Source organism: Paramormyrops kingsleyae, chromosome 1 (genome assembly GCF_048594095.1).
Source record: "Paramormyrops kingsleyae isolate MSU_618 chromosome 1, PKINGS_0.4, whole genome shotgun sequence".
Taxonomy (NCBI): domain Eukaryota; kingdom Metazoa; phylum Chordata; class Actinopteri; order Osteoglossiformes; family Mormyridae; genus Paramormyrops; species Paramormyrops kingsleyae.
In genome coordinates, this window is record NC_132797.1 from 68,290,654 (window position 1) to 68,412,549 (window position 121,896).

At 40.9% G+C, this 121,896-nt stretch overlaps 5 protein-coding genes across 6 annotated transcripts; 4 read left to right on the forward strand and 1 right to left on the reverse strand.

Annotated features, from left to right (window-relative positions):
* The first annotated feature begins 8,260 nt into the window (after positions 1-8,260).
* LOC111849550 (voltage-gated inwardly rectifying potassium channel KCNH7) lies at positions 8,261-81,428 on the forward strand. Its single transcript, XM_023822557.2, has 17 exons — positions 8,261-8,667; positions 9,482-9,712; positions 29,900-30,055; positions 39,087-39,521; positions 39,811-39,843; positions 40,749-40,963; positions 44,211-44,297; positions 46,939-47,364; positions 50,516-50,915; positions 52,134-52,333; positions 56,554-56,806; positions 62,025-62,230; positions 62,769-62,853; positions 63,944-64,174; positions 67,097-67,253; positions 69,701-69,884; positions 78,836-81,428. The coding sequence occupies exons 1-17, from the start codon at positions 8,592-8,594 to the stop codon at positions 79,130-79,132; spliced, it is 3,672 nt and encodes a 1,223-aa protein (XP_023678325.2). The 5' UTR covers positions 8,261-8,591; the 3' UTR covers positions 79,133-81,428.
* Positions 81,429-81,503: 75 nt separating this feature from the next.
* On the reverse strand, positions 81,504-86,785 carry gca (grancalcin). Its single transcript, XM_023822798.2, has 8 exons — positions 86,590-86,785; positions 85,463-85,645; positions 84,648-84,717; positions 83,811-83,854; positions 83,270-83,417; positions 83,062-83,175; positions 82,933-82,991; positions 81,504-82,832 (listed from the first exon to the last, which is right to left on the reverse strand). The coding sequence occupies exons 1-8, from the start codon at positions 86,611-86,613 to the stop codon at positions 82,806-82,808; spliced, it is 669 nt and encodes a 222-aa protein (XP_023678566.1). The 5' UTR covers positions 86,614-86,785; the 3' UTR covers positions 81,504-82,805.
* Positions 86,786-86,892: 107 nt separating this feature from the next.
* ifih1 (interferon induced with helicase C domain 1) lies at positions 86,893-103,322 on the forward strand. The gene is made up of 16 exons (XM_023822680.2): positions 86,893-87,760; positions 89,785-89,959; positions 90,065-90,271; positions 90,880-90,966; positions 93,937-94,163; positions 94,625-94,835; positions 96,462-96,679; positions 97,462-97,563; positions 98,227-98,350; positions 98,751-98,963; positions 99,081-99,337; positions 99,432-99,581; positions 99,996-100,157; positions 101,866-102,059; positions 102,162-102,255; positions 102,589-103,322. The coding sequence occupies exons 1-16, from the start codon at positions 87,320-87,322 to the stop codon at positions 102,775-102,777; spliced, it is 3,051 nt and encodes a 1,016-aa protein (XP_023678448.2). The 5' UTR covers positions 86,893-87,319; the 3' UTR covers positions 102,778-103,322.
* A 2,327-nt stretch (positions 103,323-105,649) lies between these two features.
* fap (fibroblast activation protein, alpha) lies at positions 105,650-116,744 on the forward strand. Of its 2 annotated transcripts, XM_023807973.2 has the most exons (26): positions 105,650-106,153; positions 106,414-106,498; positions 107,187-107,282; positions 107,395-107,489; positions 107,682-107,756; positions 107,863-107,915; positions 108,395-108,467; positions 108,688-108,808; positions 109,050-109,204; positions 109,585-109,682; positions 110,409-110,538; positions 111,554-111,592; positions 111,725-111,823; positions 111,930-112,000; positions 112,247-112,300; positions 112,382-112,506; positions 112,723-112,773; positions 112,880-112,978; positions 113,732-113,801; positions 114,035-114,229; positions 114,642-114,696; positions 114,795-114,894; positions 114,991-115,049; positions 115,147-115,219; positions 115,612-115,685; positions 116,258-116,744. In XM_023807973.2, exons 1-26 carry the CDS (start codon positions 106,148-106,150, stop codon positions 116,369-116,371), a joined length of 2,265 nt encoding a protein of 754 aa, XP_023663741.1. In that variant the 5' UTR covers positions 105,650-106,147; the 3' UTR covers positions 116,372-116,744. The 2 variants fall into 2 exon arrangements, with proteins under 2 accessions (XP_023663741.1, XP_072574482.1); XM_072718381.1 differs by lacking the exons at positions 105,650-106,153; positions 106,414-106,498; positions 107,187-107,282; positions 107,863-107,915 and having other exon boundaries at positions 107,396-107,489.
* Positions 116,745-118,347: 1,603 nt separating this feature from the next.
* Positions 118,348-121,633, forward strand: gcgb (glucagon b). The gene is made up of 6 exons (XM_072700998.1): positions 118,348-118,418; positions 118,793-118,913; positions 119,472-119,627; positions 120,489-120,605; positions 121,230-121,376; positions 121,580-121,633. Exons 2-6 carry the CDS (start codon positions 118,819-118,821, stop codon positions 121,602-121,604), a joined length of 540 nt encoding a protein of 179 aa, XP_072557099.1. The 5' UTR covers positions 118,348-118,418; positions 118,793-118,818; the 3' UTR covers positions 121,605-121,633.
* Positions 121,634-121,896: the final 263 nt, after the last annotated feature.

Below are 121,896 nucleotides of genomic sequence, written 5' to 3' on the forward strand. Positions count from 1 at the left end.
CGCATCACGTTCTCGCAATCCGTGGCCCTATGTGACACAACCCCCCCCCCCCCCCACTCCCCGGCCGACCATCCCTAAAGACACCAGAGATGGGAAGGTGACAAGCTTATCACCCTTAAAACAAATGGAAAAACGTGAACAGGAAAGCCTGGATATCTGTAACCCTTTGACAAATTAGGAGCCTGTCTTCATTTGCTGCTATTGTTTTGCTATCAGTTTTGTTACAGACCAAGTGTACATCACTGCCAGGACTATTAGGACGTTCTCTATTGTCTTTAATCACAATGAGCCCTAATCAGTCTTAGGAACTCATCGTGCAAATAATAAGTCATCAGCAATGGCAGAGAGCTCTATAATGCTGATTAATTGATGTGGTCCAGTTGGGTGTTTGCCAGGGTCAGGGGGCTCTGCAGAATCAGGGACCGGCCCCCTGAGCAAGCCGTGCTTCATGTACAGAGCTCAGAGTTGGGAGCTGTCACCTTATTCTTTGGTGTGAACCCCCCCCCCAGCTTGGGCTAAAGAGAACAATTTCAATACTGCTTGGTTATTGAAGAGGCCAAAGCTGGCAGTGGACATGGGAAGGGGTCATCTCCCTACATCGTCGCGTGCTAATTGCAGAGGGTGGTGTCCACAGTTAAGAATAATGTAACACAGTCCTCCTCTCAAACGTCAGGATTCAATGTCACACTCTAGCTGTTTCTGTACGATAAAGAGACCAACCAGTGGGCTGACATAAAGATGCGGAACAGGACATACAGCAGTTAATCACTGCTGACAATAGAATACATTAGCAGCAAAACGTAAAACCTACAACACGAGTGTCCTAAACTTAGAAAGACAGTACACAGCTTTAGTTCCAAGCAAAACAACATCAGTTGCTGAACCTATGGTACTGAGATGACAGGGAAATTTATTGAAATCGGGAGTGTGAGGAATTTTGTAAATACATTTTGTACAGTGAGTGAGTGGCTTGAGGTTGATGAAAGTCATCCCTAATGTTTTCTCCTTTATTTGTGCTGTGGTTGTTCCTCTTGTCCCCCGATGCACCTGTCCCCACCCATACAATAGCAGCATAAGAATTTCACTGTGTACCTCAAAACACGTGATAACAAAACTTAAAACTCTACCAGGTTCAAACAACATATGTTGTCGTCGTGTAAAATTTAAGTCAATTTCTGTCTTACACTATTCCTCACTTTTAGCATCCATCTATCCCCCCTAGCCACCCACCTAGACTGCTTATCCAGTACAGCAGAAGTTTAGCTTTTCTTAAACAAAGGTCCCCAACAGGCTCCAGCTCCAACAGGAGGCGAGAGGGAGATTACGTAAGATGCATGATTATACCGAAATTTTGTCATTCACAAAATGCTTCTGCAGACCTCCTGAAGCTGGTCCAGAGCACCACAGGGGGTTGCGGGCTTCACAGAGAGCCTGGAGCCTATCCCAGGAAACAGAGAGCACATGCAGGGGACACCCTGGATGGGATGTCAGTCTCTCGCAGGGTCTCAGCTAAGCATGCTGGTCGAGAACAGTGCAGTAGAATTTTCCAGTTAATGTCAATCAATAAATGTAACATCAGTCCAGCCTTCTTTCTTTTAGATATCATCTTATCCTATTTAGGATATAATTTCTGATGTTTCTGATATTTGATGTTTCTTCAGTATTAACATATGATCACAAAGTTTACCGTAATTATTGTATTATTTTCGTTGACATTTATTGGCTCAACAGTTAAAATAGCCACAGCTATATGTATAGCCGCCTACAGTACACAAGCTTCCAGAAATAGATATGACTAGCTAGCATAGCTAAAAACTCCTCACCTCCTTGACTATAGGGGGGTGACATCATGCTGGGGGCACCTGATCAGCGGGAGCCGCACTGCAAAATACGATGACAGGACGTTTCACCTGGGGAGGGCATCCAAATCGGGATGTCGATTATGCGGGGAGTAAGCCTTGGCTACCCGACTGAAAGGGCCAAATGAAGATGATGTATCGATGAAGCTTTTAACGTTGCCCTTTTGTGAGCCTGATCCTCAGGGATGTCTCACAGGAGGAGCAGTTGTCAAAAAAAAATACATCTTAAACATTAACTCCCAGATGGAGCAGGTGGAGAGCATTAAGGGCTAATTATGTGCCAGAAGCTGACATGGAAAACGCTGATTGTATTTTAGGAGCTGTCAGTGGAATGTGAATGTCTCTGGATCCACTGCTTCTGCCTCACTGAGGTATGACTGCTTGGGACGGGATGGGGATCGGCGCCACCATGAGGCCGGCCTTTTTATAGCCAATGCAGAGCGCGATTTAATGCATGAAGGGGAAAATAAATAAATAAGTCCTTATCAAGGTTTCTCTGTGATGAAAAACGTCAAATGAATACTGGGTAGCAAAGTAACAGGCCTGAAAGAGGCGTCTCTCAAACTTTAGATTAACTCGGCTGACTTTCAGCTGCGAGCCTCTTCCAGCCTAGTTTACTCTTACTGTGGCTCCCAGACAGAGCCTCTCTGAGGAGAAACGACAGGCTTTTACATGCAGGAATGACTTTCTGGTAATTTCCACTTCCCAGAAAGGCTGGCTACTCCCTCCTGCCATGCAGATACATCAAGTGACGCAAAACAAATCACCTGATGGCAAAGGTAGACAGTCCTCCTGTATTTTTTTTATTCAATTCAATTCAATTCAACTCAATTCAATTCAATTTATCTATATAACGCATTTTCACAACATTACATGGTCTCAAAGTGCTTTACATGGTCCATGCCCAATACCCCCAGTAAGCCAGCCAGCGACAGTGGCAAGGAAAAGCTCCACAGAAGGAAGAAACCTTGGGAGGATCCACGGGGAGCCCACCCTCCAGGGGCCGGCAGAGGAAGTCCAAAATATCAGGCTTGTCAGGTGACACAGCGGCCTTTGCGTTGTCTGTGAGGGGAGTGATTGGGATCACGAGGATCTGGACAATCGCTAACCGGAGCGTGGCAGTTGGAGAAAGTGAAAAAATGTATATATAGCACCAGTCAAAAGTTTGGACACATGAAGCCGCCTATGAAGGCAAGTGATGGAGTATCACATGACCTGGCCCCCTGAGCTAAAACCAGCACAGATGGTTTGGGAGAAGTTTGAGCAGATAATGAACCAAAAAAGACCAATAAGAGCTCAAAGTATGTGGGACCTCCTTCAGGACAGCGGGGAAAGCATCCCAGGAGGCCACCTCATGAAGCTGGTGTAGAGGAGACAGTAGAGTCAGCCAGTCTCTGTAGCAATTGTAAGTCCCAACTTACAGCCCTCCCAACATTTTCAGTCAGCACATAATTCCACATATGTTATTTTATAATTTGTCTTTATAATTATTCTAAAATGTAGAAAATAGTACAAATAAACCTTTAATACAGTATGAGTAGATGTGTCTAAACTTTTGAATGTATATGGCCAATATTGCAGCTTGGGAAACATACTTTTCTGACCCCACTAGTAAAAATCCATAGAGAGGATTTAGACACAAGATGAGTCAATGAAGTCAGTGACCCAAACAGAAGACGAGACAGAAACAGGTAACTGGAGGCAAGGAAGATTAAGTGAATTTCTGGCTTACAAAGTTTACTTGGTTTTGGAAAAACCACAACATACATTTACACAAACACATACATGCCTATTCCTATATTACATTTTCATTTCAAATGTATGTAATAGGTTTCTGACAACAATGACTGAAAACATAACCAGAGGTAGTTCTGTGGCCTGACACCTCTAGGGGGGTCAATTTCTAACCCCTGCCACGTGTGTGGAGGTCACATGTTCTCCATGTGCTTCCTCCAGGTCCTGCGGCTTCCTGCCACAGTCCAAAAACATGTAGGCAGTTGAACTGTTGTCTCTAAATTTCCTGTAGTACATGTCTGTGTACATATGTAGATTTACTTGTACAGTACAGAGCTCTCTGGCCTTGGGCCCTGGGATTCCTGGTATACACTCATACTGACATCAGAATAGCACATCTGATGAACCCCTAGTTGTGGGTCTTTTTTCCTGCCATCCCATAATCATGCATGCATGTCAAAAATTCCTCCGTGCAAACACTAATCTTGGATTATGGGTCAGTTTCAGTCTGACACACGTTTGCAGCCGACGACGGCATGTTTATTTAATGCTGTTTGGAGTGTCAGTGTATAAAAAAACCACACGTGTACAGTTTTAGTAAATTAATCACACAGTGTATTATCTGAAGGCATATGCTCACGGATTTAATTTTTGCACGCGCCACTAAAAGACCTTATCTATTTAATTAATCTTGTCATGGATACTCAGCTTATTAAAAAGAGCCATTTTTATTCACGTCGCATGGTTGCTTAATCCAGGATGGAGCTCCAGATAACACTCACATACAAAACTCAGCGTCTCGTGTTTCTGTTCTCTCCACACACCAGCACAGCTTGGGAAATGGCACCCAATTTTTTTTTTTTTCCAAACAGCTTTTCAGGAACTTAATTAAATAATGGGTGCAGAAATTATACAACGTCCCTCTTCCGTGACACCTTATTCAGTAAAGGTGATGTCTGGCCGTCACAAAGAACGCAGTATAGGGAGCTTTAAACTACAGCAGCACCACAGATGTCCGGCTACAAGTGCCAACGACTCATCTACCATACTGCCCGAATTATATCCACTCCAGATATAACATTATTTTATAAAATCAAAATATACAAGTGTGCATATACACTGTATGTATGTGTATATAGGTGGGTATGTATTTGCCTTGTTTCCATGAAAAAGTTAGTCTTCATCAGCTAAAACAACTTATCCTGCTGTTACCCAACCTGCTTCTCGGGGACCCACAGACGGTCCATGTTTTTGCTCCCTCCCAGCTCCCTAAAGAAGCACTTATTAGTGTGTTAATTAAAATTATTGAGAAAATGGGTTATATTAATGAGATACCAATAAGAATCATTCACATCTTGGGTTCTTGGTTTAACCACAAAGTTTGGACCAAAGGTAATGCTCATCTGTTCTCCCGTCTAGTAACCTCACAGGACTGAGCATCAAGATTGGATGGGTCTTCATCAGTGTTTCCCAATCCAGTCCTCAGGGACCCAAAGACAGTCCACGTTTTTGCTCCCTCTCAGCTTCTGGTGGGGAGCAAAAATGTGGACTGTCTGGCAAGGAGCTGAGAGGGAGCAAAAACGTGGACCGACTGTGGGTCCCTGAGGACCGGATTGGAGAATACTGGCTTAACCTGATCACCAAAAAGACCTTGTCATGGCCAATAGAATGGAATCCCTGTAATCCGCAGGTAACAAGCATATATCTAAGATGGGACATTACAGAATACCCCGTTTTATACTATAGTATAATAAATACTAAAAAACTAAACACACAGACTGGAAAAAAAACACGTGTGTACGTTGGCTTTAGCTGTTGTCTTATCGATTGAGAAATGTTCATTATACATAAGCCAGAAGTGGACCATATATATTCATGAATAGATATAATTGGGCCCATTCACAAATGCTCAGTGTTTGTTCAGTGCTAACAGGCAAGACATCAACTTTCCACTGATGTTTGAATAAATCAAATGTTTCAGCCAAAATGCGATTCATGAAATCAAACGCTGCAGTTCTGACAGAAGCACTCGCGTCTTTAGGTGAATCTGCGGGTTTCTTTTTTTTAAAGCAGCCCAACGTTTTCGTGCATTTCCTAATTGGACAAGATGTTCCGAACAAAATGCCAGAAGCTGCCTGAAAATGAAAATGTAAAAATAGATGCAGCCTTTCGTGTGGAATCCCTGGAAACATAAGCGATCGGAGTCTCACAAAGTGTGATTGTTGATTGATTGTTGCCTTCTCTGCAATCAGCTCCGGCCTTTAAACATCAGCCTCTCGTGCCGTTTAACTTGCACAGATTACTGCTTTTCACTCTTGCCACTGTACAGTACAAGGCAATTTATTGGAACAATTTAGGTCAAGAACCTCATTCAGAGGTCAACGACTCTCCCCTTAGGCGATCTGATCTAGCAATGTCGTCAGCTGCCGTTTCTGGAAATATCCATAACAAAATTCATATACGATGCCTGTATACAGGCAACAGAAGAGGCTACTTCAGTAGGAAGGTTTCTGCACAACCCTGTAGATTTCTACCCAGCTGTGGGCTTCCATGCCTCCATCCATCTCCTAACCACTTATCCCGGTCAGGTTTGCTGTGCTGGATCTGATCCCAGAGAGCACAGAGAACAAGGCTGGAGTGAACCCTGCATGCCATTACACAGCTGGGCAGCTGTGTCTTTCTCCCTTGTTTATGTACTGTTCCCCTATCCATGGCAGGTCAGTAACGTCTGTGCCACCTCATGCATTGTCCACACACACACACACACACACACACACACACACACTGTCCATTCATTTAACATTTTCTTAAATGTTTTCCACTAGCTGTTTGTCAATTTTTTATCATTGATTTCAGTTCTGCAACACAATGTTCTTTAAAAAAATATTGTAACACTTTACTTGAAGCTGTGATCTATAATGCATTATAGATATGTTCATAATGCATTATAATGGTTGGTATAAGAATGCATAAATCATTATAGCATCTTCTATTGAGTGAAAAATATTATAATGTTGATTCATAAGCTCCAATGAAGTTCTTATCTACAATGCACCATAGATACCTTCATAATGCATTATAATGGTTGGTATAAGAAGTAAGGCTGATTGGACTGCATTATTAAGGTATCTATAGTGCATTATAGATGAGAGCTTCATGAAGCCTTCATAATGCTTAATAAACATGGCTATAATGTGTCACTAAATTTCATTAAAGTTGTTTTTAATAAACATTAATAGTCATGTTAATAATGCTTTATGAATGCATTATAATGTGTTATGAATGTGTTCATAGATTCTTATAGACATGGCATTCATAGAAAATATTTTTGACATTCAAGTAACTTCCAAGCAGAATCCCATCTTTAGTAGTATTGTTATAGTGAAGTGTAATCATATTCATACTCAAGGAAATATTTATTCTTTCAGGGTGCCCTTTATAAAAGAAAGGAAAAAGGGCGACATTGGATTTCCAGAAGAGAGCTCATGGCTGATGGGGGGGTATTACAGTATAAAGAGATAAGTTTATATAAATAATTTTAGCACTTTTATTTTGTGTAGTGTATACCAATGTGAACCTAATGTGATGGAAATATTGTTATAGTGCATGGCATTGACTTTGTGCCTATGTGCATTTTTACACAAAGCATTTGGTATGACACTCATTAGTCAAATTCCAACATCAATTATAAACTCTCTGCAACAGTGTAGCACCTCCTGTTTCGAGCTGTGCAGCAAGACAATGTGTCACGTGGCATATTTGCGCTCTATTCATAAACGTCATCATTAGTAGAAAGGTCCGTTTTTCCGCATCACAGCGACTATAATTTTTTGCCACTGTTCTTTGAAGCTGCTAGTTAGCTTCACAGCACATTAGAAATACAAACTGGCGGAGTCATTTGTATGATTGTGGGAAAAACATAAAACTATATTTCACACAGTAGCCACTGCAACTGATGTAAAAGATGCAGATATTCCGTGATGCAAAATTACTCTCTAAAAGAAATAATAACACCGATGTTTCCAAACAGACCAGGGGTTTTGCCGATGGACAAGCATTTGCATTTTTACAGTCTGCCTGCTGCCAGACTCGGCTCCAGGCGAGTTGTATACAAGGCGCTGCGAATCTCATTTGACTGCCAAGCCTGTACTGTAAATTTGCCTGCCGACTGGGACGAAAAGGTTCATCCAGATTTAAAACTACCGTCCCCTGATTTGCTTGTGTTTGCAAAAGAAAAGAGTAAAACACGTTGGAGCAGGGATGGAGTTTGTATGAGCCTTTACGACAAACAGAAAACTTCAGAACCATGGACAAGTAACAAATAAAACGCGGGAACCGAGGGCTCCAAAAGAGACTGTTGATATCCGTTTTCATAATATAATACACATAAAGGCTTCACACTAAAGCGGTATTATTATTATTATTATTATTATTATTATTACTATCTTTTAAATCCGTCGTTTTCGTTTCATGATCGGGAAGTAAATCCACGTGCTGTTTGCCTTGCAGCAGTTACCTGCATAAATCCTGCATACATATTTTTGAAAACATCATACACATGTTCCTTTCTGAACTGATTAACCTCGGCTAAAGTGCCACAGCTGACTGCCGCGCACTAAACCCCGAGGGGTAACGTCACTCCCCACGACAGATCAGCATCAGTCTTCCGTAGCCTGCGATCACACTCGTAACTGCGAGAGGCAGGATCGCATCCCTCTTTTTAGAACGATCTGAGATGTTCGTCAAGCGAAATCTTACTACACCTTCTCTCCCCCGATTCCTTATTCCGGCGTCGCCTTGGGCTTTGCAGCGGCTGATCTGCGCTCACTTTCGGGAGCGCAGCTAAATAAAAAGAGAAAGGTCACACGAAGTGGGAGATTTGCGTGCGCCGAGGATGATTTGTGACAACCGGGAGCTCATCAAGCTACATCGGCAGTAACTTAAAAGATCACAGTTAAAACGGGTTTACACTCAAGCGGCTGAAGATATTTTTTAATCATGCCTGTTCGGAGAGGTCATGTCGCGCCTCAGAACACGTTTCTGGGCATTATTATAAGGAAATTCGAGGGACAAAGTAAGTACCGTGCGTTCATACCCCTCTATGGCACACTTAAGCTACAAAGTACACAGCACGATACGATGCATGTTTTTAAAAGGCTTTACCTTGTGTTTCTGCCTTTAAAAAGTAAATATGGAAATTAATGGCAACGTTAGAGTGTCCAGGCAACTTACGAAAATATTTTAAGTGATATGCTCATTAAGAGAACAGAAACGATATTTAACTTGAACTTCAACGTACGTTTTCTGACTAACATTATGATCCAACTATCTAGAGATACAGATCGACGAATTCGTAAGAACGTCCGAGAATAGGCAGTTCGTGAACAAGTATTAACTGCGAGACATAACATCGCTGACTGCAGTCATTGACAAATCCACCGCACTTATTTATCAGAGTATCAATTACATGCTAACTGAGCACTGCATTCAAAAACCAACCTGAATACATATTTACTTATTTACGCTACATGTTCAGTTATTTAGAAAAATAACTGAGTTATTTAGAAAAAATAATAAGGCGGAGTTTTTTTTTTCACACGTTATGCATTATCGTAATTATGGATAACATGTTTTGATGTAAAATCTTAATTTTACTCTCTTCTCATTTTTTTACGTACACAAAAGTTCAAATATTTTTAAAAAGAAAATTATAATTGATTTATATGATTAGTCCGCCTGTGATTTTGCATTTTATTGGTAGTCCTATGTGAAAGGTAAACACACACATTGTAGGTGTGAATGCATATAAGGCAATTCAAAACCTCAGGGAATCTGTCTCTTAAAAATGGTGGGGAAACATTAACAAAATACATATTGCTTTATTTTAGACAAGAGGTTCGTCATAGCCAACGCCAGAGTGGAGAACTGTGCCATCATCTACTGTAACGATGGCTTCTGTGAGATGACAGGCTTCTCCAGGTCGGACGTCATACAGAAGCCGTGCACCTGTGACTTCCTCCACGGCGAGCTCACCAAGAGGCACGCCATCGCACAGGTGGCTCAGGCCGTGCTGGGCTCTGAGGAGAGGAAGGTGGAAATCACATACCATCGCAAGGACGGTAAGCCTGGGGTTATTCTGGGTCACGGAGGGAGGAGTTTGTGGCCTCTGGGGTAATCCGAAATAACTAACTACAGCGATAACTACAACCAAACGAATGTGGTGATGTTTAGGATAATAGTAATCTGATAAGGCGACAAATAAAAGCATATTGACTTTTGTTTCATTTGTTTTTCTATAAATCCAAGCTAGTAAGAGATTTAGTTTCTCTGAAGCATCCTTTAGATCACAGTTTATGGTGCAGACACCCACAGGCGGTGAGATGTTTTCCTTAGTCTGAAACAACTCCGTTGCAGCATCTAGAACACCACACCGTTTTGAGGGGACAGAAGTAGAGAAGTGGTTTTGGGTGAGAATTCGTTACCTAAACTTTGCTGGCTCAAGTCTCAGGAGAAGCCTGGCCGTTGTATCCTTGAATGAGCTACTTAACCTCAATTACTCCAAGCAAATGAGGGAAAAAAAAAACGTGTGGGTCACTTTGGAGAGCCTGTAAATTTAGAAGAGGTACACCATGGAGCACTGAACCAATGTCAGACCTGGCTGCAACTTGGACTTGCTTTTGGGAACATGGACGGTACCTGGCATTAGTAAAAATAGAGCTTTGGTAATTACTCAACAGCTAATGACCTAGAGTGGCGAAGTGACTCAGGAGGAAGTGTTGTTGCCTTACGGACCTAAAGGCTGGGGCGGTTTTAATTCCACCTCTGGCATGCGGTTAAGGGTCTTAGAGACCCCAAAGAATTGCCTATAATGTATGATTGTGTGTGCATGTGAGTACGCTCTCTATGATGGACTGGCAGCCCATCCTGGGTGTACCCTAGATTTCCACCATGAGGTTTTTGACGATATCCCCAAGCAAGATAAGCACTTTGAAGATGGGTGGGTAGAACCATCATAATCAACACTGGTGTTTTACCATGTTTATCAAATGCATCATCAAACTCTTTGTGGGGCAAACTGTAAACTATGGAAAGGAAATATTTAATCAGAAAATGTAAAGAACAACAAAATGTATGACACAAAAGGCTGTAAAATGTCACTTTTCAGCTACAGCTCAAACGCTTCACCTTGTCCTGCTTCATCTGGGATTGACTGCAGTCCGTCCAACTTGTCAGTGACTGAGGATAATGGAGACGTTATCTATTAGACATATACAGGCTGGAACAGCTATGGCGTTTTCATTGTTTAGGGGGATTCAGCAGCGTAGATTTAATCAATGGTGTCACACAGCTGGGACCTCTCACTTTGATCTCTCTGCCTCGAAGATGTGCCAATCATTACAGGACGTCGGAGGCATCGTCAGTGGAAACTGCAAAAGTATAGCATCACCAAGTTCAAAAGAGATCATTACATATTATATTACAGTAATTTATATCCCTCTAAACAACAGCTGAAATTCAAATTTTAGTTTTTTTTTGGGGGGGGGGGGGTGGTGACTTGGCCGCAGTTTATTTTTCGTTTTTAATGCAAATCAGGAGATAAAAGAAACGTCTTGCTTTGCTTTGATGCAATTTGGACAGCAAGTGAAGCAGGGCACCTCACTGAAGCATCGTTTGACTGTAAGCAAACGTATTTAATACTGAAAAATGAGCTTAAGAGATAGAAGCCGGGTTCAAGGTTGGACACACGACACATGGCCGCTAGCTGAATGTCAGACCCACCAGCCTGATAGCTCAGGCGTAACATTATAAACGCGACTCCTGAAACAAATCGCCTGAGACGAGGACGGGGGGCCATATGAGGTCAGGGGAAGGAGGGCTGCAGCGCCGTGGCATGGAGAAGAGCCTACCTTATCTTAGGTCCTCTACTAGGGGTGTCTCTGTCACACCTAATTTACTACATTATAGTTACAAACCAAAACCGCTATATGGTAGTTGGTGGTTTGTTAGCACAGTTGCCTTTTACCTTGCAGTCTTGTAGGCTTGAATCCCCTGCTCTATGCATGTGTTGAATTTCTATGTTTTTCCTTTTGTTCGTGCAGGATTTCTCTTGGTTATATAGTAATATTGTCTACATCTATTGTCTATTGATGATTCAGATACATACAAGTCTTACATAGCATGAAGTCGGACTGAAAGAGCAGATTTGTCAATGGAGCGTAACAGGTTAGAACATTAAAGTTTTGACCTTCTGGGGGAGTCCATTGTGTACCTTGCTGAATTGGGCACATCATTGTCCTAATGATGTGTTAAACTACACTATAGCAGAACCACTGTTTTATGATTGAGCAGATTAGGTGCACAAACATCTCACCCCTGCAGTGAGTTGCATTTCTCTGAATCCGGGCAATTTGTGAAAATGGTCAGATCCAGCTTTTTTTTTCCCATGAGATCCAGGATCTTTGGTGTAATTTCAATGCAATCCCAGAGCCTGTAATTGACCACACGCAGGCCTGTGGTATCCCCTATGCATCATGCGGGACAAACCCACCTCAGCGCAGCTATAGGACTGGCATGGGGATTGATATTTTCAATCCTCAAGTTAAAAGATGACCATTCTTCTAATCCCCTGTAAATCTGTTAGGAAATCCACAGTAAAATACTGAGGCAGGAATCAGATTTAGCATAGTATATTTATTGACATAGATGTGAAAATTTGAATTAGGCAAGTCCTCTGAGTATTCTAGGTGCAGTAGTAGCTTTGTAGTGAGTAACTATGTGTGTGTGTGTGAGAGAGAGAGAGAGAGAGAGAGAGAGAGAGAGAGACTGAGCCCTGTGTTGGATTGCCATCCCATTCAGGGTGTCCCCTGTTTCATGCCCTACAATCCCTGGGCCAGGCTCCAGGCTCACTGTGACCCTATACTGGATAATGGATGGATGAATTCGGCAAATTTGATTGAGACAAGTAATTTTTTTCTGGATTGTAGATTATGAGGTTTAATTTTAAACATCTTGCATGCTGGTTTTGACTGTTGTGACATCATATCCACCAGTAACTGATCTAAAAATTACACAGCATTCAGAGGCGGGAAGGGGAGTTCAGCAAATTCAAGTCACTCTGTCTGAGCTACTCTCCGCTATTCATCATCTCATATACTTTCAGAGGTGACTCTAATTCATAGGGCAGGTGGAGTTCACTGAATCTATCCTGGAGAGTTACACTCAAGAGGAAGGCAGACACAAGGTGAACAGGCAGCATCTAAAAATAAGCATCTCTTCCACGTGCATCAATTCATCAGTATGTCTGCCTCTCCGACATCGATACCACATCGATATCACAGGTATCCAGAAACTAATGGCTGCATTTAAGGTTTCTCCCATATGGTTGGAAAAGATGGAGAAAAAACACTTCTTTGAGTGGTTGGTGTGCTCTATTCTGATGTCAGTAATTTTGTTTTAGGGAAAAATTAGCTCTCTTGCTGACATATAATTTTGTTAGAGGCTCCAATCAGGAGATTCGATGTAAGAGAGTCTGGATTTCTCACGCTGAGGGTTTCTTGTGCTGTTATGTTTTGACTGCCAGCCGGGAAATGTCAAAATCTGACCACAGGAAGGATGTGGAGGTAGTTATTCCAACAATATGGCGCTCCGGCCCATTTTATAGTGTAGCTGACTCAGCCACTTTCCTGTGTCACAGTATCAGCGCGTTGCTCCCTCACTGTAAAGTCACCAGCAATAGGAATCTTATTAACCTTAATGCGTTTTTTTTTTTTTTTTTTAACAACAGGCTGCATGTGCTGTGGGTTACTGGAGATGGGAAAGATCCATTGAGGGAAGTTGGGAGATTAGAGGAAACGTCACTTTGCGATTTGAGAATGTAACAAACATCCTCAGTTTGGACCCATTGATACACGAGTGAGGCTGACAGCGATACAGACCATGCAGACGGCCCTATAAGATATCCCCACTGGCTTAATTATGATTACCTAGTGATATAGTACGATAAAATAATGCCAAAACATAAAAACGATAGCACGTCAACTGACAGGATGTCAGTCCATCACAGGACATATATAGACACCATAGGCAATTTCAAGACATCGACTGGAGAACAGGCAAATTTCATATACAGAGTGGTGGCATTATTTCAACCCCCAACCCGGGAGTCATGAGGCAATAGGGTTACCCCTGGAGGGACTGTGCCATGCTTGAGGTCACCCCATTAATATTAAATGAGCGATGTGGGTACAGTAGTGTCAGGTGCACCGGAGTTTCTTGGGATTTCCATCTTCGAGTCACGACAGCATCGTAAGTTGGCCAATCACTGAAATACTACCCCCTTTTGCAGACATGGTGTGGCAAAGTAACCCGTACTTTTTGCTTTTTTGACTGGATCTTCAAGAATTACAGTGGGAGACGTTGTATTAGATCCTAGAATTTGTGATGGAATGAGTCAGCATTATTAAGATGCACATCTTTTAGGTAAATTAAGGTTTTTGTCTTCATTTAAAAATCCAGTAAAAGAAATCATAATTATACATAAGGTAATTTGCCAACTGTCTACTGGGAATGAGTGTAAGACTTCAGAAGGGGTGAGGGGAAACTTTTTAGGAGCTAAATTCAGCTGAAAACATGCAGCCATTTCAGCCTATGCATGGAGTTTACACTGTGAGCCTGACTGAAGCTGCTGGTGAATCCTGATAAAAGAGGAGCCATATGGTGTTAGTGTGTAGAATCTGAAAAAGGATCTTCTCTATTGTGTGAACCCACTGTCGTGTTGACAGCTAGGATTAGGACACGTGTGAGGTGTTGGTGTATCGTGTGTGTCCTGGATGGCAGGTTGCACAAAGACAACTTGTTTCATTATACTTCTTTGGTTACTATACTTCATGTCTTCCTCAGTTTGGACTATTAATGTGTGTGTGTTTGTGTTGTGTGTGTGTGTGTGTGTGTGTGTGTGTGCACGTCCGTGTGTGCATGTTTGTGTCAATATGTATATATTTCTATATACATGATTATTTATCCATTACATCTAGCATTATAGAAATCATAAGAGAAGTATTTGTGAATCCGTTCTGCAAATCTATGCCAAAATAAAGAGACAAGAGAAGTTTTTAATTGCAGTTTTCTTTCATAGAGGCAAGTTTTTAAATGCAGCTTTCCTTCATAGACCTCAGTTCGGCAGTCTTTGTCTTTATGAAGCACTAGCCTGAGGTAACAACTCACCAAGGACATATTCTTTCTCTGAACATTCAGATTTTACTTAACCTCAACTAGATATTTCTTTCTGATTGATCCATCTTTCTGAAACAGGATGACCTGTCTGAAATATTAACTATGTTCTTTCAAGTTAGCAAGTCTTCTGAAAATTTCAGTGTAAAAACCTTCTATTTTCAGATGATGCAAAAGAATAGCCAAGGACCACCAATAGGCTTACATCAGACATCATTCCCGAAGCTGTGAAAATTTTCCGGTGCTTAAAGTGTTTGTAGGAAACAAACTTTTGGTGCTTTAAGACAAATATGTGTAGCTGTTTCTCAGTATGTGGAACTACTGCTCCACATCAAAAATAGGGGGTTTCCGATTCCCCAAATCACTCCCTCTCTGTATATGGAATCTGCTTGTTCTCTCTGTGCTTGCTCATGTACTAAGATAAGCTGCTATGGAGAGATGTAACTGCATAGATATTGGGTTATAATTCAGAACAGATCTTGCCATGATGGTTATTGACATTCTGAGCTGACAATAAAATCTTTGATCTATTCTAGGCTGTGTTTTTTTTTTTTGCAGATTGAGGGGTTACAATGCTAACACAGTACCATCGGACTCATGCTCCGTATAATGAGGTGTTACTTTGCCTTAATTTAAACATCTCGATCCTATTCCTTCCTAACATAAACAAGTGCCACTTTAATATTTCTTTCAGGAAATAAACTGCAGTTTTAGCTCAGCCAACTCCAAAGGACTCCAAGTAGTTGCATGGAGTTGGAAAGGTCATGCAACAGAAAGACCTGCAAAATTAGATTTGTGTTCTTTGTCCCTGTGGTATATCAAGGAGTTTATTCATGTGAAAGGGGATCTTATAAACTCTTCATTGGCCATTTACGGATGCATTCAGGTCACAGGGTCTGACTTTAAATTTAACAGAATAATGTAAGCCGGTTATAGTGCATACCAAATAATCCATTGTTTCTGATTTCTAAACAAATGTTGATTTCCAAATTGGGTGTGTGTGAGGGAAACAAATACAAATAGTGTTTTTGCACATAATCTGTGGCCACATGTCAATTATCATTTGGCTACCGCGCGTTTCCTTACAATGGAAAGATGCACTGTGCAATTACCAGGGGTTTGGTGTAACATCACCACAGCAACGGAGTCCCAGCAGCAAATATAGAATCATATTCTTTCTGATTCAATCATGGAAGTTCAACCCCGCGCCCCCCCCCCCCACAGAAGGTGACACCACCAACAAAGCTTTTCTGGTAGTTGCTATAGTACAGATCCATAATTACGAGATTGCTTACAGTGTCCAAATCGGATCATTCCGAAGGCTATTCAGGCAAGTCACACCTAAAGCCATTTTTGGAGTTTTATCTGACAAAGCTAACCCAAAGGCACCATGCATGAGAGATTAATCTCGAAAATGGGAAATTCCATATGGGTTCCATAATACGATGCCATTGTCCAACGTATTACAAGACCGAGTCATTTACTGTTTCACAGAAAATTTTGTGCCATACAAAACCCCTGTCATTTGCATACTGAAATGCTTTGTTATATTCATCCATTTATTGTTTTAGCTTCAGCCTACTTGGAAAATGATGGTAATGTTATGACTATGGTTTACCTCTAACAATGTTAATGCCGCAGTATGAGAAAAAGCTCCTTTAATGGCTCCTGGATGCTCTCTTAATGACTGTGGTGAATGTTCTTAGCATTGTAACTCCTGAATGCCATAAGAATATATCACTAAAGAAAAAAAAAGTAAAATTACTTTATTAATTCTACATAACTGCTTTTTCAGGTTCAGCCAGAGAGGAAATGCCTCTCGGTCATTATTACTGTCCTTCTTATAAATGAACTGCATTGGTTAGTTGCCCATCGGATGTCATTAGGTCTACGATCATAATTATATATAACTGGATAGGAGATAGAATTGAAGCATCTTGATTAAAATATTATAGTGCCAAACTGCAAATTGCCTTAGCATTACACAGCCAGCCACGACTTCACTCTGTGCTACTCGGCACCACTGCTCACCTGGTATCTTTTCAGTTTGATTGAGTATTTACTGTGTAGGACTTAAGGGAGAGGTCTGTTCGATCTTCTTGCTTGTGTTTTGTTTGTTTGTTTGTTTGTTTGTTTGTTTGTTTGACTTTGCTTCGGTTATGCTGGCAATCCGATCACATGTGAACAAGTTTGAGTTGGGAGCAAACATCTACACATTCCCATGTGTGAAGGTACAGTAGGTCAGCGAACAACGCCAGCAGTTGTAGTAGTGGGTTAGGGTATGAACAGCGTGCTGCTGTTTCGAGACCCATATTGGGTCATCATTTTGTACTCTCATACAGTACAGGCTATTTAACTTGAATTGCCCTGGTTGTGGCTATATAAGTAGGAAGAATTATAGTCTGTTCTGGTTAATGGTAGCTTCGTAGCAGCAGAATGGCTCCCTCAAAGGGCAGGGTTTGATCGATCGATTGCTCATGCAATATAGAAGCGGCGGATGAAACGTTCTGCAATGCAGAATGTAGGTCTGACCCCTATCACAGCCCTATTGTATAACCCTGAATATTGCAACACATCTAGTAAAAGAAACAATTTGCGATATCACAGTGAAAGGAAGCCTTCACTGAATGCCAGCCAATAGTCAGATTTAATAATTCTCCAATTAAAAATTGATGGAAGACACAGTGTCAGTCTCAGCTGCTTTAATGAGTCTGTGCGGCCTGGAGACACCCAGCCAGAAGTGCCCCCCCAAGACAACTGCCCCCTGTTCTGGTGCCCCCGGTCCCTTGTCCAGCTGTGCAGCCTCCCCCCTGATTGGCAGCGCTGAGATGTCCGGCTGCCTCAGGAAGTCAGTAGCTGGGAGGGATATTTTTAGAATATATGAAAGTGCTCTCTCAGAAATACCCCATCGTTTCGCAGCGAATGTTCTTATTTTAGCTCGCTGACGATGGTCACCTGACCTGCTTTTATTTATGCTACCCATCTCGGTGTGTTTTCAGTCGCCCCACACGCCAGGCACCAGGCTGAAATCCTCTCATTCCTCCATCTGCCGCAGCCAGAGAAGTTGCACGTTCGCCTTGCTTCATGAACTCATAATCCTAGTGAAGGGGAATGCAAACTCCATATCCATTTATATACCTATAAATCAACATATTTATTGTTTTTCTTTACGATCCCTAAATCGAGCCTCCAAGTCGGTGATGATCAACAAAATGTCCTATAAAAATATGATCTTCTAATAAACCCATGATATAGATGTTTTTTTCCCCCACCGCCATTAATAAGACCTAAATTTACGACCTTACTGTAGATTTACTGCTCAGTAATATCAACAGTCACACTGAAGGAAACTAAAAACTTCACTGAGCTGCTCATACAGCCTGAAGGCAAAACAGCAGGAATCTCTCTCAGCACCGCAATGACATTAAGTCTTTACCTCAAGGTTGAGGATACAATATCTGTGCAGTATTTTTTTGTTCCGCCAGGGCCTGTCACAAATCGCAGAGTATTTAAAGTTATTTTTTGCTCTACGGATGAAAAAAGAAACAATTTGCAATATATTACAGGAAGTAAGCAGCTTCACCCCCCCCCCCCCCCACCCCGAGGCAGTATAATGCAAAAAAAAAAAAACAATCCTTCAGAATGAAATTCACACCATGATGGTATGTGAACACGCTACAGTTCATTTGCTGAAGCACGCGCCAATTCGGAGACAATGCCAACCATCTGTACTCAATTAAACACCTGCAGGACACACACACTCAGCCAGACCATTTAATATGCGCCTCATTGTACATATTCAATCGTTCTGACAAAAACAAGAAGAGGTTATGTTAAGCTGCTTCAAATGGATCAAAAATCTTTGAAGATCTCCATTCTTTGTAACCCTCCACCCCCTGCTATCTAACAAATTTTGAGTTAAGATCTTGTCTTGCGTTTTTAAGGCTGAATTCCAGCCATAAATGTTATTCACATTGTGCACTTTGGTCACCAGACAGTCTTACATGCACTGCCTTCCCATCAAAGTTTCCCTTAGATCACGTCCATCATGTTTCCTGGAAAAGATGTTCAGTGCAACTCTATTGTGGATAAGCAAATGGGATGAATGAATGAATAATTGAATGAATGCACATGGAAAATGGATGAATGGGATTTCCCGAAGTCAGCAGGTTAACCCCCTTGTGGTCGGTTCTTTAGCTGGATCAGGTTAAAATATGTGGTAACTAATAGCACAGGATGATTCCATGTACTATGAGCTAGGAAGCCTCACTGTTAGGAAGCCTCACTGAAAGTTTTTACCCTTGAACTAAAACCTGACCTGCAGTGTTGTTGACATGCTCTGGAATCTATTGGCAGGTGAACTTTGACTGGCGTATGTATGTGGGTAATAGCTTAGATGGTTATAAGTTTGTTCCTGTGTCCAGAAGGTCATGGGTTTGCATCCTGTGGCCAGCAGAGTAATTATATCGCCCTTGAGCAAGGTCCCTAACCCTGCCTGCTCCGGGGGGGCTGGATGCTGATGGACCTGATCTCTGACTCCAAACCTTCCTCACTTATATATAATTTTGACTAAACCATCTACTAAATAAATACATGTAAATATCTAGGAATAAACTTTCACGTTTGCCCATAATCCTGAAACGAAAAGAAAAATCTGTTTCGTTTAATAAAAATGAGGAGCATAGACTCCAGAAATATGTAAATATCAGTATACTTTCACATAGAAAACTTATTTCAACCTCTGACATATAATAGAGTTTTCTAGAATCATATTCTAAATTTATATAGATAAAACAGCAATGGAGCATGTAGGTTATCATCACTGGTGCTATTTAAAGCCCATCCTGGAGCATCATTCATCCAATATCCTATCACTTATCCAGTACACAGCTGTGGGGAGCCTGGGCCCAACTACAGGAAGTCACTGAAAACACCCCGGATTGATGTCAGCACATCGTAAGACACACATACTACGAGCAACTTGGCGTTACCGGCTCACCGAACCACGTGATTTTGGTCTGCAGAAGGGAACCCACAGAACACCAAGAGAACATAGGAATTTCCTACACAAACAAAGCCCGAGGCAAGATTTGACCCTGCAAACTCAGATACGTGAGGCAACACTGCTGGCCAGCATGCCAAGCAACCCCATAGCAGACTGAGGGAATAATTTTGTGTATCTTAACATAAATTCAGTGATTCATTAAAAATAAAAAAAACAGTAACAAGGCTTCCCCTGAGAATGACTATGCAAGACAACTGTATCACATGAACAGCTTGATGAGATACATTGTATCAAATATCCTTTAAAGTTTTAACTATTAATTAGGGATGTTGGAAATAGTACTCTGAGTCCATAAATATGCATATACCATTAGGACCTGAGCTTTACTAACTGGGAAAGGCATCTTACTGATTCCAGTTTTATTGCCATGGATTATGGGCTGCCATCAATTTTTTTTTCTAACACAGGGTGGATTTGTTATATATTTTTAATTATTTATTTTCTCCCCCAAGCTGTCTGGATTTTGCACATATTAAAAAGATTGAAGAGATATTTCTGGAATGATCTGTAAATAGTTGTGTTTTAATTTCCATTTCCACTACTGTCCTGGGATAGTTTTGGTTGCACATTTTATGTTTAATAATGACATAAGCTGCTTCCTCTCCCATTTCCAAACTTTCCCATTTAACTCAGAACATAAATTGTGCCCCATTAATCGCAAGAATTCCGCAGCATTTCAACTGCAAATCAAACAAAGGTGTGTAAGCAACAGAGAATGTAGAATGTATTAACACAGTTAATAGACTGCGGAGATGTGTAACGTTTTCACATGAGGTTGAGAGACCAAACACTTCCGATCTATGGTAATTAAATCCACTGCAGACACCTGATGGAACAATGTTAGCAATAAGACTAAATCAAATGGAACTTAGCTGATATTTAAACTGAAAGACTTTTAATTAAATAACTAAGCATGACCACAGTCGGCCTGCCAAAATATATAGTGTGTAAAAAAATGCTGTTTTCACTGTAAGTTATGACACAGTCCATTAATACTTGAGTGTGATCCACGTCTCAAATCTGAAGCTACAAACAATATGCATAAAGCTTTTACAATGTTGATCGATACACTGTCAGCAGCTGATGGTACTTACGAGAACCTCAGCACTACAGAGATTGAAGGAATAGTCAGGCAATTGCCCGAAAATTGTCCAAAAGAGCGATACTTTTCAATGGAAACAGCAATCGGGGTATCGTGTTTCCATAAAGCTCCGCCGTCTGCTAGCAGCCAGGGATTGAAGTCTCCCGATAGCACCAGCCCGTCTATTAGGCTACAGAGTCAGGCAGGAAAAATGCAAAATCAATAACGCCTGCATCTTCGGGCTTGGGAGATGTGACATTCACAGAAAAGCAAGGAGCAGATTTGCCGGTAATGCCAAGTGTGTGTACAGCACTGTGCAGAAGTCTTAGGCAGTGAATGAGAACGTTTAAGGCTGTTTCTTGCTAGTGATTGCATATTTGCTCAGAAAAAACACAATTTAACATTATAAGATATGCAAATTAACAGTAACAATAAAGATTTTTTCCAAGAAGTTTTCCAAAAAATTACTGATATCCTGTTGGAAAGCTAAGTAAAGTGCGCTTTTGTTTCTAAACCCGTCTACACTCAAAAAAATTATGTCAAAAATTGAGACTTTATGTATTTTAATTTCATGACAAATTTCCATGTATTTTTATTATATAAGTTTAATGTAAAGGGTCTTCTTTCTATCATGTTGAGTATACTTAAGTAAATTAAATTTAATGTAAATTCCTATGTAAACTTTCTCTAATAATTAGACACATAAGGGTTATTTAAAACTTCACCTTAACATTACTTGATCATTATGTCTTGCACATAGAGTTAATGTGAAGTTTTACATTAGCCTTATGTGTTTACATAAAACTTAAGTGTTTATATGTAGTTATTGAGTAAAGTTAATGTATGTTTTTATGAACCTTGATTTCACATCTCCATGTAATAAATCACAAAAAGACATTCACAGTTCTGCACCTTTATCGCCACATTTATCAAAAACAATAAAAAACACATTTTTCCGAATACAGCAAATCCAACAGTACTAATATAACAGCACAATAATATTTCACCATTTTTAGTAAAACAGGTAATCAAAAAACAAACTTCTATTATATCTTATGGAAAACATGTTCAAAAACAATTAAAAACACATTTTTCCAAGTACAGTAAACCCAGTACAAACAGTACAAATGTAACAGCACAAAGCTTCCTCAACATATTTAGGTAAAACTGGTATTCAAATAAACTTCTATGAAATATTATAAATCTGGAAAACAAAACACTAATATTTTTGGCAAGTACAACAAACATAGACAAATAGGATAGAACAGATCCTAACAGCCCAACTGTCCAGTGCGTTCCCTGTGAGCACTTACTGAAGCATCTCGATTTTAAGTGTCTGAACCTTTGGGGACAGTTTGTTGCCATCCAAGTTCATCAGCACTTTCTGGAAGAACTCAAATGTGTATTTAGGTTCCTGGGGATATCTCAGGTTGAGTGTGTAAATGATTCCAAAAAGCACGACACACCCAGAGGAAACACTTCTCAGTTTGCTAAGCAGCTCCACACCCTCAGTCACCACTCCAACATCCTCTGGTTTATCCTCTTCAGTAGCACCTTCACTGCGAATTGCAGAGATCCCCATGGTGGTCTGAGAGATCTCACTCTTAGCTTCCTCACCAATGACGTCCAAATAGTGGAACAAACTAACAGAGTCATGGAGCAAACAAGCAAACATAGCACACAAAACAAATATATTACAAGTTAAATCTTAAAATCTCACAGTAAAATGGTACTACTGACCAAGTAATCCTTGATGAGCGTGTCGCTGTCTTCATTGAGGTAGACACATAGACTTCTAATGACACAGTCCCTCTTGAGTTCAATGCTCTCATTCTGCAAAAGAAGGCATACAAAATTACAAATTTCTGTATTTTCCAGCACACTGTCCATAATAATTATTCTCACACCATTTATTACGTTTTGACAGTTGACTAAACAGAGGCAGCAAGATAGTAAACAGAAGTACTTTGAGCTACAGTACGAGTGTTCACACACCTATAGCTCAAGTTTAAGTCTCGACTAAAACAAAAGAAATGACAATACAGATTGCTGACAAAATACATTATGCTTAAATCACTGATCCCTAGAAAAAGGTTTTATTTTGCTTAATAATTTAAAAGTGTAACGTTAATCAGCAAAGTTGCAGAGAAGACACGTGCTAAAGTGACAAAAATGATTTTAGTAATATGTAAGCTACATCATAAATGACAGACGTACTGTTAACACAAAAAACGACAAGGACTATAGACGATAAAAAACTCACCGAACAAACTCCATCTGCTTCGGCCAAAATCATGTCCAACGTTCGTGGAGGCGTGGCAATAATAATTATTTTACTGCAAAATTGCTGTATTATCGCCACCTAGTGTGTTGGATAGTCAAATATAGTTTACCTGGTTTATTTAGATTTAGGAAGGGTTAACTAAATTCACATTATATGTATGTGCTTTCCATTAACACACTTTTGATTTCAGATATTTTAGTTACACTTTACTTAAAACTATTTCTTGATGTTTCTAGGGCCACGACTCATTTTTTTGAGTGTACCAACGCCTCAGCCATTTCATGTATTTGTTCATTTTCTCCACCAGATGAAATAATCAAGTATCTTGATTTGTTAAATAATTCAATGGGGTATTAATTAGCCAATCAAGGTGGGGTAGTGGTCAAGTCAAAAAATACATGGTGGTTTTGGATGGTTGCTGCAAATATTGTGGTCATTTTAGGAGAGGTTTTGAAACTAAGCTGTCACACTTGGAAAAGCTGTTACACTTTCATGGACATATCATAGTGTCACACCAGCGTTTATTATTCAAACATCTTTTTGTTGTGACACGAAGAAACCAGTGCATATAAACTGCGGACCAGCATCAGCTCTGTACAGTATATCAGTGACTCTCAGTCTGATCCTTGATGACGTCCAACAGTCCACGTTTACCTGGAGCTGGTAAGGAGCAAAAACATGGACTGTTTGGCAGGGAGCAAAAACGTGGACCATCTGGGGTTTCCCGGGGACTGGGTTAAGCAACACTGCTGTATATTTCCAGTCACACTAAGGACAAATATAGAATAGATTACAGCAAGATTCTCTCTGTTGTTCTTCCTCCCTAGATGTCAGAGAGAGAGAGAGGACAAACAGAACTTGTGCCAATACTGCAACACAATTTGTAGTCATCTGCTAAAAAACAAATTGCAAGGAGAGAAAAATAACGTCATTAAAAATATTTGCATAGAAAACACTACTACAGCAACTGCCTTTGAAAAATGTATTGCAGTGGATTTCTGGACTGGGCTCTGTTAACACTGTCATCTCATATCTTCAGGGCTGGAGGTTACAATCCCTCCCCATGCAGTTTGCACGTCCTCCCCATGTGCCGTGGGCTTCCTCTCGTGCGGTTTGGTGAATCAGTGTGCAGCCTATGATGCGTTTCCATTGTGTCTGGGCCCTTGTGCTCTATGCTTCCTGGAATAGCCTCGACCGTGCGTTGGGTAAATCGAATGATTGATGGATGGATGAACAGATGAATGGACAATGGATGGATTGATGGATGGTTTTAGACTGCTTCTAGTCCGATGCCCGTAGATGCTGTTCTGATTCTGACGCGTCGAAGGTGGGTCAGTAGATCAGACCGGTTTGTCCTCAAATAACAGCCGTCCCTCATCGCCTGTCACCCGCACTGTCGTCACGTGCGGCTTCGGCAGGATAAAACGGAAATCGCTTTGCGAGCGACATTTGCAAAGGCTATCCTCTGACGGCAAGACCAAATTCATTTTCAGACTAATTAGATTTTCCCACTGCAAGCCTTTTCACTGGAGGTACTGCTCCGTGGCACATGATACTAATGCCGCAGTGCTCCAGATCACCCGACTGACATTTAACGTCTACAGTCTCAACTCCGCAACTTGTTGGCCGTTTCGATTTCAGGAAGATCAACAGTTTAGAGCCGCACTGGGATCAACCTAATCAATTACATTTGGAAAGAGGGGCATTCACTATGTATATCTATTCATATATATAAATAGTTTTGTTTCATCAGCATCTTCTATATCCCCCTATCCATTACAGAGCTGTGGTGTTTATAGCCCATCCCAGGAAGCCCAGGCATTGTGGGTGGATGAGCGGTTAGTCCATTAGAGGAAACACACTCACACACAATCATAAACTATGAACAATTCAGAGACCACTTCACTTTTGCTTCATTTCAAGTTCACTCTTCATGCTTCTTAATTGATTCTCTATTGAAGAGGATTGTCTTTATTTATTTATGTTAAACGGTCTAATGCAGGAATAAGCACTCTGAGTGACTGGTTTACTTTGAGCCTCAGAATGGACGTATTGACCGGTGGTCACATTCTAGCTGGAAACAGGCATCTAAATGCCTCAATTGCCAAAACCTCTGCCTAGATGTGCACAGCTGCCGCAAGGGTGTTGGCTAGCAGTGATGGGGGCCAGTGAGGGGAACATCCCAGTTGTACAACATCCAGCTCTCTGGGATCCAGTTGGAAATTGGCAGGACTGCACTGGTGCTTTCTGAGGATCACGGAAACACTGATGGCCCCTTTGCTGGTTAGTGTGTTGGAGAAGCTGAAGAAGTAATTCTCTACACCAGTGTTTGCAAAACCTTAATCCAAGAGTACAGTGCAACTGCTTCGATTCATGAATTTGGTGCAATTCATAGAAACAGAAAGGCTCAGAAAATCTGATGTTCATATTTGCTGAAACACACAGATAACTTGATTTTGAGTAACTTTTAATTGTACACTTTATTCTAGCACAATGAAGGGCATCCCCAAAGAATACACTGCACAATTGCAACAGTCTGCAAACAATCTTTCATTTCCTCTCTTTTATGGGTTCTTTTCAGCACGGTCTTGTATTTGTGCTTTATAAATATTAGTTATATAAGGTACATGAATCTTATATGATACAAACCATATTTAAGGATATATGAAATTAGCTGTTTTGCATTGCAGGTTAAGAGAAACTGTAGGATGTTATAAAGCATCTGTGGAAAATCTGCTTTTTCTCTACAAGTTTCCCTAAAGCTCTTTTGAAATTTCACTCCTACATTCAACTATGGTGCTAAAATGGACTTGAAATGGCCATTGAGAAACCATCCTTAGTGTTCATGCAAGATAATCCAAACCTATTCTTTCAGGAAAAAAAACTGGTAACGGTTTATTTCACAAGGCACAAATACTTATACATAACTCAAGTACAAAGTACAAATCATGAACAAATACGGTTACTTGAGATAATAGATGTGTCATGATTCATTAATGATGAACAGATCAGTATTTCACTTGTGTTATACATGACTAGTTCCTTGAGTAGTTCCTTAGTAGGTCCTTCATTAGTTCACACCGGTTTACAGAATTAATATAGTAACAAACAGATTGCTTGAGATTAATGTCAAGATTCATTAATGATGAATTAATATGAGATCAGTTTGTAACTAAGACGTTTGTGGTTAATTAATATATAAGTAATAGCATAATACTGTATTATTTGTATCTCCATTTCCAAAACCTTGAAAGAAAATTCTGGGTTTGATTAAATAGCCAAATCCAGTCGGGCCATAATAATATAGTGACCTTCTTTTCTCTCTGTACTGGGAACCTGCTCTGTAACCTGCAGCTGGAGGTCCATTTTGGTTTACTAATCTGATCATCAATAGTTTCCTACATGGGCAGGAAATTAGGAAATCAGCTAAGAATTCATCTATTTCTTTTCCAGCCACTTACCCAGAACAGGGTCGCAGGGTGTGAAGTAATTTAAAGCCAGTTCTGACCAAAACGCGATATAATTTTCACTGTTATATAATAACCAAATATTTCACTTATAAATGTTACAGTTCATTTAAATAAATGTTTCTCTTAATTGAACACACTGAAATTCCTAGTGCATTTTAAGTTAATTTAAAATATATATATTTTTATCTCCACCAATGAAGATAAGCAGCATAGTGCTTGAAATCCAGAATTTGGAGCCAAACGGCTTATCTGACACCACGGCGCTCGCCCAGCCGCACGGCCAGCACGGGCAGGCTTTAAAGACATGGCAGCCTTGCATGGTCACATGCGGCGGTGTTTCCGCAACGCTGCATGCTGGGTGAGGGCAGGCTCACATCTGGAAAACGTTGAGTCATTGGAATGAACGTGAAAATAGTGCGGACTAGTAAACACAGATGCGCACATATACACACAGCTCACAGGGCAAAGACGACTGGACGTCTTTTGGGGACAGGGTCATGTTGGCTAATTGCAGAACATTCCAGAAATTGAAGGACACCCCCAGAGTTACAGGAGTTTTTCCACACAAAACCTGCCACTTGCTTGTTATATATAGTCCAATGGGAAACATTCTGCTAATTAATGCAGCTGCCAGTCTGGATGTGAGAAGCCACTTATGAGCCCTGTTAATATGTGTCCTTGGTGGGGGAAAGGGGAAATTTGCATGTGAGGTGCTGGGAGACTTTTATTCCATTCTCTTCTTACGCATAAATGTTCTCCCTGAAGGGGAACAAAGGGGTCATATTTTTTTTTATGGAAAACCGAGAAAAATAAATAAGGAGACACTCCTGAGATTCTGAGTACATTCTGAAGAAAATGTGTTATGAATGTAGATTGCACACTTTCGTTTCATAATAATGGCGTCCTGTCCAGGGCGTCCCCTGACTTGCTGCTTGGGACGAGCCTTAGGCTCACCACAACCCTGGACTGGATAAATCACGGAAGATGGATATCCTGACTTTATTTATTCTCCTTCTCTACCCAGAAATATGTACCGTATATTTCATGGCTGCATAATACCCATCTTATCTTTAGTGCTGTGGACTCACTGATATCACTAGAACTTTGTCTTGAAGGCAGTGTCACCCTGAGGAGTAACAACAGATTATGGAGGAGAATTCTCCCCCGTACACCAGCTTTAAATCGGCCTATCAGGTGTGACAGCTAAGCTACACTTGCTGTAGTACTAAATGCCTGTTGTGACCATATTGCATCATTGAAAGGTCAGTTCAGCGACATCACCAGGCAAGGACAGTTCATCATACCCGAAGAGGCCTATTTGTGGCTCTTTTGATGCAAGAAACTTCTAAGACTTCTAAGTAGTAGTTATTTTCAGAAAGATACGAATCTCTGAGGTATATTTCTCCCCTCTAAGTACCTGGTCTTAACTGTAAGAGGGTGCTTTGGTTCCATCATGGTGCAGGCCATGTTTTCCAGCTCTGGTCTGAGAGCCCTCCTTCCATCAGACGGCAGCGCTAATGTAGTAGAACGTGATACAGTCCTGAGAAATCATCTACGTCACATGGCAGTTTTTCTCGCATGTAGGACAGGGTACATAACACTGCAATCCAGATGACTGATGCACAGACCCGTGTGATTCTTTTTCTTCCAATCACTTCTCCTTCTGCTTTATCTGCACAAGAGCAGCCTAATGAACAAGCAAGCATTATTCCATGTTGCTATAATCAGCTCCCTGCACATGAAGTTATGAAAAAACTAGAAAAAGTTATGAATATTCTCTTTTTAATTATAGTATCACAAACAAATTACTGCACTAATTTCCATGTCATACAAGTAGTGCCATTGGGAAGCCAGAAGATCCAGATGGAAGATAGGATATTTTGGAGAAATGCCCTCATACGGTCAAGCAGGAGTCCACAATGACTTGACTGTATCTAATAATAAACAACAATAACAATAATATAATTATAAAAATAGTACTTATCTTAGCTAAGCCTAATAAAAACTAAAGCACTGTTTTACTGCTTCCAATGTATTACATAGGCAGCTGTAGTTCTTCATGTAGCAGGCAAAAAAATTGATTGTTATAGAGAAATGCATGTTGTTTCATTGTAGCATTGTTGTTATTGTTCTTGATAGATACTAAACTCATACCACTCACCCTCTCTAAAACACTCTGGCTGGTTGCCCTCTGCTGCTTTGGTCTGGCTATTAAGCTATAAGTAGTTTTGACAGCAAGCATCTAAGCATTCATCTAAAGATCAGTGAAGTCTTAAGATGAAATGCTTAATATAGATGTTTTTCCTCCTTTATGGGTCAGGTGCATAGTCATGTGTGGTGTGTGATCATTAATAAAACACAGGTAAGAGTTGAACTCTCATATCAGTTTTCAAGTCAAGATGATTGCTAGCCGGGCTTAATGTCGACGTCTTGACTGAGAAACACAGAATGTTTTTAGGGGAACCTGGTATATATTTTTGGCATTTTGAACAGCAAGAACACTCAGCTTTCAGGCGTGCCTGAGGCTAAACGATTTGTTCTTGTTTGAGTTGTTTTTTAACATGACACTGAGCGGTATTTGGATATAACGGTTTGTGAGCAGTACTCTCAAGTGCTAAATGTTCTGCTTTTAATTTGCCACAAAGCGTTATTGCACGTTGAGTTTTACAGCAACGTATTTAACTGGATAGGTGCAGCTGTGGTTGAAGTACATCCAGGTGCAACACATACTCACTCAGAAAGACCTGCTATATAAAATTATTACAGCTATACTGTATTTAAGCGTAGCTACAGTATATTACATACTAATACTTTGCCACACTGAACATTTTCAATAAATGGAAACAGTAATTAAGGACAAGCATGAGTAAGCAGTAAAGGATAACCTTTAAATAGTTAAATTATAAGTGTTTTACTCTTCCTAATATCTTTCAGTGTTTATGGGTATTGGGGGTACTAGGGCACTCTGTGAACATCCATTTTTACCTGAACATCACTTAACAATGTGCTACACAAACAACCAGATGTTTCCGGTGCTCTGAATTCAATCGCTGCATCGCAAACGAGAGGCAGCTTTTCATAAGGTTCACAGCTCTCCAGTAAGACTAATTAAGCTGCTTGAAGGTATTTCCTGTAACAAACACACAGGAAATGACAAAGCCATGTGTCTTCTTGCAGGATCCGACTTCCTGTGCAACATTCACATAATCCCGGTGAAGAACGAGGAAGGTGTGGCGATGATGTTCATCCTAAATTTTGATTACATGCTGGACGAGGGAAGCAGCGACTCTCTGGAGAAGCTGGGCCAAACAACTCCACCCAAATCTGACCACAGTGAGTAGCCAGCACAGAACTCTTCTCCCCTAACAGTAAATAGATCTACAGCAGACAGTGGAAGTTGATATCAGGGGTGTCCAGATTGTCCAGAGTGCATCATACTCTACTCATCCAGCCAGGGTGAGTGTTCCCTGTTATAAAGGGAATAAATCGCTCAGAAAGGACAGCATTTGAGAAGTACAGACCTTCACTTGGCACATCCAGACAAGTCTGGGGTCCTCGATCATAAAGCCTGATACAGAAATGTTAGGGCAAAAATAGTTATCTAATAGCATGAGTGGGGGGAAAAATATTGGAAACTTTTATCACCTGCAAACTATAAACAGTGACCTGAATATGTCTGAAAACTTGTCTGACAGGATTTGGGTAATTCAAGACTTATCATGTTACATCTTGACATTATTAAACACATATATGCAAGGAAATTATTTCTGATTATCTTTACATTCTTTTGTACTATACTTCTCTATGATTTGACGCATGCTGCTATTACTCAAAATATAATTATGCTGGGAATAATTTATCAATTTAAATAATTCATGTGAGATTATAATGGATAATGAAAATGACAGCTAAGCAAAACTGCTTCAAGCAATTTTTACTTTAAGTCATATGTTGTCTTTATTATACTTTTTTGTAAGAGCCCTGATCTCATTGTCACTAATGATTAAAATAATAAACCTTTGGTATGTTCCTAAATATAAATTTCAAAGTAATGGCTTCACCATTATCCACCTTATGGAATGTTCCATCAAATACCCGGTTTCATCTTACTATGGAAAAACACACACCTAGAACATAATCACAAGCACTATCTGGTCTCCAAACATGCTTGGATTTAGCGCTCAAACACTATGCACCTTCGCACATGGTCTGGCATAACCAGCGACCCCTGAAAAAAATGCCGAAAGTTGCCATCCATATCAGGTCACGTTTACCCACTCGAGCTCTAGTGCCTGTTTTGCTCCAGCAACAATTCAATTATTGGCACCGAGTATTTGACCATAGTTCAAACTACACAGTTTGGTATGTGTGTCCAACCCCCACCCTAATAAGTACAGATCCCACAGCACAACCAGAAGACTCACCAACATAAAAACTCTCTTTGTTATATAACGTCATGTACCAGTTTTTCTTCTTGTTGTTCCTGAGCAATAAGTGTTATTTTTTCATTTCTTATGCCTCATATGTATAGAAGATGGCTATTCCCACAAACTTTGGGGCCAGGACAGAGATATTTTGAAACAAAAGTTGCTGCACAGTGTAGTTAGAAATTTAAGTATTAAATAAGTAATAAGAACTTTAAAACAATAACATAATTATTACCAAACTAAACACTCCAACTCCAGTCTTGGAGACCTACTATCCAGTAGGTTTTCTATCCTGACTGGCTTCTGATGAGCTGCACTGTTCCTGGTATTTACCTGAGAACTAGTGTGACTCATCAGAAGCCAGGAAGGATACAAAACCTACCGGATAGTAGGTGTCCGGGACCAGACTTAGACCAGGAAACCTGACCTAAAAGATCATAAAAAAAAAAATTAAAAATCAGGAAGCCCAAAATAATATTATTTGATGTCCCAACAGAAACCTGGATCTACTGCAGTCTGAGGTGCCAAACAAACACCAGGTCAACACAACACAAAACCAGCAACAACAGGGAAATAAATATCATCATCGTTTTGAGGGTGATGTCAAAATATCAGTGTTCAACCAGCTCCATCTGCAGCGGGGACTGGATCTGCCGTTCCATTGGGTGCCGGCCGGTCCGTCCACATGGTCCCAGTGTGCAAACCTCTAAAATAAAAGGAAACTTCTAAATCCCAGCATAACTTTTCAGACAACTCTATACTTAGCAAGTGCAGTCGGCCACCCATGAGGCGGCGTCCGTCCAGGTGACCTGAGTAACCAGAAAAGCAGGTCGTAGGCAGAGTCTCTGAAATGCTGCTTCAGCTCCCCTTAGGGCCTCCTATGGTTTGTCATTCGTCCCTCAGCAGGAGTTTTCAGCACATTGGCACCAAAACGCCTAAAACTGCCAAGTCTCTTGAGATCAGCAGCAGCAATAAAAAAATTCCCCCCAGGTATGCTCTGCTCTTCTCCCACATCCCATAATCTTTATACGCTGGCATATGGCAGCCGCAACTGGTTCGAGCTGTAACAACCAATTTAGGTGATTCTAGCTGTGGTTCATTAACCCAGCCCAAATCTACAGAAGTCTAGTTGGACTCCTGTCTGTCTGCTAACAAATGCACATGGTAAATCCACAGCCACAGAAGCAGTAATTGCCATGATTCATAAACCAACCACTGATGTACAAATTTAAAAAACGAAGCTTAACCACAGTGGCAATACAATGGACAAGTGATCAGTAATTTCTCTCTTGTTCTATGCCAATGAAAACCTAGTAGGTGACACATGGGGACAGAGATGCCATTAATATAGAACGTGAATATGGTGTGCACCTCTGTAGCATTGGGGGGGGGGGGGGGGGGGGGTTAAGGGTAGGGCTTGAACCAACAACCAACAATCACAGGCACAGAGGCTTAATCCACTGAGCCACACACAACCCCTCATAGTCAATCCATGGGAAAATATATATTCTGCCCAACTCCAACAAGCAAGAATGGTTGTAACTACACAGACTGAGTTCCCCCTTACATTCCATTCAAAAGCCAAACTCAGGTTTATTCATTTTATTGTGATGTATTTGAATTAATTAGCAATTGTATCCATATTTTGCATACATTTAACACGTATGGCTTACTGTTTCCTGCAGAAACTGTCGTCCAATTAAAAAAAAAAAAATCTCATTTCATTGTGCCTGGAGATACCAGCATACAAAAGGGCTGAGAGAGAGTAATGCTATATGCTTAGGGAGCCTCATCACTGGGCACACTTTATATAACAAGATAAGGAAGCTCATTTATTTAATTTATATACACCAGTGTGGCTAAGAAAAGCTCTGGGTTTCACTGTGCTTCATTCACACTGGTACATTCAGTGCCTTTATTTAATGTGTTTAATTAAAATGGGTTATTTATATAGCTGTTTTCATGCTTTCTTACTGATTTACAGCAGAGGGATTGATAGCTGCTGTATGGAAATGAAAAATTAATGCGTTTGCAGGAAATGATTGCTGATTTTTTTTTTTTGTTTTTGGGTATAAAATTAAACACTTTATGGGTGCGATGGTAGTGCTATGAATGTACATGCAAGTATGAAAGGATATTTTTGCACTTGTATTCCAGATGAAGTTGCACAAAAACAGCGGAAAAGCTACGCAAATTAAATCAATCTACACTCATGTGACTGGTGTTGCACAAACGTTCATGTGCAGAGATGGTCCCTTGACCCACTGCAGGTGGTGCAGTGGTGTGGTATGCGCTTCAAATCCGAAATTGTCATATGTAGCAGACTGTCAGCGTACGGTGACATTAGCAAACAATAATGGCATCAGCCAATGATGGCTACAGGACCTGTAGCACCGACAAATGAAAACTCCAAATAAATAACAGAAAGGCAGATGGAAAAATGGCGGCAAAGACCAAATTGGCCAGATGACTTGCAGTTTATTCTGGAGTGCCCTTGTATCTTGCAAATGTAACACAATTAGCAGCCACTGAGTAGCCGCACATCCTGTAGGGGGGGAAAAAATCCCAAATCGTCATTTTGGAAACACAGTGGGTCATGCTGTTAGGTTGGGGTTTGCGGGAATAACTGTCACTAATCAGGCTTTCTGGTTGGCTTCTGTTAGCAGGACCTGAAATAGGGACTGGATAGCAGATTAGTGACTGCCGTCCGGCTGCCAGACTCGTTTACTCCCTAACGTTATTTTACAGCCATCGTGTTGGGAGCACCACGGGTGAAAACGAAAGACTTTCCACTTGAAATGTATAGCCTGTTGGGCAGTCACGCTTACAGAGTGATACTGTGTTTCACAACAGATGTCATTCCTGTATCACGGGGTTTCAAGTTTTCGCCTGACAGCTGCGAGAGCTGTGCGTTTTTTTGGTTTTTTTTTGTCTCCAGTAATGAATGCGCCGTTCTTATCCTGGCAGGTCGCTCTGTCTGTGTTGCCCGTATGAATTAAAGGGGCAAGAGCATGAGACAGACGGTGCTTAGATAGTTCCGATAGTCCAACGTGACGTCACCTACAATCGTTTATATCTCAACTAGTTTATACATAGGTTTCCTCAGCAGTCTGATATAAAAAAACCAACAACGATAAGTGATAAACAATCATGACAACAGGATATACACAGATATGTAGTATTTCTATATATACACTGAAGAACGAAAACATTGTCACCCCCCCCTGAAGGAAATAAAATCAATTATCTCATAAAAGCAACACATGACAAGACATTTATTAGATGAACGCTAACATTTGCTACCTGGATTTCACCTGTTCAGTGCAGAAAGGGGCAGGGTTAAAGATCTGAGTGACTTTGATAAGAGCCAAATCATTATAGCCAGACAATCGAGCCAGAGCACCTGAGAATCGGTAAGGCTTGAGGGGTGCACATGGTCCGCAGTCGCGAGTACCTACTGACTGTGGTCCAAGAAGGGAAAAACCACCATCTGCTGACAGGGTTTTGGGTGTCCATGACTTGTCCGATGCAAGATGTAAACTAATGCTGGCTCATTTGGCACAAACCAACAGAAGTCCTGCTGTGGCACAAATTGCAAATAATTTTAATGATGGTTATGGGAGTGATGTGTCACAACACACAGTAATTGTTCCTTAATCCTTCTATGATTTCCACCCATCTGGGCTGCAAGGCAGCCCCAAAGTATGACAAAGCCTTTGCATCATCGATTTACACTTGCATTCATTTTTTCAGCTCATTCTATTGTCCAAAGTGAGGCACATTATTCATACCTAGTAGACAGATGTGAACTAAGGATTGGATGTGATTATTTTACCTATCTTTTACGGTAAACTGCGCTATATGGACAAAAGTATGGGGACACCTGGACATTACACTTGCGGGCATTTTAATGACGTCCCATTCTAAATCCATAGGCATCAATATGGAGTTGGCATCCAGAAGAGCATTTGTGAGGTCAGGCACTGATGTTGGATGTGAAAGCCTGGCTGGCAATCTCTGTTCCAGTTCATCCCAAAGGTGTTCAGTGGGGTTGAGGTCAGAGCTCTGTGCAGGCCAGTCAGGTTCTTCCACACCAAACTCGCCAATCATGTCTTTATGGACCTTGCTTTGTACACTGGGACTCAGTCATGCGGGGAACAGAAAAGGGCCTCCCCCAGACTGTTCCCATGATATTGGAACGATAGAATTGTCCAAAATGTCTTGGTATGTTGATGCATTAAGAGTTATTTTCCTTGGAATTATGGGGCCTTGCCCACCCTCTGAAAAACTACCCCATACCATTATCCCTCCTCCAACCAACTTCACAATTAGCGCAACGCAGTCAGGCAGGTAAAGTTCTCCTGGCATCCACAAAACCCAGACTCGTCCATCAGACTGCCAGACAGAGAAGCGTGATTTGTTACTACACAAACCACATTTCCACTGCTCCAGAGTCCAGTGGCACCGTGCTTTACACCACTCCATCTGACGCTTGGCATTGCGCTCGGTGATGTGAGGCTTGCATGCGGCTGCTCGGCCATGGAAGCCCATTCCATGAAGCTCCCCGCACAGTTTTTTTGCTGGGGTTAATGCCAGAGGAAGTTTGGAACTCTGCAGTTATCAAGTCGACAGAGCGTTAGTGACTTTTATGCGCTGTGTGCCTTAGCACTCGGGGACCCCGGTCTGTTGCTTTACATGGTTTGCCACTTCATGGCTGAGTTTCTGTTGTTCCTAAAGGCTTCCAATTTGCAATTATACCACTTATACTTGACTGGGGAATATCTAGCAAGGAAGAAATTTCACAAACTGACTTATCGCAGAGGTGGCATCCTATGACAGCACCATGCTTCAATGCACTGAGTCCTTCAGGATGACTCATTCTTTCACAAATGTTTGCAAACCTGACTGCATGTCTAGGTCTTTGATTTTATACACCTGTGGCAATGGGTCTAAAAGAAACACCTGAATGCAAGTGTGTCCCCATACTTTCCATATAGTGTCCGTATTGTATATATACAGAATGTCACAGTGGGGTATTTGTGCAGGCAGAAAAAAGGTAGACGATCCACTTGCAGCTCTGAGACCGAAGGGGTTTATTAGGCAAAACTGAACACAAGAGGGAAGGCTCAAGATCAAAAGTCTGCAATGGTTCAAAACAAAATGGGAGAAAAAAAAAATGTAACAAAGAAATCATAAAGCAAATACACTGAGGAACTGAGCAACATAGGGAGCAGGACTAAGCACCAGAACAGCGTGACAACCAGACAGGAAGTAGCATCAACCACATTCAACTACAATGAACTCTCAAAGAAAAGAACAAGAAGAGGTACTTAAATATACAGCTAACAAGACAATACAGGACAGGTGAGAATCATAGCCAGTTAACCACTCACAAGGATTCAGGGCAAACAAGGAACGAGTGTGTCATATTACAGCTAAACAGCATTGGAGACTAAGGGAAAATTAACAAACACTAAAGGTTCAACAAGGAAAACTAAGCAAACAAGGAATAAGGAACCAAACAAAACAGATATGGCTTGTTTTTAATGTCAATTAGTTGGGCCAAAACACAGAGTTTAAACAAAAGTGCAAATGCTTTAAAAAAAAAAGATATTTTTAAGTCACAGCTGTAATATAACCTTTACGCTGTGTACAGAATCTCTGTTTAGCATGACAAAGTGGCATATAAACAAAGACCAACTGTCCCCTCCATATTAAGCTTGCCAACAATTATACTTCATACAGCAGTGTACAGCAGTTTCAAAAGCAACGCTACTGTGCTATTCTGAAATCTTGGCAATAAAATTGGCCAGAATAGGGAGGGGGGGGGACGGCTTATTTTGTTGGCAAGATTTCAAAATACCGTGGAGAGCTCAACTTTAAAACTATTCAAAAAGTTTACCCATTTCACTACGGTACTTGTACGTGTTCGGTGCAATGCATCTGCCCTTGCTGTAGACATGTGCGCGACCGTCTGCGTCCACAGACAAATGAAGTACGTACAGAAGAGTAACAGCACGCGGAAAAATGAAAGTGGTGACGTCTCCATGCCCAGTGTACGCAGCAACCTGTGAAAGTGCAACCAACGACAAAACTCGTTGTCGGCTATTTTTTTATTTTTATTAGTTGTTGGAACACTAATATAAAGAAACATTTTTCCCTCCGCAGTGCTCATCCAGTGTGAGTCTGTAGTGATCCTGGAGTCCATCCCAGGTAGCATAGGGCATGAGGCAGGGAACTCTCCAGACAGGATCAAAATATAGTACAGAGAACAGACGCACACAGTAACGGTAGTTTGGGGATAACGTTTCATCTAAACCTACACACATAGAGGGAGAACACAGGAGCTGCAGGGACCCACGTCTACAGCAGGAAAGAAATGCGGAATCTAAGAGAGAGGATACAGTTCTACCATATTAAGAAGTAATTGATCTGAAATTGAATAATTATTTTTCCATCTTAACTGCAAAGGCCCAGTATAAATACAGCAAAATTGCATTCATGATGGTCTGAATAGACATTACTATGCCCCAAGGGTGATTAGCTCATAGTCCTTTTTATACCTTTGTACACACCAAAAATTAATGTTTTTCCACACACCAGACATTCAGAGCGTCTTATAAGTATTATTTTATAGCACAAATTGCTTTGCCCTATAATATTTGTCCAAGGTGGACAAGCATTCACGTAACATTCAGTCAATAAACTTTTAGCAAATGTCATCTAAATAAATTATTCAACAGACTTCAAAGAGGGGAAAAAAATACCGAGTGAACGTCAGATTTGTTTGATCAAGTCATGCTTAAAAATAACACTGTGGAGCCTCTAATTAAGTTCAGCAGACAAACACAGTTTTGAGAGAACCAGATAAACTGAAAATAAGACGGTGAAGCAACTAAAATGAATTTTAAATGATAGATTGTATCATGTAAGCTATTTGTGCAAGCAGGGAGAATAACTGACTTTGTCCATTTAAATAATACAAATGCAAATAATAAAAAGTTATCCTATTTTAAATTATATGTGTAGAGTAGTAAGAGAAATTTTGTCAACCCTTCAGAATAATTTGCGTTATTTAACCTGAACATGATCTGATCACATGATCTGATCACATGATCACTATTGAAAACCCTGATCTCATAGCATCAAACGTGCATGAACCTTTACACTGAGCTACTGACAGCAGTGCCTTTAGCAGTAATGACCTCAAACAAATATCCTCTTCCTGTTAAGCAATAGTGCTCATTGATTTGTAGGTATTTTGGCTCTTTCTTCCTTGGAGAACTGCTCTAACAAACTCAGATTTCCTTTCTTCAGCTTATTCCACAGCACGTTAGACAGGCTGAGCTTGGCACACTGTCTTGGCCAGTCCAAAGCATTAAATTCCTTCTGTCTCAGAAACTCTTTTGCAGATTTACTTGTATGTTTAGGATTGCCATCTTGTGTAACTCGATCTCTGTTTAGCTTCAGCTCTCAAGCAGATACCCTACTATTCACTTGAACATTTTTCTGGTATAATCCAGAAGTCAGTTTATTGTTCTTTCAATGATTAAGAGGTACTATTATTGCAAATTGGCAAAATAGTATAATAGATGATGTTCTTATGGACCTGCATTTATTCATTTATTTATATTTCTTATTTATTACATGAAATTCTACTTTTATCTCAAATACATCCAGTAGCTTTCCAAATCATTTATGGGATGGGAATGTATTTGGAGAGTGATGGTCTCCTTCTGGTAGTCCTTCCAAGCATTCCACGGTTCAGCATTTTTCATATGGGTGCACAATAAATTCAGCTGTTTCCATTTTGGTGGTTTTCAAATTTTGTTAATGGTGTTATCAAAGTGGCAAGTGATCAATTGATCGTTTTACTTTCATGACATCCCCATAATGAGGAATTCGGGGGGGTAAAATTTTCCTCCTCTTCTCCATAGAAAAGGGAAGATTTTTCCGGTTACGACTACCAGCCTTGAACCTACTGGGCGGCAGCAAGCAGTCGCTTCCTCAGGAGGATCCGGATGCTGTGATGATAGATCTCCCCAAACGGAGCGACGAATCCATCACAATGAGGGATTTAAAGTCCCCCACCAAAGAGAGCTGCAGCCCCTCGGAAGTGGACGACACCAGGGCCCTCATCGGCTCAAGCCGGTGTCTGACGCCCGTCAATGTCTCAGGGCCCCTTGATCACTCCTCCCCCAAGTGGCAGTGGGACCGATTATACCCTGACCCTCCCCAGGCCATCACCTTCCTAGCCCAGGGTACACTGCGGGATAGTCTCTACAGCATGAGACGGGCGTCCTCTGTCCAGGACATCGAGGCCTTCAGGTCCAGCACCAAGAGTGCATTCAGGGACCGTCATCCAAGTGAAGGTACCCATTTTTAACACTTTCCAAATAAGTACATTTTATAACCCATAGTGTCTATGTGACTTAAAATCTTAATATAGTATAGAACCTTAATAGTCAGTAGCACAGCCCAGTTGATGTAATTAATCTTTAGATTGCAGAGAGTAATTAACACCCACAATGCATTGCACTGTTATACCTGCTGTCCAGTGGGATTATAGTCTTGTACATTTACATGGCATAAAATAATCTTTCATTGCTCTTGTTGGAAATTCATTTCTTCTCCACCCTTTGCTCCTTTCACGGTTACAAGGCTGCTCGTCAGACGACGGTCAGAATGTGAAAGGTAACCGCGTGCCACGCGTGCATGACAGGGGAATAACTCCCTGCATGTGCCATTTTACCCTTAGTGTCAACCGTCACAGATAAGGAAGGCACCCATTAAAGGCTCGCTGTGTTTATTTCTAGATTTGTGAATTTTTTTTGTCGCCGGTACTGGAGATGAATGAGTGTGAGTTTTGTGGCTCTGTCACCCAGCATAAAGGCATGAACATAAAAAAAAATCCCTTCTTTGTTTCATGTCATGTACTGAGACTCTCTGCCATGCAAACTCACCTTACCATCTACCAAAGAAGCTGCTGAAGTCTTTGTGACTCAGCGAGGGAAATTACATGGATCTTCCTCCCACTTACCATCTAGACTAGCTTTTCCATAAAGATGTATTACAGTAGAGATTATCTGCCAGTCAGCTGCTGTCAAAACCTCACCTTCACTTATACTTAAGATCACAGTGTGTGGTGATATTGTGTAAAAGTCATTTACATTTGTGCCATGGCGTTTTTTTCTTCATAGAAAATGCACACATGCTTCACAACAGCCGCAAATCTCTCAGTGTTGCTGTGCAAATGATGTCTGGATTCTAGCAGTGAGAAATGGGTGTATTATGGCATCTACAGGTTGTTTGTTTCTTGCTGGAACCAAATAGATGAACTTTAGAAAAAGAAAGAACAACTGAAATCATCCAAAGTATTTATAAATTATCATACAGACATTGATTCTGACATATTAGGACCTTTTTAGCAATGAATCTTCTCAGATGATAAATGCAAATGAGTTAGAAATCATACATTCCAACAGAGAACGACATCACTTTCAGTGTTTAGCCGTTCGAAAAGAAAAAAAATGTATGGTTATATTTGGTAGCACTGAATAATTTGCTCGATTGCATATCTGTCTGTTTTACATGTCTAGGTCCATTCAACCATCTAAAATCAAGCCTACTAGGCTCTACGTCAGATTCCAACCTCAATAAGTACAGCACCATCAACAAAATCCCACTTATTACGCTCAACTTCTCCGAAGCAAACAACGAGAAGAAGATGGCTTCCCCTCCGACGTCGGAGAAGACCATAATTGCACCAAAGGTCAAGGACCGAACGCACAATGTTACAGAGAAAGTTACACAGGTAGGATGGGTTGACAACTTGTCGTTGGCGGATTGCCTGTGGATCACAGTCATCATCATTTGTTTGTTGTGATCTGGTTCGGCTGGAAAAAAGTTCACTCCACTGATAAAGTCACACAAATCACCCCCACAGATGCCTCCAGTTTATGATTTTTAAACTTGCAGTCATATTTATTTCAGAATAGGAAATCAATTGAAAATATGTTTAACCTTTCTCCTTAAATGTAGTTTAAACTAGAGATATAAACTCTGCTTTTAAATTCCCCATTTAATTCCCATGTGAACAACAAAAACATTATCTTAATAAATGAGCACATTAGGGCTTCCATTCAATTCTAAAAAGTCCTAAGTAAAAATATATTTGATTTCCTCTGGAGTAAGAGCAGCGTACAGATGTTACCATTTCAGAGCTATGGTTAAAAATTGAATTTATTTACTGCTTCTTGAGTAAATTTATGAATACTAATCTCATTTCCATCCAGCTAAAATAAAACAGATGTCTTCCTTCATTTTTACAATTTTGTATGTTGATCATAATGAGGTGTTTTTTTTTTAAGTAATTCGATGCTGTTTTTTTTTTTTTAAGCTTTACCGTACATTCATTATTCATCCATATGGAAAAGTCATTCGCAAGCTCTCCATCAATGCATGAAAGTGTAATAAAGTTTTGACAGTCGATCCATTCAGACATCAGTCTTCCACAACTGCCAATCCAGTACAAGGTTGTGGTGATCCTGGAGCCTATCCCAGAAAGTACTGGGTACTAGGGCACATCCTGGGCTGCACACATACACATGTAAGGGGTAATTTAGAGATATCAAGCCATCCACCTGCTTTTAGGATTGCCTAATGTAGTAGTCACCATTTATTCATTTGATGCATTGATGGTTATGTCACAGTGTATGCTCCTCCCCTACTTAAACAGATATCCATCTCTGTGTCTAATCCTTCTGATATTATCAGTCTTTGTACAGGGCACAAGGATTGTATCACAATAGTCGATAACTCTTCTTCAATTTTATACTTTTATCCATTCTTTGGAAAAGCAAGCGTATCAGACTTCCGAGTAACTTCCACCGGATATCAAACATGCACGGTCGACTAACTGCCAAGTCAGAGGAAATTGTTGTATTCCTCTGTGCACAGCAATACATGGAGCCATCAGTGTTCAATGTGCTATTTATAAGCTAAAGGGCTTCTTTTCACAGCCCGTTTGCAGAGCTCATTAAATCCAGGCGAATACCACCGTTGTGGGATTCCAGAAAACCTGGGATAATTTTAACTGTAAACTAACACGTCCAGAAAAAAGCACAGTGCAAGCAGACAAGCGATCTAACCTGAAGACAATACACAATACACAAAAACCTTAATGACACAGAGTTGCAAAATTTTGCCCTCTTCAGGGTGCTGTGATGGGGAGAGAAATGAGAGAAATGGACTATGCTTACATGCAAATGGATATTATTTACTTCCTGGAATGATGCAATTATCGACATATTAAATTCCTTAAAGGTTTGCACTCAAAACAGTTATATACAGATATTTAACCAGCATGCCACCTATCATCCTAATGATCACAATTTTGAAGTGCCTTTGGAAAATTACCAGTCTGTTTTGGTTACTATTAGAGGTGGACTGATCAACATTTCTGAAGCTGATAGGGAGTAACTCTCACCACAGAAACCACTCTTTTCTAATATGCCTGAAACACCTCGTTGGAATTCCAGCTCTTACTTCCATGACACGGTGAGGTCACCTCATAAAACAATCCTTATTGGCCATCTACCTGCAAGGATCTGTCTGCAGACTACAAGACAGGGGCGGAACATGTAGGGCAAGCTGACCAATCGGGAAAGCTGACCAATCAGAGCACATGGAGCTCATTGGGGGTGGGGCTTAAAGCCCTAACAGTATTACAGGCAGTTATAGGCAGAGTGGATAGAGATGTACAATATTAGAAAAAATTTGTGCTTTTGGAACATTGAAGCATGTAAATCTATTGAAGTAAACCCTAAAAATAAAATTACAAACAGTGAAAAGGAGCATAATAGGGCCCCTTTAAACAAGCCATTTATAATCAAAAAGTATTTCCAACTGGGAATAATATAATTTGGGTCTATGTGCAACACCAAACAGCAGAATCCAGTGTCCTCAACAATGGAAAACAGCTGATTATCAATAGCACTGAATTCCATTACATGGCTGCGATTCCTCTGTTGCTGCTGTACCTCTGGTTTCGTTCAAATATCCCCTGTACTACATATTGTCTGGTCATTGGATTAGTTTTTTCCGTCTTCACTAACTCCATTAGCTTCCCATATTCACTGAACTCCTTTACGTGATTTGCTCTAGAAGTGCCTTATCAAGTGAGTTGTATCAAGTTGTTTTGCTCTAGTCACACTGATACATGAGGTTTTACAAACATTTGCAAACATCAGATATTTTAAAATCCTGCCATACAGAAGACGTTTTCGGCCGACACCGACTGACAGCTGATCCATCGATCCATCTCTTGTTACTATTAATAATCCCTCAAACCACTCAAATCACATTACTATGGGTATATTAGTAAATGCAAGTATGTATTTTATTTTAGTGTTCTTTTGCTTTAGGATACGGCTGTCCCCTAAACAATATGCATCAGTAGACAACAACAGGAATCTGCCATTCCCAATAGTGGTGCAAATGCATGCTCCTTGAAAGCTGTCCCAAATCCACAGCCCCAAATACCGCACACGTCACATGTCCCATTCTAGCTGCTACTGGCATCTATCCACCTCCTCATCACCTCGTACTGTGACCGCTTGGTTGTCCTATAAGAGGGGATTATCATCAGTCAAATAATGACAGGCGAAATCCCCCCTAGGACTCCAGACTATAAAAAAGCACCCCTGCACACTGATGCATGCAAGTGCAACAAAATGCACATAGTTTAATCCGCTATAGTTACGGAAGGCAGTCAAGAGACATATGGTGTATCGCATGAATATTTTCAATATTTGATATTTAGGTTGTTAAGCTAGAGTAATGTTGTCTTATGCATAATCATAAGTTAAGCACGAAGATGCAGGTACAATGTCATAATGAAGAACTTTCCTCTTCAGCTGCTTCTATTAATTTGCCCACAAATCATTAGCCAGTGAATAATGAATCGTTGCAACATGGAAGGCTTGGCCCTATGCCAGATGATTAATTTTACAGTTTTTCCATCCTTCACTTTGATTCCACCAGTAATATTGTGCCCTCAGGGGGAGTTTGTCTTCGGAAGTACCCTGCCCGTAACTGCCACCGGGCAGATGCAACAAGTTCTGTTCACATGCGGAAGACCGCAAAGGGTGAGCAGCTATATACGCTGTTTAACTTAATCACTATGGCAAAATAACCGCATGAGAATCACCATCTTCTAAAAATCATAAAGCATAAAAATGTTTTTACCCAAATAACAATATTAAACATCATAAGTTAGTCAATAATTGTGTCCATAATTATTACCCCATACCCATGTAAATGTGTTAGCACTGTGGTATATAAAATCTGCAGTGCATCCTATCTAGGGTATATAAAATCTGCAGTGCATCCTATCTAGGGTATATAAAATCTGCAGTGCATCCTATCTAGGGTGTCTCCCTTCACTTTTGTCTACAGTACATTAATTTTAAATCCTCTGGGGTGTCGATGAAACTGGGAGAGATCTTATTAAAGCGAAATAAAGCTATCATTATACTGCAGTGTCATAAGTTAACGTAGTAGGTATCTCACACAAAGAAACACGGTTACAGCAGACTAGTAATAAAAGTGGTAGCCTACGATGAATTACCAAGCTAGCTATCCAAGTTGGCTGAAATTTGACTGCAAATAAAATTACATGTGTAATCTAGATAAGTATTGGTATCATTGACTATAGGAGCTTTACTTAATGTATAACGTTCGTAGCACGAGGCTGAAGTTGGTTTCTTATTTGGCAGTTTTTTATTCACAAAATCCGTTCCACCTTATGTATACTTAATGCATGTTCTGACATGTTCATAGCAATTTATCTTGCCAATGTCAAAACATCTTTCGAAAGTTTAATGCCATCTGATACCTCAAGTATTACATTTACGATATCCAGAGACTGAAGATATTTTACTGCAGAATCTTAAACGTAATGCCACCTGAAATTGGCATTCTTTTCCCATTAAGACCCATTGAAAAACAACGTATGACATGACATATTCACAGCAATTTATCTGGGAAAAATCAAAACATCTCTGCAAAAGCTTAATATCATCTGATACAATGACTATAATGCTTACTCCATAGCTATGGTCACAAAGCATGGAATAACCCACAATGAGGTGCCAACTAGGGCTGCCACTAACTTTCTATGGATTAATCTATTGACAATGTTATCGATTGGTCGATTAATCGAAATGATTCATTTTTCTCCAGAAAACAAATAGACCGTTTAATTACTACATTATACATCATTTTTGCCCACAATTCAATAAGCAAATTAGTAGCATGCCTAAAATATTAATGAGATGTATATTGTGGCACCCAAAAGCATCTGTATAAATTCAGCATATCCTTATGCTTATTAAATTCGGTAAATGGGACAGGCCACATGCGGCTGTTTTAGTAAATCATGGAAGAGATAAGTGAAGAAAGAGACAGCTGAGCAAGCACAACATCTTCTAAAAGGAGATATTGTGGATGGACAAGGCAAGATGTTCATGGGGTGGTGCGGGTGCTGCTTTTGCTGATGAAGTCCAGCAAGTTTCTTTTTGTAAATATAGTTTTCATTTTTATTTCGGTTCATGGATCATCATCTTTTGTATAGTGTGCGTTTTCATTTCACTTTTAGTTTACGATAATAACAGTGGTCCTAACGAGCCCAATGCACACAAACACACACTGGCACCATCAATCCACTTAATATAAGCCCGGATTTTTTCCAAAACATTTTCTCAAACACTTATTCAGTGGAGATTCTATGGTACTTGGCAACTGTATGGCTTTAATAATGAGTGTGTTTAGCAGCTACAAGGACAAAAGACTTTTTTTTGCTTATTCTGGCGGTCCAGAAGAGTGCCTGTGTGTTTTCTCTTCAGGCACTTGTGCATAGCGCTAGTGCTTCTGTAGTATGCTAGTGCCACCGAACTCTGCAGTGTAAAACCACCTTTTTGTTTTGTGATAATTTGAACTACTCCCATAATTATGTAGTGATATTCATGGAAGACATTTCTTATGATGATGGGTTTTAGAAATCATAATGGTCCTCATTAAAATAATAATAAAAATGTGTCGATTTAAAATATTGATGTTGACGTATTTTCAGCATCGATGTCATCGCAACAGCCCTAGTGCCGACCCATCACAAGAAACACTGAACTATGACCAATTTGGTAACTTTAACATACCTTAGCATATTTTTGGACTGTGTGTGTGTGTGTGTGGGGGGGGGGGGGGGCGCACTGGAGTACCCAGTATCAGACAAACAGATGTTTTGATTCTGCCCAGATAAATTGCTGTGAATGTGGCATGTCATGCAGTGTTTTTCAATGGGTCTTAAAAATGCAACATTCATTATTTTTAAAATTCTACAGTATGACACCTTACCAAAGGATACAATACTAAAAACTGGATATAAGACGTGTAATAGTTGCTCTACTAGGTGATGTGAGGCTTTCGAACAAATGCTTTGACATTGGCAAGATAAATTGTTGTAAATACAGCACAACATGAACTTATAAAATTAAATTAGGAAACCGGTTAAATTGGGAAAGTAGCAGACACTGGACACACTTAAATAAATAAAGAGTAAAAGTGCTGTCAGAGCACTTCGTATGTACTCTTGAAAAAAGAACTTAAACTGCATAAGAAAGTACTAATTCTGTATAAAAAAAGACACACGGTTTCAGTAAGGAGAGTATTAGTAATTCGTTATTCACACCCCGGAGCACATGCTTAAAACTACCCTTCCTGTCATTTTAGGTACTGTCGCTGGGTGCAGATGTGTTGCCGGAATATAAATTACAGACGCCACGTATCGAGAGGTTGACCATACTCCACTACAGCCCCTTCAAGGCCGTGTGGGATTGGCTCATCCTCCTGCTGGTCATCTACACAGCCATCTTCACTCCCTACTCCGCTGCCTTCCTCCTCAATGACCAGGAGGAGCAGAAACGGCGCGAGTGCGGCTACTCCTGCAACCCGCTGAACCTGGTGGACCTCATAGTGGACATCATGTTCATCATAGACATCCTGATCAACTTCCGCACCACCTACGTCAACCTCAACGACGAGGTGGTCAGCCACTCGGGAAAGATCGCCGTCAACTACTTCAAGGGCTGGTTCCTGATTGACATGGTTGCTGCCATCCCCTTCGACTTGCTCATATTCGGATCTGGGTCTGATGAAGTAAGCTGACACCAAAGTGTTTTTCTCTAATGCAGTGTTCCCCAATCCAGTTACCGGGGAAGCACAGACGGTCCACGTTTTTGCTCCCTCCGAGCTCCTTGCCAGACAGTGCACATTTTTGCTCCCTACCAGGAGCTGGGAGAAAGCAAAAACGGACTGTCTGTGGTTAGTCTGTGGTTCTTCAAGGACCGGATTAGGAAACACTGCTCTTTCAGGGTGGCTCAGTATGTAGCACTGTGACCTCCAGCGGACGCGGTTCCAATCGCATGCCTGGCTCTGTTTACATACCCTCCTTGTGTTTGTGTGGGTGTCCTCCCACAGCCTAGTGACATGCAGTTTGGCAACCTGACATTTCTAAATTGTTAAATCCCACTGTATGTGTTCCATGGCGATGGATTGGCACCCTGCCCAGGGAGCTACCCTGTCTTTCTTCCTGTCATAGGCTCCAGGACAAGTGACATTGGAGCACAAATGACTGCTTCAGTTTACTTTGTCTTTGGGGTGGTTCTGGTTATCTTGCAATTTCTCAATTACTTTCTGCAAAGCCAAAACCCCGAGTAGCCAGGTTTATAAATCAGTTAATTTCCTTTTCTTATTGTGGAGATTTTTTATTTGTTTGATTTGCTGTATCATAATAAGGGGTGAGAATTATTCAAATAAAATTCAAACACTACTTAAAATCACACATTTGCATGATATAAGAATTAATTAGTCTGATTTGCAGCTGTGTATATGAAAGTTCCTAATTGTCACATTTTTTTTATTAGTAATTAAGTGCAATTCTTGTTGATGGGTTTAATAGACCCAGGCTGTTACGCCGAATGAATAGCATCCATACAGCTTGTGCATGGATTTTATTCTTAATATCCCACTTAAATATTTTAGATTAAAAAAAAAACACTCCTCACTGTTGACCATGTGTGAACTTCAAAATCAGGAATCAGTTTATTATGGAGAAGACATCTGCTCCCTTGGAGTGGCGATGGGTCAGATGAGACGTCAAAGGCTGCGGTGGATGGGATGTATTCTGTGCTCTCAGCTGCCGACTGGTTCAACCCACTTGCCACTGGTCTGAATGGGGCAGCGACGGGCAGCATGTGCTAATCCTGCGCTCCGTGCTTTCTAAACCCTCATGCTAATTTGGAATTTGGGGGTAGCTGAAGAAACCTGATCTGACTTTATGTCACACAGACAAAACTCTTCTCACCCTGTGAAGAGTAGCCGTGATGAAGATATTAGCATCGCTTGAGATGTTGGAGATTGAAGGAGTGCCCATATTTTATTCATAATCTTTGAGACACTGTAATACAGAATCAGACTCTCCTACTTTCATGCTATGGGAAATTTGGATGTGCCAATTAGCCTGACTGCAGAAGAGGAACCCAGATACATATAGGAAACAAACATGACATGGAGATACAAGCAAACTCCATACGTCTAAAGAGAACAGCTGGAATTCAAATCCCAAACTGCAGACATGTGAGCCAACGACATATTTAATTTGTTCACTACATCCTGACCTTTCTTATTCATAAACAAATAGAGCATTTCCCAAGATCTATGGTCATTTATGTGCTTGCTGCAGGTAATATAACATGCTAGGCCTGGCATAACCATTTATTTTCAGAAAGGCTATTTCCCTCCACTGTTAATAATTAATTGGTGATGATTATCTGTTCATTTTATTGATCGAACCATTCTGAGAAAATAGCATGTATTCATCTCCAGCAGCCAGGGTAATTAATTCACATTTACATTTATCAGGGCACAGCTGGGGTCTCAGAAAACAGAAGGGAACTGTACTTTACCATATGGGAGCTTTGTAGGTCTCGTGCCAATATTACCAGGGGTATAGGATAAGATACGCAATATATATCCTCTGTGGATGACCCAAAGTCAAATTTTACACTATAAGCCGGTTGTATAGATAACCAGGCTTAATGATGTGAGACTTATGGGCAGGGATGGACATAACTAGTCCACAAGTACGAATTCACCTTTTAAAACGATACGTGTGACAATCGATTGTGGTAACAGTGTAAATGCGTACTTATTTAATGTGCAATGTCCGTCCCTGCTTATGGGTCATGATGTGCCCTGTACAGTGGAAAACAGGCAAATACCGTCAGACCTCATACAATAGTAGGTATCTGTAGCTTGTCGACAAGCTATGGGTATCAGCGTTTTCCAACCGTACTGTATGACGCTGCTCTAGTGAGAACTATGGAAACTCTATTTAAATACCTCCAATGTTCATCATTCGATGCAAGATGCTGCTTCCATCAGTATCATTTCCTGTATATGCGAGGAGTTATTTATAGCCGACATAATGAGGTATCTACTGTATGTACAAAGAAAGCCTGGGCAAATACTTGCAGCTGGTCTGATTTTATGTTACTACACATGCATTGTAACCAAAGAGGCCACACTGGGCAGTGAGACCCATTCGACACATAGATGACACACATGCATAGTGGGGGTGTGATTTGAACCCCTGGTGTTAGGGGGTGGGAGAAAACGACGCTACACTAAGCCACCCTTCTTCCTCTATTTTGACATAATTTTATAAAATTTTATAGATAGAATTTTGCATAGATTTTTATCCGCAGGTTCCTGTGGCTTTTTCGCCTGTCTGAAACGAATGGCCTCTGAATGGTGGTAATTACTGCACAGTATTTAGTTTGGAGTAGTTATTCAGCAGCAGTTTTTTTTATATACTACCGGAAAGTTCTTGTCATTATCATGCTGGCCACCCGCAACAATCCTGCTGACATAACGGGAGCTTCGGCATCTCGAGGGAAACTCCACATTTATTACAGCAGGGAAAACAGTTTCAGCGCTTTGGGTTTCACTCAAAGGTTGATCGTTTTGGGGCAATAAAAGTGCAGGGGTTTTTTTTGCGTAAAATAATCTTTCTGAGAATATTACGTCCGAATCTCTTTTGCAGGGATTATATTTCCTTTTGTTATATTTTTAAAAGCTTTGTACGTTTGCTTTTTTTTCTGTGTAGTCCCCGGTGTCACCCATTGGATATGCAGAGGATCATTTTTAGGTGCCTTTCTGCCATTGGCTACAATATGTTAAAATTGTAGGTTTACTAAAACCTCATTAGTCCCTAAGTCACCTGCCCCGCCTACCCCTCTGTTTCCAGACGACCACTTTGATTGGCCTGCTGAAGACGGCTCGTCTGCTACGGTTGGTCCGCGTGGCCCGGAAGCTTGACCGCTACTCGGAGTACGGAGCCGCCGTGCTCATGCTGCTCATGTGCATCTTCGCCCTCATCGCCCACTGGCTGGCCTGCATCTGGTACGCAATCGGCAACGTGGAGAAGCCGTACCTGGAGCACAACATCGGCTGGCTGGATAACCTGGGCGTGTCCATCGGGAAGAACTACAACTACAGCGACCCCAACTCTGGGCCCTCCATCAAGGACAAGTATGTGACGGCGCTCTACTTCACCTTCAGCAGCCTGACCAGCGTCGGCTTTGGCAACGTCTCGCCCAACACCAACTCTGAGAAGATCTTCTCCATATGCGTCATGCTGATTGGCTGTGAGTCTGGTTTGCAGGCACTTTTTCCTCCTTAGGATATGACAAAAAAGAATGAACGTTTCACCATGTTCTTCTTTTACTCTTGCCATTGTGTGGGTCTCATTTTACACTTGGTGCAGATTATAAATCGGTTATGAAACGTCCATCCACCCACCTGCCATCAAATACAGGGTCGCAGTGAGTCTGGAGCCTGTCTTAGGAAATAAGGACTCAAGGCAGAGGATATCCTGGATGGGGTGCCAATCCGTTATTGGCTACATGCTGGCCCACACTCACCGCCGCACAAACATTTTTGAGACACCAGTTTTCCTAAACAGGAGTAGCTGGAGAAAAACTATACAAACAGGACGGTGTGTGGCTCTGGGTTTGCATACTGTACCCATGATCAGAAGGTCATGGGTTTCAGCCCCATGGTCAACAGAGTAATTTTGCTATTGGGGCATCTGAGGAAGGCCCTTAACCCCCAATTGGTCCAGGGATTGTCTGACCCTGCTTTTGCAAATGTACATAACTTTGGATAAAAGCAAAGTTCTTAATTTGTTCCGGAATGCCTTCCAGGACCTCTCTGTTTTTGACCGTCTGCGTTCCGGAGCCTATTTGCGCTGATATGGCAGCTCTCTAGTTAAAAAAAACAATAACATAGAAAACAATAATAATTAATATGTATTTGCTAATCAATTTTCATGCAATTTTAGTTCTTTATTAGTTTAGATTTATTCTTAAAAATACAGAGCATCAGCACCGTGTTTTGTACAGTACCTGTGTCCGCATCTTCGTATTCCGGCACCTTCTGATTTGCATGTTAAGCACTGGATAAAAGTATCTGCAAATTAAAAAATAAAACACAGGCTCCATACACACAAGGCTCGACCAAAGTCTGGAGATCAAAGGCTACCCAGTTAATAGCTGAATTTAATTATTACAAATGTCTCCAGCACTTAACTAATATCAACTTACTACTTCAGGGCAATAATTTTGATGGAGAACCTGCAACATTTTGGTGCCGTGTTGAGTTTCACAGCTACTGCGTCGCCCCCTGCTGTCCTAAATGTAAACCTTCACCTCAAGCCGGCACCAGATTCACACACCTGTTAATTATAGGCAGCGCTAATCACCTTGATTGCAGTCAGCCACAGCACGCGGTAATCTACCTCAAAAGTCATTCCTGTCACTGGGATGGTTGCCCCCCCATGCCCACCCTGTCCTGTTTCTCTTCAGCCCTGATGTACGCCAGCATCTTCGGCAACGTGTCGGCCATCATCCAGCGGCTGTACTCGGGCACGGCGCGCTACCACACGCAGATGCTGCGGGTACGAGAGTTCATCCGCTTCCACCAGATCCCCAACCCCCTGCGGCAGCGCCTGGAGGAGTACTTTCAGCACGCCTGGACCTACACCAACGGCATCGACATGAACATGGTACGCGCCGCCCTCTTCCACGGCCACCTGATTATCCACAATCGAGAGCCCCGTGGATCTTAACTGAGCCTGGAATTTTCTTTTTCCCTCACTCCTCTCTGAGCATTTAATATTCACAGCTACTTTCCCCGAATACCACAACATAGCGAGTTCTTCATTTTCTCGCCTAAAAATGTCAACACCATCTATTTCCCAGGCTGATTTCCATATGCTTAAATTCACTGTTCTTATAACAAACTTGTCTTTTTCCTGTTTGCTTCATTTTGAACGGAATGACTTCACCATTCGGGTAAGAGCAGGAGGTATTTATGTGAGAATGAAAATGATTGCCAGTTTTACAAATTGTATAAGAAAACACCTTTATTTTTGATGATCCAGGCATCCCTCCTAATTGTTTATAAAACATCTCGCCGGCCAAGCATGTCTTAGCAGACAAGAGCAGTTGCCTGGTCAGCCTTCAGCTTTTTTCATATCAGAATATATGGCAGAGATAATCTTCAATAGATTACTTTCATCAGCATATACAGGAGAGCAGGGTTTTGTATATGACAATCTTTGTCTATGAAGGGAGTGCTTGTTTGTTTCTCCAGAAATGTACTAATCCTGGAATACAGTTCAACTTAGCAGCTCCTAATAAGGGCTGGCACATGCCAATCACGTGCCCCAAGCAAAAACTAACAAGTGCCACCCCCTCCCAACCAAGAAACAGAGGGTTGCAAGTGACATCACACTGTAGCACCCACACTTTGCAGAGGCCATCATCCGCCATCTTGGTGCACAGTTTCCTGTCTGATGCACGATAATCTGTGGCTGAGTCCCATTTCTGAGGCTGCAGCCTTCATAGGCTGCATTCGAAGACCGAAAGCAACACAGCAGCGCAACAATGCGGCCTAGAAATGCGTCCTTCTTTTCCACCTGATGGTTCCTTTGCGGCTCACCCTATCCCAGCATCCACTGCGTGGATTTTTAGAAGGATGCAGCCTACAAAAGCTACACTGACCGTGTTCTTCAAAAGATGCAGCCTCTGAACTGGGACGCAGCTGGTGTGTGCAGCAGGGTTCCCCAGTTCCGGTCCTGGAGGGCCAGTCTGCAACACAGTTTGCAGATTTCTCTGCTCAAACACGCCTTATTCAGCTGTGTTTCAGCAGGGAGATCTGGGGAACTCTGGTGTACGATCTGTGCTGTTTTGCTGAGTTTGTCATAGCCAGTTGTGTCGGCTGCAACAACAACGATGCTCTCGACAAAATTGTACAAAAATCATTTTAAAAACCGATCCAGAGAGGAGACATTAAGATTTATCTGGTGAGTGGTGCCAGTGATGGTTACACAGCATCATAAAAGCAGATCTCAGCGTCAGAGTTTCTGGAGATCACTTTGTAAATCATAACGATAACTTTAAAATTGGGACACCGCAGTGTGACGAGTATGACAGCATCATACGCATCAGGGGAAGAACACAAAAAGAATCAATTCACAGTCCCTTCAGCTAAATGAAAGCCCCACATCCAGGGATAAAATGAATTGATCAGCAATTTACCTTTAAAACACTTTAAAACACCTTATGTACAATCATACCAGAACTGTTTTAATAACAATGGCAAATGGCACAACACCGTAATGTTAACATTATAGCATAGAGCAATGTAATTGCAGAACTTTATGACAAAAATAAGATGGCAATAAATAATAATATATGATGAAGTATGAGATTTATACTTGTACTTACTGTACATGTGAATACTTTGATATATTCCGTGCACACTATTCTTCTGCAGCTATTGCCAGAAATAAATCAATCCTCAAAACTTAGTTGCTTTCATTTGCTTCAGGGTTAATCACAACATCTGAAAAACCAGCAGATAATTAACACTATCTTTACAGCGTACAGCGCACGGCTCACAAATATTTTGCTTTCAATGTGTATGGGTCGCATCCAATAATATCTGTTTTCTCTTTATATATTTTGTTTTATTTATTTTGCTTTTATAAAATGTTATTTTGCATCACAGTATGCAGTGTACTGAATATGATTGGCGTGACAATAAAGCTGTATTCGACTTGTTTGCATTCATGCGGTCACAGTATTCCATTATCATGACTAACAATGCACCAAGATGGCGGCATAAAGTGTTTTTGCAAAATTATCGCAATTTTTGCTTTACAGGGTGGTTCAGGGAGACTCATTAATAGTCATGCGAGAAGCACTATCTGATTGGCCAGTGAATGCCTTAGACAGAGCTCATTTGCCAATCAGGTATCATGAATATTAATTAGTTTTCCAGAACCACCTTGAAAAAACAGGTAGCACATGTCGATGAGAGCACTTTCACCTGCCAATCAGGTAGATTCTATCATGAATATAAATGCCTTTTCCCAAACCACCCAGTAAAAAGAAAATTTGCTCCCGGGGCACCCCTAGTGGTCTAGCGCCCCCAGCAAATGCCAGGTTTGCCTGGGCCACGTGCCAGCTGTGCTCCTAAACATCATAGTTTTCTTTTTCCTCCCAATGTGTGAATACTGAACTTTCAAAGGCATGCATGTGCCTTCTAATTAGGGAACTGCTCTGAGCTGAGAGCCATCTGCATATGTCACAGGCTGGCTGGTTCCACAAGGCCAACCTTGCAGGCGAACTATGCGTTTTGCTACTGCATCAGAGACCAAACAAATCTGCCTGAATTCAGTAGCCCTCGCCTTAATTCGGCATGCATCTAAGAGGCGTCTGAACTCACCAAAAGCAGACCTCTCCTTTTAAAATGTCTCAGCACCCATCTCCAAAGAGCAAGTCCCATTTTCACGCTCAGCAGGTTATTTGCATCCATACTTGTGGGTTTGAATTACCAGACTAATGCATCCTGTTTCACTAGAAAGCTCGGTTATTTCTGCAAATTCTGAGACTGAAACCCTTATCATCTGTAATTTTTAGCACATCTGCTGTGTGTCCTGCATGTAAGCCCTGCCTAAGTTTATTCAGAGTAAATGGGGGATATGGCTGTTATTCTTGTACTTTAAAATTCCAATCATTTACCCCAATGGTTTGTGTATTAATATAACATTTTCCCGAAGGTAGCTATTAATATACTTTAATACAAAATATAAATTTTCATATACAGTGCTGTACCAATCAAAAGTACACTTGCTCGAAGCCATAGAAAAACCTAATTTCTAGTAAGGGTACTATTTGCACTGATATTGTAAGTATGGATGTATAGTAAGGAGTCTTGCATAAGGAAGTAGTCTTGCATTTTATTAGTTGACATTAACTTCTGGAAAATGTTTTTTAATCTCAAAATGATAAAAGCAAGCTCCGCCGCTGTTATTTATCAGTTACACAAAACATGCAGCAACAAATGATTTGTTCCTATTGAATCGTTAAATGTGTTACTGAGTTTTACTTGTTACAGTGTTACTGAAGCTATCAAAGATATCAGAGCATTACAGCACATCACAACATCGCAAATATACTTGTTGGCTGTAGCAGAGGGACACCCCAAGATCTCAGCCTTACAAAATCTGACCTCATGAGAAAAGCTACCATTTAGTATTTCACTGAAGCATAACTGAAACTAGGCTATGGAAATCTGATATTAGCATATTCAGGGTATTGTTTTCAAAGCCAGGAATTTTGTTAATTGATCAGCTGAAAGAAAACATAAAACAGTTGCAGCTTCCGCAATTGGAAATAGAAATTTAACTTATTGATGATTGATAAAATCTGAATTTACTGTAGGTTCTTAGAACTAAAAGTAGTCTGAGAATGGAGGTGACTTCCTCCGAAATACATTCTAAAAATGCCAATCCATTATTATGGCCACATGAACTTTAGCTATTCTTTTGGCACAGTATGTGATAGGTAGTGTCCCCTACAACAAGTATTTCCCAACCCAGTTCTTGGGGACGCCCAGATAGTCCACATTTTTACTCCCTCCCAGTTCCCTATGAGACAGTCCACATTTTTACTCCCTCCCAGTTCCCTATGAGACAGTCCACATTTTTACTCCCTCTCAATTCCCTATGAGACAGTCCACATTTTTACTCCCTCCCAGTTCCCTATGAGACAGTCCACATTTTTGCTCCCTCCCAGTTCCCTATGAGACAGTCCACATTTTTGCTTCAGCTAGGGAGGGAGCAAATACACGGATTGTCTGGGGGTCCCTGAGAACCAGGTTGGGAAAGAACACGTGTCTCACTGTAGCTACAGCGCAACTGTGTTTTCTGCTCAGGTCCTAAAAGGTTTCCCAGAATGCCTCCAGGCAGACATCTGCCTCCACCTCCACCAGAACCTGCTAGAGAGCTGCAAAGCCTTCCGGGGGGCCACCAAGGGCTGCCTTCGGGCCCTGGCCATGAAGTTTAAGACCACCCACTCCCCCCCTGGAGACACACTGGTCCACAGCGGCGACGTCCTCACTGCGCTCTACTTCATGTCCCGTGGCTCCATCGAGATCCTGAAGGACGACATTGTGGTGGCGATACTGGGTGAGGATCGTCCACCATCCTCCATGCTGGCCTGATGCCGAGTGGATGTCGCTGCTTTAGGTTTGCTTGGGTTCTTCAGTTGCACTTCTGGACATTGAATAATTTTATTAAGCTCCTGCTTTGTTAGAAGTTATTGTGTAGCTTCTGCTCCAGTATTGCTTACACTTGTACCTTGGAATTCAATGGAACCTCAGTCTAGCTGACCTTCATTGGAATCTCATGCCTAGTTGACTCCTTGGCATGTATGTTTGCAATGTGCTGTTTGACTCACCCATATGTTGCATTGGACAAAAGCGTTTGACTTCGGCCATTTGATTTAGATGATTATATAGATTATTATATCATATTATAATAGTACATTGTTTTATAGATAAATTATGACTTGTTTTCTTCTCATTAATCTTACTAGAAAGTGTAACTTTAGTGAGATGCTGAGAAAACCACCAGTTAAGGCCTGGCATGTTCTGTGTAGGTGGCTGCTTTGTTTCCATTGTGTAAGTGTGGATCTTCACATAGCGAAACTCGCCAAAGCACCTTTAATAGCATTATCATGGGCTGGAGCCAGGGTTATTATTAAAGTGGGAATTATAATTCATTCTTGGTGTAGATTAGCACTGGTTTGGCTTGTGGTTAGTAGCTCGAATGTGCAGAGATGGCTGTGGATTTAGGGGGAGAGGAAGAGTGAAAACCTGTAATATTGTTCATGCTATGAAGTACAGGTACAGGTGTAGTCAGAGGAGGACGTGTAAAGCCTGGAATCCAACAAGCTGACAGCAAAAACTGACCAAAACTGACAAATGTTTGACTGCCAACTGCTCCCATCAATTTTCAAAATTTGTGCTGGAACACACCAGCATGACTTGGGCTGATGGTTGACATATAGCCCAATCAGAGAGCTCAGATTCACCAGCTAGCTTGGATGCCGATTCAACATGATCAATCGTCTAAAACAGCGCCAAGCAGAGACCGACCGCCCCGCACACACGGGCGCGACAGGCAGTCGCCGACTCTCACCAGCAGCTTCTGAAAGCCGAAAATCGGCTTGATGTATTCCAGACATAAGACTCGCTCTAGGTGGGACAGCGCACACAGGGGGAAGGAACTGGGGCTTAATTTGGGGGCAGGAGTGGAACCAGGTTTAGGAAAAGCGGCAGGGAGGGATGAAATTTAGAGACAAATATCTGGGCACCAAGACAATGGAAAAATACTGGAAAAGTAGATCTCAGACTTTGTACTAATACATCAATCAACATTTTTCTCTCACACACTAATATTTTATGCATTTTTAAGAATGATGTTTCCCACTTGCTTTATGCTGTTAAATTACTAGTTCTGACTCCTGAGTATAACATTCTTTATCCGCAAACTAAAACCAGGTCCATTATTTCTTCGACAGGTGTCAACTCAGTTCACACATTAATATGTAGAAGCAGTCCAATTCCCTGAAATCAGGTGCCAAATAAGGTCATAACAGTCATGTGACAGCTCGCGTATCATAATAATCCCTGAGTTCTGCACAGTCTCCCAGATGCTTGGGTATTGGCTCTGCGGTAGGGGGTGGGGAGGAGGGGGGAGGTGGGATATGATATAAGCGCTTCTTACCTCCATCCTGCATTTAGATTTTCTAGATTTATTTTTAGGTACCATTTAAACAGGCAGATATTTTACTGGAGCAGAGCAAAATGGGCAATCTGAAGGTAATGTTTTTTTTTTTTTTGGAGGGGGGTTTAAAGAAAATACTGTGAGAAACTATGCTACATATTGGCATGGCATTGAATTTATATGTATGGACGGAAGGATGGATGGACGGATGGATGGATGGATGGATTGATAGATGGATAAACAAACAAACCCATGAGCCTGTACTGGATGATTGATTAGAAGATGAATGAATAAATAAACTGATAAGAAGAGAAATAGGGAGGGAAGGATTGCTGAGTCAAGAGTAATTTTTGCATGGCTGTCAGTCCTTCGTGACAAACGACGCTGTACGACCCCCGGCCCCCATGGTGTCCCTGCCAGTGTCAGTGACCACGCCCCCCGTATTTAATTAGGGGATAGTTTCCCTACCAGTGAGCATCATAGGAGGTGAAACAGGCTAAGCCTTGTCTAAAAGGCCCATCCGTCACAAAATAAGAGCAAACCAGCCAGAGGTCCAGATGGCAGATAATGGCTCACCCAGATTACTGGTAATATGTGGTAATTAATCTGATTTGATTCATGAAGTCAATCATAAATTATGCCGCTGCTTTTTTTAAATCTCTGGCAAGAAACTTATTCTTCGTGGGATTAATGAGAATCGGGGAGCAGGAGAGCAGGACGGCGGATTTTGTCGGCACCCTTGGGATAAGTATGGGTGGGGATTAAGGCAAACGTACAAATTAGCCTTTTGGCTCTCAAAAGCGAACCTGCCTGCATTTGGGCAAACGTGTCTGTGTCTGTTTGATTATGAAGAAATCCAAGGTGTGGTGTGGTGGGGCAGTGGTTAGCACTGATACCTCTGTGACCAGGGTTCAAGTCTCCACTATGGCACCAAGGCTGGGGAGTTTGCATGTTCTCCTCATGTCATCGTAGGGTTTCTGCTGGGTACTCTGGTCCAAAAATATGCTGACGTTAATTGGTGTTACCAATGTCCTTGCAGGTGTGTGTGGTACGTGATGGGTTGGTGCCCTATCTTGGGTTACCCTGCCTTGTGTTTGCAGGCTCGGAACTCCCATAACTCTGAATAGGAGAAGAGCATACAGAAGATAAATGGATGGACTGTCTTGACTATATTTTGAATAACATGTCTCTGGCTAAAAAAAGGCATTTTGATTAAAATGTTCATGAGAAACTGCTCATGGTCTTGGCACTTGCTGTCTAACCAAAGACCATATCATCATCCCACAGAATCCAGATCATCCCTACGGGTCTCACCACGCCACAGAACCAAACCATAATTATATATCCTTAGTGAATGATTCCGGATAAGTAAAGGGGCTACTAAAGTTAGCTCTAAGGTTAGGCTTATGGTTGGTATTGAGCTATTTACACGTGTATGTCTCAAAGGAGGGTTAGGCTTAGGGTTGGTATTGAGCTATTTACACGTGTATGTCTCAAAGGAGGGTTAGGCTTAGGGTTGGTATTGGGCTATTTACACGTGTATGTCTCAAAGGAGGGTTAGGCTTAGGGTTGGTATTGGGCTATTTACACGTGTATGTCTCAAAGGAGGGTTAGGCTTAGGGTTGGTATTGAGCTATTTACACGTGTATGTCTCAAAGGAGGGTTAGGCTTAGGGTTGGTATTGAGCTATTTACATTTGTATGTCTCAAAGGAGGGTTAGGCTTAGGGTTGGTATTGAGCTATTTTCACGTGTATGTCTCAAAGGAGGGTTAGGCTTATGGTTGGTATTGGGCTATTTACACGTGTATGTCTCAAAGGAGGGTTAGGCTTAGGGTTGATATTGGGCTATTTACACGTGTAGGTCTCAGAGGAAGGTTAGGCTTAGGGTTGGTATTGGGCTATTTACACGTGTATGTCTCAAAGTAGGGTTAGGCTTAGGGTTGGTATCGGGCTATTTACACGTGTATGTCTCAAAGGAGGGCATATGCCACAAAGCATTCCAAAGTACTTGTACTCATACTTTTTTCAAATATTTGCATATATTGGCAAATAAAGCATCCCTTGACCCCCCCTCCCCGCCCCCCTACCTACACATCTGTGTATCCTCCCCCATCTGTCAGAACTCTGCTCTTGTGGATCCGGGTCACACCCAAGTCTCTGCTGTGGCCTTAGCGGCTGTATAGGTCACTTCTGAGGAAACCTGTCAAGCACCTTGAATGTCTCTGTTGTGAATTATTGTTATTATTATGATGATGATGAAATGATTATTATTATTATTATTATTATTATTATTAAAGTGAATTGAACTAAGAGAGGACATGCAATCATCAAAACAATCAGTTCCTCTTGTTTTACATAGAACATGCAAACTGTACAGACACATTGCCAGGGATGGGAATCACCAAATCCTGGAGGTCTGAGGAATGGAAATGTGTGTGTATTGTAGCATTAGCTATAGGAAATATACGGAATTATTCAAAATGTTCCCTCCAAACCTGTACTGGCTTAGCAATCAGAAGATGGATGGAACATTTAAATTATCAATAAATTTATTGCTTTTATTATTAATATAAATATAATATCCTAATTCTGCAGACCTTTACTGGATGCACAGCTGGAAGGTTGGTGAACGGAAATTATCCTCACGCATGTAGAAGGTGGCAGGATGCAGAAGCCTAAATTTCCCTCTGGGGATTAAGTTATACATCCATCCATCCTTCCTTCCATCCATCCATCCATCCATCTTCTTCTCTCCTCTCCCATCGTTGTCTTATTTTAACATAAAAAGTGAAACGGCCCTTTAACCACGTAGCACCAGTCTGTTCCCCATGAAGGAATCACGCTTGAAGCCCTGGTGCATTTTGAGTTTCTGCTTTCACACTGGGGCTCATGCTCTTTTTTGGGTCCTATGTGTCACTTGTAGGGGAGGGGGGACACTTTGTGGGGGACACCTGCAGCTGCAGTAGCACCCAGCTCCACCGGCACTATTCAGAAGGAGATCGCCACTTGGGACTTGACATTTCCCCTGACCTGGTATCATTGAAAGGGCCCTCATACGGCCTTCTTCAAACGAGAGATCTGTGGCACGGCTGAATGCCGCCTCGTCCTCAGCCAAAGAGTTTTCTGTAAAGGTTTAGCGAAGACCGTTATTCATCCTTTATTCATCACTTCCTTTCTCTGAAGTAAATAGTGTGAAAGATAGGCATGGATCTGTTTAAATAATAAATCACTGGAGAACCTGACAGCTCAAACCACACCGCTAACAACCATATACCACTAATGACCACTAACTGTTTATTCTTATTATACATATACTTTTTGTTTATTTTTCATTTGTATCTTTTTATTTACTTAATATTCTTTTTCAGAATGTTATGTTTGTGTATTGTGTGCTTTTGAAACATATTTGGACTATGTTCACTTGTCTCCACTATGTATACTGTTTTATGCTTTGTTTTGTTTTGTATTGTATATTTGTTTGTCTGCACTTTGCCTGTTTGTCTTGCTCCTGTATGCAAAATAATTTCCCCCTGGGGTCAATATACCTTATGTGATACCACTCACAGATGGGGAAGCTGACCAACCAGCATGACATCTCCCTCTCCCCCTCTTCCAGGAAAGAACGACATCTTCGGTGAAATGATCCACCAATACGCTAAGCCTGGGAAGTCCAACGCAGATGTCAGGGCACTGAGTTACTGTGACCTGCACACCATCCAGAGGGAAGACCTCCTGGAAGTGCTGGACATGTATCCAGAGTTTTCAGACCACTTCCTGACCAACCTGGAGCTCACGTTCAACCTGAGGGACGAACCGGCTAAGGTATCATCTTACCTGGGTGGGCATCCACACTGTTGCTTCCGACACCAAAATCATAAAATTGAAATGCTCCTTCTCTTTCTTAATGTGAAACCCGGACAAATAAAATCATAATCATACATTCTTGAAAGGAACATTTTTTCGCAGTTATAATAATACAGTAATATCATAAAATATCTATTATTTACATTTTTTATTGATTTGGATGTGGGTCAGGAATATGCAGTATATTATGGTATATGGAAAACATCCAATGATATCATTTAACTTGTTTGACATACACACAGTGATGAATCCAGCAAACCAAAACAGAATACAGGTACTGCAATATGTTTAATCTAAAGAGATTGATATTATATTTTGATTATAGTGAGTAATACTGTAATGGAGAACATAACCTCAGTCAACCTAAATAAATATATATGCAAGTAAACAACAATACAGCACTTGGTTTGCAACATTTAAATTATATTTCGACAGAAGATTGATGCCCTAGTGTGTTTCTGGGTCTTTGACTTACACGTTAACGGTTGTTTGGCAGGCTAATTTTTCACACAGCAGTGAGTCGGATGGGGACAGTGTCAGATTCAGAAGAAATATTTCCTTTATGCAAAAGCCATCGCATGGTAGGTGACAATCCATCTTGAGTTTGCCTTTGTAAAACATTGGAGCCATATTGACACAATTGCTCAGAAATCGTTTGTCATTTTTAGATAAGAATGTAAATTATTAATTTTGCATTGTAGAACCAAGCCCTCGTTTTTATTTTTGTTGTCCCATTTTCATTCAGGTTCACAATTGTACATAAGACTAGTTTGTCAGAAAGACCTGCACAAGCTTTATTTATGCAAGAAAGATCAAACAGAAATGTGTGAGAGCGTTAACCCTGAACACAGTAATTGTTCTGTCCTCTCTGTTGCATTATAGTGGCTAGTTATATGCTAGCAGCTGACATTCATTGGTCTTTAAGTCTAGGGACACTTGTGAGCAGGGGGGAAAAAAATCCCAGCATGCACTATGTGCAGTGGAACCATGCCGATCAAGTTCTGCCACTGCAGAGCAATTGTTGATGTAACTAAGATTTCAGCTGCAATCACAAATGTTTTCATTTGCACAAACTGTGCTCAGGGAGAAATTGGCATCGGCATTCAGTTACATTTCTGGGGTTGCTGTTACTGCACAACTTTGTCACTACATAACAGTACTGTGAACATATTTAAGTACAAATGCTGATTTTTTTTTTTTTCAAAAGCTACCAATATTCACGGCAACCAATGCAATTGGGGACTTCATAATTACCAGATGAGTAAGAGTCAGGACAGCCAACTTTGGTCAGCTGGTTGGAGTGAGATTTTCAGTTAGAGACAAGTCTGCAGATGCATTTAAATGTATGCAACAGTTTTATTACTTTGTAAATATTGTGCAGGGTTTGCAAACTACCCCAACACTTTTGATGTAGCTAATTTTAGGTTTATAAAAAATAATATAGATTTGCTGTAAGATTTCTTGCGCGAGTGTGAGAGTGTGAAAGCGTGAGTGTCACACCAAATGTGTGAGAGTTGGCAACCCTGGGAAAAGTAGATGTTTGACTGGTGACACAGATCATGCCTGAATTCGGGGGGGTGAGCACTGGGTTGAGAATGATTGGCTCGATGCTTAGTCATAATGTTGGATTGGTGAGGCTCATCCACACACGTGCTGGCTCCCATTCCTTAGGAGGAAACAATGATGGACTGAGCGAGGCTGGTGCAGAGCAGTACTTCTACCCAAGGAGGGACTCCGAGGACAGAGGTGACACCGGCCAGGAGGAGGAGGAGGAGCAGAGGCCTCTGTGTACCGGGATCCAGGGCTACCCTTTAGTACGGGACCAGAGCCTTAGTCCGGACCTAAAGTACACCACTGACATCCATGCAAGACACCATCTGGAGCAGAGTCAGTTATTCAAAGGTATCTTGTTCCCATTTATACTCAAAGTCAATTTCCCACGTTGAACACAAAAAAGACACTTGTTTCGTGACTATCAAGGGTAACGTTTGTTGTCTGCCTCAACATCTGGATTAACAACAGTATTATTACATCATCATCATATGATTATTACATCATCATCATATGATTCTCAGACATCTACATCCAATAAAAATGCAACATGCAGGACAGAAGCTCCTGGTCTAGCTGAAGATGTTGAGCTGCTGTACCTGTTTATCTAATACAGGGTTGCTGTGAGCCTGGAGCCTGTCCCTGGAACCACAGGGTACTAGGTTGGGCACACCTTGGATGGCATGCCAGTCCATCAGAGGGCACTCATTCACACACCAAGGGTAATTTTAGAGACATCAATGCCCTCAGCCTAATGCCTTTGGACATTGGGAGGAAAATCAGATGATCAGAGAGAACATGGAATGTGTGTGTGTGTGTGTGTGTGTGTGTGTTGCTGTCTAATCAAACCATATATATATATACAGTACACACACACACAGGTTTGTAATTATATCCTTGTGGGGTCTCTCCATTCATTTCTATGGGGAAAACTCTAATCCCAACATGACAGCCTTAATGCCTACCCAGCCCTAACCTTAACCATAAGTAGCCAAACAAAATACAGGACTTTTGGGATTTTTAGTTTTTTGATTGCATTCACAGATCTTTGTGGGGACCTGAAAAATGGTCCCCTCCATGTCAAAATAACAGGCTTTTATTACATTGTGGGGGGACATTAGTTCCCTACAATGTAATATAAACATAATCCACACACACACACACACACACCCAGCTGAGGGCAGAATTCAACCCACCAACTCTGCAGGCTTGAAGCCAATTCCCTATCCACTGAGCCGCTCTGCAGACTTCATCTTGCAGTAAATATATTTAACACAAAGTCCCAAAACCCAGCAAAGACTGCAGAGTTCGCCGATTGACTGAGATCAAGCCGGCCTCTGCATGCGGAATCACAAACCTCAGTGTGAGCCATCGGACAGATCAAACCCGCCGTTAATCCACGGCAGAATCCCCGGCATCGCACGGTGAAGCGAAACGTGCACGTGGAAAATCCTCGGCGAAGTCGGCTCTTACGAAAGCTTAAGTCACCACACTCTCCGTTCAGAGGCTTTAAGAAAATCTGCCATTTTGCCCCCTGCATCAAAATCGCCCCTGATTTGTGCTGTCTGTCCCAATTCCATCTTATCTGGGGATGTTAATGTCGCATCGCCACAAACAAGCAGCGCTCCTCGGATGACAGCAAAGTACAGAACTACCTTTGCAGTGGAGAAGTACAACCTGTTCCCAAAAGATGAGAGTACATCCTGCAAAATCTTTTGACCCCTTTCAAAACAGAATTAAAATATATTAAAATGAGTACATTTACATATTTAGCAGACGCTCTTGTCCAAAGCGACCTACAAGCAAGGAAAAAAGCACATTGAATGGTGGTCATTGTGTTTTACAAGAAGCAGTGCTGTACCTGCTTATGCTGACCAAATCTGTCCTGTAAATCTAGTGTCATACTACTAATATGCTCATTTCATCTGTACATTACATGCACAGGGACCTCCAGGGTTGTAGGTTCGGATCCCACACCCTGCTCTGTGTACATGAAGCTTTTGTGTTCCCCATGATCACCTGTGTCTCCTCCCACAGCCCAAGCACATGCTGGTGTGGTGTCCCTAAGTTGCTTTTAGCGTGCAGCTTGTGCGTGCCCTCCAGTGGACCGGCCTTAGTTCCCTGTAACTCCAGGACAGAACTTGAGCAGAACAATTAGCTGCTGCAGTATAAATAGGTCTTCAGAAGAACGAATCACCTTGACTAGAAGCATGTGGGGAAGACCTAAAAATACGTACGCGATCTTGTCATTTAAGCGCGTTTGTAAATACCCTCAGGGCAGTGTCCCTGTGACGGCAGCTCCCCAGATCAACTCCACCTGCATTTTCTTTTTTTATGTGCAGTATTCATACATCATAGAAATTACTTGCTTAAATCATGCCTAAAAGCCCCTCACTATGATACTATTATTATGTTCTCTAAAGGAAAAAAAACACACACATTTCGTCTCAGGACTCAAGACAATTATTTTCTACATAACTGTAAACGCATCATCAAAACATCATTAGTTGAATACTGTTGTGTGAGTATATATAAGATTTTGAAACATGACTAATATCTCATTACATTATTGCATGCACCAGTCTTTTACACAGTGCTGGGCTTTTCAGATCCAGAAACTACAAATCCAGACCAAGATTTTGTTTCTACCAACCAGGTGAGTACTCTGTGACTGTGATTCATCATACTCAACTGGTTAGTAGAAACAAAATCTTGGTCTGAATTTGTAGCCTCTGGACCTGAAATGCCCATACCTGCCTTTGCACTGTAACACTGTACTGAAACTGGAACTTTGTGTGCAGTAACTTTTTTATTAATGAGAGCAGTTGTAAGAAATTGGTGCCATTATAAGTACATTTGTCCTCTGATCTACAAGTTCTGTGAATGTCTACTGTAAGTGTACCCAGGGAACTCCATGCAGCTAGCTACTGCGTGATTAACACTAACTTGAGCTGTTTTTTTTTTTTAATGTATTGGCACCACAAACAAGCCATGCAGTGAGCCATCAGTCACCAGCAGGGGGACAATTGATCCCATTGGTCATCGTGCGGCGACTGTTTACAGGTGTCTGGCAGAGATAACGACTCTGGTCTGTCCGTGGGACCACTGAGATTACACGGCAGCGCAAACTTTAATGAATTACCATCGGCTGACTAATATATAAAGCCGACAAGGGAAGATTAATCGCTCTCCATTGCTGTGGCATCCTGTTTGGTCATGAATCAGCCTGTATGCAAAGTGTTTTTGTGTTCCTCCCCCTCGCTCCTGCGGAAGATCGTCGTGGTGAAGAATGGGCTTGTGAGAGGCTGATGGGCCGTATTGATGAGTTGGGGCAATCCCAAGACTCAAAGGGCGCGGACGAAACGGAGAGCGACATCACGTACGGGGAAGTGGAGCACCGACTGGACCTCCTGCAGGAGCACCTGAACAGGTGAGTGCCTGCTCCTCTTTCTCCTGTCTGAGCCAGGGGCATTCTGGGATTGGTACCCTCTTGTTGCTCGTGAGGCAGTTCTTCTGTGTACTATAGCATGCTTATTTTGTTTCGCTGTGGTTATAGAAGATGGATGGACAATCACAACGACACAGTCCTTTGTTCATAGTTAATATTTACCAGCTCATCAAATATAATTTTCTTCACTTTTTTTTGTGAAATCAGCTGAGTGCACATGTAACAGAAGATTCGTGACGGGACGCCTGCTGCTATTTTTAGCCACCGTGATTGCAGTGGAAGAGGCTGGAGGGTGCCAGGCTCGTGCAGGGTCCTGACGTTCCAGTTACATCCATCCCCTCCCCCTCTCTGCCCCGCCGCCGTCTCTGACCAAACGCACCCATTTTGCTCTGGCAGAGGCTGGAGGCTGCCCGCAGTGGCTCCATTTAGCAACGTGTCCCCTTTTATGTGTCACCTCCGGAGGAATAGTGGCCGGCAACGGTAAAAACGGCACCGTCATAATTGCTCGCCCGGCCTGCTCCTCCGCCGTCCGCAGTCTGGAGTGAGGCCGTTCCTGCCTGCCTGTTTTACTGCTCTGTCACAGCAAGCTAAGTCAGGGCCCAAAGCTCAGTCTGTGGCCGCCGTAGAACGTAAATAACTGGATTGTATGTCAGTGAGAAAAAAGAAAGCAAACATGAGGAACGCAAAGAGGTCAATTACCGAGAAGTGGCTACAATGCTAACATGAGGTTGTATTTTCTTATATATTCCCCAGTTTACACCGATCAGCTATAACAGTAAAAGCAGTAACAGGTGAAGTGAACAACATTGATTATCCTGACAATGGCACATGTCAAGAGTATCACTATATATTAGGCAAGGGAACAGTCAGTTCATGAAGTTGATATGTTGAAAGCAGGAAAAATGGGCAATTGTAAGGATCTGAGCAACTTTGACAAAGGCCAAATTGTGATGGCTAAACGACTGATTCCAACCATTTCCACTGTCCATTGTCTTGTGGGGTGTTCCTGATACGTGGTGGTCAGTACCTACTAAAAGTGGTCCATGGAAGGTCAACTAGTGAACCAGCAGGGTCATGGATATCCTAGGCTCACTGAGGCACATGGGGAGCGAAAGCTAGCTGTCTGTTCCAATCCCAAAGGGGAGCTACTGTAGAGCTAATCGCAGAAAACGTTTATGTTGGATATGATAGAAAGGTGACAGGACATACAGTAAATCACTGCTTGCTGGGCATGTGAATGCTAGAACTGGACCATGGAGCAATGGAAGAAGGTGACCTGATGTGATGACTGTTACATCATGTGGATGATCAGGTGCAGGTGCGTCGTTTACCTGGGGAGGAGATGACACCAGGATGCACTATGGGAAGAAGGCAAGCTAACGGAGGCGGTGTGATGCTCTGGGCAATGTTCTGCTGGGAAACCTTGGGTCCTGGCATTCATGTGGGAGTTACTTTGACACGTACCACCTACCTAAACACTGCTGCAGACCAAGCTCACCCCTTCATGGCAACGGTATTCCTCAGTAACAGTGGCAATTTTTCAGGAATGGTTTGAGGAACATGAAAAACGGTTCAAGGTGTCGACTTGGCCTCCAAATTCCTTGGATCTCAATCCGATCCAGCATGTGTGGGATGTGCTGGACAAACAAGTCTGATCTATGGAGGCTCCACCTCGCATCTTACAGGACGTAAAGTATCTGCTGCTAATGTCTTGGTGTCAGATACCACAGGACACCTTCAGAGGCCTTGTGGAGTCCATTCCATGCCTCGGTGTGTCAGAGCTGGTTTGGCTGCACGAGGGGGACCTACACAGTATTAGGCAGGTGGTTTTTAATGCAATGGCTGATTGGTGTACATTTAGTGCCTGTTTCTGTGAGTCTGTTTGGAGACGGACTGGTGTACCATCCAAGACATTGATAGATGGATGGATTTGCTTGTATGTATATATAACTTTTAACTTTGGGTTACAATAAAATACACTCAGCATTGTTGTAAGTGAATCTGCCAAAAAACAGAATCACAGAACAGGGCATCTTCAATGGAAGGAGAAGCCTGGGAAATTTTTAGAGCACTGGCTCCCCCTTGTGTTTATTTGTGATATTAACACAAGGTAGGGAACAGCTTGAATTGAGCAGCAGTGTGAAAATAACTCCTTACTTTTTATTGAACAAATAATGATGGGTCACTGAGTTATTTGCGTTCCATGTTTCGTTCCTAACAATATTTAGGCCGGTTATGGACGTGAACAATATGCAATGTGGTGTCTTTGAGATCCACGAATTGTAACACATCGATTTCTTTGCCCTCAAACAACTTCTTCCAAGGTCCCATAAAAAGCTTGAGCTTCTTGTACTTCCAGTTAATAGAACTGTCATAAAATGTCCAAAGACGCGCAGCACTGATCAGTGAACACACATGTGGCATGGCAGGCTGGAGTCCCAGATGACGTCGGACATTCAGGCCATCCTGGAGCTGCTGCAGAGACAGTCCGCCGTGGGACCCCCTGACTACAGCACTCTGACAGCCAGGGTGGAGCAGCACAGACCTGCCATCAGGGTCACACCTGTCACAGCCAGCCAGACTGAGCACAGCAGCCATCTCGCCTCCTCACAGGTACATGATCAGCATTACTCTAAATCCTTCCTATAATTTGTAGCAGCCCAGGAATGTTTAAAATAATTGTTATAATTTCTATGGCAGTTCTATGAGTTTCTGAGCCCCCCCCACGCCCCAGAAGTGTTCAGCGAATCACAAAAAAACTTTTCCTTTCTTTTAATGCAGTTCTAATTTTGGTCGCATAGAACTTCATACTATAACAAACTACTGAATATATAAAACTACAATAATGCCTGAATGAGAAAGTCAAAAGGGATTGACTCAGGGACAGTTCTGGGGGGTGGGGGCAGGCGGGGTCAGTTTTTACATATTTTACATATTTGTAAAAACTGTAAAATGTGGCTGCAAAGCACTGGATTGATTGCCCCCCCCCCCCCCCAGCCTAGTATCAGGCATTTTATTTAACTCCTCATGTCTTGCATCTTACTCTTTACAGACCTGTATCAATCGCAAAGGAACCACATGACCTCATTTAGTGTCCAAGTCCTAAAAGATAGTTTAAAACCAAACTTTTAAAATGACAGCAGTTAAAAGTGTAATTTTATAAACAGGTTAATGTCTTGGACTGAATGTCCATTTCCTAACTAATAACAACCATGGCAGTAACTCCTCAGTATACACATATTAAAATTTTTGATTATACTTTATTGATCCCTATGGGGAAATTATCTCCATAGGTGAGAGCGAGCTTGGCAGTGAAGGGCAGCCACCTGTTGCGGCGTCCAGGGAGCTGGGGGTTAAGGGCCTCACTCAGGGGCCCACAGACGTGCCGACAGCGGGTTCGAACTGGCGACCTTCCGATCACAGGCACAGGCTTAGCCCGCTGAGAGCATTAAATATTTTTCATAAAATTTATGTTACAATAAATTTCTATTAATATCCTGGAAAGGGGCACATTTTGGGTTTTCATCTCATAGCTTTTCCTACAGTCCCAGGTCCAGGGAGAGACCAGGATAGGGTCAGACCCATCCAGTCACAAGCTTGGCCAACACAAATGCCAACCATTCACCGACATAGACTATTAAATACTGGTTAAATACTGGTTAAATCTAAACTTCATAAATCCTTTTCCACTATAGGGTTTTGATTTAAAAAAAAGAACATCGGTCTTATCCTGCTAAACCCTGTATTATGGCTGACATCCCATAAATAAGCTTTGCAATCCGTTCATATTCAGGGACCCAATATGTAACAATTAAAGGGAAAACCCATTTGTGGTGCATCTTTGTGCATGATTGCAAATGATTGCAAATTTGATGATCCTGACATTTACCTGCAATGTCCCGGAACCTGACAGCCCCCCCTTATGGGAGACTCCTTTGAAATTTTGTCCCACCTCCATCAAAGCAGCGATGCAAGATGCGCTGCTTGCCAACACAGGCCGAGGGTAGATGGCACCCAAAACGCAGAAAGGGCCACGGGGCCCATCAAAAAAAAAGAATAAACACCTGCAGGTCCTGCTCAGCCGGGTGTCCGAGGAAACACCTGCAGGTCCTGCTCAGCCGGGTGTCCGAGGAAACACCTGCTGGTCCTGCTCAACTGGGTGTCCGAGGAAACACCTGCAGGTCCTGCTCAACCGGGTGTCCGAGGAAACACCTGCAGGTCCTGCTCAACTAGGTGTCCGAGGAAACACCTGCTGGTATGGGGTATGGGCAGGGGCTGATTAACGCACAGGCTAGATATGGCTTAAGCCTAGGGGCCCCACGTGTGCCAGCCTGCAAGGGGGCCCCCATTGGCGCGGAGGGGGGCGGGGTTGGGGGGCCCACAGACTACTGTAGCCTAGGGGCCTCTGTGCACCTTAATCCGCCCCTGGGTATGGGGTCTCTATAGGTGGAGGAAACTGCACAAGCCGTGCAAGGCTGCTCTTGGGCAAGCAAGGAGACCCCCTCCCAACATTCACTATTACGGATGGGACAATAACAGTGCAATGAAAGGCATAAAGACATAATGGCACATAGTGCTGTTTTGTTTTAGCTCTGAAGTATCACAGGAGACACAATGTTTGTATGTAGCATATATAAAGCAATGCGTAGCCTTTAAACGCTTCTTGGGACGGCCGAGAGCAGACTGTGGCCACCATAACAGACCAGATTCTACCACACGTCCACACCCATTGTTCTTCAGGGTGGGAAGGAGGGGTACCGGCTGTAGGAAAGGCTTTAATCCTACACAAGAGATTTTTTTTTTCCACTGACTCCATTTCCAAATTTTCAACATGAACGCTCCTGTTTTTCATTCAAGTTCTTGATTTTTTTCTTTTGGCAAAATATTACATTTTGACCAGCATATTTTGCCTACAAGCGAACTTAGACTGGATACTTACCATCAGGACTTAGCCAAACTTCAACCGGCAACACCAAAAAAAGAGAACATTCTGGATTTCCACCGAATGACCCAGCAAAAGTAAGTTTCTAAACTTGTTTTACCGTTTTGGGTACATTGTCATGTTTTTCTTTGCCCAGCATTATCTTTGTTGATTTTTACTTGTGATATGTGTAAAAAAAAGATCATCAGAGAAGATCATTGACTTGGGAAAATGAATAATAATGCCTTTTTCAAAGAACCAGGCCTCCCTGATAAGAAGCCAGCTATCACACTTGCTGCCACTGACCACCCTGGAGAGAATACTGAGGCTTTGCATGTTTACACATATGTAAATTCTCACGAAATGTGAGGTATCTCCTCTCATTTGTATGACAGGCAAATAAAATATAAAACATACTCTCTATGGCTAAGTTAGCAAACATCTCCAGTGCAGTTGATGGTAATAATCCAGACCTTGACATATCCCGAAAATAAATTCGCTGAACTGGCTTGGAATCCCGCAGCAAATAATTAGCAATCACTTAGCATAAAAGTGATGACATTGCAGATTTAACACCATATTTCAGTGTATCAGAGAAAAGATCCAGAGTATGTTGGCAGGACCTTACAATAACTGTCAGACCTGTGCTCCATTTACTGCTAACACTTTACACATACTCAGCAGTTTGTCATATGTTTTTGCTGCACTAATATATCTCACTACACTAGTTAAGTTAGTTGCTTACTTAGATGCAACTGGGACGTCAAGGTTCAAAACCATGCAGTGGCCCAGCACCCCCCAGCCCCTTCCACTGCAATCATGTTGGCATCTACGTGTAACAGGAATATCCGTATCAGATACTGTAAGCACTGCATTATCTCTGAACCCTTAACCCTTAGGTACATGGCCCATTCTGGTGTTGTACTTCCTTGTCTTCGGCCTTACCTGTTACTGGTTTGTTAATATAAATGCTGAGTAATGAAAATGTTGAGAGTCACCTATGACATTCCCCGAGGCAGTCTTGGTCACACAGTCTTGGTCATCATATATCCTATGCCATGGTGACATCATTAATAAATGTGTTGTTTGCTGAAGAAAAAACAACTCTATGTATCCATCGCAAAAGTGAAATACATCAATTCTCTAAGCTTAAGACAAATGACAGGATGACGGAATTTATTTTTTCTCTAATAAGACAATAATGCTAGTGGACATACTGTCTAAAACTTGAGAATGATTCTGGATGACATTTCGGTCAATGTGAAAACCATAATAAGAGCATTGGTGTTACAAGTGGCAGGTTGACACTTACAGTTGATACTAGTCTCTTGCATTAGAAATATATCAAGGTTTGCAAAATGCTGTCAATCAATGACATAGAAAAGCTGGTCCATCCATTGATTACACTGTAACACTCCACATTCTGGCTACACAAATTCTTTGCTTAGGTGCCAAATGTTACAGAATGTAAACTTATTAGATCTGTACCCGCATTTCTACACTGTCTAGTCATCAATTTTAGAACAGAATATAAAATATATTTCTCACCAGCGGTGGAACTTAAGATCTTTTGCTACTAGATAACTGGACTAGTTTAGTAAAGAAATTTATTCTGACATTCCAGCACTTTTTTTTTTACTAGCCAGCGGGCTATTGTTCAGTTTTTTGTACTTGTCCTTCATCTAAATAAGTTCCCTCAGGCACTAGATGAGCTTAACTTCCAGCCCAGCATCTCACCTTTAAACCAGACCCACACCCTGGTTCTTCGGGATTTACTTCTTCCACACCCTGATGACTTCATTTATTCATAACATTAAGAACATACTAGCATTGGGAGTGAACTAAGCTCCATTCTGGAACAACCTACATTTACGCTTAGAGAAGAGGCACGTCCTGATTTTACCGAGTTTGACGCATCCCTGGATCAGCAAGGGAGGGGTTTGCATTTCACATCTTCATTGTATGACATCACCACATTAATTAAAACCAGCATTTTCTGTGAGGCAGCAAGGTAAAGCACCAGTTTTATTCTATATGTTTTTTCTTAAGGGACATGTCATAGATAGAAAAAATAGGAAAATGTTGACCTGCAAAGTTTGTCCAGAGCAATGTACGGGTGTGTCTTTATTTCATGATAATAATAATTATAATAATAATAATAACAACAGTAACCTGCTGATCACAGACACAGATGCTTAACCCCCCTGAGCCACACAACACCCCCAACTCAATGGGTAGAAGTCTTGAATTTGAAAATGAGGGAAAAAAAGGACCAGTGTGATGATGTCATACAATGAAGACTGTGATTGGTTAAAGAAGTTAAACTCCCCCTCCCCTGCAGACCCAGGGTCACATCGAACTTGGCAAAATCAGGATGTCCTAGAGGAGATACCTAGCTCTGCAGCGCCTCCTACAGTAAAAGGCGCAGGCCAGACAATGGTTCCTGACCACTAAGCTGTCTGTGAGCTAAGCAGTCAGTGTTGTTACACTCACATTCCACCTGACCACTAAGCTGTCTGTGAGCTAAGCAGTCAGTGCTGTTACATTCACATTCCACCTGACCACTAAGCTGTCTGTGAGCTAAGCAGTCAGTGCTGTTACATTCACATTCCACCTGACCACTAAGCTGTCTGTGAGCTAAGCAGTCAGTGCTGTTACATTCACATTCCACCTGACCACTAAGCTGTCTGTGAGCTAAGCAGTTAGTGCTGTTACATTCACATTCCACGTTTCCACCCCTGGCAGGCGATCCCTGCTTTCCTTTGTTGACTTCCTTTGGTCTTCCTCGTGATTATATGTCTTCCATCTGCCAACACATAAGCTAATTCTGCTTTCCTTTCCGCTCAGGGTTATCCGGCCTCAAGGCGACAGGTCATCAGGATCCTCAGATCACACAGAAAAACGAGTAAATACTGGATCCACGTGTCGGCTTGATCCAATGTACTGACACATTTGTCTTCATCGCTATCAATCGCCTCTCTCTAACAGCTAGATCAAGATATTAAAAATATTGTGTGTCTATGCTGAAAATTCAAGAATGTGTGCAGCCTATGGTACGATAGCATTCTGGCCAGGGTGCACCTTCCCTCATATTATGGGCCTGGCAGAAAGACTGCTCTTCACCTTGCATTGGACAAATGGTTGTGGAAGACAGAAATGGAAACATATTAATACAATGTCCATTATAGAGACCCATTTGAAAACTGACCTGCTGTTCTCCAGAAAACACAATCCCATCATTCCATCCATTAAGTTTCAAAAATAGAACAGGGATCAGTTCTGTAGATCATGAGATGGATTCATGGCGCTACCTGGATTATAGCTGGATGTTGTTTAGTGATCATTCTTTCCTCTCCACGGCAATATAGACTGTTTACAGCATCCAATTATATCCAATATAAGACGTCATAACTTTTTGTGACTATATTACCAAACCAATCAGAATGTAGGATTTGTTAAGTTGAAAATCAACCATGAAATTAAATTGATTAAATAAAATCATTATTTGTTACAGGGTTGGGCTCCTTGTTTTCGCAACAAGCTTTAATGTCACAACTCAAAGGGCCTGAGTCATAGAAAAACGACAGCAATGACTTCACAGAGTCAAGCTAAATGAGAGCCGCGATAATCTAAGCACATTCCTAAAGCAAGCAGCACAGCGGTATCCCATGAATATGCCATTGTGGGTAAGGGGCATCGCATGTAAAAGCCCGGGCAGATTGCTGCGTTAATAAGCTGCTCTTTGTACTGCATCCTCTGCATTTTAAACTGTCAAAGGAAACTTCTCTTGTGTAGAGCTCCGCATTTTAAAAGATCAAGTTGACATAAATTGCTACCAACTGTTTGGCAAAAATGTCAGTAAGTAACATTTATTTATTAAACACTTTTCACAGACAAAACAGTCATGAAGTGCTGTACAAAACGAAAAAGCCAAAAAACACAAAAGAAAGAAAACAAAGAAAAATGTAAACAGAGAACAATACATAGCAAAACACGATTCCACAAATATTTCGCAAATGCTGAAAAGAATCCACTTCCAACTGTCATTCAAATAAACATAGTAACTGACTGAATGGGCATCGCTGTCAAATGTATCGATTACTAATACAACATACCAACACACTAACACTAGCAATTACAATTAAAATATCCCCAGATGTCACACCACTGAAATTTACCACCAGAATGAAACTGGTCTTAATTTGTATGCAATGCTATCTTCTATGAATCGCTTTCTCAATACGTAAATACCGTAGTAACACTTCTTTTTTATGAATGACGGACAATGGTGGTTTCACAGCATTAACCATTAAAGCTTAATGAATTATGCCTAAAATCTTTTTCAATTTAATAATTCAGTATCAAAGATGATAGAATCGTAGGTCCTGGGCTGTGACTGTGAGAAATATTAATTATTGCCATAATCACAAGAACTGTAATTAGTGTCTGGAATATAGGGGTATGGAGACATGGTTTTGTAAATGTCCATTTGTCTGGTTCAGTTTCAACACAGCAACTCATTAAAAGTAACAGCACCGGCTTTTCTTAAGTTAATTTCACAACTACATGTACTCTTACCGACTTCCCAGAATCCTGCCCTCTTTTACACCCACTGCTTCTGTTTTACTTTTTCCCATCATCAAGTGTCAAAGTAGACAAGCTACCTTCCTTATTTCTGTTCTCAGTTTTTGTTAGCAGCCAGAAGCCATGATTTAGTTCCATACCTACAGTAGATGGAACAAATGCCATCTAGGTATGAGTCTGTTGTTGGTGTAATTTATCATAGAATTAAGATAAGATAAGATAAGAACTTTATTTATCACTAGGGAAATTCTTTTGATTTAAACATGCTCAGTGCAACAAGAGGAATAAAGATGAGACAGTAAAGAGCTTAAAAAGAACAGTAGTAATAGTGCAAAAACAGAATAACAAAATAAATCTAACAAAGTAACAAATAACTAATACAGATATAATAAAATAACAGATAATTAGTGCAAGTGGATATGAAAAGTGACTTAGTGATTGTGACATGAATAAAATGAGATAGCAGCTTCTGGTGAGGGGATGAAACAAACATTCAATACCATACAGGTGAGTAAATAAAAAAACAGATGAGTAATATTGTACAATCCAAATGAGAACCTAATGACATAAATGCTGAGAAAGATCACCTACAGAAAGGGGAAGAGTTATACAGTCTTGTTGCCACAGGTGGAAAGGATTTCCTGTGGCGTTCGGTTCTGCATTTGCAGGCAGTGAGTCTTCTGCTGTATGTGCTCTGGTGACCCGTCATGGAGGCGGGCATGGGGTGAGAGGGGTTCTCCATGATACTGAGAAGCTTTTTCAGCATTCTCCTCTCAGAAACCTCCGCCAGCTTCTCCAGTCTGACACGCAGGACAGAACCAGCATTTTTAATCAGCTTGTTCAGCCTGTTGGCATTTGCCATCTTCACCGCTCTGCCCCAACACACAGCTGCAAAAAACACCACGCTCTCTACTACAGGGTGACAGAACATAGTCAGCATTTTACTACAGACATTGAAAGACCTGAGTCTCCTCAGTAAGTAAAGCCGGCTCTGCCCCATCTTGTAAACAGTGTCAGTGTTCTTGGACCAGTCCAGTTTACTGTCAATGTGAACCCCCAGGTACCTGTAGTCCTCAATCGCCTCCACATCCGTTCCTCTGATGGTTACAGGGGTGGGGGAAGGAGCCTGCCTGCTAAAGTCCACAACCAGTTCCTTTGTCTTTGTGACGTTAAGCTGTAAAAATTCAGCCCACAACACTCAACAAAGCTGTCCACCGCACCCCTGTATTCATCCTGCTGTCCATCCCTGACACAGGGATCTGTCATCAGAGAATTTCTGCAGGTGACATGACTGAGATCTGTACTTGAAATCAGACGTGTGGTATACCTGTTACGTGCTTCATAACCATTAGTAAAACAATTTGGTCATTATAATCAGAAGAACTCAAAATCACCTGTCATATTTTACTCTTTTCTATATATGAATTATGGAATATCCTAATAAATATTGATATTGTGAAAATCTGTGAAAATACCATGATGTTCTTTTTTTTGGGGGCCTATCGCCCAGCTCTATGACATCACACAGTGACTCTGAACACCAGGCGTCTGGGCTCATAAATCCACTTCGCATTGTCTGCACCCATTAACAGCTTGTGCACACGTGTCATGGCAGTATTTTACATTTCGGTTTCTGTTTTTACACTCTTGATTCCTCTTTCTGTGCTTTTCCATGTTTCGTGTACGCTCAGCACCCCTGTTTAGCGCTGTTGCAGTTTTGAAATTAAAATCAACAGACAGCTGAGACAAGTCTCACTGGATTCTTGAAAAGTGGGACCGGTGTGTTCTTAAGGGTAATGGAGAATCCTGACCTGGGTTTATTTTTTAGAACTAGTAAGTAGGAATTGCCCAGAAAAAAAACACAGACACGTAGCAAAAAACTGTTGAGGATGGGAAAAGCATGTGTGTGGGGGGGGGGGGGGGAACAAAATCCACACTTTGAACACCAGGGGACATATCTGCCTATCCCCTACAGTTTCTACACCCATGGAAATAATCGTAAATTAATTTTGTAGTCCATGGTGGAGACCATGTCAGAGACTATGTTTGTGTTTTTCAGGGCCTAGAATCCCACACCTTGGAGACATCAATCAAGAAGCCCAAAGAATCTCTATCAGGTATGGACGATATGGAGGGAGCTTCAGGAGACAGCTTCCCGGCTCTGTCCCAGCTGCACGTAGAAGGGAGCGGCAGGAACCAGCAGAACCGGCCACCTTCCCTCGACCAGCATCAGTCCAAATCCCAGTCTCTTTCGATGCGACACCCTTCCTTGCCTGACTCACCGCTCACCACCGGAGGAACTGTGGGGCTCTATAGGCCAGTGTCAGATCCTGGGCTTCCCGGGAAGCAGGCCTGAGAATTATCATTATGCCTCCATTGCAACAAAAATCCTTTGATGTTTGACTCAGGGTCTAGAAGGAAACTGTATTGTCATATGCAAGGAATACTGCAGCCCCCTAACCTGCCTCATTCATATATACAATTCTAGACACTTAATTCAACAAATAGTCATTAAAGGGAACACATTCTTTATATATCATGTACACTGCCAGCAGCACAAGGCACCTTACCGTACTCGTCCCAAAAAAAAATGCATGTTTAAAAACATTTTCCTTTTAGATGACGCTTACTCAGACAAACCTAAATGCACAGCATGAACCTTTTAAACTATAAACTGCAGCATCAGAATAAGTGTTCATTAAATTTGACTGCAAAATGTAAACATACCATTAAAAATGCTTTAAGGTTCCACGTAAAATACATCCATACACAGGCTCAGCATATTGTTCAGTAACCAAGTCACACTGTAGTCCACACAATCCACATACACAATAGTTGTTTCAGTATAAGCAACTGTTCATTCTTTTCAAACACCACAAAATTTATACAAAATCTGGGATTGCTTTAAGGGGAAAATGCATACGAATAATATGTCCTGATCTAACAGCAATAATATCAACTTCAGCATGTGATTTTGGATCAATATTTCAAAATTAAGTGTTTTTCCATCTGTCCATTTTCTCAGACATTTGTTTCAATTGTTTTTCCACCTATCAAGTTTAATATATTTATCTACACAATTGAAACAACATACCTACCCTAAATTCGTAATTTAGGGTTAAATATTTAGGGTATATTTTTTACCCTTTTGATAGAGTACATGCACAGAGTTTTAATATGGATTTCTGTTTCATTTTAAATGCTGAACTTTTAATTTGATATACAAACTGGATGGTGCATCACTTGGGATTATTGTGACATAATTAACTCATAATTGCTGAACTGATATAAGTATAAAATCCAATAATAATTGAAAGAACTGTTATTAAAGCTTCCATCCTCAACAATAGCAGTAATAATATTATAGAGAAAATTTTACAAAATCATTATAGAGCATTTGCAATGGCTGTTGGGGTCTGGGTTTAAAGTGAAATGTTTAGTTATTTAAAGTATAAACAATTTTTTAAAAATCATCAGGCACAATACATTTACAAAGGCAAGAAAATAGCTGTCATTCAAACATAATTAGTGCCATTTAATTTCTCCCCCAAAATTAATAGTATCACACTCTGATTCTCATCAACGGGCTTGTGGTCTGAAACATATGGTCCAGTGGACATTCCAAAAAAATGCAAGAAAAAGTCTGTTTCCAAAGTTACTGGTTATTAATGTTGAAAATGGACGTTTGGGTCTCAGTACTGGAAGTCATATATATTGTTGTACATTATATTGGGATGAGAAATGTTTTTTTTTTGTAACCAACGTGTAACTGGAACATGGACTTGATAAGTGAGGTGTTGGGATATCGTGGTGGTTCCGTAACGTTCTCCTCGTGCCTCCAGTGGTTGGGGGCTTGGATGGTGCCCTGCTCTGCGTGCGTAGCTTCCTGCAGCCATCTCGAGGTGAGGTTACCTGTACTGGCTTCACTAAATTTTCCAATCTGTGTGATTGTTGGGTGCATTCCCTGCAATGAACTGGTATCACATCCAGGGTGTTACCCCTGTCTTGTGCCTTAAGCTGCCTGGGATAGACTCCAGACTCCTCTATGACCCGAAGCGGGAAAAGGAGCTTGAAGATGGATGGATGGATGAATGGACGGACAGATTTGGTAACAGACACTAATTCAATTAAGGCAGCATATGGAGAATGAGTTTAAACCAGTATTACAGTCAGACTTTGATTGCTTTTCCCCACTTTTCATTACAACTTTTTACAAAGAGCAACACTGTCTAATGTATTGAATTCCCCTCCTCACTTAGACATCCCCATTATACTTTTTCTTGTTACTTCTTGGTCAGAATTTGTTTGTCCGTCGCAGTATATAAAAAGCTGTAAATTTAACTTGCGTAGTAATTAAAACAAAAAAAGTGTACATTCAGTACCTGTACTATTTATACTGAAAACCAAGCTACGTTAAATTATTTTCACAGCCTTCTCAGAGCAAATAATACATGATTGATAAAACTTAAAAAAGCCAAGAAATCCTCAATGTAACTTTCTTACATGCCTCTTAACGATTGTCCAGAGGGGAAGATGTCAATTCTTATTCTCCTGTTTCATTGTTATTTTTATGCATTTAAAGTTTGCCACTATATTTTATACAATGCAAAATGCTTTATGGCAGATATGAATGTTCCTCTTACAAATATTAATATACATACAGTGTACATAAAGCTGGTTTATGATTTAGGATATATAGAAGTTGTACAAATTAAAGCAATAAAAGCTTGGCAAATACAAAAGGACTTTTAATATTTTGTATAATCAAAAGAAACATACAGGGACAGAGCAAAGCACACATCTGACAGAAGATCCTATATTAATCTCTAAAAATTGTCCAATTTCAATGAAACAATGCACTGTTGGCAATTAATCTTAATACTATTTAGCTTAAGAGACATCAGTGAAATGTCAGACATCAGTCGATGCAACGGATGAAATATTTCCTTATAATGCATATGAACTACTTCAACATGTATGTGTGCGTGTGGGGCACGGAAATCTTCCGTCAAAATGAGACGTGTCAATTTATGGCTTAAATTTTGAAGCAAATAATTATTAGCACTAACTGATTATGCTACAAAAATGCCACAGCAGCCTGTGTTGGCAGAAGACACACATTTCATGACAGTATTATGTCATGATGGCCATAATTCATCAAAAATTGACTTGCCATACGTGCGCGACACACAGAATTCAAACATACAGTTTTCGTGAAGACTTTTCCTTTAAATGAGTGCACACAGCCAAGTGTTGTACTTTTATGCACCTACAATATTTCCTGGGTAAACACGACCACTGGACTAACTTTGGCACTTGCATTTACCTGCTTACATCTTACACAAATCTCATACTACTATCCATGGATGTAGAGCAAACCTACGCTGATTTTTATACTCAGGTTACAGGATACTAAAGACACGTTTGGCTTTTGTTAAAGAGAATGTAGGAATTTCATCACTAAAATTTCAGCAAACCTTGCAGGGCATCACATTCAGGAAACACTAGCAGTTCAGTCAGTAAGTAACCTTTGGCTTTAAAATCTTCTTTATTGAGTATTCTTCTTTTAAGTGTCATACCTTTAGGTAATACCCATTGTATCACCACTGCCTTAATGGGAAGATACTAATCTGGGATTAAAGGGAGATCAAATGGTCTTGGGCAGAAATATTCAAAGTTATGGACACAGACACCTGTGTGCTATTTTAACACCAAAGGTTACTACACACTGTTCAATATGCTATTTACATTTTCAATTACATTTTCATTGCAATTAACCGATTTTAGTACGGTGAAGCTAAACCTAAGATTACACTTTCAAATGCAATGTTATTATAATGCAAGGTGGTGACACAGCCGCTTATTACAATTAATGTGCTTATTAATACATCAATATTTAAAAATTCTGAAATCTGGATCTGCAATGTGGGAAAAAATCTCTCTTGTTTCTGCAACCAAGGAGTAGCTAAAATATCCTGAAATGCCCTTTCGTCAATTCTTGCTTCCACACAAATTCCTCCACAGGTGATTCAGATGGTCATTGTGCACTGGAGAAACTTTAACCAACAAAAAGGAGAGGGGACAAATGCAGATTTACGCAAGTCAGAATGAATTGTGCAACACGTTGTTAAAATGGAGGGGATCTCTGCTACTTACATCATCGTACTGGAAGCTCACAGCACCTTGCTGCATGGCATCTCTCCTCCTAAACGCATCTGAAAGGATGGTATTAGAACTCAGTCCCGCGCTCAGCCAATTAGCCAATGGGAGAGGAGAGCACCGTACCTGTGAGAGACCGCAGCTTAACGCAGCAGGCCACATAATCGTCGAAAGCAATCCTGCCACCCTTACTATAGCGCTTAATGATGCCACTCAGCGTATTAGGGCTTATCCTGTAACCTGGAACCACAAAGGTGAGAGCATTGCACGTTATCAGGCAGCGTAAAAGGCAGCATCAATAAACAATGAGCTGGACAGCACTTTCATCACCTACCCATGGAGGAGACGGCCTGAGCCATCTCATGAGGCTCCACGGTGCCACTTCTATCCTGATCGAACATCATGAAATTTTGCTTCCAGCCATTAAGAGCTGCGAAGAGCTCTTTAAACTCATTGAAACCCATCTTCCCAGTCATATCCACCTGGAGGATGCAAGTTAAGTACGTCCACAGACAAGGAATCCTTCACAAGTTGTTCAATTTTTTTATTTATTTATTTATTTATTTTTAAATCATTCCCAAGTTGGCCTACCCTCATTCAGGGCCCACATTTTTGCAAGAGAAAGCAGGAATAGGCAATCTTAGCATTGCTCAACTTAGCACGTTGCAATTGCAGTATGCAGCTAAAACTTATGTGGGTAGAACTGTCAAGCGTGGAGTAACAAGGCATATCGGTAACACAAAAAATTAGAGATGCAACCAACATGGTTAGGGTACCTGGAGAGAAAGAGAATTACACAGGTTACTTCCCACCCATTTCTGGAAGCGTTCACTTCAAGTTCCTCAAGAATAAAACTCTTCCATTGTGAAGGATACATCCAGCATAGAAATCATGATTCTGCAGGTCTCCAAACTAAATGCTATTGGTCAAGGGGGAAAAATTTGTATGCTTAGATGTTTAATTTAATTAAATACCATTAATAGGGCTGGGTGATATGGCTGAAAAACCATCTCTGTATTTTTCGGCAGAATACCAATGCATAATATATATCTTAGGTATACATCTTGGGCTAAATGTTCAGTTGTAGGTCAAAACCATGTCTTATATAAAATAGTGTGGCCAAAACAAAAGGCAAACAGTGTTTCTTTCCCCATGTGCAAATATAAAACTGAATTATTCTGCACAGACATCTTCAAATCTCAAAAAAAAGACAAAAATAAATTATACCTGCATCTGTGTCATGAGTCAAATAGAGCAGCTACGACAAGCAAGTACTGTAAAACAAACTATGTCCACCCAAAGACTCTCAGTTTATGGTGTTGCTCTGAAAGCAGAAGGTTTTTCTAAAACTTATTTCCCAAATGCCTCTAAACACAGAAGCCTGACAACCACTGAATACTTAACTTGAAAGATCAGCTTCCATCAGCTTCCCTTTGAGATGCTACCTAAATGTTTTGATCTGTGATTCTTGGGTTTCTGCGCAACGTCAAGACTGAAGCTCTCACGCCATTTACAACCAGGAAGGAATAATATCTGTCGCTATTAAAAATATTAATAGAATGCACAATAAAAATACATCAAACACTATTGTGTCATCCTACATCTCATTATGAAAATATATTGATATACTTTAAAAATTCGATATACCACCCAGCCCTAACCATCATTAATATTTAATCATGCAAAGACACTACTTGTAGAGCGTAACTTACGAGTGTAAGTCCCACTGACTCCGGTCTGTGTCAAGCACCTCTGAAGTTCCTCAGAATCAATTTCGCCATCCTGTAACGCAACACCGCAGTAACTTAATGTTTAAAGAAAAGGCCAAAGGCAAGAACATAAAAATTTACTAATTACAAAAAAAAAAACATGCCTAACAACGTCATGACTATTTTGCGTCATTTGTTCGTATTCTATAGTGCTTGTTCTAATTTTGTTTTATGTCTGTTTATTACTGTTATATGTGCTATTAGCTTTTTATTTGTTTCTTTTTTTTTGGATTCTGTACAGCACTTTGGCCCAGAATGGGTTTGTAAAGAGCTCTACAAATAAAGTTGGTATGGTATGGTAAACATCTGCTCGGCTCTGTTAACCCACTAGATTGACTAAGACGTTTGAAGCTTTGCTCTAATTTCTGACAGCACTGTTTTCCCGTTATTTCACTGGCTGACGAAGAGGCTCCTTGGAATCCATCCTAGGTGTCTCACAGATGCCTTTCCTGAGAAAGGAGATCTTATGTTACATCTCCCCATGGTTCTTCCCAACAGCCACCCAAGACCAAACCTTCACCCGGATACACCTCATTTAACATCACCCCCTAGTTTGCCTCATCTACTTCTCAAGAAGAATGCCTTCAAAAACAAAACTACATTTGATTTTAGACAGTTTTGCCCAACATTTGCTAAAGACGGCTGGTACAGAGAAGCTATCGGAATTATAACAACAAAACAGTATTTCACGGAAATAACCGATACTTCAACAGATTACAGGTAGCAATACTTGTAAAGACAATGGGACATGTACTCACCTGCCCCGCTATTGCTCTGAAATAACTCAACATTGGGTCATTGACGGGGGGAGGGGCAAAATTTCCAGGATAGGCACCATAGCTAGGGAATCCAGCAGGACCCGCCCCCCCCATAGGGCCTCCCATGGGGCCTCCAGGCATAGACATTCCTTGGACTGGGACACCTGGTGGTGGACCCCCATACTGAAAAGGAACAAATGCAGCCATGTTGTTACGAGTGTGAACTCCAACCAAAGCCATGATTTATTATACATGATGCAGGAAAAACAAGTGGCCATTAACTAATCACACTCTTAGGTCCTGTTCTATAACAGCCACAACAGCTCCTCGGTAAAAGGACCCCCAGCCTCAGTAACAATTTTATTTCATACTGTCCCAAGTTGAGGGAACACGCCTACTGTGATTTCACAACATTAACCAAGAAATTACAAATTTCATTATACATGCTTCCTTACAGAGAATATATCCATTATATCCTTAATCGGTAATACACCTGCATCAGATTGGAAACAATAAAAACGTTTCCCTTTATGAAATACGCGGTGGAATTAAATCTGAGGGCGTACTTCTGAGCCTTTAATCAACGCCGTTAGTAACGCTGTCATTTAACTACCGGGTAGCTAAAAAAAAAATATATATATATATATAGCTATATATTCAGCAGAGGCATAAACATATCTTTAAAAGAAGCTTAAATTAGTAACTCTATTTTTCATAACCCAGAGGAAGCATTGCCAACAGTAAGTAAACAACCCTGTATAACCCCAGGAATGATTTTAAGATCGTAAAAGCTCACCAAATGCCATACACGGACTGTTCTATTCACAGAAGCAACGCTTCCTGTAACACGTACAGCCGCAATGTGCTTAATGCAAATATACATTTTCTCAAAGACAGAGTAAAATACGTATTGATTTACGTAGCGCACGCATTCGATCTAAGAGCTGCATCCAGCATTTTGCCAGTCATCCATACAGAAGTCGGCGATCGCAGTTATTACATGTAAATATAGTAAATCGGTTGTACAAAATATAAACCGGTTACTGAATTTCCCAGCTACAGAACGTTATATGGTGTTTTTGTTTTCACTTCGAAATCTGCTCGCGTCCCCTGGAAAGTGCACTTACTCCGCCGTATCCTGGGTATGCCATCTTAAGCTCCGGCTGTCGCAGCTAAAGAAGATCGGATCAAATGGAAGACGAGATTTTTTTTCCCAAATGCTCCAGTTGTAGCTATATGGAGACAGGCGCTATCTGAGCATGTAACTTCCTACACTTCCTTGTACCCAGTGTGTAGCACCAGTGTGTAGCGCGCGTACGTGATTACTTAAAGCGGAAGTCAGTGACTGATTGTCGGCTCATCCAATAGAAACACGCTTTTATGCCTAAACTGGATTTGGGATCGAATACGTCTGTATATTAAAGGTCACATTTTGCACTAGTATTGCTTAATATGACAAGAGTTATGTTTGGAATAGTTCTATATAATTTTATGTTTTTTAATGCACTGGCTTGACTACATGTATATATTGTCATGTGACCTTCATGCTGCGCTTTAAATAATACTATTTCCTTGGGTCTTCAAGGGAAATTGAAAAAACGTAGTTTCACTTTACATAAACTATACGTAAGGACTAGCAAACAGACAAAGAAATAAATTAATTACCTTGAATGTAAGGGAAACTCCACGCTAATTTTGTCGTTTTCCTCACTTTGGTGAGGTTAGGGATCGAAAACGAAAGGAAAACCGAAACCTATCCAGCCTATGGTATTGTAGGCCTGTTTGCAGAGAGATCATTTCGTTCCGTGAGCAGACTTTATTGGTAATAAGCGCTGTGTCGGAAAATAACACACGACAATGGAGAGTTCGGCGGATGAACGATTTCTTTGGCTTATATATGACTGTTTTCGTAATAGACTTAGGTCTCTAATTCAAATCGAACCTGTTTTAGATCGTTTGACTTTCATTGAGCGTGACCAGAAAGATTTAATCTTAAATAAAGCGAAAAAGGAAAGCAACCAATTAGCAGTGGACCTTTTAATCGATACGATTTATAGAGGCCCCCGGCCGGCGGGCTGGTGCAGGGAACTTACTGACGCACTCAATACTGCTGGATGCCAACATGCTGCCATGTACATGGAAACAGAAACTCTACCAAGTGCTTCGTCGGAGGCTGTAAATGATTACTGCGTTAAACTGATTGATCTCCTCGCTCCCAGTCTTCAGCAGATGAAAACACCTGACGTCTGTACAATGAGTTTTACACAAAATATTTTGACTGAAGATGACAGGGAAATAGTAAGTGGATAAAAATTAAAGCAGTTAAATACACTATTTGATATTTCAACATTCGCTGAAATGTTTGTCCGTATGCCTGGTTACGATATGAAGCAGTTTAGTTTTGCTATTGTGTTTATTTCTGATATCAGGAATTGAATATGAGATGTATCAAAAAACAACAGAACCTCTTGTATTTTTTACGATTGTTTGCAATAGGATATAAAAACGCAGTGTGATTGCATTGTGAGTTTAATGCATGTGCAACTATTATTACAAATGATATTTATTGTTGTTGCTGGTGTCGTTTATATATATGTATGTAAAGGCTTATATATGTAGGCCATATATATATATATATATATATATATATGCAAGCCCTGATTTTAACAAGTTCGACACGTCCCTGGATCAGCAAGGGAGGGACTTGCGTTTCACTTTTTTAACCAATAACAGTCTTCACTGTATGACATCACCATATTAATTAAAACCAGTATTTTCTATTAAGGCATTAGCAAGGTACACATATAATGTACCAGTTTTATTGTGTATGTCACTGATACAAAATTTAGAAATATACTTAACTGCAAAGGCTGTATGGAGTAATATAAGGGGGTGTCTTTATTTCATGATGATGATGATGATGATGATGATAATAATAATAATAATAATAATAATAATAACAAAAATAATAAGACTTGAACCAGCAACCTTAAGATCACAAGCGCAGAGGCTTAGCCTGCTGAACCACACACTACCCCAGGCCAGAAATGGGGGGGGGGGAATGTTCCATGAAACAGGGTATCTCAGCTGGATTAACTTAAGATAAAAGTAATGATTGTCAAATTAGAGTTTTGATAAGGAGCAGTCCTATTGGACAATCATAACTTCTGGCTTATGTTAACCCAACTGGTTAATGGCACCCCTGGTGACTTGATGGCTGGAAGCCTTAAGTTTGGAAATGAGAGAAAAAAATGGACCAATCTGGGGATGTCATACAGTGAAGACTGATTTATTACAGAAGTGAAGCAAAAGGCCCTCCCTTGCTGAAATAAGTTACATTGGTTTAGTTATCTTATTAAATCCTCTTCACATGTCAACGTATATTGCATACAGTGGTTTAAATGGGTGTTGCTATGACATCTGGGATTTAGCCCTGGTTCTCAAACTGGGGCTGTATCATGAAGTTGGGGTGTGTTCCACAAAGCAGGATTTTTCAATTAGCTGGGTTAACTTAAGATAGAACTTCAAATAAGTTACATTGGTTTAGTTATCTTATTAAATCCTCTTCACATGTCAACGTATATTGCATACAGTGGTTTAAATGGGTGTTGCTATGACATATGGGATTTAGCCCTGGTTCTCAAACTGGGGCTGTATCATGAAGTTGGGGTGTGTTCCACAAAGCAGGATTTTTCAATTAGCTGGGTTAACTTAAGATAGAAGTCATGATTGTTCAATAATAGTTTAGGTAAGGAATATTTCTATTGGACAATCATGACTTCTAGCTTAAGTTAATACAACTAACTGAGAAATCCTGAGGGGTATTCCACAAAGCAGGATTTCCCAGTTACCTGAATAGCTTAAGATGAACGTGGTAACTGTCCAATAGGATAACATGGAATAGCCCCCTAGATTTCTCACTTAGCTGGATTAACTGTCGGACTTAAGGCAGTCTGGGCCAAATGTAAACGAACAAAGATAAAGTCCATTTAGACTGGGGTACCTTAAATCCAATAAATTATCCGGCTAAGCAAGAAATCATTCAAGTCTCATTTGAATTAATTTGGGGTTTTAGCCCAAAATATCCCAGCCTAGTGGCGCCTCTGGTGGTGGTTTACATGTTTAGTTTCAGTGACCCATAGATGGATATTTAAAGGTAATTCACAATGATAACCAGATGGGGGCAGCCTAAGGTAAGGAAAGAGCAGTGTTAAAGTTCATGATGGAATATTATATAGGCCTACTGTATCCCATTTACTTTTAAACAGTGAACAGTAAGCTTGCATTATGATCACATTCCAATCTATTGTATATTGTTCTAGGTTATGGCAGCATGTACAAACTATGGAAACAGAGCGGGAGCCCGAGAACTCCTCAGAAAAATTGTGCAAAAGCCGCCTGGATGGTTTTCTACATTTTTGGATGTTTTAAGACAAACAGAGCATTTGGATATGGTCCGCGAACTCACTGGACTTGAATCCACCGAAGATCATAAAGGTAAGAGTACTATTGGAATGTTACATTGTATTAAAGGCCTTGTCTGCATTTTGGTACCCATTTTGGTTATTCCTTCTTGAACACTTATTCATTTGGGCTCTCTAGATTCCATTTGTGAGGGGAATGTCAAACCTGAGGCGGTGAAGTATGAGCCAGACCTTAAGGAAAATAAGAACGATAACGACCAGAGTGTAAGAGAATCAGACAGCTGCATCGACAATGGAGAAGAAAGTTTAAACACAAGTTTGGACAACTCCAGCTGCGACACTACACGGAATGAATCTACTGATGCTTATCCTGCAAACTCGTTAGGTAGAATTACTTAGAAAATTCACCATATTTTTTCATAATTGGCTTCATTTCAGTCCATTAAAAGCAGTTATTTCCTTCGAGTAAATCATGTTTAAGTTAAGTGATGTTTAGCTGAAGAAGTGGGCCTATTTTAAACTATCACAAGGGGGTGCTGTTGAGTCATTTGCGTCACAATTAGAAGAAAATGATTTCCCCTTAGAGTTTGTGAATTGTGAACATCTTCTGTAAACATTAAAAGAATTAAACATTGAAATTCCAAACAACTGCTTAAAAAGATTAATATGTTTTTACGGGTAGAAGCCAATATTCGGCCAATATGTAATATACTAGGCTATATACTACAGATCGAATATGTACATATTTTCAATATGTTTCATTTTTACTTACATTGCTATATTTTTACTTATGTTTTGATACTTTTTTTACATTTGTTACATTAAAATCAGTCAGGAAGTCTGAAGTCTAAACTAGGACTGGGCTTCGGGCATTGTGGGAAATGTATTTCGGCAATCAGTATATACAAATTCAAGTTTGTATACAAAAGTGTAATGTTGTATATGTGAAATAACCTGCAGTAAGTTAATTGTGAAACATACATTTTGCTTTAGACCCGGACCTTTATAGTTCTGGCGGTGAATCCCTCAATTCATCTCTATTGGGATTAACCTTGGATGAGTCGAATCAGCCAATACCAGGTAGGCAAATGTCATTTTAACATGCAGTTTTCAGTACTTTGTATGGGCGGAGCGCTGTCGATGAACCGGCTAGTGCACTTCTGGAATGAGGAAAAGCGAAGAAAAACATGTAGGCAGATAACAATGTAATCAAGATTATATAGAGCCTGGGCAAGGGCTTATGTGAAAGTAATGTTGCATTAATGCCTAGTCTGGATATTTTGTTATTAATTAGTATATAGTTTTTTCCCCCAGTGGAACTGCTTTATTGTAATTTTCTAAAACAATACAGAAACTAAAAGTGTTTTGGCAAATGTGTGAAATGGAAATAATCATATAAACACGGGTGCAGGTTCACTAAATAATAAACCTGGCTAACAACATCATAAATATAATTCTTGGGTCTAGCGAGTGAATGTAGGAAATGACCAAGCTCTGTCATCAGCTGTGAACTTTTTGTCGACGGAGTGAGGCGAGTGAGTGGAAACAGTCGGTAAGCCCTTGTGGGTTTGCCCTAAAGCACTTAGGCAGCAGTATTTTCCATCTGTCTCCTGAAGGTAAAAAAAGTGGAGCCAGTCCTTAAAATCACAAACATATGTGGTTTAAACGAAGAAATCGGTCGGTTTGTGTGTTTTTGGGCCTGTATTTAATTTTATTTTTGCACTAGTAGATCTAACATCTTTCTTGCAAAATTACAATAAGAAAACACTGACAATAAGAAAATATTTTATGTAAATGGAAATGACACTGCTTTTATTTTATCATTTAACACATTTTTAGTTTCTGATATAATTACACTGTACGCCACGTGCACATTTTAAACTGAACATTTCCCTGGAGCTTGGAATTGTGATGACAGGAAATATCTGCATAATTTTTATAGCGTATAACGTATAAAGGGCATGTTTACAGCTTAACGCTATGCTTTCGATAATAGGGGAAAAAATGCAAACTGCTTTAAGCAGCCATGGAAAAACATCGCGCAGGAAGGATGACCGCATATCCGTAAAATATATTTGAACACGAGGAGCGCTGTGTTTTCCGCAGCGTCTGTAGTTTCAGCATGACCTGACTACAGGTCAAGGTACTCCAATAAAACACGGAATGTGTTTAAAATAACGCCCATAAGCCACTGCAAACACAGCTCAGTCATTGTCGCGTAGGTCTTAGTAAGATGCACTGGATAAAACCGGTTGCCTGTCTGTTTGCCAAGGAAATCCGGTATAAGTGAGATGGGAGAGTTATGCCACTGCCATGTCAATATACAGCAGCCTGTTATTTGTTGAGCTTTTAAGATGTGTTCTGCTCGGCGCCTTTTAGTTTCACTCCACAGCATCGGCCCACCGCTCAGCAGATGGTCTCCCCAGCTGACGGCAAATTTCCGATTTTGGTTGCTCGTTAATTTTGGTTTTACTGAGAATAAAAAGAAAGCATCCCCTTTCTCGTTTACAACCCAAGAAATTGCCGTAATTAGTAGTAACGTCTGTCCTCTGTAAAGTCAATTTTTTTCCCCTACAAAATACTCTCCCAGTCCTCAAGTATTGTGTTATACTCGCAGTTGTCAGAAGCGATTCTAGGGACAACATAAAAAAAACTTAATTTGGCCCCCCAACTGCCCCTCCTCCGGAATTTATATTAATATTAAAATTTATAGCCTTTATTTTACTGTGAAATGTAAATTAATAATATCAACAAAGAGAACTTAATAAACACAAGAGCTTTAATTTCACTTTTGTGAAAAACAGAATACAGAAATAAAGCAGATTTATTAATATAATTTATATATAATCGGCCGTCCTCAGGGGCCCCCTTCCCGCTGTTGCAGAATAGACAGGAATAACTCTGTCTTTATCCATCACACATAATTTTATTATGTGTTAGCAAGCTAAAGTGCTCATTTTAACCTCCTGAAACTACACACTTTACGCAAGACCTCCACCTGGTACAGCAGGCAGCAGTCTGTGTGGATGATGTTTATGTTACTTCGTGGGGGCCAAGTGTCCCCCACAATGTGATAAAAACTTATTTTGACATTGTGGACCCCCACAAAAATCTGTGAATGCAATCAAAAAACTAAAAATGCCAAAAGACTTTTATTTTGTTTGGTTACTTATGGTTAAGATCAGGGCTGGGTAGCGGTTAAGGTCGTCATGTTGGGATTCGAGTTTTCCCCTTAGAAATGAATGGAGAGCCCCCACAAAGATATAATTACAAACCTGCGTGTGCCTGTGTGTACATGCTTTCCTGCTCCTGTCATTTCAGGTCTCTTCGCTTGTCATCATTCTCACTAGGAACACAGTTGTCCCTTTTGCTCAGCAGTGTGGCTGTTTGTTCCACACCATCTCACTCTAGCCCTAGACCACAACCTAACTTTTGAAATCCCACAAATATTGCCTGAAAAGCCTCCCATCTCTAATGTGCGTTATTTGCTGCGCATATACAGTAAAATGTGCTTATGCTGTATGGTGTTCTCACAAAATATTACATCTGATCAAGTATGTTTAGCTCTCTTTAGCACTCATGAAAAGTTTTCAGTGTCATTTTTTTCATAGTTTTATCATACGTCTATATAACTGTAACTACACTGTTACCAGTAAATGTTACTCATGGTCTTGTAACACAAAGTCATCAGTGTACTTTGCTGGTGTCGCTCCTGAAACTTGGCCAAAAATGGCAAATTGTTGTGGATGAACGAGCTACATCTAAATGTACACCTGATGAAGTGCTGAGGCTAGTATGTTCTGCTAGCCTGGAGGGCGCTACACCCTGAGGTTGAGGTTGAGGTTGAGGTTGAGGGCTGAGGTTTTGTGCCCCGCAGGTGTAAATGAGAGCGTTTTAACTTTGAAATCCACACAGCAGAGGTCGTTTTAGCATCAAATCAAAGTTTATGGCGCGAGACTCCACTTGGGAAATCCGAGGCTGCCCATACCCGAAAGACACTGGCGTATCCGGTGCAGACCGCCACGTCACGGCATCCTGCTCGCCTTGCAGACTGCGCCGAAAGGGACGCCGCGGCTGGGGCCGGCAGGGAAACCGAGATACTCCTCTGGCCTTATCAAAAGGAGGTCGCCCGCCCAGCCCTGGAGGGGAAGAACATCATCATATGCCTCCCGACGGGGAGCGGTAAAACCAGAGTCGCCGTTTACATCACCAAGGAGCATCTGGAGAGCTGCAGACAGGAGAAGCGGCCAGGGAAAGTCGTCGTCCTGGTTAACAAGGTATATAGAGTCATTACCTTAGAAGGTGACCCCACCGGTCATTGCGGTGCTGGAGGTGGTGTGTGTCAGTCGCCTTTCTGGCTGCATCTTCCTCATGGAAAAACACATCCACCCAAAGCAAGGACGACAATATGTAGAAGTATTCCTCTTTGACAGGGGTGGGTAAACTTATCCACAAAGGACCAGTGTGTATGCAAGTTGTTGGGATAACCTTTACATTAGCTGTTCAAACTCTTTCTGGGTAAGATTGGCCACCCCTGATTTATGACTACTGCTTGGTTTTTAAGATGTACATCATCACAACATTAGTAATCTATTTCATCTGTTGTGACTGCTGTATACTATTGTTGTTGTTTTTTTTTTGTTCAGTTTTGTTTCTTTTAGCCTCAGACTGTCTATTTTTGTTGGGTTGTTTGTTTGTTTGTTTGTTTGTTTGTTTAGCACTGTCCTGTCCTTCTCAGGTACCCCTGGTAGAGCAGCACTACACCAAAGAGTTTGGGAAGTACCTGAAAGGCCAGTACCGTGTGGAGAAGGTCAGCGGAGATTCTCAACTCAAAATATCCTTTCCCGAAATTGTCAAAAAGAATGACATCATAATCTGCACGGCCCAAATTCTGGAGAACTTTCTGGAAAAGGCAGAAAAGAGCAGAGATGAAGGAGTTACCCTGTCAGGTAATATACATCATCTGTCCAATGCAGTCGTTCAGGTATATTACTCTGCTCTTGCCCAGATGGACATAATCAGACACAGAAGGCTAAATGAAGTCCCTTGACTAAGATGAAATTGCCCACTGCACCAGAGGACTCGAGCTGGAATTTGGGGAATTTTATGATACTTCACATGTAAAAATGTGTTGTGTTTGAGAGAGAGAGAGAATTGGGCTGCAGTAATGTGCTCTAGAACAAAATGTGGCTTCTACATGTACTCAAGAAATTCAGAAGCTATTACAGAGAATATGGTCCCACCTTACAATAAAGCTCCCTTTTGCCACGTGTAAATGGTAAACTTATTAATAAAAAGAAAACTGTTATAACTAATAATTTGCAAAGTGAATTATTAATTAAGAATTAATGACCAGATTATAAACCATTCATAAACCCTTTATATGGGTAGCCTTATTGTAAAGTGGAACCAAGAATATTTACCACCATGCATCTTCCAATGCAACAGTTTTGGTTTTTATATAATGCTGATGGCAGTAAAGGTAAAGTGTAATTTGTAACACTGTATTCTGAGTGTAAGAATAAGTCTTTCTGGTAGGAAACGGAGCAGTCATGAAGCACCCAGTGTATAGTGTCCTTTAATTCTGTCCCCATTACCCACAATGTGACGTCCGTGTGAAGTGTGGGAAGGTACATACACAGATGAAAGGGTAAGACAGAACTCCCCCCCACCCCCCACATTCGACAGGCTGCATTTCTGTCAGAACCCATCAGTTCTCCCAGTTGGTCGGTCGTGCTGGCAGTATCCAGTCCAGAGTGGAATTCCCATCAGCCGTAACATGTGCTGTTCGTTAAAACACCCAGACCCCACTTCTGTTCAAGTCATCAGTGTGAGGCCGGCGCAATTCACATGGGAGACTGTGTCACTGGCCAAGCGGGAGAGTGAATGCTTCAGCTCTGACTGTTTTTTCCACCCTTGCCCCTGGGACTGATGTTTGGAAATGTGCCGCTTGAACATCTACCAGGAAATGAAACTCAATTTGCATTCTTCCCTACCCTTGTTTCGAGGGATGGTCTCCAGGGAATATATATATTTTAAAACTGTGCTTCAAGAACTGCTGGCAATGACATGAATCCAAATGCTACATCTGTCAAAATTTTGCTAGGCCTTGGACAGTCAAACTTGGTACAGTTTGTTCAAAAGTCCCAAGCAGACCTCCTTTAAAAAATCTGACATTTGTATTTTTTAAAAAGCATAACTATTTGTTTGAAGCCTAAATATTTTTAAAAGAACCATTGTTTAACAATTACCACGTCTATAAGTCTATACAGTAAAGTCTGTACAGTGGGTTTGCTCTAAATTGTAGAACATTGTGAAAAACATTGAATATGTTTGCTCAGAAAGCATCAGATCTTCATGACAAGCATCAGATCTTCATGTCTCCTGTTCTTCCAGTGCTGGCAATTATATGGAGTTTTTCCACAGAGGTTTGCCTTCCATTACTACTAAAACAATGCATCTGTCCCTCCGCTACAAGTGAACTGTTATCTAATGCTACAGATTGCAGCATCTCCAAGCTACTCCCTCGGGTCTACGGCCATCCAGTCACCGCTGTCTTCTTGCTGCCTTCGCAGATTTCTCCATGGCCGTGATCGACGAGTGCCACCACACGCAGAAGGGCAACGTCTACAGCCTGATCATGTTCCGCTACCTGAAGCAGAAGATCCAGAACGAGAAGCTCGTGAAGGAGCAGAACGCCCCGGTGCCCCTCCCGCAGATCCTGGGGCTCACGGCCTCGCCCGGCGTCGGCGAAGCCAAAACCGTAGACAAAGCTGAGGAGCACATTCTCCAAGTGAATCCCTCCCTCTGCTATTGGCCCCACAACATTCCTTCTCTCATTCTCTCCATCACTTATTCCACCTCTCATTCTCACTTCTACCCATCCTGTATACTTCTCTCTCTCCCCTGCACACTCATTCCTACCCCCATCCCCCCAACCCTCAGTCCCCCCCCCCTTTTTTTTGTCCCCTCAGTCATTCACTCCCTTGCCCCCATAACCTCATTTCCTGTCTCATTAAGTCTATACTTCTATACTCTGCTTACCCCCACCCCAGCAAAACCCACACACCTACTGGTTCTCTGCCTGTCTCCTGCAGTTCCGCTGAGCCATAAACCACATAGTGCCCACAGTTCCCTGAAGCCAAGTGTCGAATATCAAACATCGCTTATTTAGCACATTTTTTACAGGATTTAAGTGCTGAGTAACTCCATACAGGCCTTGAGTCTAGTTGGTAGATTGTTCATAAAGTACAAATAACAAATAGAAGGAGACAAGAAAACAGTTTAAATAAACACCCAACAAAAATCAGTTATGCAACGCTGCTTCTTGTATTAAATCTTTTTTTCCACCCTCCTCTCCCAAGCTAATGCCAAAACAGTTTCATAACCACCCTTTACTGTAAGAGAACTGGACAAATACGGCACCAGCTGACCAACATCTGACAGTTTCTAAGGACCAACGTGGTGCCAGAAGCAGTGGATGCATAGATCTGTTGGGGCAGTAAAGATGGGGCACCATCCATGGTCCGCTAGCTTAGTGCGAGAGTGTTTCTCACGCGCTCCATTTATCGGCAGATATGTGCCAATTTGGACGCATTCCGAATCATGACCAGCTCCCTGGGAGAACATAGGAAGGAGCCATACAAGAGAATTGCGACCGCTGCAGAAAGGAAAGAGGTATCTCCGCCCGCGGCAGTGTTTACGTTTCGCTGGTCACTGCCTCGCTGCTGCTGTCCACAACTGGCTGTCTTCACTCCCATCTCCTCAGATGTAATCTTGACATCAGGAATGTAGACTGCACCCTCCTCTAGGAAAACCTATGGCAGGGGTGGCCAGTCTTATCCGCAAAGGGCCGGTGTGTATGCTAGTTTTCGCTGCAACTCCCTAATTAGATTACTAATTAGAGGATTGATTGGCTGAAGAGTCCTCACCCCTGGGTTTGAACAGCTGACCTACAGGTTATCCCAAAAACCTACATACACACCAGCCCTTTGCGGGTAAGATTGGCCACCCTTGACCTTTGGGCTCTTCCAAAAGGCCCCCTGCATCTAACTACAAGGTTGACATTAGACAACAGCTTTTATTTCCCATCATTCTTCTGTGCTACTTTTCATGCCTCTACAGTAAAAATGTAGCAGAATCGGGATGAATGGAATTTTCATAGTGTTATGTCATATTTACACCCCACTGTATCACATTTAAACCAGAATAGGAACGATTATAAGGTCACATGGGTCTCATTTCTCAATAGCTATGTGGCCCTGTAGTTCCACACTGGTAGGCGAGGTGCACTGCAGGCACGTGCAGTATTTCTGAGAGCCCTTTCCCTGTGCATTTCAGGACCCATTTGGTGATGTCATTAAAGGAATCATGAATGCCATCCACACACATGCCAACCTGGACCCTTCCTGTGACCTGGGTACCCAGAACTATGAGCATTGGGTGGTCCAGAAAGAGAAGAATGGTGGGTATATATGGCAGGAAAGATCTGTGATCTGTTGTGATCTATGCAATGGCTTTATAAGTGTTTTTGTTACACTTTGAACCTCGATTTCCAGTGTGTGAGATGCAGGGAGAGGTAGAGTCATGGAGAAATGCCCCTCTGTTCACATGATATAAGTTGATAGCTGTATTGTGGAAGTGTGTAGAGGAAGAGAGTTCTGGAGTAGTGGTCTAGTTCTTGTTGGTTTGTGTTTTTCTCCTCTGCACCCATCGTATCCTGGGGGGCCCCCATCTACCCAATCCCCTTTGACTCTCAGATCTGTTCTCTGTCACAAGAACAAATTTTATTCACACAGTAGCTCATATACTACGTATACATGGTAACCAGGCTACTGAAGACCTGTCATCATTGCCCCTCGCAGCGGCCAAAGAGGAAAACCAGAAAGTGCGGGTTTGCGCCGCACACCTCCGGCAGTACAATGAAGCCCTCCACCAGAGCAACACCATACGGATGTCGGACGCCTGCAGCTTCCTCGAGAAGTTCTACAATGAGGAGCTCGAGAAGAAGACGGCTCCAGATGAGGTGTCCGTCCAAATCACAGACACGGACAGGTTCCTCTTCCAGTTGTTCAAAGGTATTCCTCTAACGGCGGCACGTTTCCCGGTGAACCTTGGCCCTTTGTCGACACCATGGACATGACTCGTTCCCGGCTGTTTGCCATAAATGTCGTCTTGTTTTGTGTTGCGTCAAGATAACCAGGCAAAGCTGCAAGAGCTGGCAAAGCACCCTGAGTACGAAAATAAAATCCTCGCTGAGCTGAGGAGACTCATCCTGCAGGAGTTCACTGCCAGAGAAGAGGCAAGTGGCATCGTTTTCACCAAGACACGCCTCAGCGCCATTGCCCTGAGCCAGTGGATCCAGGAGAACAGGAAGTTTGAGGAGGTCGGAGTACGAGCCAGCCACCTGATTGGAGGGGGAGACCAGAGCATCGTGAAACCGATGACTCCTGTGAGTCAAATCAGTAAAACATTCAAAAGGCAACAGTGGAAGTAAACACGGTATTATTTTCACTTCTTTGTCACTGTGGTTCTCTATTGAACAGAAAGAGCAAAAGGAAGTTTTGGCGAAGTTCCGTACAGGCGAGATCAACTTACTAATCGCAACAACCGTCGCCGAAGAGGGCTTGGATTACAAGCAGTGTAATTTGGTCATCCGTTACTGCCTGGTCACCAATGAGATCGCCATGATTCAGGTGAGTGATCTAACACAAAGCCAATGAAGTGCTGCCAAAAAAAACCTTTAGGACAAGTACCTCCCATTTCAACCTTAACCAAAAACTGGAGTATTTGGACTCTATTATTAAAATCCATTCAGCATCTTATAGGGAAGATATTGTCCGTTTCAAAGTTCATTAAAGCTTTATCCCATGGCTTCACTTTCCATTAACACAAAACAATAGGGTATACAGAGATCTTTTGATTGTCTTCTTCTTCTGAAGTATTAGACGGTATATGAAAAGCAAAATAAACAAAAATACTGTTGTGAAAAAAACATTATATGATTGTCAGTTTCAGTTCAGCAACTTATCACCACAATGAATTGGGTATAATATTGTCAATTATGAGGTTTTATATATTATGTTTATTGTGCTTCACGTAATCTTCAGGCCAGAGGGCGTGGAAGAGCAGAGGACAGCAGCTACACTGTGCTGCAAGTAGAAGGATCTGGGGTGGCTGAGCGGGAAACTGTGAATGAGTTTCGGGAGAAAATGATGGGCAAAGCCATCGAGAAGATCCAGAAATTAGATCAAGCGGAATATGAGAGAAAGGTACGCTCTGAAACTGCATGGTGTGTAAGCTGATACTGGATTATCAGAAGCAGAATCAGAAGAGTTTTATTATCCTGAATGACATTGTTTCATTATATAGCCAAAAGTATGTGGACACTCCCTATTAATTAGTGGAATTGCTTATTTAAGTTACACCTATAACACACAATCTCCTGCAACAAACATTAGCAGCAGAATGGGTGGTTGCACAAAAATTTCCACTTGGCACCATCGTAGGACGCCATCTTTCCAACAAGTCCCGTCACCACTTTTCTGTCCCGCTAGAGCTGCCCTGGTCAACCGTAAGTGAAATGATTGTGAAGGTCAGAACATCTGGGAAGTGTTCAGTTGTGAAGTCTTTGGCCACGTGAGCTCACAGAAAGAAACCTGAACACGCAACATCAATACCCAACCTGAATGGCAACAAATCCCACCTGCTATGTTCCAAAATCTAATGGGCAGCCTTCCTAGAAGAGCAGAGGTTATTAAGAATGGACAAACTTCATATTGAATGAGATATTTTTGGCTATATAGAGTACATGTCAACTCAGTGGGCAGTTTATCTATCCTGCTTGTTGACAAGGCTGAGAGGTTCACTTACTGTGTGGTTAAGCAGCAAATGGCTATGGTGCATTATCCAAGCAGTTTTGTAAATTATGTGACTGTTGGTGCCAGACATCATGGTTCCAGCATCTGAAAAATAGCCACCCCCCTAGGGATGTTTGTACAGTGCAGCGTCTAGAATTTACAGGTAATGGTGTGATGAACAAAAAACAGCAAGTCAATTGCATTTCTGTGGCCAAGACCACTATGTTAATGAGAGAGGTCTGTGCAGAAGTCGTGAAAGCTAATACCAAGACCACAAGCACCAAATAATAGCTCAGTTCAACAGTGGTGTGCAGAAAGGCTTCTGTGAATGCAAGGGCGTGGATTTGGGTGTGGACGGTAGGCACATGTGCCTACTGATATTGTAGGAGTAATAGTGTGTTTAGGGGGGTTGGGGGCTGGGGGCTGATTTGGTCCCTGGCAGTGTTGAAACCTAACCTAAACCCTTGTCTGAATGCACAATTCATCTATTCTTAAAGCAGTTCTGGAGGCAAAAGTAGCCGGATGCTGGATGTATCTAATAAAGTGGCCACTGGGTGTATATACAGCTCTGGGAAAAATTAAGAGACCACAGCACAATTTTTGCTTCACTCATTTCTCAATTTATGGGTATACGCCTATGTAAAACACATTTTTTATGCAAACCCCAGCCTGGCACCATTAATGAAGGGCTTCTTCCATGCTTTACGGGATTTTACACCTGCACTTAATGTTTCCCATTCCTTTTGAAGGTCACTTGATGTCATCCTACGATTCATGAGAAACTGTTGGATAAGTTAATATCATCTTCGGCATTATAAAGTCACTTCTTCCCTTTACCTGGCTGGTTTTTGGTCATTGCCAGTGTCCCCTGCTTCGCCTTGTTCTTGTGTACTGCTGGCTTAGAAACTTTAAGCCTGGAAGCAGCCTGATGCTCAGTGTAGCCTCTGCCAGCAGAACCAGGATTAAACCGGGATTTAACAATGCAGATTTTTTTTTTAAGTTGACTCTTATTTTTTTCCTGAGCTGTATAAGTAAACTATGTACTCATGCATTTATAAATTATTGTCGATACTCTCACATTTGTCTAACGGTGAAAAAATGTGTTCTGTTTCTTGGTTAGAAAAGGGAATTTCAGTTCCAGACAATATTGGAAAAAAAAGTTCGCAAGAAAAAGAAGCAACAAAAATTAATGCAGAAACTAGATCCTGGTGACGTGAGTTTCAGCTGTCGAAACTGCAGCAAATCAGTCTGTTCTGGGAAAGATATTGAAATCATAGGAACCATGCACCATGTGAACGTGTCAGAAGAATTCAGGTGGGTCTCTCAAAAGTTCTGAATTAAACAAATTAAAATACAAAATACACCAGCCAGACAACCTACAGCAGTTCATAATAATTCCAAACTCTGTATTTATAGGGATTTGTTTACAGTCCGAAAGAACCCAACACTACAGGAAAGACAACTGGACTTCGAAGCAAACAGTGCCATTGCTTGCAAAGACTGTGGATCTGTAAGTTTAAACCTGAAGTGTTTCCTCAGAATCCATTTGCCACTACTGTCCTTGACTACATATATGAATAAATTTGAATTGAATTTGAATTACATTTGAGTTCAATATGTAATGGTGCATAAAAATAATTAAATATCAATGTCACCCCAACATTATATGTATTCGGTAAAACTGTTACTACTTTTGACTTTTTTTCTGATTAATTAATTAATTAATGGGTACTTCCTGAGTATTGAGTTGTCCCATACAAGTAATTTTCAGAAGAGCTTAACAGAAAGGTTACCAAACCTACCACTGTTGAAAGCCTCTAAAGGTCTTTTTTTTCCTGCCTAGACGTGGGGCTCTATGATGCTGTACCGGGGGATCGACTGCCCTTGTCTCCACATTAAACACTTTACTGTGAAGCTTGGGGACAGACAGAGAGTGTTCCACAACTGGAGAGAGGTGGCCGTCAGTTTCCCTGCCTTCGACTATGCGGAACACGCTCACCTGGTTGCCGGCGACTCTGACTCTGACGATTAGACGCAGTGTGAAATGCTAAGAGAAATGAACAGGGTGGAGTCAAGACTGGATACATAACTTTTTTTTAATTTTTTTTATCTCGTTTCTTTAAGAAATGTCACTTGACGTTCCAAAGCAAATGCACGGCATCTGGATGTGTCAGGAGTGGTTGACCGCCAGCAAGCCACCGGTTGCCAGATTTCCTCAGATCTGCTGTCAGGTTGATTTAACATTTGCATACATGGGTTATGATGAAAATGTATTGCATTCAGAAATTTCAAGTAATGAGAACATCGGCCATGTAGTCAGGAGCCGGGTGAAGGGTTGGAGGGTTCTAAGGACCCGAGTGACTTGGACAGCTTTTGGAACCGCTTGGAATGTGTTGGTGCAGATTGAGACATATTACAGGATGTTATTTCACACTTTTAAGATTTTATTTGGTTGATCAATCATTGATTATAAATCATTGACTATGTGTTAGGTACTAAGTAAAGTGAATTAATTGGTGCTGGCCAAGAAAAAAAAAACAGATCAATAATTATACAATAAACGTGATTTGGTTGCAATACCTGCTCCTGCGTGTTTTTCTTTGTGTGGGAACAAGCTAATGGTGTGATGATCCTACTAAGGAGCGTTGCTAGGATCTAAAGGCACCCGGGTCTCAACCATTACGGGTGGTTGTTATAATAGGCTATTTGATGGAAACAGAGCCTCCTAGCCTACATGGGCCCTAGGCGAGCATCACCGCCGGCGCCTCCCTGCCCACGCGGGCCCTAGGCGAGCATCAACGCCTGCGCCTCCCTGCCCACGCGGGCCCTAGGCGAGCATCACCGCCGGCGCCTCCCTGCCCACGCGGGCCCTTGGCGAGCATCAACGCCTGCGCCTCCCTGCCCACGCGGGCCCTAGGCGAGCATCAACGCCTGCGCCTCCCTGCCCACGCGGGCCCTAGGCGAGCATCAACGCCTGCGCCTCCCTGCCCACGCGGGCCCTAGGCGAGCATCAACGCCTGCGCCTCCCTGCCCACGCGGGCCCTAGGCGAGCATCAACGCCGGCGCCTCCCTGCCCACGCGGGCCCTAGGCGAGCATCACCGCCTGCGCCTCCCTGCCCACGCGGGCCCTAGGCGAGCATCACCGCCTGCGCCTCCCTGCCCACGCGGGCCCTAGGCGAGCATCACCGCCGGCTCCTCCTAGCCCACGCGGGCCCTAGGCGAGCATCACCGCCGGCGCCTCCAAGCTCATCTGGCCCCTACTGGCGCAAGGTAGGAAATAACCCAGTACAGAGGGCCAACCCACTGTTGTGTAACATTTTATATAATGAACCAATTAAGTAAATCATTTCACACAATATTAATTACATAGGCAGCATGGTTAGCACAGTTGCCTCACACCACTGTGACTGGGCTCTGCCAGGGTTCTATTTGTGTGGAGGTTCTACCATGTTCTACCCATGTCACCATGGGATCTCCTCCAGGTACCCCTCTCAGTCCAAAAACATGCTGAGGCTACCAAATTAGCACTAGGCATGAGTGTGCCTTATGATGTGGTAGTTCATAGTTTCCTGAATAGGCTCCAGATCCCCTCCACAACCCTGAATAGGACTGGATGGATGGAATAATTATGTATCGTCATGGTTTTCCCTTCTGAGTCAATCAGCAGCCACCTGCAAAGTCCTTCAGCTGTCAGTCTGTATTGTAACCACAGAGGTACAAACAAAGATGAGCATCCTGCAGATGTGCCCCAGACATGTTTGTTCAATTTGCTAACTATTGCAGTGCATGCTGGGTATGATTTTTGGGAGCTACTTCAATGTCATCATCTGCAAATGCTGCAACTGGCGTATGCAGGCCCTAGGTGTAAATTCCATTTTCGTCCCCAGGGCCCAGTGTACAGTTGTTCTGCCACTGCATCCCTATTCTGTTTTTTATATATTTAAAGATTACACATGATTCTGCCATACTAGGGACTTAGTTTTACATTGTTGATCTATTTTCTGAAGTGCCTAAGTATACATATATGGTGAATGCTCAGTGCAGTAAAATATTGAATACGTACGCTTTCTTCAGTGCACAGTACTGTACTGATATGATTAACGCACAGTGCAGAAATACATTGTATATCAGATGGTGCAGTACTACATGCTGATTAACACACAGTGCAATAGCAAATGCTTTCTAAAGCTATAATCTTTAAATTTACATACATTGCATGAGTACATGTTTTCTACATTTACATTCTTTAATTTCTTATAGGATATGAAATTACATGGGAATATATACCATAATATCTTATAAAATAGGTGTCAAGTCATAACACTTTATTACATTACATTATTTCTTTTATCTCATTAACTTTAACTTGTTGATTATGCTAATAGAATTGAATCTCTTTAGGCCTACTGAATACACACACAAAATCCTTTTTTTATATATATAAAGTAGGCCTATTGGAACATGGTTGCATGTCAGGCTCATAAGAGAAATCAGCTGGTTAAGTTGGCGCCCCTCTGTAGCCAATAGGATTGCTAAACATTTCACACGGGGCTTCGACCCCAAATGCCCCCGTCTAAAGACGCCTCGCGCCATCATACTCATCACAAGGTATTCGAGTCGCTGTGGAGGTACACCCACCGTGTACCGTTAGGCTGCGGGTACTGATCAGTTTTTATATTTAAGTAATTTCATTATACGTACGATAGACGGCAAACGGTGTATCTGACTCGAAGAAATTAGCAGCATAATTCATGCCATAAAGAGTATTATAAGGACTTATATTTCAACGTACAACCTTATATCCTCATGTCATTTGAATGATTTCATTTTGTGAATTGATGTGACCTGGCAGGACATAACGTAAAATGCAAGCATGCATATTGTGGTTTTCAGAAACGCCCATTCCACTTAGTCCATCCCATAACAATCATGTTGAAACAGGACTTATAAAAATTATTTTAAATCATTTTTATATGACCCCATAACCCAGCATAATTTACATACATCTAAATGCATTTTAGAAAAGAAAAAAAATGCTTTGTTAGTAAGTTGATCATTCTTGCAATAAATAACTATAAGAATAAATCGATGGCCCTGGATTTCTAAGCAGTCTGTCGTGGGTTTTTTGAGTCGTCTTCTTGCGGAGGGTTTGATTAACTCAGGACGCTTTCAAAAGTTCGGTCGCTTCAAGTTAAAATAACCAGGCAAAGAGGCGGAATTGTGCGGCTTTAAAGTCAAGATATGCGTGTCCAGGACTCCAAAGGTGTACATTTCTCTGTTTTGTTGGCTTAACTACATAAGCAGAAAATACTCTTCGGCCCAACAATCGCGAAACACGGGCTTCTCCGCCATCGGACTAAAAAGTCTTTTCATCTGGGAATATCCACCGTCCCGGTACAGTAATGCCGGTCAGTACCTGGTCTTTTAACCTTTTTATTGGCATAGACCCCGTAAATAGCTTGTGTGTTAAAAATGAAAATAAATAATTTCCCGAGTTTGTTTTACTTGTTTAAATTCACTCAGATGTTGCTCCGCAATCATAGTGCATTCAGTCGTTTTTATTATACCATGAAGATACTCCTACTTACATCGCGTACGGGAAATTGTGATTATAATGTGTGTGAGTGTTTATTTTTTGATCTCTTTTTTGCATTAATCGTAACTTCAGAGCAGTGGAAAAGTGCTCCTTGTGTTCGTTGGAGTCGCTGTCGTCGTCACATTAACAGCAATCCTTGCTACAATAATTGCAAACAGTAAGTGTATGGTCTTTGTACCTATATAATCTATATTTACCATTGTAATCCTTACAGTTAATAATTCATGTTCAGCTGTTTTGACTATAACACCTATGACACACCCGGTAATGAAACTAAATTTCAACATTATCTGACATGCCCTGGGTGATTTTATATTATTTTAATTATAGTCTTAAGTCTGATCATGTTCCGACATGTACAATCCTCTTTACCTTTACTTACAAAATACTTCAAACTGAACGTAATTTTGAACTGCAAGAATTTTAGCAATTTCTTAAATATAGTGGATAGTGGATTATTATGAATCATACTGTAGGTAGTTACTTCCACCGAACTCGGTTTAAATCCAGAAAACAACATTGCAGAATTAGTTCAGACCCAAGGCATTTGTCAAATGATTGCACTGGTGCGTGATATTGACTTGGCGCCACCAAGTGACAGCTTTTAGTTATTGAAATATTATTAGTACATACAGCGACAACAATTATTTTATTACCATATACTGCTACGAATGCATATTTTTTTAAGATGGCCTATTTCACTAGCAGGCTGCTGGAATTAAGCATATTCTTTAGACCGTGTTACAAATGGTTCATCTATTACCGCATGGCAGTGATGATGGGAGTGATTTTGAGGTATTTAGTTAAGACATGTAATATGTGAAGTATTATTATTATTACTTCAGAAGACAGTGAAAGGGACTCCAAGAGAACCTTCACACTCGAAGACTACTTCAATGACACCATCAGATATAAGACGTACAATCTGCGATGGATATCAGGTAATGTGGTAGGACAGTGCTTTAATGAGCGTGACCAGTGTAAGAAGCGTTAGCCTGCTCTCATCTAAATCATCATCCAAATCTCATCTATTAACATGATTATTTTTGACAGACAATGAATATCTACATAAAACAAGAGAAGGCAGTGTTTTTCTCCACAATGTCAACACAAGAAATGCCACAGAATTTTTGAACAACAAAACATTTGTAAGCTGTTTATTATTATTATTGTTATTAATAATAATAATATAATAATAACAACAATAATAATAATTGGGTATGTTGGCAAAGGCCAACGCATCTTATTATTATTAATATTAATATTGATTTTAATATTAATATTATTATACTTTACCCATACTATAGTATATTATTATATATGCACTATATGTTAAATAGGCACAAGTGGATGCCACTGACTATTTGATGTCTGCTGACCGCAAATATGTTTGTTTGGAGAGCAATTATACAAAGGTAAGTACATCGATACAATGATGCACATTTTTGTACTGGCATTAGTGCTTAAACAGTCCACTAGCGCATACCCATGTGGCTGACAGCTTTGTTTGTGATTCCATAGCAATGGAGACACTCATTCACAGCCTCTTACTCTCTCTACAACCTGGAAACTTCGTAAGTGTCGAGCATTTATTTGCAGTGCCTCCAGTTTGTGATTGCTTGCATGATAATTACATTTGTCTCTGATTCTGGGGCTTTGGGACTGTGCTTGATACGGCCGCTCTCCCTTATAGCGGATAAACAGCTTGGTGTCAGAAAGATACAAAATATATGATGCACTGTGTTCCGATTAGTGCAGAACACCTTCTTCATTATTTTCTTTCTTCCTGAAACTGTTTGCAAACTTGCCAAGATAAATAGCTGGATTTTTAATTACTTAAAAATTAGTTTTCCCATGTATATTTGTAGGTCCAACCTTGACCTAGGAATCTTCTGTCTCGAATATCTTCATGACCACTGTTCTACAGGCCTGCACACACTTTTCGACATATGTGCTCTTATTTTAAAAAGTGCACATTCTACTTAAATGAATTAACAAATTCAGTTTTCAAGGGCCATAAGCAGTGTAGTAACCAAGAGTGTTTATCTTTCAGGGAATTTGTCACACCATCACACATTCCAGAGGAAGTGCAATACCTTTTATGGGCTCCAGTTGGAAATAAGCTGGTAGGAGTTGATTGCTGCAACATATTTGTGGTCTGGACTGTAGTTTTATTGGACCCGTAACTCCTGGATGTGATTTTATCAACGGTGCTAGACAATAGTTCTGGTGTTAACAAAATATGTCATTTTGGTTAAAAAAAAAAAGCAAATTTATTCAGTTTCATGTTTATGTTTTATGTGCCATCAATCTGATGTCACATCTCAGGCATGTTTTCCCTTACAGGCTTATGTGTGGAAATATAATATTTACATTAAAGATTCTGCAACGTCTAGTGAAAAACAAATAACTAAAAATGGAGAGAAGAATAAAATTCTCAATGGTATTCCAGACTGGGTATATGAGGGTGAGTATAATGTAAAGTAATCTTTCCTGTACAACTGTGGATTAGAATGTTTATACAACATTAGCATCATTATTAATGTAATGTAATGCAATCAGCATTCCTGATGTGTAAATAATAAACTGATTTGTTTTAAAACACCACAAACTAATTGAACTAATTTTCCAGAGTAAATTCATCATTTGAATATTAAGGTGTTTTTCTAGATTGAAGTTTACATCCAAATATTCCAATTTATTTTTAGAGGAGATGTTCTCTTCGAATGATGCAATGTGGTGGTCACCCGGTGGCAAGTATCTGGCCTACGTTGAGTTCAATGACACAGAGGTCCACACCATTGAGTATTCCTGGTTTGGCTCTGGGCAATACCCAGAAACAGTGGCCATTCCGTACCCTAAGGTAAGGCGTTTATGTGCAACTTTGTCTGTGTGAAAGCTGATGGATCTTAGAAAACGTGCTACATGTATACATGAATTGCAAAAATAGATGAAAGATGTTCTAAAGTTAAAATACTGTAAGTTGTGCCTAATGAAACATGTACAGGAATACCCATCCATCCATCCATCCATCCATCCATGTGCCATAAACACGTATCCAGTACAGGAATGCATGATTTACATCCTCCTCTAGTTTCTATATTCTAAGTTCAGTATTCCTGTGGAGAATAAATTGTGAAGCATCGTGAGAAGCTTTCCTGGAAGACGTGCTGAATATAATGAAACGACAGAGCAATCGGCTTGAGGGTTCGGAATCTGATGTACTGTATTTCTGTTATGCAGGCTGGGTCCTCAATTCCTAAGGTGAAGCTGTTCGTTGCCGATTCCACAGGTACATCAGGAATCACGCAAGTTGTAGTGCCAAATTCAGTAGGGGAAAGGTAGAGTATGGAGCTGCTGCTTTTTACAGTAACGCTGGCCGTACACTTCAAACGACGTCCAGACAAAACGAAATCGAACACGTCAGTGACAAAAATCTGTCTCATACTTAAAACGACGCTTCCACCTTAGTCGTTCTTTGTCACGCCACGACCCTAGAGGGCACAGAACGTTTTCAATGTAGCAGACCCACATTCACAGTGCAAATAATGTGGATAATTCCAATAGAGAAGATGAGAGCTCTTTTAAAATGGAAGTTACTGCCTTTATTAACAGCTACATGACACTCACAGTTACACTGTAACAAAGCACACACATTCCATGACAAGCATTAACACATATCTGTCATTTATTATTAACGTAAATCCACAAATACACATATTAATTTACACAATTTAAAGTGCAGTGTGGTGTAAATCCTGCCGGTAACTATATAGGACAGTGGGAGGGATCAGGACAAACAAGAAAGTTTGCCTTGGCAACTCTGCAGAGGTGGTGTGCCGAAACGGTGGTTACCACGGTGATTACGCATCAAACGATATCTTATTGCAAAAACAATGCTGATTCCGTCGATTTCGTCTGAAGTATCCAGCCAGCATTAACGCAAATCTAACAGAATGCCTGCTCCAATGTATAAAAAAACTCTCTCCCTTTGAGCCGTTTTAATTTGCGGTTCCTGAGATATATCTGTTTAGTGGTTTTTGTCTTTGCATTTTTTCCTCGTATAGCGACCACTACTTGAGCTCTGTGACCTGGGTGACTGATGAGCGCGTCGCTGTTCAGTGGGCCAAGAGGAGCCAGAACTATGTCCTCATGCAGACCTATGACTTTGACGGAAGAGCGTGGAACGCGAAGTCGGTGTGTTTCTTCCCCTATATGCTCCGCAGGCATCCCAGCATGCCTCAAGTCACGGGTTTTATTTGACACGGGTTTTATTTCACTGTATACAGAGTATACAGTGAAATACAGCTCTACAGGCAGATTACAATGTGCAATTAAAAATGACAAAATATAAATATATATAATGTATATATACAGTGCATGCATATATACGTCATACATACTGTATGTACACATGCATATGAATATACACATAATCAACTTTAGGTAGAAAAAAAATGGTATATGGAGATATTTGTTTACACTTATTATGGATCATTCTCCATCATTCTCTGACTGTCAGAGCCTCCTTGATAAGTGCTTATTGAATGAGACGTGAGTCGCTACAAGGTGTGTGCAATAGAGAAGGCAAGGCAAAAGGTTATTACTGTTGGGGCAGAAATGCTGATATCAAACGTTATTTCAAGGAAAGACCAGGCATTTGCCAGACATATAGGTCAGGCAATGACTATGATTAGATAGATAGATAGATAGAGAGATAGATAGATAAATATAGAGATAGATACTGTAGATAGATAGATAGAACTTTATTAATCCCAAAGATATCTACAATTAACTGCCTGTTTTGTTTCTTCATTTAGCATAAGACATTTCCTATGATTCTTCACATTTATTGCCATAAAGCACAAAAGAAAATTACATTTGTTGTTTCTGTCGCCACGCCCGCAAACCTTTCAATATGGCCACTACTCCAACATGCAGAGAACTATATTTGTATTGAAGGCCTGGTGTCCACTTCTGTGGCTTAGAACTCTCTGCCCCTAATCAGAAGGTCACCAGTTCACATCCCGTCATCAGCAAAGTTATTCTGCAATTGTGCCGTGAGCAAGACTCTTAACCTCAATCGTCCCAGGGACCGGCTGACCCTGCTGTCTTATAAAGGCATCTGACAGATAACTTATTTGTTAAATTGCTATGTGAACGTTTTTCAGTGTGAAATTTAGAACCAGTCACCCCTTTTATTTGTTGCCAGAGTCATGAAGAAACAAGCAAGACAGGCTGGGTTGGACATGTAAGTAATTTTAAAATTCTATTAACATGAAAATGAACAGATGACCAAATATCAGCCTTTAACTAAACATATTGAATGCAACTGTATCACAGTGGTAATATTTTCTCAACTAACTTTGTGCCTTTTTTTCAGTATTCACCCCTGCATCCATTTTTTGCTGCAGACAACTTGAGCTTTTACAAAGTGATGAGTGACTCTGACGGCTATAAACACATACATTATGTTAATGCTGTAAGTGTTTCACCAATAGAATATAATGCATCTATTCAATATTCAGTTACTTGGTTGCTTTGCATTATGGGCAGTCAGTCACAAAGTGTGTCTCAACTGTTTTTAGGGTATGGCGACACCTATTACATCCGGACAATGGGAGGTCATCTACATTTCAAAGCTAACGAAAGATGCTATGTAAGTAGCCATATTGTAGCAGCTAGCGGGGAGGATTGAAGTATGAAAATACTCATTCTAGAGTATTATATAGTAACCACATTATTTCCTTGATTGTCTTACTGAGTATTTCATTAATGTTCACCCCATTCATATTTTTGCCCCCAACAATGTGACCACCACTGCTAATATTGTAGCTCCGTGCGCCTAAAATTAATCTTGAGCAGTAATTTATAGTCTTTTTTTTTTTTCCTTCCTTTTTTGTAGATACTATGTCAGTAATGAGTACCGCAAACGTCCAGGGCAGAGGAACGTTTACAAGTAAGGCATCGCTTACATTATCTTTGTCGTTGAAGCTCGGTATCTGGTCGACTGCATCCTAAACTGGCATCTGTCTGTCAGGATCAGGATCGGTGGCAGCCATTCTGCTCCTGAGTGCCTCACTTGTGACCTGCAAGAAGACAGGTGTCAGTACAACTCGGCCTACTTCAGTCAAGACGCTGCCTACTACCGCCTGTCCTGTTATGGTGCTTTGATCCAACAATGCGTTTAATTCAAAAATCCACATGTCGAAATCATTTTATTGAGTCGATCTGACTATTAAAGTCTGTTAATAGTTCTGGTCTTTATGCTAATGCGGTGGTTCATTTGTCTATGATCTGCAAATTAATATAAGCTCATTAATTAAATCAAAATGAATATTAAGTTTGTTTTACCTACATACATTTTTTTGTGTTTGAAAGGACCTGGACTCCCGTTATTTACCCTAAGAGATAACAGAGGATCAGGCTCAGGTACTGTATGTACAGTAGCATAAGCTAAATAAAACGCCATGTTATTAGTGCATTAGCAATGTTACAGATCAACAATAATCCAGCATTTTTGTTGGTTTGGTTTTAGAGATTGAGGTTCTTGAAAAAAACGATGCTCTGGGAAACATTCTGACAGAATTCCAGATGCCAACCATGCGATATGGAACCTTTAGCATTGGAGGGTTTGGTAAGATTCTCCAGTTGATTTAAACTCTGACCATATAGCAGAGGTGGAATGTTCACATCCAGAAAGTACAAATCCTGATCGAGATTCTGGTTTAACCAACCAGTTGACTATAAAGTGTCCCAGTCACAAAGTACACAACTGGTTGGTTGAAAGAAAAACTTGGTCTGGATTTGTACTTTCTGGACCTTAACTTTTAACCACTGCTAATCACACAGGAAAAACCCAGAAATGCTTTGCTGATCATGTATTAGATTAGATCTTTACTTTTGGGACCTGAACTATCCACCTCTGCTGTATAGGCAGCATTCCTCCAGAAAGCGTTTCTTCTGTCTGGACCTTCGGGCTTCCTGATGGCATGTTCATTGCTATGATGATGGAGTCCATCCACCTTGCGGTGCATCATTCTCTTCCTCCTTTGCCTTCAGCTTTTCCACTTGTGGTTGTCTACAGTTCACAGTGTCTTCTTATAAAATGCCTAAAGTAAGACAGCTTTAGCCTGGTCAGTTCAGGCTTGATTATATTCTTAGATTTACACCAATACCAAAGTCTAAAGGCACCGATGATCTTGTTGTCCAGCAACTACATTGTACTACTTTCATATCCATAGAGACACAAAATGCAGTCTTCTGAAAAATGATTTGGTCTTTGTCTATAGAGATATGTGTCAGGTCTTTGTCTATATGTCTCAGTGTCATTCCTGGTACCATTTTGCGTGTTTGTTTCTAAGTTGTTATTCTTGTGGCTTTTCTTCAGACCTCCACTACCAGATGATGCTACCACCTCATTTTGATGAATCAAAGAAGTATCCCCTTCTCATTGATGTGTAAGGGCTTTACATACCCATGTTTATATGTCTTACATGTATATTCTGTTTATTACAAAATGACATATGAGGAACGATATTTGAATTATATAACCCATGCATTATAGAGCTGACATCATAGTGCTGACATCATAGAGTTTACAGTAAAGTTACTGTCAGTTGACTTGACTTGATTGCTGGTTCAAAATGGAAACTTAGTTATTTAATCTGCCCCCTGATGTCCCTTTCCATAGGTATGCTGGGCCATGTAGTCAAAGAGTAAATTATCAATTCAAGCTGAACTGGGGAACATATCTTGCCAGCACAGAGAAGGTTATTGTCGCTAGCTTTGACGGAAGAGGAAGTGGTTACCAAGGTGATAGAATAATGCACTCAATCTACCACCGTCTGGGAACATATGAGGTGGAAGATCAAATATCAGCCGTGAGGTGAGATAAATCACCAGGGAGAGAAACTCCTGTCCAGGAACATATTCCTAACATATTGTCAATTTACAATGCAATTGCTGAAGGCCTAATATCCAATTGATCATTTTTGTCCAACTATGAAGATCAATATATAAAAATTATATAAATATATAAAAAAGTTACATTTTAACGTAGGTCTATACATAACTTTAGAGATTCACACTTGATGTCAGGATGAATTTGAACTATAAAAATGACCTTATATCTTCCGTTTTATCTCTTGCAAACAGTGTGTGTTATAAAAACCAGCATTTATTCATATAGTCAAGAAAAGCCGCAACAATTAAACAGCAAGTTTATTTCTGATTATACTGCTGAGCCCCAGATTTCAAAATGTTTATAACAAAAGCCCTGTTTTTTGTTTCTTTTTTAGGAAATTCATTGATATGGGGTTTATAGATACAGAAAGAATAGCTATTTGGGGATGGGTAAGTTTGATAGTATGTAGAAAGTCTGTTTTTTTATGAATGAAATGGCTAAGCGCAGAATAATTAAGCTGGATGCTGAACAGCGGATTCCTTTCCAGTCTTACGGCGGGTACGTCACCTCGATGGCTTTGGGGTCCGGGAGCGGACTTTTCAAATGCGGAGTGGCAGTCGCTCCCGTATCTAGCTGGGAATATTATGGTATGTTTGATATTCCTGATTCTCGTAGGCTGCTGCCTCAAATGACATATCGGTTAATAAAACGTTAAATTCAGGGTTGCTTGGTAAACTTTTCAGACGCAGTTTACACCGAGCGTTATATGAGCCGGCCGTCCGACAATGCTGAGTACTACAAAGTGAGTCCATCAAGATTTTAAAGACTAAAGGGAATTTTATCGACAACGCAATATTCCTTCGGTGGCGTTTAATATTAATTGTCCATAATTTTTCTAGAACTCCACAGTAACACGTAGAGCCAAGAACTTCAAATCTGTGGACTACCTTCTGATTCACGGCACAGCAGATGGTAAGCGCTGTTCTTATAACGACTGCTGCCAGCACTCCTACTTTTCAGTTATGAAACATGCATCATCCCTGTAGTTTGTGTGTCTTACAGACATGAGCTTTTAAGATCAAGACCCAAGAGGGTCTACTAGTGTAACACACACCCTAAAAAAGTGTATACTTGCAAAATTGTAAGTCACATAGCATTGAGGGATCAATAGGATGATTCCAATTACCATAACCAACAAAAACCAGTAAGATATTACTGTGCCATTCCATTTCGATAATCCCATTTAATAGTTTGCAAGAAATATTGTAGTACATAAAATTTGCTTGCATCATTTAGAAAGGGTAACAAACAACCTTTATGAAAAAATGCAACAACTCATGTAGTAATATCTTTTTTTCTTGCAGATAATGTGCATTTCCAGCAAGCTGCACAGATATCTAAAGCTCTAGTTGAGGAGCAGGTGGACTTTGAAGCCATGGTAAATATCCACAGTGACGAAAAGGCCACCAGGTCCACTGACTGCAGATGGGCAGCAGGAACTGAGCAGGGCACCGTAACTGGCAGAGCTGGGAGGCTTTAATAAATCAAATAGGAAGCAGGAATGAAATTGAAATTAGTAAATAAAATCCCACAGACCTTACAGCTCTCTGTAATTAAACCAAATGACCTACTAGATGTGCAATAATAAGCCATGCAAATTTGCACTCAAATATTATTTTTACATTTTGAATATTAATATTTAATATTTTTAAATATTATTTTAATACTGTATTTCCCAACCCAGTCCTCGGGGACACAGCCGGTCCACGTTTTTGATCCCTCCCAGCTCCCGGTAAAAACGTGGACTGTCTGCGGGTTCCCGAGGACTGGACTGGGAAACATTGTTCTAATACATTATGTCAGCTTTGTATATTTACAGTCTCATTCTGATAAATGCTCAACATTATATTATGGGTGCAATTTCTTTCCTATTTTTCAGTCCTGGTCACATTTGGATTGGGAGATGGTCTTTGACATCTTATGCTAATAACTGTTCCTGTCTCTTTACAGTGGTACGCTGACAAGAACCATCAGCTAGGCGGCTCCGCCTTCCGCCACGTCTTCACCCACATAAGCCATTTCCTCCAGAAATGCTTTGTCAAAACCAAGCGGGCCGGCAGTTGAGGCATCCAGCCGGGTTGCCCAGCCCCATGCACCCCGTCCATATATAACTCATCACCAAATCTGCCTATTTTATAATACTGTGCTAATTTGCAAATGGGTTGATGGGGTTTATTTTAGTGTGTTTAGAGTTTATGAACTAGTTTTTTTTTTTTGTTCTATTTGTAATTTGTAAAACGCTTACATCCACTAACAATTATAGTTTTACGCTGATAAGTGCAGTGTTAAATTAACAAGCCAAATGTTCGAACACTACCTGCTGTAGCTGTACTATTGCACAATAACTGGCCATTCTCAATGTTCTTTATTTTTCTATGTTCTGGTAAGATACCACATGTACTTTTTGTTTAAGAATCAATAAACTGCTACAGCTGTATTTGTTGTTCTGCATTCTTAGTTATTTACACTTACAGTAAAGGACACTTTTATCCAAAACAGGATACATTTCAGAGTGAACAGTGTCGCCCAATCCCCAGTGGTACATGGGGTTTAAGTGCTTTACCCACGGGCCTGACAGCAAAGTCATTTTGCCAAGCCTGGGGTTTGAACCAGCACCATTCTGATCTCAGGCATTTTTTTTTTTATTATTTATTAACTGATTGGCTGAGTGAAAATACATTATTGGGTAACACTTTACATTAACTGCACCTTCATAATGCTTTTATATTGCATTCATAAAACGTTCAGTACACCTTCATAATGTATTCATTCAGTATTCATAAAACATTCATAAATCATAAATTATGCTTATGTATGTATACCTTAATATCCTTTAACAGCTGTAAAATACATTAATAACATTATAATTGTATTATAACAATGTATATTAAAGCTGTTAGATGTTAGAGTATTAAGATGTACTTGCATGCTGCTTATGAATGTTCTACGAATGCATTATGAAGGTGCACTGACTGCTCTATGGATGCATAATGAATGCATTATGAAGGTGCACTTAATGTAAAGCATTACTCATTGATTCAGAATCTAAATTTCCTTAATCCACCAGCAAGGGAGTATAAGACTACAATAAAACAATGAATAGGATCAGATTGAATAAAAATCAAACTGAAATGCGGGTCTGGAGCCTATCCCTCGTACACCCTCGATGCGATGCTAGTCTATCACTGAGCATACACACGTACTGTATATAAAATGAGCAATTTAGAGACACCAATTAACTACATGTCTTTGGACTATGGGAAGAAACACCACACACGCTAAGATAGGGTTTAAATCCCAACCTGAAGTCACAGTGCTACCCAGTGAACTTATGAGGAGAGGTTAGCTGAGCTGAATCTGAGCCATTAGTTAAGTTCTCCCCAAACGAGTTTTTAATTATGAAGAGTATTTGAGAATAAGCACTTTAGCATTTATTTAATTGATCTTGTTTTGATCTATTTGCCTTTGTGCCACAGAAGATGTGCCACAGCTATTTTTATTAAATAAAAATGCAACACATTTTATCTGCATCACAAATGTGTAATAATGGGTTAATACATTTAAAATCCCCTGTAGAATGTGAAACAAAAAAAGCTTTTACGCTACATTAATTGTACTTTTTTGTTGCACTGAACAAATGTACAAGTTGACACCAGAGCCTGATTGATAGGGGGGGGGGGGGGACCCAGTCATGTTTTCCTACATAAAACCTACAATTAGTCAATCAGCTTCTCGATGGCAGCGAAAACCAGACATATTTCGGAAATAAGGCTTTTTCTTTGCTTTTTAACAGGATGCCATCCTGTTTGATTTCTACACGTAAGTAGCAGGTCTTATCACCTGTGGGGATGGGGATGTCCAGTCTAAACAAAGGAGCACTAAAATTATCCACTGTGCGCAGGAGAGCCTTGTCTAATGTATTGAAAGTAACGAATGAGCTAAACGACTTGCGAGGGGCGTACCACTTGGGTGGACTGTCATGGGAATGCACTATATAAGGATGGGCTCTCCACAAGGAGACTAGGAATCTGCTCTGGGGAGCCAGACAAGAGTAGCCAACAGAGGACTCTACGCGGTAGTGGTCTCTCGCTTCCTCTCTGACAGGGACACAGGTGAGCCTCCGGAAGAGTCTCAACCAAACCACTCGGACCGGGGAACCTGAGGCGGTAACGTAGCACGTGTGGAGAGAGAGTACTTATTACCGCACCTCTTTGGGGAGGAGAGGGCATAAATTCTTGCCCACTTGCCTGTTTGCTTTTGAAAAACAATGAAACTAACCTTTAGTTTAAAAAAAAAACACACAAATATAATTCAGGATTTTAGCAATTAAATTTTATCAGTTTACAACAAGTTACTCGTAGGTAATTTTTTCATAGCTGATCATTGCTGCATTCTTAATGATGCTCCGAAAGTTACCCGGGCAGGTGCCCCGGCGGCCCCCCCCAGGTTGCATGTTCCACTTGTGACAGTTCATGTTCCTCCGCGGCAGCTGAATTTCGCCAGGAAGCAAGATGGCTGGCATATGCTCAGTGGCTGGACTGCTGCTCCTCATTACCATCCAGAGCAGCTGGCAGCGCCCCCTGCAGGACACAGACGACAGCCCCAGGTGAGCTGCGCTCCTTCTCGGGCTTCGGACACACGTCAAAGGCCACATATGGGAACATTTATGTGCTTTTCACTGTGTCCTTAGCATATTCGTATATATTTATACATTACACGTGTTTCACATGTTGTTAAACATTGCATGCATATATGCAACTTTCCTTAAACATTACATGTATGAAACTTCACAAAATAAAATGTTAATTTGTATATTACCATCTTCATACAGCACACATATTTTGGATTTTCTTATAAAATATATGCGTAAAATGAAATAAGCATATTCGCACAGGATGAATTTTATTGTTTTTATTTGATGCTGATATATATTTAATGTGAATGATACATATTTAAAGTGATTCTTTAGTTAAGAATCTTAATTAACAAATTCAATAATTAGTATATTATAGTATATAAATACAAGAGTATAAAAATATAGTTATTATATAGTATATAAATACAAGAACACATATTATATGCTCTTTTTCATTTATATATTTATATAAATATGTCAAATGACTGCTTAGTTGTGAAACTTAATTCATTAAATTAAATGCTGCAGCTACCTGACAGAGGACACAATGTTAAACGAAGCAAAGGAGCTTACAGCTGCAAAGAGACACTCGCAAGGCACATTCACTAACGATTACAGTAAATATCTGGAGACAAAACGAGCGCAAGACTTCGTTCAGTGGTTGATGAACTCCAAAACGAATGGGTGAGTCTTTCACCGGGGAATCCTATGTTCATATGGGTTGACAAAACATTTTGTTTTGATTTGTGGATTTGGGTAAATTATAAATATCAATAAATAAAACAAAGTTGTAAATGTAAAATAAAAAATCTAATATATGGGGAATGCACTACGTAAGAAAAACAAGGTCATTGTGTATTGTTAGAATCTGGATTTTGTGGTAATTCATCATTTTCATAGGTCTGCTCTGTAATACTGAGTCATTTTAGACATTTAGAACAATCTGAACCACAATGACATGTAGGAAAACCTGACCCATGCCTTTGGTACTTTCCCGAAGCCACCCTAGTAAATTAAACTGTATTTCTTACTTAAAATGGCTTCTCCCAAATAATTATCAGATGTGACTTTCAGAAAATATCATATGAAAAAAGCAGGTGAATCTTCTTAAGACTGTTGGCACTAAAGAAAATACAGCACCTGATAAAACCAGGCAGGAAGACTCTACCTTTTCAAATTGTTTAAAATAATCCAAGGACAAATTTTCATTATGAAAGAAACATTAATTTTGACAGAAAAAAAATCATTGAGCACTGTACATAATACTGTACACACCCCCACTCCCCACTGTATTTTTGCACTGTAGGTCCCATACCTGAAATATTTGATCAGAACAGAATGGGTCTTACAGCTACTTAGCAGATGCTCTAGAGTCATAATACTGTGGCAAGCTTTTACAATAACAATTTACAGTATTTAAATACCACTTAAAAAACAGACAAAACTTTAACACAAAGACCCCTGTCATGTGTACTTTATTAGGCATTATCAAACTACAGGAGTGTCCCTGGCAGGTATAACCTCAGATACTCCATTCTTTCCTAGTGGTCCTGCGAGACGGCACACTGACGGCACCTACACCAGCGATTTCAGCTCATACCTGCAGGACCTGGCTGCTAAAGAATTTGTCTCATGGCTGAAATCAGGACAAGGCAGAAGACAGTAGGCTGTTTGCTTCTAAACGAGTGACCAGCTTCTCCCTCCCTGTCTAGATAAAAGATAAAATTAGCTCTTGCATAATTATCCTGTACGGTAACACCCTTTTTATGACCTGTACTGTTATTTCACTGGTCATTCAAATAAATATCGTGACTTTAAGCTCTGACTTTTTTTATATCCATGGTAATCAAGTCTGTGGTCCAGTTCTGCCAATGGTTAACGCTCAAAATTTGGTATATTAACCCTGTATTACACCTGGTCTGCACAAGCACACATCAAGCCAACGCTGTTTTTGATCCAATACTTATTACTTAAATGAATGTTTTTGATAAAGTACCACCTACACTATTGTCCAAAATTGTGGAAACACTTCCAGTTTTTAGAGATTGCTGAACTTTATTCAACTGTTGCTCCGGTTACTTATTTAATTGGCTATTGTATGATATTTGAAACATTCTTTGATTGTTTGTAAGCATTATTCGTGTGGCAAAGCGTATCGCCAAAAATGCCAGGTGTTTCCACAATTTTGGCCACTAGTCTAACTGTCAAGACTGTCACTTGGAGAATGACCCCAGAGCACAGCAGAAAATGCCCCGCTCTAAAGCAAAATATCTCGTCAATACTCAGTTTTGCAGAGGAATGGAGCCAGGTTGATGCAAAGCAGAGAAGACACGTAGATGGGAGCTTCACCAGTGATCTACACAAGATTCTAGACAGCATTGCTGCTAAGGAATACATACTATGGGTCATGAATTCTAAGCCTTCAGATGCAAGGTAACCGTGTGTTCATCTAAGACCACATTACAATACATATCTCAAAGATACTGAGTGTAAAACCTGGAATAGCATGTACTATGCAAATTTACAATGTAAATACATCCTTATTTACATGCAAATTAGTCAAATTAAACATGTTGTTACAATGTAAACATGATATATTTTATGAATCAATAACAGTATATTCATTTGTTTTTCAGTGCCCCCAAAAATGGGTATAAGTGAAAGAAGATGCACTATTCCTTGTTTAAGAGAACCTGTATTTTACCTGAAATGCCTTTAAAATCTGCATCCTACAAAAATACCTAAAGCCATATTGCTTAGCCATGCAACGAAACGACACAGTGACGGTACAATTCTTGAAAACTTTTATGTAATGTTTTAGTTTTATGTTATGAATAATGTATCTTCCAAAGATCCCATTAACAAAGATTTTTCTATGAGACATTATTTTGTATGTAGCTACTGAAGAAAAACGAACACCACTAAAAACTCAGGTTACTTCGCCGGGCTCGCT

Bases quoted from the DNA above. Each gene is read 5' to 3' on its own strand.
- fap (XM_023807973.2), top strand. The intron at 112,001-112,246 runs GTAAGTAGCCAT...CCTTTTTTGTAG, and splicing joins AAGCTAACGAAAGATGCTAT to ATACTATGTCAGTAATGAGT. The intron at 115,220-115,611 runs GTAAGCGCTGTT...TTTTTCTTGCAG, and splicing joins GATTCACGGCACAGCAGATG to ATAATGTGCATTTCCAGCAA.
- gcgb (XM_072700998.1), top strand. From the start codon at position 118,819: ATGGCTGGCATATGCTCAGTGGCTGGACTGCTGCTCCTCATTACCATC. The intron at 120,606-121,229 runs GTAGGCTGTTTG...GTCAATACTCAG, and splicing joins TCAGGACAAGGCAGAAGACA to TTTTGCAGAGGAATGGAGCC. The intron at 121,377-121,579 runs GTAACCGTGTGT...TTTGTTTTTCAG, and splicing joins TCTAAGCCTTCAGATGCAAG to TGCCCCCAAAAATGGGTATA.
- ifih1 (XM_023822680.2), top strand. From the start codon at position 87,320: ATGGAGAGTTCGGCGGATGAACGATTTCTTTGGCTTATATATGACTGT. The intron at 94,836-96,461 runs GTAATATACATC...CTGCCTTCGCAG, and splicing joins TGAAGGAGTTACCCTGTCAG to ATTTCTCCATGGCCGTGATC. The intron at 98,964-99,080 runs GTATTCCTCTAA...TGTTGCGTCAAG, and splicing joins CCTCTTCCAGTTGTTCAAAG to ATAACCAGGCAAAGCTGCAA.
- gca (XM_023822798.2), bottom strand. From the start codon at position 86,613: ATGGCATACCCAGGATACGGCGGA. The intron at 83,176-83,269 runs GTAGGTGATGAA...TTGTGGTTCCAG, and splicing joins TCAGGCCGTCTCCTCCATGG to GTTACAGGATAAGCCCTAAT. The intron at 82,833-82,932 runs GTAAGTAGCAGA...TGTTGGTTAAAG, and splicing joins TGAGCTTCCAGTACGATGAT to TTTCTCCAGTGCACAATGAC.
- LOC111849550 (XM_023822557.2), top strand. From the start codon at position 8,592: ATGCCTGTTCGGAGAGGTCATGTCGCGCCTCAGAACACGTTTCTGGGC. The intron at 8,668-9,481 runs GTAAGTACCGTG...GCTTTATTTTAG, and splicing joins AAGGAAATTCGAGGGACAAA to ACAAGAGGTTCGTCATAGCC. The intron at 69,885-78,835 runs GTACATGATCAG...TGTGTTTTTCAG, and splicing joins GCCATCTCGCCTCCTCACAG to GGCCTAGAATCCCACACCTT.